The sequence below is a fragment of the Papio anubis genome, chromosome X (assembly GCF_008728515.1).
Source record: "Papio anubis isolate 15944 chromosome X, Panubis1.0, whole genome shotgun sequence".
NCBI lineage: Eukaryota > Metazoa > Chordata > Mammalia > Primates > Cercopithecidae > Papio > Papio anubis.
In genome coordinates, this window is record NC_044996.1 from 37,105,884 (window position 1) to 37,250,062 (window position 144,179).

At 37.1% G+C, this 144,179-nt stretch overlaps 2 protein-coding genes across 2 annotated transcripts; one reads left to right on the plus strand and one right to left on the minus strand.

The window, feature by feature from the left end:
* Positions 1–6,078: 6,078 nt before the first annotated feature.
* Positions 6,079–7,453, plus strand: LOC101022824 (kita-kyushu lung cancer antigen 1 homolog). Its single transcript, XM_003918177.4, has 2 exons — positions 6,079–6,358; positions 7,128–7,453. The coding sequence occupies exons 1-2, from the start codon at positions 6,284–6,286 to the stop codon at positions 7,392–7,394; spliced, it is 342 nt and encodes a 113-aa protein (XP_003918226.1). The 5' UTR covers positions 6,079–6,283; the 3' UTR covers positions 7,395–7,453.
* A 2,736-nt stretch (positions 7,454–10,189) lies between these two features.
* On the minus strand, positions 10,190–119,359 carry LOC101023178 (sodium- and chloride-dependent neutral and basic amino acid transporter B(0+)). Its single transcript, XM_031660584.1, is given in 10 exon segments — positions 10,190–10,336; positions 11,361–11,525; positions 15,662–15,771; positions 16,049–16,148; positions 16,697–16,812; positions 17,974–18,027; positions 18,030–18,107; positions 19,324–19,407; positions 19,410–19,527; positions 119,054–119,359. Coding segments are annotated over 10 exon segments (1,278 nt in total).
* Positions 119,360–144,179: the final 24,820 nt, after the last annotated feature.

The following is a 144,179-nucleotide window of genomic DNA, read 5'->3' on the forward strand; positions in this document are numbered from 1 at the left end:
TTTTCTATCCATCCCATTGAAGAAGCCATAAAGCCAGGTACTTCACTCCCCTTTAGATCTCATATCCTATTATGAGCTCCCACACCACTATGTACTCCTTGCTATCATTTATCTCAGTACTTTCACATGCATTTCTGTATTTGATTAGTATCTGTCTCTTACACCGGAGTGCACACTCCTGGTGGACAAAGACTTTATTTTTGTTCCCAATCAGATTATTAAAATACAACACGGTGTCTAGTATCTAAGTGTTTAATAAATATTCATTGAATCAATAAAATGTTAAGCTTTGTACTCATAACTAGGAAATGGTGTGATATAAAAAAATTAAAAATATAATTCCTCCGCTTCCCATCTATATGAAGATGAGGGTTGTTTACCTAGCAGAGTTACTGGGTTGCAGTTAGACGCTCACCTTGAGATTACGGTGACTATTGTTTTTAAATTCTGGGTCTTAGGTTAGTGTCATAGTGAATCCAGAAAAGTTTCCTTGTCCCCATCACAGGGTGTGTGATGGAGGTGTGGCTAGCTTCTTCAGTGTATCGCTGCACAAAACCCCTAGGCGAACCAGGCAGAAGAACAGGTTGTGGGACTCGACTTCATGGCAGCCTCTAGGGGTGAATGTTTACAGCTCCTGAGACTGCAGAGAGCATGTGTTACCATATGCTCTTTATTTTTTTTTTTTTTTAATTTATTTATTATTATTATACTTTAAGTTGTAGGGTACATGTGCATAACATGCAGGTTTGTTACATATGTATACTTGTGCCATGTTAGTCTGCTGCACCCATCAACTCGTCATTTACATCAGGTATAACTCCCAATGCAATCCCTCCCCACTCCCCCCTCCCCATGATAGGCCCCGGTGTGTGATGTTCCCCTTCCTGAGTCCAAGTGATCTCGTTGTTCAGTTCCCACCTATGAGTGAGAACATGCGGTGTTTGGTTTTCTGTTCTTGTGATAGTTTGCTAAGAATGATGGTTTCCAGCTGCATCCATGTCCCTACAAAGGACGCAAACTCATCCTTTTTTATGGCTGCATAGTATTCCATGGTGTATATGTGCCACATTTTCTTAATCCAATCTGTCACTGATGGACATTTGGGTTGATTCCAAGTCTTTGCTATTGTGAATAGTGCTGCAATAAACATACGTGTGCATGTGTCTTTATAGCAGCATAATTTATAATCCTTTGGGTATATCCCCAGTAATGGGATGGCTGGGTCATATGGTACATCTAGTTCTAGATCCTTGAGGAATCGCCATACTGTTTTCCATAATGGTTGAACTAGTTTACAATCCCACCAACAGTGTAAAAGTGTTCCTATTTCTCCACATCCTCTCCAGCACCTGTTGTTTCCTGACTTTTTAATGATCGCCATTCTAACTGGTGTGAGATGGTATCTCATTGTGGTTTTGATTTGCATTTCTCTGATGGCCAGTGATGATGAGCATTTTTTCATATGTCTGTTGGCTGTATGAATGTCCTCTTTTGAGAAATGTCTGTTCATATCCTTTGCCCACTTTTTGATGGGGTTGTTTGTTTTTTTCTTGTAAATTTGTTTGAGTTCTTTGTAGGTTCTGGATATTAGCCCTTTGTCAGATGAGTAGATTGCAAAAATTTTCTCCCATTCTGTAGGTTGCCTGTTCACTCTGATGGTAGTTTCTTTTGCTGTGCAGAAGCTCTTTAGTTTAATTAGATCCCATTTGTCAATTTTAGCTTTTGCTGCCGTTGCTTTTGGTGTTTTAGACATGAAGTCTTTGCCCATGCCTATGTCCTGAATGGTACTACCTAGGTTTTCCTCTAGGATTTTTATGGTATTAGGTCTAACATTTAAGTCTCTAATCCATCTTGAATTAATTTTCGTATAAGGAGTAAGGAAAGGATCCAGTTTCAGCTTTCTACTTATGGCTAGCCAATTTTCCCAACACCATTTATTAAATAGGGAATCCTTTCCCCATTTCTTGCTTCTCTCAGGTTTGTCAAAGATCAGATGGCTGTAGATGTGTGGTATTATTTCTGAGGACTCTGTTCTGTTCCATTGGTCTATATCTCTGTTTTGGTACCAGTACCATGCTGTTTTGGTTACTGTAGCCTTGTAGTATAGTTTGAAGTCAGGTAGCGTGATGCCTCCAGCTTTGTTCTTTTGACTTAGGATTGTCTTGGAGATGCGGGCTCTTTTTTGGTTCCATATGAACTTTAAAGCAGTTTTTTCCAATTCTGTGAAGAAACTCATTGGTAGCTTGATGGGGATGGCATTGAATCTATAAATTACCTTGGGCAGTATGGCCATTTTCACGATATTGATTCTTCCTATCCATGAGCATGGTATGTTCTTCCATTTGTTTGTGTCCTCTTTTATTTCACTGAGCAGTGGTTTGTAGTTCTCCTTGAAGAGGTCCTTTACATCCCTTGTAAGTTGGATTCCTAGGTATTTGATTCTCTTTGAAGCAATTGTGAATGGAAGTTCATTCATGATTTGGCTCTGTGTTTGTCTGTTATTGGTGTATAAGAATGCTTGTGATTTTTGCACATGAATTTTGTATCCTGAGACTTTGCTGAAGTTGCTTATCAGCTTAAGGAGATTTTGGGCTGAGACAATGGGGTTTTCTAAATATACAATCATGTCATCTGCAAACAGGGACAATTTGACTTCTTCTTTTCCTAACTGAATACCCCTGATTTCTTTCTCTTGCCTAATTGCCCTAGCCAGAACTTCCAACACTATGTTGAATAGGAGTGGTGAGAGAGGGCATCCCTGTCTTGTGCAGTTTTCAAAGGGAATTTTTCCAGTTTTTGCCCATTCAGTATGATATTGGCTGTGGGTTTGTCATAAATAGCTCTTATTATTTTGAGGTACGTTCCATCAATACCGAATTTATTGAGCGTTTTTAGCATGAAGGGCTGTTGAATTTTGTCAAAAGCCTTTTCTGCATCTATTGAGATAATCATGTGGTTCTTGTCTTTGGTTCTGTTTATATGCTTACAAAGAGACTTAGACTCCCATACAATAATAATGGGAGACTTCAACACTCCACTGTCAACATTAGACAGATCAACGAGACAGAAAGTTAACAAGGATGTCCAGGAATTGAACTCATCTCTGCAGCAAGCAGACCTAATAGACATCTATAGAACTCTCCACCCCAAATCAACAGAATATACATTCTTCTCAGCACCACATCGTACTTACTCCAAAATTGACCATATAATTGGAAGTAAAGCACTCCTCAGCAAATGTACAAGAACAGAAATTATAACAAACTGTCTCTCAGACCACAGTGCAATCAAACTAGAACTCAGGACTATGAAACTCAATCAAAACCGCTCAACTACATGGAAACTGAACAACCTGCTCCTGAATGACTACTGGGTACATAACGAAATGAAGGCAGAAATAAAGATGTTCTTTGAAACCAATGAGAACAAAGATACAACATACCAGAATCTCTGGGACACATTTAAAGCAGTGTGCAGAGGGAAATTTATAGCACTAAATGCCCACAAGAGAAAGCAGGAAAGATCAAAAATTGACACTCTAACATCGCAATTAAAAGAACTAGAGAAGCAAGAGCAAACACATTCCAAAGCTAGCAGAAGGCAAGAAATAACTAAGATCAGAGCAGAACTGAAGGAGATAGAGACACAAAAAACCCTCCAAAAAATCAATGAATCCAGGAGTTGGTTTTTTGAAAAGATCAACAAAATTGACAGACCACCAGCAAGACTAATAAAGAAGAAAAGAGAGAAGAATCAAATCGACGCAATTAAAAATGATAAAGGGGATATCACCACCGACCCCACAGAAATACAAACTACCATCAGAGAATACTATAAACACCTCTACGCAAATAAACTGGAAAACCTAGAAGAAATGGATAATTTCCTGGACACTTACACTCTTCCAAGACTAAACCAGGAAGAAGTTGAATCCCTGAATAGACCAATAGTAGGCTCTGAAATTGAGGCAATAATTAATAGCCTACCAACCAAAAAAAGTCCAGGACCAGATGGATTCACAGCTGAATTCTACCAGAGGTATAAGGAGGAGTTGGTACCATTCCTTCTGAAACTATTCCAATCAATAGAAAAAGAGGGAATCCTCCCTAACTCATTTTATGAGGCCAACATCATCCTGATACCAAAGCCTGGCAGAGACACAACAAAAAAAGAGAATTTTAGACCAATATCCCTGATGAACATCGATGCAAAAATCCTCAATAAAATACTGGCAAACCGGATTCAACAACACATCAAAAAGCTTATCCACCATGGTCAAGTGGGCTTCATCCCTGGGATGCAAGGCTGGTTCAACATTCGCAAATCAATAAACCATATGCTCTTTAGTTTTGTTGTCTATACATGGCTTGTGTTAAACAGCTCAATTAGACCTTCTGCCTTATTGCAAGGACAGAGAGTTTCCTGTATCCAGAGTTCTTGCCTTAGTGTATCTGAAAAATTGGATCATGCATGGGCTTGGAGAATGAACGCAAAGTTTTATTGAGTGGAAGTAGTTTTTGGCAGATGGTGGAGCCATAAGGGAGATGGAGTGAAAAGGTGGTTTTCCCCTGAAGTTGGGCCACTCAGCGGCTGGGGTCCCCTCCAACCACTTTGAACAAACTCTGCATTGTTCCACCAGTCAATGGCCTGCCAACTTGCCCGTGCCTATCAGTGTGCTCTCACCCCTCGACATCCTCTCAACGTCCAGCCTCTTGTGTGTTCTGCTGGTATATTCCTCTGGACATCCAGCCACTTGTGTCTGTGCCTGCTAGGGGCTCCAGTTTTTTATAGGCACAGCATGGGGACATGGCAGGCCAGGATTATCTTCAGAAGTGCAACATTTGGGCAGGAAAACAGAAATGCCTGTTCTCACCTAGGTCTGTGGGCACAGGTCCAGGGTGGGGAGCCCTAGCCAGGGACCATGCCCTTCCCTTCCAGCACTTCTCTGTCTCACTCCTGTATCTATAGCCTACATTTAACTGAATTTCTTGAACATTTCTAACTTGTCTAGAGCAATGATTCTTGTATGTGTTACAAATCCAACCACACTGTTCAATTCTTTGGTTGGAGAATATTAAATACCTGATGCTCACAAATCAGGGTGGAGGTGGAGATCATGTGAATTAGGATGGGAATGGGGGAGTTTATCTCAGAGCTCAAACTCCATGGATTCAAGTCCTGATTTGCTAAATAGTTTCAAATGAGTTTAACACCTGCATCTGTTTTCACATTTGCAAAATTAGACACAGTAGTAAAAATACCTTGGCTCTGGAGAACCAAACACCACATGTACTCACTTATAAGTGTGAGCTGAATGATGAGAACACATGGACACATGGCAGGGGGTAACAAAACACACTGTGGCCTGTGGGGGATAAGGGTGGGATGGGTGGAAAGGGAGAGCATCAGGAAGCACAGCTTAATGGGTGCTGGGCTTAATATCTGGGTGATGGGTTGATCCGTGCAGGAAACAACAATGGCACATGTTTACCTATGTAACAAACCTGCACATCCTGCACATGTATCCCAGAACTTAAAATAAAAGTTGATTAAAAAAATAAAAAATAAAATAAAAATAAATATCATGGTATAAACGTGAAATTAAAAAGAAAAAAGATACCTTTAGTGCAAATTTGTTGAGGCTTATATGTGAAAATGTCCCCAAAATTATTTCTTAAACTGTATAATGACACAAATGTATGTAATGATTCCAATGTGACTAGGGCTGGAGTAAATTCTAAAATAGCAATGTGAGTGTGGAGTAGGTAGTTTCTGGCAAAGATAACTTGTGGGTAGCTACTTTTTACAATGCGTTTCTGTCTTGTTTTTGAAGTGAATAAAGGAATGGTTGTAGCTAAGACATATATATATTTTAAATAGGAGCAGTCTTAAAATACTCTATTTAACCAATCCATTTGGAGGCTATACTTCTACCACGTTTCAGCTTCCCAGAAATCCCACACTTCCTCACTGTCTTTCACTCTCCTCTCTAAGGACCTGACGCTAACCAGGTGGACGGTTACTAAGTGCCGCCTGGTTTCCTGCAGGGCCGGTTTTTACGTCATCTTATTGTGGCGCAGAACCTCCGCGTGCGTGCCCAACTGTGAAGTCTCGCGTCCTCAGCAGTGTATAAAGCGGGACAACACAGAGCATCCCAGTTGCACCAGGCAGTGCAAGACACATAGTATCCTGGCCTGAAGTTTCCCAAATCAGGCTGACTAGGGGGCCTACTACCAGCTGAGGGGGTCCGCCCCGAGAAGGGAGAAGAGGCCGAAGAGGAACCATGAACATCTATTTACTCCTAGCGAGCAGCATTCTGTGTGCCTTGATGATTGTCTTCTGGAAATATCGCTTTCAGGTAACGGTGAATATGAGGGAGATTTGAATTAGATGAAGCTAGATAAGTATGTGGACTGGGGAGTGTGTATATGTAAGAGAGTAAAATACAGTAAAATGAGAGGTAAGGAGAGATCATCTCATTCCTCTTTGTCGCTCGAAGGAGCCCCAGACTTTTACCCCCTCACTTCCGCAATTCCTGTATTCTGACCAGTGATTCGACAGTTGTGGTCTCTTCTAAAAAGCCCCAAGTCCCTAAGTAATGTGGTCAGCTTTTCACTCATTGGAGAGGAAAGTGCAGTTGTCAGTGCCCATTCCCCACCACCATCTCCCACTTTAAGAATCTTACCTTCTCTCTTTCTTCTCTTGCATTTCCTCCCCAATGTGTCTGTTTGCTGATCTCGCCATCTTTATTTTAAGGGTGCTTTCCGGGTATTCACAAATAATTCGAGTGTAAATGTGAATTTTCTGGTGTTAAAGTCACAAGTGAAGTGCTTTTAGATAAGAGTCAAAGACAGGGTTCATATGTTTACCTACTAGGCTGCTCAGGAAATGTAAGGAAAGGATATGGAACTTCGGCACTAACGGCTACTTTCATAAATTTTTTTTCTCAGTCTGATTTTGGAAGAATGTATGTTTGAGTTAATGTAGTAATTCAATACATTTTTAATCTCTACATATTAGCGGAAATCAGTTTATTTTGGTAACCAAGATTAAACAAGTTGTTTTTTGGTAGTTTGGAAATTGCTTAATTCGATAAACTACATATGTGTAATTCCCTTCCTTTACAGAGAAACACTGGTGAAATGTCATCAATTTCTACTGCTTTTGCACTACTAAGACGCTCTTCTACTGGGTTAATTAACAGCAATACAGACAACAATCTTTCATTCAACAACCTCTCTCGGGATATTTTAAATAATTTCCCACACTCGATAGACATGCAGAAGCGACTATTGGTAAACCTCAAGAGGGTGGAATACAAAATGGCTGAACTGGAATATATTCTAGTTAGCCAGGGTTTGAGAGGTGCATCAGGTCACCGGAAATCCACCTAAAAGCGTACAGGATGTAATGCCAGTGGTGCAAATCATTAAAGACACTTTGAGTAGATTCATTTGATTGTGTGTTTATACTAAATGAATTATTTTTTAAGAGGGAGGGGATACCAAGTCAGATTTAAAAAAAAATCCAGATACTTATCGAGTTTCTTACTTATACTTTAGATAATTGATTACATGTTGCTAAAATATATTTACTGGGGAAGGAATGTAAGCACAATAGAAAAAGAAAAACCGTTCAAAAGTTTATTTTTTAAAAATAAATAAGCTACATTAAACAGAATATAGTTGAGATATAGTGATTTTTATTTCAATCAACTGTGAAAACCAGTTTTCACTAATGGTTTACAATAGAATACTATAAATTGTCTCCATAAATTACTTTGCATTAAAGTAAGTGGGATTTGATGGAACTGTTTTCCCTTATATAGAATGCTGTTTCTTGCCACTGTTGAATCAGGGTAATAATAATAATAACTATTTGGAACACCCTACAATATGCCAACCACTATGTTAAGATTTGTGCTTTACACATTTGTGAAGATAGTGACAAAAACTTTTAACTGTTCTTTGTGGTCAGCTTTTGAAAAAGATTTCTTTCCCTTCACACTTTTCCCAATTAGATATTCTTTCATTTAAAATCAGCTGGGTGCAGTGGCTCATTTCTGTAATCCCAGCACTTTGGGAGGCCACAGCGGCAGGTCGTGAGGTCAGGAGATCAAGACCATCCTGGCTAACACGGTGAAACCCCGTCTCTACTAAAAATACAAAAAATTAGCTGGACATGGTGGCACGGGCCTGTAGTCCCAGCTCCTTGGGAGGCTGAGGCAAAAGAATCATTTGAACCTGGAAGGCCGAGGTTGCAGTGAGCTGAGATTGCACCACTGCATTCCAGCCTGAGCGACAGACCGAGACTCTCTCTCAAAAATAAATAAATAAAAATAAATAAAATAAAATGAAGTTTAAACAATAAAATAAAATGCCCAAATCTTCCCTGAATTGCAAAAGTCACATGTAGAAAATTGGACTCCTTAAATAGTACCAAAATGTAGTAGTAGAATGCATGTAATATAATGTGGATTAAAATTAAGGAAAAGTATTTCTAACCTCTAATTAGCCATCTGTTTTCAAATATTGTTTTATAAAATCTTGTATCTAAGAAATTAACAATCTGTTGAAGTTTACTAATAGCATTTGACCTGCCTTCAAGGGAAACCCTCAGAATGTCAAACACTTTCATCTTATATATATGTTCATAACTTACTGAGGTGGTTCAATTAGAGGCCTACCTATTTACCTACTTTCCTGTCCCCTCCCCTCTAAATAAATTACCAGTATAAATTAAAGAAATGCCTTAATTTCTTACTCCTTTCATGTTCAATTACGACTAAGAGAAACCAATTTAAAATATTTAAGAAAAATGATTCCTGCTATTGTCACTCATTTGCCAAGCACAAAATGTCAGCAGTAGTGTATGTGGTCCTTAAACTTCTTTAGGTCACAGGTTTCTTTGATATTCTGATGAAAACTATGGACTCTCTCCCTAGAAAAATGCATGTAGAAGTACACAGAGAAAATATTCCGTATAATTTCTGTTTTATATGTTCCCTGAAGCCTATGAACCTTAAGAATTGATGAAAAGTTCTTTATATATGTAGGCAGTGTTTATCATCGTAGGCTGTGATGCTTAAACCAGTTGTCAACAATATAGAATAAATATGTAAAGCTCTTAGTAATATATTTAATTATCCTTTGTAAGGAAACTAGGACATAGGACTTCTAATTTCACTTTTCTCATTCTTGACAAGTTTGACAAGTTTATCTTCTAATAGTATGTAAGTAAGTTGTCACCTGTAAGTAATAACTTACTCATATAAGACAAAAATCACTCTAGCAGCTGGGTATCACAGTCATAAAATGCTAGATTTGATTAAAGCCATTTTCTCATTAATATTTCGGTCCATATGCTATTTGAAATTAAACATATATTTCAGAGGGTATAATGAACAACTCTTAATTGTGTGAAACACAATAGAAATTAAATGGGTGCTAGTTTTGTCCAAAATGACCCAAGGAAGTAAGATTGTATATGGGAAAGGAAGTACTCAATATTTCATTTTCTAGATTTCTTACTTACTGGCCATAGAATCCTTACTTTTCTCTTATGTCACTCTTTATAAAGAACATTAACTATAAGTTTCACACAGAAAACATGAACTGTAACAAACGCTTGAAGTTTTTAAACATATTTGGATAAAAATATTAAACTACAGTCCTCTTATAGTATACATAGTCCATTTTTGCATATATTTATGACATTTCTAATTAAGTGAGGCCTTCAGTTTTAATGCTTTTTTAAAAAAAGTATTGATTTATATTCCCCACAGACTTGTGGAAAAGAAATATTTTATATTAAGAAAATACAAGTAAATAATATTTTAAAACTTGTATAATGGAAAATGTAAATATGTCAAAGCAATTAGCCCCAAAAAGCCTTCAATGTATTAGAAAAGCATTATAATATTTACAAAAATATAATTATTATATAGAGACAGTTATGTATGTATGTGTGTGTTTTTCAGATAGATAATCTGAAAAGAAATATAATCACATGGCTAAGCATTAAGAAATTCACATTTTTATACTGCATTCCTGTTTAAATGTGAGAAAAATCACACTATCATGAAAATAGTATGTACATTTCCCTACTCGGTTAACATACAAATAAAAACGTTTCCCTCTATTCTTAAAAAAAATCACATTATACAATCATATATTTTGTCAATGAGATCTCATTCTGGTTTTCTGCTGCCACTAACAGTAGATATTTGACTGTCAGTCTTTTTTGGGGGATATATCATGCCTTTATATCTCTCCCCACAATGTTGTTCCAGGTATGGAATCCAGTTAGAAGCTGGTCTGCAGCAACTTACAAGGCACTGAAATGAAAAAAAAAAAATTATTGTCTTAGAATTTAAGTGCCATGATCTGTAAACAAGTAAATATTGAACTGTACTTTCATTTAAATTTTTTTCTTTACTAACAAAAAATAAGAATCATAGAAAGGTAAAAAGCAATCATCTAAATTCTTAATAATGCACAGTTTGCCAAGATAAAAGTATAGTCAAATGTAACTAGTTGTTAATAGAACTATATTAACTACTAAACCAAAATAACTGAGTATGTAAATGAATTCAAAACAAAGTATGTGAACCCATTAGAGTAACAGTGTGTCTAATCTGTACCTTCACTGAATTCTCAGACATTTCCATCCTGGCCTTAGGATGAGTGTGAGGTAAGGATCTAAATCAGTGTGTACCGGGGATATGTTTCAAGAACAAAGGAAAAAAGTTCCAGGATCAAACCATTGAATTGGATCCATTGTTGTATGGACTTGCTAATTTATTTAAATCTAAGACTCCTGAGCCTACGTGGTCATTGTCCTACTGAGATATCATAACAAACTTTATCCCCTTAGACCTCCATGGAAGAAAGGTGACTCAGGGTCTAGATTGAGTTCCAGATATTTACCAGGCTTATTCCAGTATAAAAACACTATTAAAATGTATATTATAACCAGATACGGGTTCAAAAGTAGTGACTATGGATATAAACCAAACAGGTCATTTGCTTTGTGACATCTTCAGGGACAACTCAGCACAGGTATAGATGTCATAGCTGTTATATGCTAAGCACTGTAGCAAGGCCCAACTATACAGCAACAAGTAAGACCAGACTTCTCCCACAAGGAGCTTATAATCTAGTATAGAGAAACACAGCAAATATATACATAATATAATACCATGTTATACACTAGTAACAGATGGTTGTCAGGTATAGAAGTAGCGAAGAAGTAGGAGTAATTAATTGTATCTTATATGTTCTCATATTACATAGTGTGAGTAATCTTCACTTTAATCATAAGTAATTTGTATAAAATATAAAAAAATTTAATGCGCTCACTTGAAAGATGTTTTCTTTAGCCTGAATTATTTTTATGATAGCTATAATTGGAATCCAAATAATGCAGAAAATTATACACCAGCCTAGAGCAACTCCCCAGTCAGGGTATGGAATTGTGCCATAATCAGGTCTATGGAATTGCATTAGTTACCAGACAAATATTGCCTGTAAAAGTGAAATATGCAAAGACAAAGCTAAAGATTCAACTTTATTGCACTAATGATTAGCAATTTGATTCTGTTCTTTAGATGTGATTTATCAAAAATAATTAATATGAAAATACATTCAAGCAGTTGAGATAATCTAGTAACAAGCCAGAAGATAACTATGAAAAGAACCTAAATAAATAACTTTTTTTACATGGAATAAATTTTTCCAAAATACTGTCATATATTTATAAATCCAAATACTTGTTCAACATATATTTCAAGAAAATACTAGACCATATATCAGATATAAAGTAAAACAATATCTAAAATATTCTGTTATTGAGCATTTCTCTTTGATTTATAATAGTGTGATTTTATTTTATGCCATAAGTTAACCAGTATATAGATTAATACAATGAGAATGTGAAGTACATTTTAATGGGCACACTTTTCTCCTTGTTTAGGAACTGCTTCTATTCTCTCCCACTGCACAAAGCTCCCCTTTTAGCACATCAAAAACACACATGCATTTACACACCCTATTTAGCTGTTTTTGTTTTACTAAAATCAATGAGAAAACAATACATTGTAAGAATATTTTTAAGTAGATCTATCAGTTTAATTTTAAAATTGTATTAATCATTTTCATGCTTCTGATAAAGACATACTCGAGACTGGGAAGAAAAGAGGTTTAATTGAACTTAGAGTTGCATATGACTGGGGCGGCCTCAGAATCATGACAGGACGTGAAAGGCACTTCTTACATGGCAGTAGCAAGAGAAAATGAGGAACATACAAAAGCGGAAACCCCTGATAAAACCATCAGATCTAGCAGACTTATTCACTACCACAAGAACAGTATGGGGGAAACTGCATCCCTGATTCAAATGATCTCCTACCGGGTCCCTCCCACAACATGTGGGAATTATAGGCGTACAATTCAAGATGAGACTTGGGTGGGGACAAAGAGGCAAACAATATCATTCCCCCCCAGTCCCCTCCAAATCTCATGTCCTCACATTTCAGAACCAATCATGCCTCCCCAACAGTCCCCCAAAGTCTTAACTCATTTGAGCATTAACCCAAAAGACCACAGTCCAAAGTCTCATCTGAGACAAGGCAAGTCCCTTCTGCCTCTGAGCCTGTAAAATCAAAAGCAAGCTAGTTACTTCCTAGATACAGTGTAGGTACAGTTATTGGGCAAATACAGCCATTCCAAATGGGAGAAATTGGCCAAAACAAGGGGGTTACAGGGCCCATGCAAGTCCCAAATCCAGCGGAGCAGTCAAATTCTAAAGCTCTAAAATGATCTCCTTTGACCCCATGTCTCACATCCAGGTCATGCTGATGCGAGAGATAGGTTCCCATAGTCTTGGGCAGCTCTGACCCTGTGGCTTTGTAGGGTATAGCCCCCTTCCTGGCTGCTTTCACAGGCTGGCATTGAGTGTCTGTGGCTTTTTCAGGCACATGGTGTAAGTTGTCAGTGGATCTACCATTCTGGGGTCTGGAGGACTGTGGCCCTCTTCTCACACCTCCATTAGGTAGTGCCCCAGTAGGGACTCTGTATGGGGGCTCCAACCCCATATTCCCCTACCATACTGCCCTAGCAGAGGTTCTCATGAAGGCCCCAACCTTGCAGCAAACTTTTGTCTGGGCTTGCAGGAGTTTCCGTACTTCTGAAATCTAGGTGGGAGTTCCGAAACCTCAATTCTTGACTTCTCCGTACCCACAGGCTCAACACCATATGGAAGCTGCCAAGGATTGAGGCTTGCACCCTCTGAAACCATGGGCTGAGGTGTACCTTGGCCCATTTTAGCAATGGCTGGAGCGGCTGGGACACAGGACACCAAGGCCCAAGGCCGTACACAGCATGGGGACCCTGGGCCCGGCCCATGAAACCATTTGTTTTTCCCTTAGGCTTCCGGGTCTGTGATGGGAGGGGCTGCCATGAAGACTTATGACATACCCTGGAGACATTTTCCCCATTTTCTTGCAGATTAACATTTGGATCTTTGTTACTTATGCAAATTTCTGCAGCCAGCTTGAAATGGGTTTTTATTTTCTACTGCATCGTCAGGTTTCAAATTTTCTTAACTTTTATGCTGTTTCTGTTTTAAAATGGAATGCTTTTAACAGTACCCAAATCGCCTTTTGAATGCTTTGCTGCTTAGAAGTCTCTTCCACCAGATACCCTAAATCATCTCTCTCAAGTTCAAAGTTCCAAACATTTCTAGGGCAGAGGCAAAATGCTGCCAGTCTCTTTGCTAAAACATACCAAGAGCCACCATTGCTCCAGTTCCCAACAAGTTCCTCATCAACATCTGAGACCACCTCAGCCTGGACCCTATTGTTTATATTACTCTCAACATTTTTTTTTCAAAGCCATTCAACATCTCTCTAGGAGGTTTCAAACTTTCCCACATTTTCCTGTCTTCTTCTGAGCCCTCTGCCTGATACTCAGATCTAAAGTCATTTCCATATTTTCAGGTATCATTTCAGCAACGCCCCACTCTACTGATACCAATTTACTGTATTAGTCCATTTTCACGCTGAGGATAAAGACATACATGAGACTGAGATGAAAATGAGGTTTAATTGGACTTACAGTTCCACATGGCTGGGGAGAATTCAGAATCATGGCAGGAGGTGAAAGGCACTTCTTACATGGCAGTGGCAAGAGGAAATGAGGAAGATACAAAAGCGGAAACCCCGGATAAAACCATCATATCTCATGAGACTTATTCACTACCACAAGAACAGTATGGGGGAAACCACCCCCATGATTCAAATTATCTCCTACTGGGTCCCTCCCACAACACATGGGGATTATGGGAGTATAATTCAAAATGAGATTTGGGTGGAGACAGAGCCAAACCATATCAAAAATTCAATGGCTTCATTCCATTAATTTAATTACAGAAATTTAAATGTATTTTATAAGTATTATAAATGTACCTAACTATAAGAGAATAACTGAGGGATAATGGAGTTCAATACACAATAGATGGCAATGTAAATCATTTCATACGTAATACTTTTGCATTTTCGATTAAAATCAGGTGTCAAACCTATGTAATCATTGAATATTAGCTTGTTAAGAGGTCCAGCTAGACATTCTAAATTGACAAGGGGGCTTATTTTATTATGGAGACTTGTCAAATAAAAATATTTAGCAGCATATTCAAAGTCATTTAGCAAAAATATGGAGTATCCAAATATTTCAATTCAGCACGTCTACTTCTAAACTGCTCACTTTTTGAAATTGATCTCATAATGTTAAAGAAATGTAATCCTCTCTGCAAACAAATATGACACTTTAGATTTGATGCAAATTGTGGATAGAATTAATTAATAGCCTTTTCTAGGAAAACCTTTGAAGCATGAAGGCAATGAAAACCAAAACAAATCTATGAAGCTTTGACACTGCTCCACCCCACCATCATTATTTCTAGTTCATAATCATTCTCCATCCAGTGTAGTGTTTATTTTGGTGCTCAGCCATCTACTGTCCTAAAATATTATTTGAAGATTTTAAGTCTATATGTTATGTCTCTCAAGTAAGACAACTTTTGCTTTACCTCAGCTCCTAAATAGTATTAATTGTTGAATTTATTAACATAAACCATTGCCCCTGTTGACACAGGTCAGTTTCTTTATTTTCAGATGCCAAATACCTGCCTCGTTAAGAGATAAAATGTGAATTAAAATATGACTGGTGTTTTTCAGCAGTTAGTATATTGAAAGTGAATTCCTTGAAGGCAGGATGTGGGCCTTATGTATCTCTGTGTTTTCTGTGCCTGGCAGAATGGTTAGGAACATTATTGTTGACTCAACATATTTTTTAGGGAATGAGAAAATTCATGATTTATTTTCATTTATTCTATTGATAAATTTTAAATTATTGACAACTTTTAAGTCTGTATGAACCTGTTTATGTTCTCAAATGGTAAATGTTTAAATTGATGGTCTCAAAATAATACTGCAAAGGCATTTTAATTGAAGCAACTTAGAAGCACCATCCATAAATACTGCAAAACTTGAAAATCATTCACTTACAAAATTACTTTGCCTTTTGTCTTCAATGTGAATTACTAAGTTTATCTTAGAATGTATATATTATTGATACCAATGTCATGGTATATTATTACTTATAATCAAAAGGATAGGAGTAATGACAAACCAGCAAGCTCTCCACCATAGCCAGAATATCCACCTCTTTGCTCCAGTCATCATTTCTATATCCTCAATGAATCTGTTCCCTCCTAAACAAGACAAAGAGTACATTGAATGTTTGCTGATATTTTCTTCCAATAACCATTGTGGCATCAATTATCTTTCTGCGTCTAAACATTTTTCTGTAGTACAATGAAGCATACACCTGTAACTACATTTTCTTCATAATATATTTTGTCCAGTATATTGTACTTTACTATTATAATGGTATAAAGATTAATAGTATAATTAGGTCAACATAATGAAAATGAGTCAAACTAAACTATTTTAATAAAACTTGAAAATAATTTTATAGTTACTATTTACCATAAATCCAGATGATTCCAGCTAGTTCTAGTATAGCTACAATTAAAATGCCCCATCCAGCACAGAAGTGGTCAATCAGATGAATCCAGTAAATTCCAGCCTACCAAAAAAATATTGATTACTTCTAAGTATATTTTAATTGTTTTTATGATTGCTGAGGTATTCCAATTGAATCTATTAATTTAATCTTGACATATGCTCCTTAGTTTCACTTCTGCTAAAATGTGTAAAGGAATGTTTCAGATGTAAACCCAAATGTGGCTTTAAATATCTCAAAAATCTTTCAATCTATATGGAGTCACTGGAGAAAAAAAAACAAGCACTTCGAATAGTTGATTATCAGAATGGTATGCAATTTCTGTGTGTTCTGTAGTGGTTGCCAAGAAATGTAGTATCTGTATCTGTAGTGTTTAAAGTCTGCAATCTTATTGCAACTGAGGTAACTGTCCATTATTTGACCTCCTCATCTGCAAAATAGATTTATGGAAAGTAATAATGGAGAAAAATGGGTTAAAACTCAGAAAACCTTGATCCAAGTCAGACCTGGACTTGTCACTAAGCAACCTCTTAAGACTTCGTTCCTTTCGTTAGTTTATAAAGTATGTTCCAACTAATAATTTGTCTATGAAAAAAAATGCTGTAGTATACCTGAGTCACACCGACAAGACTAAGGAGAAACAAAACCAAGCAGCAGCCCAGAATTATGGAAACCATCATTTTCTTCATCACTTTGGGAAATAAATCTTGAATTGTTATGATCATTTCTTCAGAGGGGGATAAATGACGTGTTATATATCAACTTATTTGCCAGTGCTGTTAGTCACAGAATTCCACGTCTATTAATCATATTTACAAATAGATGTTGAGTAGAGACTCTGAGCCCTGCTTCTTGCTTTTAAAAACCCATAGGGTCATTTCTTTTCATCACTTGGCTCTGCTGGAAACTGAATGCAGTTCTATTTGTTGTTTTCAGTCTGTTTTATATGATTTTTCATTGATAGCAATTGTAAGGTAACAGTCCTCTGTCAGCTGAAATCATCTAAAAGGAAGAATTCTAATAGGACTTTTAAATAAGGTAAAAATTTGAATCAGTGGTGTGAAAACGACAGAAAGGATTCTAGGTTTAGAAATCAATGTGTCCATGAAATAGGTAACTGGCCAAGAGTAGAAAGATGTGTGAATGAAAATATCAGAAAATATGTTTGAGAGTTTCGAGGACTTTAAAAGTCAACAAGAAAACTCTGGATTTTATCCTATAAACAGAGTAAACTATGAAACTGTTTTATATGAGAAAGTGGTAGGATGAAAATTTTTTTCAGAATTTCCCTAGTCATATAACCTAGGTAAATCCCTATATGTGCATAGAACTATGTGCAAGTATGATCATTGCAGCAGTGTGTGTAATTTTTTAATTAAATTATTCAAATGCCCAATATTATGGTAACAAAGAGATTGTGATTTAATTAGATCTATATACCTATGTATCAACTGAATTCATAATTAATGCAAAAAAACTTTCAGAGTAACACATATGCTATGAAACTTCACATTTATGTGAAAATTTTAAAATGTATATGTTATTTTTGAATACATACAAAATGTATATAAACATGGACAAAATAACATACACAATCCATGGTAACAATTGTCTCTAGAGAAAAATATGAATTGTATCAGGGAGAGAAAGACAGGGGACTTCAAATTCACCTGCAACAGTTTATTTTTAAAATAGCTGAAAGAAGTATGATAAAATATTAATGTGTATTCCTTTTGAGTATCAAGTATTTTTCTGTATTTAAATTTAAGTTAAAACAGCTTTCAGAAAGGTCATTCTGAAATTAACAGCTAGGGGGCAATATGGGTAATAAAAGCGTGTTGTCAATTAGAGAAAACACAAATGAAATATATGAGTAATATGTTAACGCTGGAAATATTCTCGGAAGCAAACCGAGAATCGAGACCCAAATTTAAAAGCTTGCAAAAAATAATATGATCTAAAATGGACCGCCCAGTAGTTGCACTAGAGCTTCTGGATAGGCAATGAATGCCAAATCGAAACATACAAAAATGTATGATATTTTAAATTAGTTACCAATATTTAAACATTTAAAAAATAAGGTATTAGAAAAATCTCATCTTATTTGGCAACACAATCTATGACGTAAATTCTTTACCAACTATTTCACTTTCATCTATAAAAACATTGGATTTGGTTGTTTTGTTTGTTAAAGTTAGGGAGTTCACTAAGTTTTCTTTAAAGCTGGACACTCAAAGTCACTTGACTCTCTTACCTTTACAATGTTCATGTGTTTTAAATATTCAGTCCCAATACTGTAATTTTATGTAAGGAATTTGTATATTGTCTTTCTCTTCCTGATGCAATTCACATTTTTCTCTAGAGGCAATTGTTACCATGGATTATATATGTTATTCCGTCCATGTTTATATACATTTTATATGTATTCATAAATGTATGGGAAGTGCTTAACATGATGTCTGAACCTTGTAGTTGTACAGTAAGTGGTTCATGTTAAGGACTAAACAAAATTTGGGAAAACATTCTATTTTCTTAAGCAATGTTTTCCTAATATACTCCTGTTTACACAGATAATCTAAGAATTATTATGTTATTAAAGCAACCAAATTATATAAGACTGTGATGAGTGATACTGAGTGTCACCTTGACTAGATTGAAGGATGCAAAGTATTGATACTAGGTGTGTCTGTGAGGGTGTTGACAAAGGAGATTAACATTTGAGTCAGTGGGCTGGGGAAGACAGACCTACCCTTAATCTGGTAGGCACAATCTAAACAGCTGCCAGAGAATGTAAAGCAGACAGAAAAACGTGAAAAGGCGAGACTGGCCTAGCCTCCCAGCCTACATCTTTCCCCCATGCTGGATGCTTTCTGTCCTCGAATGTTGGACTCCAAGTTTTTCAGTTTTGAGACTCGGACTGACTCTCCTTGCTCCTCAAGCTTGCAGACAGCTTATTGTGAGACCTTGTGATCATGTAAATTAATATTTAATAAACTCCCCTTTATATATATATTTATACATATCTATATATTCATACATATATATTTATACGTATATATACACACATATCCTATTACTTCTGTCCCTCTGGAGAACCCTAGTACAAAAAGAAAGTGAGAAAGAAAACACAATACTCTAAATTATGACTGTTTTAAGTAAATTTCTATAAACTATATTAGAGTTTCATAAGTGAGATACATTGAATTAATCAGAGTTGATAATATATGGTATTATATACCTGATTTTCCAACTTGAGAAAATTCCATTCCAGATATATGAGCCATTTGGCCCAATATAGAAAAAATGGCAAATCCAGCAAAACACTAGTGAGACAGTTTGTCAAAAAAACTACAATGGCATCAAAGAAGCAGTTGTTTTTGAACTTATTGTCATATAATAGAGCAACTAAGTCACCCCAAGCCACTGAAAGGGAGTAAAATATCTACCCAAATCTGTAAGAGAAAATAATTTAATATTTTAAAACATATACACAATATCTTATTTGCATAGTATCTCACATATGCAAATTAATATATTATAAATAACAGTGAAATGAACACCCAAATGCCCACTACTCAGCTTAAGAAACAAAATATTACTGTCCTTTCCTGATTACATCACCCTACCACCCTCCAGTGGTAATTGCTATCCTGACTTTTGTGTTGATCATTTCTTTGTTTTTTTTTATACTTAGGTTTGAATGTTTTGGAATTTATAGAAAAGTTATCTTAATGCGTGTAAACATATACAACGTGCACTTTTCTATTTGGTATTGTGAGATTTATCCATCAGAAAATTGAACTATATAAAATGTCCACTTTATGATTCTAAAATGAAAGAATGTAAGCAAATTCATTTGTTTATATTAAATATACATAGTTCTTTTAATCATTCTTTATTGCCAAATTGCATATGTCACGATTTTTCCTTTCTCCTGTTGATAGACATTTAGGTCATTCACCATGTTGCTGTTATAGAGCTGTAAACATTCTTTTATATTCCCCATATGTAGGTGTGGAACTGTGATGTTTAAAAGTATACATATTCCCCCCTTTTACTAAATCTTGCCAAATTGTTCTTTAAAGTGGATATACCATTTTGCACTCCCACTAGCTGGGTGTGAGGGTTCCCATTCCACCACATACTTGCCAACACGTCATTTTCCATAGGATTTTTTTTTTTTCTGTGAAATTCCTGTTCATGTCTTTTGCCAGTTTTTGATTTGGCCTGTGTCACTTGGTTTCTTTTTTTTTTTTTTTTTTTTTTTGAGACGGAGTCTCGCTGTGTCCCCCTGGCTGGAGTGCAGTGGCCGGATCTCAGCTCACTGCAAGCTCCGCCTCCCGGGTTCACGCCATTCTCCTGCCTCAGCCTCCGAGTAGCTGGGACTACAGGCGCCCGCCACCTCGCCCGGCTAGTTTTTTGTATTTTTAGTAGAGACGGGGTTTCACCGTGTTAGCCAGGATGGTCTCGATCTCCGGACCTCGTGATCCACCCGTCTCGGCCTCCCAAAGTGCTGGGATTACAGGCTTGAGCCACCGCGCCCGGCCACTTGGTTTCTAATAAGTATTGATTTCATTTGGATTCTAATTCTTTGTCTATTATATATGTTGATTTTTTTCCTCCCAATTTGTGGCTTACATTTTCTACCTTTTAACATTGTGTCCTTTGATTAACCACAGTTGTTGGGGGTTTACTGAAAATGAAGGTATCCATCTTTGATTATATGTTTTGCCCTTGACCTCTGTTACTTTTAAAAACTGCTTAGCCCAAGGTTATAAAGTTACTATTCTATATTTTCTTCTAAAGAAATTAAAATTTTGCCTATATTGTTAAATTTTCAGTTCACCTAATATTGACATTGTGCATATCAATATATGTGATATGTGAATAATATGTGAAATTTCCAACTGATGTTGTTTCCTAAATGGGATATCAATTGTTCAAGGATAATTGATATTATCGATTAAATCAGTTAGATATCAGTTCTATCAACTGAATGATTATCCCTTTTCCTATTGATCTGCATTGCCATCTCTGCCTCATACCAAGTTCCATTTGTTTTTTAATCTATTTCTGAGATTACGATCCTGTTCCGCTGGCCTATATGTCTATACCTATGCTAATACTTCACTATTTTAATTAGTACAGTATTATAAATATTGTTTCATATCTGGTAGGACAAGTCCTTTTCACATCAGATACACCTTGGGGTTTTGACCTTTTTCTTTTTCGAATAAAATTTACAATCAGTTTTCAAGTTCCATAGAAAACTGTTTTGGGATAGATCAAGGTTATTTTATTTATATTTAAGAAAATCATATTAGAAATAAAATGCCCTGTTTTTTCTTAGGCTCTTGTCCATGTTAAGAGATAAGCAGCATGCTGAGGTTGGTCTCTGAGCTTCTTTTGCTTGATACATTATGTGTGCCTGTGTGACAGGGGAGCTGGGAGTGTGGCAGTTCTGTGTTGTGTAAGAATGCTACTGCATACCATGATGTGTACCTAGGTTGCAAACAAAAGTGAAAAGAAATTCCAAACTTAATTTTAATCTCCATATCTATGAATCTCATATCCATATACAATATTATTACATTAGAGATTAGGAAATCCTAATTCAAATTGCAATAATTGGCTGTACACTTTTAGCTCAATTTGAATCTATCTTGGTTTTAGTTTCATCACTGTAATGAGGTAGTTAGAAAAGTAATTTCTGCATTCCTGAAGACCTCTCTATCTGTAAATTTGTACGGTTCTCTACTCTCCTGGAGATCTCAATGGATTTCAGATATTCAAAGAAAAGGAAAGACACCTGATTATAATTCTCTGTTTAGAATATAGATTGTGAGGAATAAAAAAAAAATCTAAGAAAAACAATTCTTATTGCCAACAAACCCAAAAAAGGAGTTGGGTTGTGTTTTGTTGGAGAGCAGAGGGTGAGAATATTAAATTGTATGTTTCACAAGGAGCTTTAGGTTTCACTCTAATTTTTTTAAGGTATTAGAGATACTGAAACACAGGCCTATAAAAAAGCATCATATAAATTTTTCAGAGTGGTTTCAAGGAAGTACAAAACCCGGATATCTTGGGCTTTTAAAATCCACCAAAAGAATATCAAAGGTGCTTTTCAACTATGCTCAAATCGTGAGTTTTAAAGAAAATGGTGAATCTACTTCTTAGGGAAAATGTGGCAACTATAACAAGGTAGTATAATGTAACAGAAATAATTGAAATAATCGTATATTAGCTCATATTTATTAAAAAGTTTACTATTTCCAAGTGCATTAGCGTATTTTATCTTCTTCAGTAACCTAACACAGAGAAGGTGATGAATCCCAACTTTCGTTTTATTTCTTATTCACCATCCAAAATGGTCTTCAAATGGGGAAGAGATTAACCAACAGGGATAAAAAGAGTAAGGCCCAAGATAAATGAAGAAACAAATTAAGATGGCCTGTGGACACATCAAAGTATATTAAGCTCCAAGACTATAATCATAAAATTCCATATATCTAAAATGATTTAAAGCTATGTGATTAATCATTGAGTGAAAATTATTGAGCACGAAAATGTAACCAAAGACCAATGATTGACATTTCAATTTTCAGAAAGGTAATTGTAAACAAATGACAGATTTCCACAACTAATATCTCATACACTTGGCACTGCTTACCAAAACATTTACAAGAAATAATTACATATCCTCTTGTAAGTATTTAGAAAAGAAAACAGCAATGGCTGGAAATTGGCATGAGTTCCATGAAGAATACTATAGCAAACTAAAACTAATATCCATTTTGAATAGTACTACTAGTATGGCAGATACTATTAACATAGTGTCTCTTGATTTCAACATAAGATTATAGGTTTTTACATGAACAGAACTTAATGTGTGCTAAGAATGTGATGTGACTAATAAAAAAGTGAAAGCATTCTAGGCCATACTGATAGAAGCATACTATCTGTAGTACACTTACTGTTAATACTCTCTGCAGTAAAATTGTAAATGATATTACATACCAGTGATACACTCAGCCATTATCTAAAGGTAAAGTTAAAAGAGTGTTACCTAATTCTTATTCATGGCATATGTTAGACTTTTGGTATAAGTAACAATTTTGGTTATGGAATGCTTAATCCATGTCATATTTATGTTTTAACTTCACAATTCACTAGGCAAAACTTGACAATATTTTGGGGATATTAAATTTTGAAGAAAATTAAAATGTATGTTAGACTATTAAACTTTCAACAGTAGTCTCTAAAGCTACTACGAGTTTATCCAATAAAACACATAGTCCTAGTCATCAACTTGCAGATATTTATGAATGCAATATTATTTTTCAGATTAATAAACCCAAAATTTTGTTGGTCAAATAGAATCTGTTTAAATGAATAAAAATGAATTTTAAAATCCTATTTCTGAAAATTATCTCACCATCAACAAAAGAGAATTAATGGCATGTTAAATATTAGCTAAATCAGACATCCTAGTGGATAGAAACTAATAAATTTAGCTGTATGTTTTTTGCAAGCTACTACATTATGATATTCATATGGAACCAAAGAGTTTTGGCATTTGTTTTTAAGATTTACCTCCTCAGATAGTTTGAAATCTGAAATAAGACTCACCTCAGCTTCCCTAAGTTCTGTAAAGTTTGACCGTGCTCCAATATAGTATGAAATGCCTATTGAAGCACCCTCCAGAGTTGCACGTCATACTAACAAGATGAGTAGGACCACATAGGGGAAAAGAGCTGTAAACATAACACCCATCAAAAAAAGTAACCAAAAATTAATGTTATTTTTTAAATCATGATATATAATTGTACACAAGTAAAATTATTAGCAAGTTGAGATTATTTAAATAAAGTACTGGAATTTCATAGGGTCTGATGATATAGCAAAGTTAGCATAATTTCTTATTTGTGTTCTCACAACTCTCAAATGATCCATTTAAAAAACACTTTGATGTATTAATTAGCATTTCCTAGGTTTAGGTTATAAATAAATAATACATCAGCAGTGATAACCTGGGATCTAATTTGAATGCCTTCCTAAAAATATCCTTATACGTTTCTGAGGAGACTGAATGTCTTCTCTCAGTAAATTACTGCATTGAGGTGAGGCGGGAAATGATTTTAAACCCTGCAGTGGTTAGTATATATTCAGCTTTCAAGACGAAGGAAAATATTTTCTAGTAGATATCCAAATCCCAGAAAAGCATATTGAAGTGAATACTGGACACTTGTTACTGTTATTGCAGCTACCATTAAGAAAGTTTGATAGCACACATACAAGTACACTGCTTCTGTACTAGATAACACATGGTTCCAGATGAGCAGATTGCCTTTGAGACCAGCTTTGCCTTAATGTGGATGATTTCCTTGATCCATGTGTTTTATAATACAACCAAGGAGATGATTTAAACAAGTCATTCAGAGACCAATAAAAATTAATTGCCTGGGTAAATGGCCTTTAATGGACGCTTTCAATATTAACATCAAAAGGAAACCAAGGGGTTAAAAAATGTGCAACTAAAACATTTTAGGAAGTTTTCACTGGATTTGTGATATTCACCGTATTTTTGTGATGTAACAGCATTGTCTCATTACAACTTAACATTAATTGAATGTGCTGGATATTGTACTGAGAATACAAAGATAAGATCTCCAGTTATTCCTGTCTTCCACCTTATGGAAATTTCCACTGACTAGTTAAAAACACATAGACTTTTTTTTCTAGGTATTGTGCAACTATTCACGGAGAAAATTTCATCTTGTTCTCTTAAATCACCATTATTCTCCCTGAAAGTTTATAAAAGTAAACAATTAAGTGAGAAAATATAACAGAATTTTTTTCAAAAGAGGCCATTTCCCTGAGAGAAAATGTTCTGTGTACATTTTGGCAATATTTAAGAGAATAAATACATAGTGTGTATACACACACACACTCACGCGCGTGCACACACACACACATTTCTCTCTCTCTCTCCAACTAGGGGATTCCTGATGCTATTACTCTATAGAACAAGGATCTAGATTTTCCAAACCAAACATTGCAATATATGATTCCATTCAAAATGCTTCTTTATATGGTAGGAGAGGAAATTTTATAATATACTCTCAAGCCTCAGAATGCTGTATCAGCTAAAAGGGTCCAATTTTTGAGTAATTGTGCAACTCTAGTAGTAGTTATTATTTTGTTTGTTTGTTTTGTATTTAGCAAGACAGATCCGGGCTGGGCGCAGTGGCTCATGCCTGTAATCCCAGCACTTGGGGAGGCCAAGGCAGGCAGATCACCTGAGGTCGGGAGTTTGAGACCAGCCTGACCAACATGGAGAAACCCTGTCACTACTAAAAATGCAAAATTAGCCTGGCGTGGTGGCGCATGCCTGTAATCCCAGCAACTTGGGAGGCTGAGGCTGGAGAATTGCTTGAACCTGAGAGGCAGATGTTGCAGTGAGCCGAGATCGCGCCATTGCACTCCAGCCTGGGCAACAAGAGTGAAACTCTGTCTCAAAACAACAACAACAACAACAAAAAAAAACCCAAAAACAAAAAAAAACAAAAAAACCACAAAGATCCTATATATTTACTTACAGCTTAAGATGACTGCTTAGAAAGTTTTTCATATATTTGAATCCTTCCATTATAGAAAGAAAAATGCTTTTGATAATGCTTGACAATGAACTACAATGAAATCGAAAAGCTGCTATATCACTATCTAATATGTTTTTCAAATTACCTTGGCAGGGGAATTGATTCCTTTAAATAGTGCTGCTCCAAGTATGAGCCGAGTCAGAAGACAACAAAGTGCTAAATACCACCCAGTTACTGCAGTCTTACCCATTCCACTTGTCCCATGGAACACCACTTTACTGAAACACATAAGCCGTTTTCTGATCACAGAATCACTTGTGTTATAGAAAATACATTGCATTTTGTAATATAATTTATCCGGGGGAAGCTTCATGAATATTGTGTCTTATTAATATATCAATCTCCTGTGAGCCTTTATTAATAGATACTATCAATATGAAGGGGCAAGGACATTTCATTAAAAGGCCTGGCTCTGAACTTTGGAAAGTCTAGATCACTCTGAACTTCAGAGTAAACAAAACTTCAGCCAATCCGAATTTTCAAAACCCTAGTATTCTCTATTTTGATTAGTGGGTGTGCAGTTAGATGTAAATTCTCTGATTTTATACAACTTTTTTTTCCAATTTCTGTTTATCCACTGATTCCTTTATTTTTACATTTTTGTAGCTGACTATAACCTCCTATCTTGGAATTGCTGTAGTTCTTTGCTATGTCAGTCCCAGAATGATCAAACTTACTGAACATGTACATATTCCCCATTTACTCCTGTCTAATCCTTCTATAAATTATGATAGTATTTACATACTATACAATTCATCATTTTAAAGTGTACAATTTAGTGGTTTTTAGCATGTTCATAACCATGACCACTTTCAAATCTCAGAATGTTTTTACCACTCCAAAAAGTAACCCTATACCCAGTAACAGTCACTACTCAATCTTCCTTTTTTTAGCCCTGGTAACCACAAATCCACTTTCTGTCTCTGTTAAATTTGATTGTTCTGGAAATGCCATAAAAATGTAATTGGAAGGGGAACATCACACACCAGGGCCTGTTGTGGGGTAGGGGGAGGGAGGAGGAATAGCATCAAGAGATATACCTAATGTAAATGACTAGTTAATGGGTGTAGCACACCAACATGGCACATGTATACATATGTAACAAACCTGCACATTGTGCACATGTACCCTAGAACTTAAAGTATAATTTAAAAAGAAGTAAAAGGTAGATGTAAGAAAATAATAATTAAAACTATATTTTTCAACGATGACATGATTGTATAGAAAATCCTATGGGAATGTTAAAAAAAAAACCTTATTAGAACTAATAAATGAGTTTAGCAAGGTCTCAAGATAGAAAGTCAAAATGCAAAACTCAATTGTATATCTATATAGTACAAACTATGTATACTATGTATAAATAATTGGGGATTGAAATCTACAATAAAAATTTAAGACTATGAAAAAAGTAATCGTACAACGTTTGGCTTTTTATCTTTGGCTTCTTTCACAAGGCATAAAGTTTTAAAGGTTCATCTATGTTTTAGCACAAATCAGTACTTCATTCCTTTTTAGGGCTGAATATTTAATGGTATATATATATCATATTTTACTTAGACATTTATCAGCTGATGACATTTGGCTTGGTTCTACCTTGGCTATTATGAATAATGCTGCTATGGATATTTGTGTACAATTTTTTGTGTAGACTTATGTTTTCAATTATCTTGGGTATATACCTAGGAGAGAAATTGCTGGGTCACATGGTAACTCTGTTTAAAATTTGAGGAACTGCCAGACTCTTTTTCAAAGTGTCTACACCTTTTTACATTTAAACAATAAATTTACAATTAATTCAAATTTACGTTTAAATTTACATTTACACAAGAAATGTAAAAAGGTGTCGACACTTTGAAAAAGAGTCTGGCAGTTCTTCAAGTTTTAAACAAAGTTACCATGTTACCAGCAATTTCTCTCCTAGGTATATACCCAAGATAATTTAAATTGTAAGTCTATCATCAGAGTGAACGGGCAACCTACAGAATGGGAGAAAAATTTTGCAATCTTTCCATCTGACAAAGAATTAATATCCAGAATCTACAAGGCATTTAAACAAATTTACAAGAAATTAACAAACAACGCCATCAAAAAGTGGGCAAAGGATATGAACAGACACTTCTCAAAAGAAGACGTTTATGCAGCCAACAAACATACGAAAAGAAGCTTATCATCACTGGTCATTAGAGAATAGCAAATCAAAACCACAGTGAGATACCATCTCATGCCAGTTAGAATGGCCATCATTAAGAAGTCAGGAAACAACAGATGCTGGAGAGGATGTGGAGAAATAGGAAGGAGAAATAGAAACGCTTTTTCACTGTTGGTGGGAGTGTAAATTAGTTCAACCATTGTGGAAGACAGTGTGGCGATTCCTCAAGGATCTACAACCAGAAATACTGTTTGACCCAGCAATCCCATTATTGGGTATATACCCAAAGGATTATAAATCATTCTACTATAAAGACACATGCACACATATGTTTATTGCAGCACCGTTCACAATAGTAAAGACTTGAAACCAACCCAAATGCCTATCAATGATAGCATGGATAAAGAAAATGTGGCAAATATACACCATGGAATACTATGCAGCCATAAAAAGCATGAGTTCATGTCTTTTGCAGGGGCATGGATGAAGCTAGAAACCATCGTTCTTAGCAAACTAACACAGGAACAGAAAACCGAACACTGCATGTTCTCATTCATAAGTGAGAGTTGAACAATGAGAACACATGTACACAGGGAGGGAAACATCACACACCAGGGCCTGTTCAGGGGTGGGGGGCCAGGGGAGGGATAGCATTAGGAGAAATACCTAATGTAGATGATGGGTTGATAGGTACAGCAAACCAGCATGGCACGTGTATTCCTATGTAACAAACCTGCATGTTCTGCACATGTTTCCCATAGCTTAAAGTATAATAATAAAATAAAAAGTATGGGGTTTCAATTTATCCACATCCTTGCCAACATTTGTTATTGTCTGGTTTTTTTGACAGACAAGCCTAGTGGGTGTGAAGTGGTGTCCCATCATGGGCTTGATTTGCATTGATGACTAATGATGAGTATTTTTTCACGTGTATATTGGCCATTGTGGATCTGCTTTGGAGAAATGTCTTTTTTTTTAACTTTTATTTTAAGTTCAAGGGTACAAATGCAGGTTTGTTACATAGGTAAACTTCTGTCATTGGAGTATAAATTATTTCTTTATGCAGGTATTAATCCTGGTACCTGTTAGTTATTTTTTCTGATTCACACCTTCCTCCCTCCCAATGTGTATTTTTCACCTTTATGTGTCCATGTGTTCTCACAGTTTAACTCCCACTTACAAGTAAGAACGTGCAGTATTTGGTTTTCTGTTCCTCTGTAAGTTTGCTAAGGATAATGGCCTCCAGATCAATCCACGTCCCTGCAAATGACATGATTTTGTTCCTTTTTATGGCTGCATAGTATTCCATGGTGTATATGTACTACATTTTCTTTATCCAGTCTATCATTGATGGGCAATTAGGTTGGTTCCATGTCTTTGCTATTATGAATAGTGCTGCAATGAACATACAAATCCATATGTCTTTATAAAAGAATGATTTATATTTCGTTGGGTATATACACAGTAATAGGATTGTTGGATCAAATGGTAGTTTTCTCTTTAGGTCTTTGGGGAATCACCACCCTGTCTCCCACAATGGCTGTTCGAATGTACAATCCCACCAACATTATATAAGCATTCCTTTTCCTCCACAACCTTGCCAGAGACAGTTATTTTTTGACTTTGTACTAATAGCCATTCTGATTGGTGTGAGATTAGATTTCATTGTGGTTTTGATTTGCATTTCTCGAGTGATTAGTGACGAGCTTTTTTTCATATGATTCTTAGCCTCATGTATGTCTTCTTTTGAGCAGTGTCTGTTCATGTCCTTTGCCCACTTTTTAATGTTTTTTTCCTTGTAAATTTGTTGAAGTTTCTTACAGATGCTGGATGTTAGACCTTTGTCAGATGCATAGTTTGAAGAAATGTTTCCCCATTCTGTAGGTTGTCTGTTTGCCCTGTTGATGGTTTCTTTTGCACTGCAGAAGCTCATTAGTTTAATTAGATCTCGTTTGTCATTTTTGCATTTGTCGCAATTGCTTTTGGTATCTTCATCATGAAATCTTTGCCTGTGCCTATGTCCTAAATGGTATTGCCTAGGTTGTTTTCCAGGGCTTTTATAATTTTAGGTTTTACATTTTAGTTTTTTGGTGGTTGCTTGAGACAGAGTCTCACTCTGTAGCCCAGGCTGGAGTGCAGTGGCATGATCTCGGCTCACTGCAAGCTCCGCCTCCCGGGTTCACATCATTCTCCTGTCTCAGCCTCCCAAGTAGCTGGGACTACAGGAGCGTGTCACCACGCCCGGCTGATTGTTTGTATTTTTTGTAGAAACAGAGTTTCACCATGTTAGCCAGGATGGTCTCAATGTCCTGACCTCATGATCTACCTGCCTCGGTCTCTCAATGTGTACATTTAAGTTTTTAATTCATCTTGAGAAACTGGACCCCTTCCTTATACCATGTACAAAAATTAACTCAAGAAATATCTTTTTAAATTCTGTGCCCATTTTTAAATTGGGTCCATTGTCTTTTTCATTACTGAATTCTAAAAGTTCTTTATATATTCTGAATACTAGACTCTTACCAGGTATATGACGTGTAAATGTCTTTCCCCATTCAGTAAGTTTTCTTTTTAGTTTAGATAATGACCTTTGAAACGCAAAATATTTTAATTTTGATGAAATGCAATTTATCTATTTTTTTCCTGGTTCCTTGTGTTTTTGGTATTACATTTTAAAAAGCATTGCCAAATCCAAGGTCATGAAGATTTATGCCTGTCCTTTAAAGAGTTTTATAGTTTAAGTCTTACATGTAGATATTTGATCCTGTTTGAATTAAATTTTATATATTGTGTAAGATTTCAAAATCATTTTTTGTATGTGGATATCCAGTTTTCCAGACACCATTTGTTGAAAAGACTATTTTTTTTCATGAGTCAAATACATTTCTGTTTATTATAAATTAACCAGTCCATGATATTCCACTATACTAGCATAAAATGGACTACAACACTACGGGCACTTAATTTTAGAAACTTGGTCATTTCGTTATGTTAAAACTATATTAGTTGGGAAATAATATTTTAAACCCCATGAGAAATGTTGTTAATTGACAAGGCAGGTATATGTAAGCAAATGCATATGCTTTCTTGTTTATTTGACTATTTTTCTAATTTAGAAAGACACCTATCTAAATTCACTCTGCAGGTCTCCCTGATTATAAAAAATTGGGGAAAAATATGTTAAGAATCTACTATGTGAAAATTACTGTAAAAGCATGTAAGAGATAGATACAGAGATATGTAAGACATAGACTTATCCTTTAAGAATAAAACAAAATTATTTTATCAATAGTATATGAACACAAAACATAAATAAAATAAGGAATAGTGTATAAAATTATATTCATATATTGGGCCAGGCGCAGTGGATCACACCTGTAATCCCAGCACTTTGGGAGGCCAAGGCGGGCGGATCACGAAGTCAGCAGTTTGAGACCAGCCTGGCCAATATGATGAAACGCCATCTTTACTAAAAATACAACAATTAGACAGGCATGGTGGCATGCACCTGTAGTCCCAGCTACTATGCAGACTGAGGCAGAAGAATCGCTTGAACCCGGGAGGTGGAGGTTGCAGTGAGCTGAGATCGCACCACTGCACTCCAGCCTGGGCAACAGAGCTAGACAATGTCTCAAAAACAACAACAAAAAAATTATATTCATATATTTATTTAGCACATAGTTACTGATCAGCTGCTTTTTCACATTGTGTAAGAATCCAATGGTGAACACTAACACTAAAGTTTATGCCTTTGTAGTCTTTGCAGATTTGGGGATAATTAGATAGATACAAAATAATAGGACAAACGTAATAACTGACACAGAAAGAGATATAACTTTCCCTTGTCATAGTTCAAGGCTGAATTTATTCTTCATATTAGATGCTGTTTGGAATAAATAAGTTGGTTGGAATAAATAAACTGTGTATAGAAAGAGAAAACAATCGAGGAAGGCAATTAACATAAGCATAGCCCCTCCTCTAAAAGTCATAGCATTGAAGAGTTACTATCTCGACAACTTGAGTGTAAGCATTTTTGAGTTTAAAATTTGAATAAATTCATGATTTTTAAATGCTTTTCAAATTCTACCTCACCTAGCACCAGAAACACTGGACGCTACTACTTGGACATAGAAAGTGCTCAATAGACTTCTGTCAATTTATTAATTTATACTCTCACCTGTATATCTATCTTTTTGCCTTTCCAAATTCTTTATTTTTTTTTCTTCCAACATTTATTTAAGGTTCGGGGAGTTACATGTGCAGGTTTATTACATGAGTAAATTGCGTGTCATTGGAGTTTTGTGTACAGAATATTTCATCACCCAGATAATGAACATAGTATGCAATAGGTAGTTTTTCAATCCTCAAACTCCTCCCAAACTCCACCATCAAGTAGGCGCCAGTGTCTACTGTTTCCTTCTTTGCATCCATGTGTACCAATGTTTGGCTCCCTTTTGTATGTCAGAACATGTGTTATTTGGATACTACAGGTAAGATAGCATCCTCCAGCTACATCCATGTTGGAAAAACTGGGTGTAAGTCAATTTGCCTTATAATAGAAGCTTTAGCATCATACATATTATATAGGTGTGTAGGGTCATTTGGTGGCTGTGTTTAGACTTCTAATATGTTCTTCAATTACTTATTGGTTTATTTTCAGAATATACCTGGGGTATTAATGATTTGTGGCAGAAGATTGATAGCTGTGTATAGAATCAAACATAGTATAAGACATCAGGGGAAAAAATGATTAATCATAAGAAATGATACTGCTGGGCTGGGCGCCATGACTCACGCCTGTAATCCCAGCACTGTGGGAGGCCAAGGGAGCGAGATCACTTGAGATCAGGAGTTTGAGACCAGCCTGGCCAACATGGCAAAACCCTGTCTTTACTAAAAATACAAATATTAGCCAGGCATGGTGGTGCATGCCTGTAGTCCCAGCTTCTTGGGAAGCTGAAGTGGGAGGGTCACTTGAACCCAGGAGGCAGAGGTTGCAGTGAGCCAAGATCAGGCCACTACACTCAGTACTTGGTGACAGAGTGAGACAACACAAAACAAAAACCTCTGTTTCAACTTAACTTTTCAGAATTTCATGTGGTGAAGCAGAAAAAGCTCTAGCTGTGGTGCCAGATAGACTTGGGTCTTACCTGTGGCTCTGCAATTTTCTAGTCATTGTAAAATGGGAAATGTTTTCTTACCCCCTCACAGGGCATGTGATGAGGTGTGCCTCAGTTCTTCAGTGCTCCACTGCTGAAACCCTTAGGGGGAGCATGCAGATGAGCAGGTCATGGGGAGCATTTTTGGGCTCCAACCCCATGGCAGCATCTAGGGTTTAGTGTTTACAGCTCCTGAAGCCCTCACAGTGTGTTCTTTCAATTTTGCCATCTGCAGGCAGCTTGTGTTAATCAGCTCAGTTAGACCCTCTGCCTTACGGTAAGTACACAGGGCTTTCTATATCCCGCGTTCTTGCCCTAATGTACTGGAAAAACCAGATCATACGTGGGCCTCGAGAATGAGTGCAGTGTTTTACTGAGTGGTGGAAGTAGCTTTCAGATGGACGGCGAGCCAGAAGGGGGATGGAGTCAGGTCACCCAGTGGCTGGACTCCCCTCCAACCGCCCCCAACTGAATTCCACATCGTCCCTCCATCGCTGGCCTGCCAGCATCTGCTGATGTTTATCAGTGTGCTCTTCTGCTCCTCTGCAGCTCTCAATGCCCAGCCGCTTGCATATGTGCCAGCTAGAGTGTCTCAGATTTATATGCACACAGGATGGAGGGGGATGTGGTGGGCCAGAGTGGTCTTGGAAAATGCAACATTTGAGCATGAAAACAGGAGTGCCTGTCCTCACTTAGGTCTGTGGGCACAGTCCCGGGAGTGGAGTCCTCACCAAGGACCACACTCTTCTCTACCCAGCACTTCCCTGCCCCTCTTTCATGTACTCTGAAGAGGTACATCTAACTGCCGTTAGAATATCGATGAGAACCAGTCTTAGCTACTTCCTGCTGACAGGGCACATTGTTTTGGGAAGAACAGCAGTCAGATTCTTTCCAGAGGTCTATCTAAGACTTCCTGGCAAACGGGAACCATTGTCTGAGGCTCCAGTTGCCTGACTGTTTGGAGTTAGATGGCTTCTAGGTGAGAGAGACAAAAAAAGAAGTTTTATAAGTTTAAGTATGCATGGGTTAAATATGTGTATTATACAAGAAAAGAATTTAGTACCAAAGATTACAGAGACAAGAAGTGAAATATACTAATCCCAACATTGTACCCCGAGCTGTTTCACCCTGGTGAAAGAAATTAAACCTTGTGTAGGAGTGGTTAAACTTAAGAAGAGAGAGAACTTTTCTTGCCATATCTTTAGCAGTTAGCAGGTGTACCCTGGGAATTCTGGGGTTTGTGGGCTTTCCTGGTGGCCATTAAGGCCACTGTCTTTTTCCTGTATTTCCTTGCTCTCTTCTGGGCCTCCTTATCTCTTTTATAAAAGACTGAGGTGGCTACTTTCAGGAAGTTCTCTAAAATACTACCTGGTCCCAGCGCCTGTTTGTAGCTTCCTCCCGATTCAGGAGCTGCCTGAGCAATAAATTTATCCTTTAGGATTAGCTGTCCCTTGAATGAATCAGGAGATAGAGAAGTGTGCATCACCACGGCTTCTCTTAGCCTTTCCAGAAAGGCAGTGAGATTTTTATCAAATCCTTGGTCAATCATGGACAACTTAGTATAATTGAGAGGCTTGGTCCTAGTTTGACATAAGCCTTCCATTATGCACACCTAGAAGTGTCTCCCATCTCATCACTGGGATTCCATTTAGTGTCATTTACTGGTACTGCCTCTCTTGCAGTTGGATAATGTCTGCTCCCTTTCCTGATGCTATATATAATACAAAGCTCATCCCCAAATCCCTCTGCTGCTTGCAGAGTGGCCTGCTTCTCGGTGTCTGTCAGGGTCTGATTCAAAAGTAACAAAACATCTCTACAGGAGAGTTCAAATATTTGGGCGAAATTCTGGAAAGTCTCTATATATCTATCAGGGTCATCTGAAAACTTTCCAAGATCCCCCTTAATTTACTTTAAGTCTTGTAGGGAGACAGGGACCTGGCCTTACTTGGTCCAAATTCACTGGGCATCTGTTGCAAGGGCAAGACTGAGACTGGGGCTGAATTAGGGTGAGGATTTTTTGGAGGGGGCAAGTGAGAGGCTGAAGCTGGATAGGAATGTCAGGATGGACTCAGAGGAGCAGGGCTGGAGGGAGCTGGTGCCTCTGCTGGGGGTGAATCTGGGACTCATATCTTTAATTCCCTGAGCTTGCCCCTTGCAGCCTTCTCTGAGATGGCAAACAGAAGGGCTGGATCAAACCTACAATGTCAGCAAAGGTCTGGAAAGATGTAGAAAGCGTGCACATATTGAGAGAGACAGGTGGGAATGGCTTACTGGCAAAACTCCATCTGGCCTTTGCACTGGGAAAAGTGCACACTGGGGTGAAGCCACAGAAGTTTGCACCATTTGCAGCTGTGTGGCAAGAACCACTTCTTTAGCTGATCTAAGGAATAGTCTTGCAACATTTTTGGCATGCAACATGGGAGCTCAAGAAGCGGTGAGTGAAATGGGGACTCAAAACCTCTCACTGTCATTTCTAAGCCTTTACATCCTGGGAGTTCTGAGCATAGGGGAGACTGTGCCCCCACCCCCATTGCTCCTGGGGTTTGGGAATGTCAGCCTCGGTCTTCATGGCAGTTTCCTTTCTTTTTCTGCATGGACCAGTGAGCTGCAGCTCTTTTCTCCCCTCACCACTTCACCACTCCCGGCTCCTTCTGGGGCTGGGACACATGGCCCAAGGGCCCTGCACTGCCATTCCTGCCACGGGCCTTCTGCTTCCCTTGCTAAGGGGTTTAACTTCATCAGACAGTAATTAAGCTTTTCTCCAGGTGGAGGAACCAGTTGCATAAGAGTAAGAGGTTCTTCCCCAGGCATTTTTAAACTTTTTTTTTTTCTTCTCCTTCTCTACGCCATCAGCAGTTAAGTTTTAAGCCAGTTTCTTGTTTTGTTTTGTTTTTTAGAAGGCATTTTGCTAGGCCAGGACCCCCAACTATCACTCTTTATATTCTCTGTAAAGTTTTGCTTGTGAAAAAGGATCTTGTGGGGACTGGTTTTTCTTCTGCCTGTCTGTGTTGTGTTGTTTGTAATGTCTGTAAAAAGAGCTCTAATTAATTTGGCCTAAAGAAAGACAAGCACTTGGATAAAATATTCCTTTAAGGGAAGATAAAAGCCATGGTACCTTTCATTTCACGTAACTTTAATCCTTGAAAAATAAAAACAGCCTTGAAGATTATTGGTAAAATGCAGGTGTCATTAAAATGTAAATAGCTGAACTAAATTATGCAAGTGAGATGCAAGGTTTGCTCAGTGTTCTGAGGTTACAAACTGATTTATGGGTTTTAAGAACTATTTGACTTGCCTGCTTCAAAATTGGTAAGGCTTGAGGACATATAGAACTAACCACACCCCTAATTATGCTGGAAAGCAAACTTTGGCTGTACTTAGCACACAATTAAAGCGACTTACCAGATTTTACCTTAAAGTTAAAAATTACTGGGAGTTACCATTATAACATGTGATTGAAACTACTGAAAATAAATTTACATGCAAGGTGTGTAAGAACAATAAAATGTGTGTTTTAGTAAAAGGTTGTAAGAAGTCATGGATATGTAAATTTTTGCCTAGGGTTAAAGAATTGTGTTGAGTTAGGAAAATCTGAAGGCTCAAACAAGTGGTGGAAGGATTGTGGAAACTAATCTCACAAAGGGGTTCTCTATGTGAACATATTGACTAAATTCAAAAGGATATTATATGACTTTTCTGTAAATTGAGCATTGAAAGAGAACAACAACAAGGTGTTCTTAAGATGCTAATATGCTCTTTGGCAAAATTTGTAAATGGTTATAAAAGGTTTTTGCTTCTTAAAATTTCTGAGTCACAGTTCTGGAAAAATAAATAATGTATGGTAATCTGGAATTCTATTTCATAATATCAAGTGCTTTAAACATATTTAATAGGCTTCCCAAAATCAAACTTCAGTTTCAAAATTCTTTCCTGATGCCTAGCTTTTTGGATACTTCAGAGGGTCCCTACTGTGTCCAGGAAAGCAAGATAAACAGGATTATTTGACATATTTAGGTACATGGTGTTGCCAAAATTATGTTCAATTTTCTTTAGGTTATATTTTTGTGAGTAATGCTAACATATGTTCCAAAATTGTATGGGATTTCTCAAATTCTAACGTCCAAATATATACTATCAATCATAATTAAGGTCATTATATTAAGTCATTGTAAACCACAGAAATTACCAAACTTCTTTGTCAATTGTGTTAGTAACTGTAACTATCCAGGACATTTTGCTATTCATGGACAATTATTGTCTTGTTTTATCCTTTTCAAAAGATGATTTATAATAAGCTATAGAACTTTAACAGGTGCTCTCAAATGCAAGCTTCTGAAAACTTTAGAGATTGTGACATTGGAATAAAGGAAACTTCACAAGACTCGTGAAGAGCTGATATGTTCATGAATATCATGCAAAACAGAGTTTTAACTAAATGGACTGAACTGAGAAAGCTGAAATTGCCTTTTTGACTTTTGCTTGAAAAATTGCTGGTCCATGTTTTGTTTTTCAGAGTCAAGGAAACTTATTTTGAACTATTTACGGCCTTTAATAATTGAGCATACTCCTGTGATAAATTTAGAGCATGTTTGTCTGTCTCTGCCTGGTTCCTCTAGAATTTGGAAACTATCTATCTGTAAGTATTCTTAACCTACGGCAATATAGTTGTTTGCATCTGTGCAATAAGAATCCATTTTTCTTTTGCGACAGGATGCAATTGGAAAAACTGGATATTTTACCAAGGCTTTGACTGGAAGTGTACGCTTCTCTTTAAGGAGTAAATCTCAACGTGCAGAGCTAGTAAAAGCCCCATGGGAGACTGGTCTTATACCCTCATCTACACAGTCCCTGTACAGGGTTCTTTCTTGACCTGTGGTCAGTTAAGAATGTCACTTTCTAACAGGTCCAGGATCTCCAAGTATATCTTGTGACATTAACAGGAGAGGATCACCTAACTCACAGGTATTTGAGGATACAAACCCATGGCTGGGCTTAGCTTTAAAGGCCTCATCTGAGGTTCTTGTGGAACAGACTTCCATCAAAGCCAATCCAAAAGACCTATATAGAAAGAGTTATTCTTACTACACTTCATGCAAATAATTAGGCCAAGTATAAAGGGCTAATATCCAGAATCTGCAAAGAACTCAAACAAATTTACAAGAAAAAAACAAACAACCCCATCAAAAAGTGGGCAAAGGATATGAACAGACACTTCTCAAAAGAAGACATTTATGCAGCCAACAGACACATGAAAAAATGCTCATCATCACTTGCCATCAGAGAAATGCAAATCAAAACCACAATGAGATACCATCTCACACCAATTAGAATGGCAATCATTAAAAAGTCAGGAAACAACAGGTCCTGGAGAGGATGTGGAGAAATAGGAACACTTTTACACTGTTGGTGGGACTGTAAACTAGTTCAACCATTGTGGAAGACAGTGTGGCAATTCCTCAAGGATCTAGAACTAGAAATACCATTTGACTCAGCCATCCCCTTACTGGGTATATACCCAAAGGATTATAAATCATGCTGCTATAAAGACACATGCACAAATATGTTTACTGAGGCACTATTCACAATAGCAAAGACTTGGAACCAACCCAAATGTCCATCGATGACAGACTGGATTAAGAAAATGTGGCACATATACACCATGGAATACTATGCGGCCATAAAAAAAGGATGAGTTCATGTCTTTTGTAGGGACATGGATGCAACTGGAAACCATCATTCTCAGCAAACTATCGCAAGGACAAAAAACCAAACACTGCATGTTCTGACTCATAGGTGGGAATTGAACAATGAGAACACTTGGACACAGGAAGGGGAACATCACACACCAGGGCCTGTCATGGCATGCAGAGGGTGGGAGGGATTGCATTGGGAGATATGCCTAATGTAAATGACAAGTTAATGGGTGCAGCATACCAACATGGCACATGTATACATATGTAAGAAGCCTGCACGTTGTGCACATGTACCCTAGAACTTAAAGTATAATAATAAAACAAAAAGAAGGAAAATGTCCAGCTCAGCCAGAAACAGTGGCTCATGCCTGTAATCCCAGCATTTTGGGAGGCCGAGGCAGGCGAATCACAAAATCAGGAGTTCAAGACCAGCCTGACCAACATGGTGAAACCCTATCTCTACCAAAAATACAAAATTAGCCGGGTGTGCTGGTGTGCACCTGTAGTCCAAGCTACTCAGGAGGCTGAGGCAGGAGAATCGCTTGAACCTGGGAGGCAGAGGTTGAAGTCAGCCGAGATCACACCACTGCACTCCAGCCTGGGTGACAGAGTGAGATTCTACTAAAAAAAAAAAAAAAAAAGAAAATAAAGAAAATGTTCAGCTCAATAGCTGACATTTTAAGGTCTTATGTGCTAGATCTAAGTCTAACAACTTTGCATATATTATTTCATTTACTTCACATAGCAGCCCCGTGAAGTAGGTACTATTATTATTCTCATCTTTAGAGAGAAAGAATTTGAGGCCTAGAGGTTAAGCATCCTAGATAAGATCACCATGATAAAGGGACTGTTTTCTATGGATATATTTCTTTAGGATTTATGAGAAACAGTATAATTCCTAGAATAGCACTACTTAACTAGGAACTACTGTGTTGGCTATTCCTTGTTAAGATTTGTGTGAAAGTGTAATCCTACTACATCTGCTTTCCAAACCATCTCAAATTGGTGAACACTGTTTTTAGTTCTTTACAATTGAAAGAGCTATGTTGTTTCAGTTCTAAAATGGGCTAATTCAGAATTTGCTGATTAAAAAATAAGCTAATTGAAATGCAAAATAAATAAATAAATAAATAAATAAATAAATAAAAATAAAGTCTACTTTGCAAGCCACTCAGTCCTATGATGATTTTTTCTTTTAACAAAAATGAGAACTGGAGAGAGAAAAAATATGTTTTAAAACTTATTATGCATTTGTCATTAAATTCTGAGCTTATTAGTTGTTTTTAAGTTTTTGCCTACATTCTTAGACTAACCCTGCTTGTTCCTGTGAAACAATCAGCAATATGCAGCTACAACTCAGAAATAACAAAAGGGATGGGTATTGTAGAAATCTGGGTTAATATTCTAGTTCTGAGCAATTTAATCTTGCAAGACCTGCCAGGTAATGGGACCCCCATCACTCCAAGGTTTTGTTTTGGGAAAGTAAGACCAAGGGAGCTAACCAAGGCCAGGTACCATGCACCCAAATCCTAACAAGCATAACTATAGCTACCAGTTATCTTGTTGTGTCACAAGACATCCTTTTCTCTTTCTTGCTGGAGGAGGGCTCAGTTCCACAGCTTCACCTTAGCATTCGGCTTATGATAAGAAGTCCATGCAACCCCCCCACCCCCCAGACACATTTTACTCCAAACTCAATTCCAAACTTTGGGTCAAAGCCCTAGGAAAGAAAAGTGTATCTAAGGGATCCAGAGGCAGATGACAACGTAGGTTAAAAGGGCACAGTACGGGTAAGCATGGCTAACTCCTGCCGATCCAGGTAAGCTCAAGCTTCCCATTGTCATGGATAAAGGCCATGGTGTAAATGAATTTTGGGGAATTAAAAGTTACTGATAGCAGGGGAGATAGGGCATACATGGGTAAGAGTGGATGATTCCTACTCCCTAGGCTGCCCTGATTCATGTGTGCAAGCTGTTTTGGCACTCATGGTGGCACCTGCCAATGTTGTCAGGACTCAGGGATGCAAGGATGGAAGAGGGAAAGAGGATGTTCTTTCTTCTCTCCCTCACATACCCTGTGTATCTGCTCAGAAGATGCCTGCTCCCCGCCTTTCTATAGGGTTAAGCATTCATCTTCAGTCTGTACCCCCCTTTTTTTTGAGATGGAGTCTTGCTCTGTCACCCAGGCTGGAGTGCAATGGTGCGATCTCGGCTCACTGCAACCTCTGCCTTCCGGGTTCAAGCAATTCTCCTGCCTCAGCCTCCTGAGTAGTTAGGATCACAGGCATCCATCACATCCAGCTAATTTTGTGTGTGTGTGTGTGTGTGTGTGTGTGTGTGTGTATGTTTTTAGTAAAGACTGTGTTTCGCCATGTTGTTCAGGCTGCTCTCAAACTGCTGACCTCAGGTAATCCACCCACCTCGGCCTCCCAAAGTGCTGGGATTACAGGCATGAGCCACCGCGCCCGGCCCAGTCTGTACCCCTTTTGAATGCATTCTGAACTTCTGAACTCCTTTGCAAAAAGCATTATTATTATTATTTTTTCTTCTCCTCGGTTCTATCTTCATAGATAGGCAATTGTGTCTTTTTACTATGGGGCACTACCCATGCATCTTCCAAACTAGAAAGAATTAATTTCCCAATCCTTAAACTGGTTGGTTTAGGATTGGGCTCAGGGGAAGGGAACATAGAAGCCCAACATGTTGGCTAAAGGGTAAAGTTTTTTGGTTGATTTTTTTTCTTTTTTTTCCAGTAGGGCTTTTGACCTCCTTCTTCCTGTGCAAACTGGAAAAAGGCCTTAGGATTTATGAGCTGTCCTTACCTCTCTCCTTGTTGCATTTTGTTGCCTGTTTTCTAATAACCTGGTTTGTTCCTTCTTGACTTCAGGCCATCAAATTCCAAACGATCATACAACCAAAGCCTTGGATGATGGCCCCTTCTACTGGAAACCCTTAGATATATCTCTGAGGGAGCTGTGACTGCTGCTTCTCCCAAAACAGTGCCACTATCTCCAGGAAGCAGTTAAGATTGGTCTTCATCCTCATCTATATTTTTTATTCTAATGTCAGTTGGATGTACTTCCTTAGAGGGGGAAATGAGACAGGTGGGAAGAGCTACCTGGCAAAACTCCAGCTGGGCTGCACACTGAGAGGGGTGCATACTGGGGTGGAGCTGCAGAAGTTTGTGCAGTTTGCAGCGTGGAGGAGTCTGACCCCTCTTTCTGTGTGGAACCTGGGGTTCAAACTGTGAGGGAGGAAGTGCACCAGCAGGGACTCTGGCTTTGTGGAGGGTCCCTGTTTTCTTTTTTTCTTCCTTTTCACCCAAATAAAACCTACCTTACCCCTTCAAATTGTCTATGATCCTAGATTTTCATGGCCCTGTGGCAAGGACCCGATCTTTAGCTGAACTAAGGAAAAGTTCTGCAACAATATGGTGCCTCAGACCATCTGTCCTCACATCTACAGAAAAGTTCCAACTGACGGACGGTATTGAAACAAATAGTTACTTCCTGAGGCAAACCCTATCTTTCACAATTTTGCCAAACCTTTGTGCAGAGGGCTAGGAGGCATTTTTCCTCCAGATTCTGAGTGTCAAAGCAGGATACAACCCAGAAGTGTATAAGCTGGGGGTGGTGAAGAGAGCTGATTGCTCATTCTGAAAGACAGAAAATAGAGGTATCTCTCATTTCCCTCACTTCTTTTAGTGAAAACTCAGGGTGTGATGGAGAGAGAAAGTGATCATCCGTTTCTCTTCCATCTTTGTATCCCTGAGTCCTGGCGAACTTCACAGGTGCTGGCCATAGGTATCAATGTGGTATGCACCCATGTAGCAGGGAAGACCTAGAGAATAGGAATTAACCTCCCTCACCTGTGCCTGTTTTCCTCTGCTGTGGACAACCTTTGAGTTTCCTGCGCCTGTTTATGCCATGGAGCATGGCCTCCTTCCATGCGGTGGGGGCTGAGGGGTTCAGTGGGCAGGAATTGGTCCTGCCCATTTACATTGTGCCTGTTGCCTGGCTTTGGATCCCTCAGACCTTGTTTTTCTTTGTAGGGCCTCAGCCAGCAACTTGGAGTCAAGTTTGGGACTTAAAAGATATTTCAGGGGCTGTTTGTCTCAAATGGGCCCTGCCGAATTTGCAGTTATCAGCCAGCCGGGATCGTTAATCCATTAACTGCCCTATCAAAAACAGAGTGCTGCGGAGGAGGAGCCCTCTCACTTAGAAAAGGGGGGACAAAAATAAAAGAAAAGAAAAAGAATTTAAGAGGCGATATGGGCAGGTCCTGGGGAAAGAACCCCTTGCTCAGTACTAGTGGGTCCCTTTAATCCTTGTATTCTTCCCCTGGTTCAGACCGGGTTGAATTCCATGGCCAGGGGGAAAGTGTTCCATTGGCATGGTGCTTGAGAAGCACCCACCTGTCAGCCTTTTGGGGTCCCAGCAATAGCCGTGTTTATATTAATTAATTAATTAATTTATTTATTTTTATATATTTCCCCTCATGGCTGTTGGGCACAGCCTTTGCATGCTGTGGATGTGCCCAGGCACCCGGGCTGGAAAAGGAGAGGGTGAGGGAATGTGCCCTGAGCTTTGCGTGCCCGTGGCTGTCGAGGTGGAGGTGGAGATCGTGTGCACACATGTGCTGGCAAAGCATTGGTGGTTTCTGTGGGTCAGTTCATGTTGGCAAAGTGGTGGGCAAAGGCTGTGGGCAGGTGCATGCTGGTGGGGGCCCATCTGCAAAAACTCTCTGCTCTGTAGGCAGGGTCTGCCAGTGAAAGAGCGATGACAGTGATTGCTGGCAAGCTACCCAGTTGGGCTTCTGAGGTTTCACGGCAAGCAGGTGTGGCCAGGCAGGGACCCCAGGAGAGGCTGGCAGACAGGGAGGCGCTGAGATCAGACTGGTTCTTTTTCTGCTGTCCAGGTCTGATAGTCAACAAAGGCCAAAGCCACCTAGAGGAGTGTGGCAAGCCTTGGGTTGGTGTTCCTAGCTGTATTCCACTGCAGCTCTTCCCGTGTCAAACCCTGTGGGCTCATGCAGTCTCCAGTACCATCCCTTCCAACTCTCCAAGCAGCAATCCCTGACAGCTTGAATGTTTTGGGGAGTTGTGTGGTCTCCTGCAGCTAGGACTCTCTAAGTCCATGGTGATAGTGGGACACTCCATACCTATTTAATTCACCCCTTCCCCAGAGCCACTCAGGACCAGGAAAGAGTTCTTGTGTTCAGCAACCCCATGATTCCCAGCTTCTTCAGCTCAGGGTCTGCATTCTCCTTCCACCCACTCTCAATGTCTTTCTTCCAAAGATCTTCTCAGAGTTGTCTGGTCCTCTTGACGGTCTTGTCTCTTGGTGTTAGAAGTTCTTCCTGGCTGCATGTAGTCAGCCATCGTGGCTCCCAAGCATATGTATTCTTAAAACTGTTTTCCCCACGCCCACGGAGCCTCCCTCATTGCTAGCACAGCAGTCTGTGATCTCTACCCGGCAAGGCAGCAGCGAGGCTGGGGGAGGCTCATTGCTGTGAGCTTGAAATGGGTAAACAAGCTGCTGGGAAGCTCCAACTGGGTGGAGCTCACACAGCAGCTCAAAGCCTGCCTGTCTCTGTAGACTCCACCTCTGGGGACAGGGCACAGCTACACAACAACAACAACAACAACAACAAAAAGCAGCAGAAACCTCTGCAGGCATAGCGACTCTGTCTGACAGCTTTGAAGAGAGCAGTGGATCTCCAACACGGTTTGAGGATCTGAGAAGGGACAGACTGCCTGCTCCAAGTGGGTCCTGACCCCTGAGTAGCTAACTGGGAGCATCCCCATAGGGGCAGTCTGACACCCCACCTCACAGGGGTGGAGTACACCCCCTGAGAGGAAGCTTCCAAGCAAGAATCCAGGCCAGGTACACTCGCTGTTCCAGAAATATTCTATCTTCTGCAGCCTCTGCTGCTGATACCCAGGCAAACAGGGTCTGGAGTGGACCTCAAGCAATCTCAACAGACCTACAGCTGAGGGTCCTGACTGTTGTTAGAAGGAAAACTATCAAACAGGAAGGACACACACCAAACAACAGTACATCACCATCATCAAAGACCAAGGCAGATAAAACAAGATGGGGGAAAAAAGCAGAGACAGAAAAGCTGGAAATTCAAAAATAAGAGCATCTCAGCAAAGGGTAGCTCATGTAATATGGATCAAAGCTGGGCCGGAGAATGACTTTTGTGAGATGAGAGAAGAGAAACACCAGTCGTAAATTTCTCAGAGCTAAAGGGAGGAATTGCATTGCCAAGCGCAAAAGAACTAAAATCTTGAAAAAAGGTGGAAGGTGTGACTAAGGTAATTAATGCAGAGAAAGGTCATAAGCGAAATGAAAGAGATGAAAACCATGACACGAAATGCGTGACAAATGCACAGCTTCCGGTAACGACTTCGATCCAGCTGGAAGAAAGGTATCAGCGATTGAGATCAAATGAATGAAATGAAGCGAGAAGAAGAAACAAAAAGAAAAAAAAGAGAAAGAAAAAGAAATGAACAAAGCCTGCAAAAGAGTATGGGATTGTAAAAAGACCAAATCTCGTCTGATTGGGGTGCCTGAAATTGAGGGGAAAATGGAACCAAGTTGGAAGAAACACTCTTCAGGATATCATCAGAACTTCCCCAACCTAGTAGAACAGGCCAACATTCAAATCAGAATACAGAAACGCCACAGATACTCTCGAGAAACAACTCCAAGACACATAATTGCCAGATTCACCAAAGTTGAAATGAAGGAAAAATCAGTTACCACAAGAGCCATCAGACTAACAACAGATCTCTCGGCAAACTCTACAAGCCAGAAGAGAGTGGGGGCCAATATTCAACATTATTAAAGAAAAGAATTTTAAACCGAATTTCATATCCAAGCTGAAACTAAGTTTCATCAGTGAAGGAGAAATAAAATCCTTTACAGATAAGCAAATGCTTGAGATTTCTCACCACCAGGCCTGCCTTACAAAAGAGACCCTGAAGGAAGCACTCAACATGGAAAAGGTGCCGGTCCCAGCCATTGCAAAGCATTTAAAATGTAAAGACCATGAGGCTAGGAAGAAACTGCATCAACTAGCAGGCAAAATAACCAGTTAATATCTGTGGGATCAGGGTTTCATAACAATCTTAACCTTAAATGTAAATGGACTAAATGCTCAATGAAAAAGACACAGACTGGCAAACTGGATAAGAAGTCAAGACCCATCAGTCTGCTGTATTCAGAGACCCATCTCTGCATAGAGACATACATAGGCTCAAAATAAAGGGATGGAGGAAGATTTACCAAGCAAATGGAGAACAAAAAAGCAGGGATTGCAATCCTAGTCTCTGATAAAACAGACTTTAAAACCATCAAAGATCCAAAAAGAGACAAAGGCCATTACATAATGGTAAAGGGATCAATTCAACAGGAAGAGCTAACTATCCTAATATATAATACTAATGAGAACTGATTCATAAAGCAAGTCATGAGACTTACAAAGAGACTTAGACTCCCATGCAATAATATTTGAGGAGACTTGCTAACCTCCACTGTCAACATTAGACGAATCAATAAGACAGAAAAGTTAACAAGGATGTCCAGGAATTGAACTCATCTCTGCAGCAAGCAGACCTAATGAACATCTATAGAACTCTCCACCCCAAATCAACAGAATATACATTCTTCTCAGCACCACATAAATTACTTACTCAAAATTATTATATAATTGGAAGTAAAGCACTCCTCAGCAAGTGTACAAGAACAGAAATTATAACAAACTGTCTCTCAGACCACAGTGTAATCAAACTAGAACTCAGGACTAAGAAACTCAATCAAAACACGCTCAACTACATGGAAACTGAACAACCTGCTCTGAATGACTACTGGGTATAGCAGAAATGAAGGCGAGAATAAAGATGTTCTTTGAATAATGGGGAACAAAAGATACAACATACCAGAATCTGGGACACATTTAAAGCAGTGTGTAAGAGGAAATTTATAGCACTAAATGCCCACAAGAGAAAGCAGGAAAGATCAAAAATTGACCTCTAACATCGCAATTAAAGAACTAAGAGAAGCAAAAGAGCAAACACATTCAAAAGCTAGCAGAAGGTAGAAATAGCTAAGATCAGAGCAGAACTGAAGGGAGATGAGACACAAAACCTCAAAAATCAATGAATCAGGAGTTGGTTTTGAAAAGATCAACAAATTGACAGACCACTAGCAAGACTAATAAAGAAGAAAAGAAGAATCAAATCGGCGCAATTAAAATGATAAAAGGGGATATACCACCGACCCACAGAAATACAAACTACCATCAGAGAATACTATAAACACCTCACATGGAAATAAACTGGAAACCTAGAAGAAATGGATAATTTCCTGGACGCTTACACTCTTCAAAGACTAAACCAGGAAGAAGTTGAATCCCTGAATAGACCAATAGTAGCTCTGAGAGTGAGGCAATAGTGTAGCCTACCAACCAAAGTCCAGGACCAGATGGATTCACAGCTGTGAATTCTACCAGAGGTATAAGGAGGAGTTGGTACCATTCCTTCTGAAACTATTCCAATCAATAGAAAAGAGTCCTCCCTAACTCATTTTATGAGGTAACATCTGATACCAAAGCCTGGCAGAGACAAAACAAAAAGAAATTTTGAATATCACAGTGAATTTATGGGTAAAAATCCTCAATAAAATACTGGCAAACCCGGATTCAACAACACATCAAAAAGCTTATCCACCATGGTCAAGTGGGCTTCATCCCTGGGATGCAAGGCTGGTTCAACATTCATAAAATCAATAAACATAATCCAGCATAAAGCAGAAGACCAAAGACAAGAACCACATGATTATCTCCAATAGATGCAGAAAAGGCTTTTGACAAAATTCAACAGCCTTCATGCTAAGCAGCTCAATAAATTAGGTATTGATGGAGCGATACCTCAAAATAATAAGAGCTGTTGTAATATTACAGCCAATATCATACTGAATGGGCAAAAAATTGGAAAATTCCTTTGAAACTGGCACAAGACAGGGATGCCCTCTCTCACCACTCCTATTATTCAACATAGTGTTGGAAGTTCTGGCTAGAGGCAATTAGGCAAAGAGAAATCAGGGGTATTCAGTTACTAGGAAAGAAGAAGTCAAATTGTCCCTGTTTGCAGATGACATGATTGTATATTTTAGAAAACCCCATTGTCTCAGCCCCAAATCTCCCTTAAGCTGATAAAGCAACTTCAGCAAAGTCTCAGGATACAAAATTAATGTGCCAAAAAATCCTGGCATTCTTATACACCAATAACAGACAAACAGAGAGCCAAATCATGAATGAACTTCCATTCACAATTGCTTCAAAGACAATAAAATACCTAGGAATCCAACTTACAGGGATGTAAAGGACCTCTTCAAGGAGAACTACAAACCACTGCTCAGTGAAATAAAAGAGGACACAAACAAATGGAAGAACATACAATGCTGCTGGATAGGAAGAATCAATATAAATTGAAAATGACCATACTGCCCAAAGGTAATTTATAAGATTCAATGCCATCCCCATCAAGCTACCAATGAGTTTCTTCACAGAATTGAAGGAAAAACTGCTTTAAAGTTCATGGAACCAAAAGAGCCCACATCTCCAAGACAATCCTAAGTCAAAAGAACAAAAGCTGGAGGCATCCACCTTCTGACTTCAAACTATACTACAAGGCTACAGTAGCAAAGCAGCATGGTACTGTAGTACCAAAAGCAGAGATATATGGTCAATGGAACAGAACAGAGTCCTCAGAAATAGCCACCACACATCACAAACCATCTGATCTTTGACAAACCTAGGAAGAGAAGCAAGAAATGGGAAGGATTCCTATTTAATAAATAGTGTTGGGAAAATTGGCTAGCCATAAGTAGAAAGCTGAAACTGGATCCTTTCCTTACTCCTTATCACGAAAATTAATTCAAGATGGATTAGAGACTTAAATGTTAGACCCATACCATAAAAATCCTAGAGGAAAACCTAGGTAGTACCATTCAGGACATAGGCATGGGCAAAGACTTCATGTCTAAAACACCAAAAACAGCGGCAGCAAAAGCTAAAATTGACAAATGGGATCTAATTAAACTAAAAGAGCTTCTGCACAGCAAAGAAACTACCATCAAGAGTGAACAGGCAACCTGCAGAATGGGAAGAAAAGTTTGCAATCTACTCATCTGACAAAGGGCTATGTCCAGAGCATTACAAAAGAACTCAAACAAATTTACAAGAAAAACAAACAACCCCATCAAAAGTGGGCAAGGATATGAACAGACATTTCTCAAAGAAGACATTCATACAGTCAACAGACATATGAAAAAATGCTCATCATCACTGGCCATCAAAATCTAAAATCAAAACCACAATGAGATACCATCTCTGGCAGTTAGAATGGCGGCGTCATTAAAAGTCAGGAAACAACAGGTGCTGGAGAGGATGTGGAGAAATAGGAACACTTTACACTGTTGGTGGGATTGTAAACTAGTTCAACCATTATGGAAAACAGTATATGCGATTCCTCAAGAGATCTAGAACTAGATGTACCATATGACCCAACCATCCCATTACCAGGGATGCCAAAAGGATTATAAATTATGCTGCTATAAAGACACATACCGCGTATGTTTTATTGCGGCATATTCTAATAGCAAAGACTTGGAATCAACCCAAATGTCCATCAGTGACAGATTGGATTAAGAAAATGGCACATATACACCATGGAATACTATGCAGCCATAAAGGATGAGTTTGGAGTCCTTTGTAGGACATGGATGCAGCTGGAAACCATCATTCTTAGCAAACTATCACAAGAACAGAAAACCAAACACGCGTGTTCTGCTCCTTAGGTGGGAACTGAACAATGAGATCCTTGGACTCGGAGAGGGAACATCACACACGGGAGACTATCATGGGGAGGGGAGTGGGAGGATTGCATTGGGAGTTATACCTGATGTAAATGACGAGTTGATGGGTGCAACACACCAACATGGCACAAGTATACATATGTAACAAACCTGCCGTTATGCACATGCTTGCCCTACAACTTAAAGAGTATAATAATAATAAATAAATTTAAAAAAAACTATAAAAACTGTTTTTCATCCTCTGATAGAAATGGTTTTAAAACACGATTTGCATGAGTGAAATATCCTTGAGCCTGATTTTGACTTACATAGGCTTTAATTTGCATATCAACAAAATGAAACATGGTAGTTCTCTACCCTTTTCTCCTGTCCTGACTTTCTTACTTACAGTCAAAAAGACTATTCTTTACCATAAATGTGTTGGTTTATTTCTACACTTTCAATTATATTTATTTGACATGTATGACTCTCTGTATGTCAGTATCACACAGTCTTGATTACAGGGGCTTAAGTTTTGATATTAACATTGTATCCTGAAAACATGCTCAATTTGTTTATTATTTATAATAGTTTTTGTGGAATCCTCATGAGTTTCTGTGTACATAAGGTCATGTCATCTGTGAGAAGAGATGCTTTACTTCTTTATAATTTGGATGACTTATTTCTTTTGTTACATATTCTGGCTAGAACCTTACTACAATATTGAATAAAAATGGGGAGAGCAAGCAGCTTTGTCTTGTTCCTGATCTTAATGAGAAAGCTTTCATTGTTTTACCATTAAGTATGATACTCGTTCTAGGTTCTCATACTTGCTCTTTATTAGGTTAAAGACATTTTCTTCTATTACTAATTTGTTGATTGTTTCATGGTGAAAAGATGTTGAAATTTGTCACTTTTTCTGCATCTTTTGAGAACATCGTGGGATTTTTGTTCTTAATGCTATTAATATGGTATATTGCATTGATTTACTTATGTATGTTGAATCACCCTTGCATGTTGGGATAGATCCCATGTTGTTGTGCTAAGTATTTCTTTTTGCATATTGCTGGATTTTTTTTTTGCTAGCATTTGTTTAGAATTTTATGTCTGTATTTATAAAATATATTGGCCTATAGTTGTGTGTTTTTTTCTTTTAATGTTTGTCTGGTTTGGGTATACCCATTTTCTTTTAATCTCCTGCAGTTAGGTATACAAGTTCACACTTTGATTGAAACTATTCCAGCAAATGTTAGAAAATCCAGTGTTCATATCTTTATATTCTATATCACTATCTCTTAATCATTTGTTATAATTAATTTCTGACTTTAGAAAATCCTCTATTTCATCAGCATTTATCCTTTGAAGAACTAAGTTAGGAGATACCTCCTATTTGTTTTGTGCCTTAAGAATAGAAGGTAGTAAAGTTGATGTTTGTGATCAGAAAGGATTTTTACAGAGCAGTGACCAAATTACATAATTGCTGTTCTGATTATCATAACAACAACAACAACAATAATATGTGTGTTAATTACTGAATTCTGCTTCTTCCATGCTCGGCGCTGCATAGAAAAACAAAACAAAACTTTAAGGAGTTTTCCCTCTGCATGGTCAATGAAAACAGTGTGATTCAGATGTTAAGCCACTGGCTGCTTCTCCATCCCTGATTACTTTCCATTCTCCTTGTCCAGGCTCCATGACTCAAGTGACTGAAAGACGTAGGGTCAGTGGAGTAGTCTAGTCTTTCTTATATCAGAGTATGGAAAGACTGGCTGCTTGAATGTGATCAAGGTAACATTTATTCACTCATTAATCAACTGGTGTTTATTGAGCCTCAATTATATACCAGACATTGTTCTAGGGAAAGGGAATACAGCAACAAATAAGATAGATATAGTGCTTGTTGCCATGAAACTTACCTTCTTGGAGTGGCATGGATATTACATTGTATAGTGCGGTCAACAAACTTTTGGTGTAAAAATATTTGCAGCTTTTATAGACCAGATGATCTCTGCCACATATATCAAGCCTGTGGTTGTGGTACAAAAGTACCCATAGAAATGCATAAATTAATGAGTGTGGATATATTCCAATGAAACTTTATTTACATAAACAGGTGGTGGGCCAGGTTTTTTGCTAGGGATGTAATTTTCCAACACTGGTCTAAATACATAATCATGAATACAGGAAATGAAATGGCAGCAAAACAGGGGATTTCTTTTTCATTATAAAGGCAGGTAAAACCAGAATGAGCCTGTGAAAGCCAGTTTCCTAAGACCTTTAAATTCTGCACAGGAATGGTGAATATAAAACTGCACTGTCTTGCAGAAAATAGGGAATTATTATGATTAAGGTGTACAAGACATGTCATAGAACATTCTTAAATCATTTTGTGTTATTATCAAATGATTTAGTTTCAAACTTTTCATATTCTGAGTCACAGTTTTGGTTGCTTTTCAAGTGTGCCTCAATGAAGCACAGTCTTATAATGTCTACTCTCTACGCTAAAAACTCATCTCTGACATTTTGTTCTTGTGTGGGCCAGAGTAGACAAAACACATGTAATATCTAGGGTTTGTTCCAAGGGTAGATGAAGTTTAAATTTGCTTTTATTTTTTAATGGATTATAAAACACATAACTTGAGCAAAGCCAAGAACAAATCAGCTACTTGGCATTTCTGAGACATTTTTGAAATGCTGGAAGTTATTCTTTGCCCAGGACTGTCATGGGAGATATGGAACCTCTGAAAAGGGTCACTTTAAACAGGGGATTGTAATAGTAATTATCGAATAACTTCTCCTTAAAAACTTCCTTTTAGATGCAGTTATTTTTAAGCAATATACTTTATATTCTGGCAGTTTGTTTCGGTTCACAGGTACTATTAGCATGCAGAAGTTTTGAGGCATTTTAATTCATTCTTTGATAAAGTACAAAAGTTAACATTTAAGACAAGATCTCTTCTGTTTATATGTTCTTCTGATTCTTGTTAAAGGTCTGGTTATACAGCTGTATGATGAGACTTGATTCCCATTTTTCTTTTTGTTGTCATCTTTGAGATGGGCATAAATAATCTTTAATTTTCTTGCTTAATCTATTCTGCGAGGTGAAGTGGTTTACCGTGGTGGTTTGACCTTTGTAGTATTATGTATGTTGGCAAGATGGACATGCATTTCTGTGATGCATGGTAATGAAAAATTAGTTTATAAAAGGATGCCACCTTCAGGTAATAGGAGGGAGCAGGAAGGAAGCCTTTATATAATAACACATTAGGGGCAATTTATTTCTGCAACAAGCTTCTGTATGAATTAAATTTTTCTTTCAAACAATTGAATTGTAACCCCAGATTCCCTCCCTCCTTTCTGAACTGTGATCAGAACTTTTTATTATTGAGGAAAGATTTATCATTCAGTTAATAAGTATTTGTGAATGTGATCTACACTTAATGTAAATTGAGAAAAGAATAGACAGTTACACCCACCGGCACACACACATAAGTTTGAATAATTAACCGTCGAATTTTTCACTCTCTCCTCATTGAGAAGAAGAATCCATAAAATGATCTCAAATACTTTCCCCCACCTCCCTTAATATCTACCCTCAAAATAATCTTATTTTTAAGTTTTTATTTGGGACAAATAGTCAGCAGATAGATTTCTAAGAAGGCATATAAAAGTTGATTAATGAGCCAAAGGTCATATTGCATAAAATATGTGGCAGAGAAAATATTAGGAAGTTTTTGGAAAAATATTTGTGGAGAAATACTTCTCTAAGTCAGCATTCCTACAACTGGGGAATTGCTTTTTGGCACAATACAGTGGATGGAAAAAGAAGGCAAGTGAATACTGCAAAAAGGGGCCAGAAATTAAAGACATAGTGTAGGCTACAAAGCCAAATGGACAGCCCTCAGAGCATGCTGAAAAAAGTAGGTGTATGTAAGGAAGAGTAGTTTCCCTTCATTTTATTTTCACTATAATTTCGTTTCCACTATAGCCCTTATTGTAAACAGTTGTAACCAAAATGGAATTTCCTTTTTAGCAATCTGTCTTCACTTTTTCTTTATAAATCAGAAGGATTAAAGAAGTAGGAAAATAATTCTCCTTTATGTCAAAGTTGTCCAAATATGAAGAGAGCTGTTTCTAAAGGTGGTAAATTTTCTGTTATTAGTAGGTTCAACTGTAGGTTGATTAGAAGCCACAGGGGGTAGTAAGAGCACATGGTCCAATCAGGCTCACAACTAGACCTAGTAGCACCAAAGACAGGGAGAAAGAACAAATAGTCTACAATATAAAAATAGTACTATTGAAGTATTTTCCCAGTAGACATAGGCACCAAGTAAGTTTATGTCTGAATTATGTTGGTCTGTCCCAAATAAATCCTCTATATTTTTAAAGATGAATTTGGTTTAAGAAACCAGGCTTTTTGTTTTGTAATTTAAATGTACCATAATGTTTAAAGCACTTTCTAGTTCAAAATTCTAAAAATGAGGAAACAGTGCTTTTTGTGTAAGTAAGAAAACATAAATAAAGAGGTCTTAACATCAGCAGACTGATATAATTAGAAATGTAACATGAAAATAAGGCATATTCTAATGGTTTCACACAGTGTCTCTGATAAGATTTGATCAATACACAAAGAACTGCAGAATGCAATAAAAAGAGCAAGATGTGATGCATTAAGCGTTTTGTTTTTAAAATGTTTTCCAAATATCATTTCATATCTGGCTACTGACATTAAATGCCATAAATTTTAGAAATTATAATCTATTGATTTGAATAGACATTTATTCAGAAAGATGTGCAAATAGCCAAGAAACACATCAAAAGATATTCAATATTATTGGTCATCAGGTAAATACAAATCAAAACTATAATGTGATACCACTTCACACCCACCAGGATGGCTAGAATCAGAAAGAAAGGAAATAAAAAGTGTTTAAAACATGGGAAATGGTGAATAGGAGGCAGAACCAACTTGCTGCTCCACTCCGATGGACAGAGCAGCATCCAGAGACTCACATGGTAAATTTTGCTTCAAGAACTGTGGCAGGAACATACCAGGAAAGCATAGGGAAACCACAGACCCTTTGAAGGAGGTGGATTGTGGCTGCAGGCTCTGTAGGACAGCCAAGGAATGGAGTTTGCTTGCTTTCTCAGCTGTGAGATTTGTAACCTGGGGCAAGTTTTTGGCCCAGCTCACCAACTGCCTGGAAAAAAACTCAGTGCTGTTGGGGGGTGGGGGCACAGTAGGAGTGAGACAGGCCTTTCAGATTACAGGCTGCATGAGAGCTGGGTGGGACCTGTGGCTGCCAGCTTTCTCCCACTTCCATGGCTATCTGTGTGATGCAGCAGAGGCAGCCATAATACCCCTTGGAACATAAAATCCATTGGCCTGGAAACCACATCCCATTCCCCACAGCCATTGCAGCAAGCCCCACCCAAGGAGAGTGTGAGCTCAGACACGTCTAATGGTGCCCCCACCTGATGGTGTTTCTCTACCTGCCCTGGTAGCCAAAGACAAAAGACATAATATCTTGGGATCTCTATGGCTCTGCCCCCTGCCTGACCCTAGGGCAAGCTTGTATCCTTCCTATACTACTGCAGGTGATGCACTCTTGAAAGTGCACCCTCCTGGCTGCAGGTCAACAAACACAAAAGCATCTCACTAAACAAAAATACAACCAAGGTCTCTCACAGAACCCACTTCACTCCTCTGGTACCTCCACTGAAGTAGATGCTATTATCCACAGTTGAGAGCATTAAGATGGATCACATCACAGGACTCTTTGCAAACACTCTCCAATACCAGCCCAGAGCCTAGTGGTTCTGCTGGGGGGCTAGATCAACAAGAGAAATAAAAATAGCTGCAATTTGGCTCTCAGAAAGCCCCATCTCTAGGGGAAGAGGGGAGCACTAAATAAAGGGAGCACCCTGTAGGACAAAAGAATCAGAAGAGCAGCCCTTTAATCCCAGATCTTCCCTCTGACATAGTCTACACAAATGAGAAGGTAATATGGTAAATATGACAAAACAAGGTCCTTTAACAACCCCAAAAGATCACTCTAGCTAAACAGCAGTGTGTCCAAACCAAGAAAAAATCTCTGAACTGCCAGAAAAAGAATGCAGAACATTGATTGTTAAGTTGATCAAGGAGGCATGAGAGAATGACAAAGTCCAACTTAAAGAAATTAAAAAAAAAAAAAAGATACAGGATATGAATGGGAAAAATCTCCACTGAAATAGATAACAGAAACAAAAAACAATCACAACATCTGGAAATCAAAGACACACTTAGAGAAATGCAAAATGCACTGGAAAGTCTCAGCAATAGAATGGAACAAGCAGAACAAAGAACTTCACAGTTCATAGAAAAGGATTTTGAATTAACCAAATCCAACAAAGACAAAGAAAAAAATTTTTTCTAAAATGAACAAAGCCTCCAAGAAGTTTGGATTATGTTAAATGACCAAACCTAAGAATAATTGGTGTTCCTAAGGAAGAAGAAAAATAAAATGTTTGGAAAATGCAATTGAGGGAATAATCAAGGAAAACTTCTGTGGCCTTGCTAGAGATCTAGACATCCAAATACAAGAAGCTCAAAGAACACCTGGGAAGTTCATTGCAAAAAGATCATCACATAAGCACATAGTAGTCAGGTTATCTAGAGTCAGGATGAAGGAAAGAATCTTAAGAGCTGTGAGGCAAAAGCATCAGGTAAACTCTAAAGGAAAATCTATCAGATTCACAGCAGATTTCCCAGCAGAAACCCTACAAGATAGAAGGGATTGGAGTCCTGTTGTTAGCCTCCTTAAACAAAACAATTAGCAACCAAGAATTTTGTATCACACAAAACTAAGCTTCATAAATGAAGGAAAGTTATAGTCTTTTGCAGAGAAACAAATGCTGAGATAATTTGCCACTACTAAGCCAGCACTACAAGAACTGAAAAAAAGAACTCTGAATCTTGGAACAAATCCTTGAAATGCACCAAAATAGAATCTCCTTAAAGCATACATTTCACAGGACCTATAAAACAATAACAATTTTTTTTTTTAAAAAAAGGTATCAGGCAATAAATAGCATGATGGATAGAATAGTATCTCATATCTCAATACTAACAATGAATGCAAGTGGCCTAAATGGTCCACTTAAAAGATACAAAATGGATAAGAATTCTCCATCCGAGTATCTGCTGTCTTCAAGAGACACACTTAACATATAAGGACTCACATAAACTTAAGGTAAAAGGGTGGAAAAGGATATTCTGTGAAAATGGACATCAAAAGCAAGCCAGAGTAGCTATGCTTTTTTCTTTTCTTTTTTCTTTTTTTTTTTTTTTTCAGTACAGAGCCTTGCTCTGTTGCCCAGGCTGGAGTGCACTGGTGTGATCTTGGCTCAGTGCAACCTCCGCCTTCTGGGTTCAAGCAATTCTCCTGCCTCAGCCTTCTGAGTAGCTGGGATTTGCAAACACCCACTACCATGCCTGGCTAATTTTTATATTTTTAGTAGAGACAGGGTTTTACCATGTTGTCCAGGCTGGTCTTGAACACCTGACCTCAGGTGATTCACCCATCTCAGCCTCCCAAAGTGCTGGGATTACAGGTGTGAGCCACTGCACCCAGCTAAGTAGCTATTCTTACATCAGACAAAACAAACTGTAAAGCAACAGCAGTTAAAAAATACAAAGAAGGACATTGTATAATAATAAAAGGACTAAGCCAACAGGAAAGTACCACAGTTCTATATATATATGCACCTAACAATGGAGGTCCAAAATTTATAAAACAATTACTACTAAACCTGAGAAATGAGATAGACAGCAACACAATAATAGTGGGGGATTTCAGTACTCCACTGACAACACTAGACAGGTCATCAAGACAGAAAGTCAACAAAGAAGCAATGGACTTAAATTATACCCTGGAACAAATGAACTTAACAGATATTTACAGAATATTCTACACAACAACTGCAGAATCTACATTCTATTCATCAGCACATGGAACATTCCTCAAGATAGACCATATTGTAGGACACAAAACAAGTCTCGACAAATTTAAAACAAATGTAAATTATATCAAGTACTCTCTCAGACCACAGCTGAATATAATTGGAAATTAACTCAAAAAGGAACCCTGAAAACCATGCAAATACATAGAAATTAAATAACCTGTTCCTGAATGATCTTTGGGTCAACAATGAATGCAGGATAGAAATTAAAAATTTATTTGAACTGAACAATAATAGTGACACAACCTATCAAAACATCTGGGATACAGCAAAAGTGGTGCTAAGAGGAAAGTTCATAGCATTAAATGTCTACATCAAAAAGTCTGAAAGAGCACAAATAGAAAATCTAAGGTTACACCTCAATGAACAAGAGAAAAAAGAGAAAAAACAAACACAAATCTAGAAGAATAAAAGAAATAACAAAGATCAGAGCAGAACTAAATGAAATTGAAACAAAAAATACAAAAGATAATTGAAACAAAAAGCTAGTTCTTTAATACACATATATATATGTTGAGATATATATATATATATATTTGATAGACCATTAGTGAGATTAACCAATAAAAGAAGAGAGAACATGCAAACAAGCTAAATGAGAAACAAAACAGGAGATAGTACAACCAATATCACAGAAATACAAAAGATCATTTAAGGCTACTATGAACACCTTTATGCATATAAACTAGAAAACTTAGAGGAGATGGATAAATTCCTGGAAATATGCAACCCTTGTAGATTAAACCAGGAAGAAATAGAAACTTTGAACAGATGAATAACAAGGAACAAGATTGAAGTGGTAATAAGAAAATTGCCAATAAAAAAAAGTTTAGTACCAGATGGATTCACAGCTGAATCATACAAACATTCAAAGAATATTTGGTACCAATCTTATTGGCACTATTCAAAAAGATAGAGAGGGAATCCTTCCTAAATCATTCTATGAAGCCAGTATCACCCTAATACCAAAACCAGGAAAGGACATAACAAAAAAAGAAAACAACAGACCAACATCTCTGATGAATATAGATGCAAAAATCCTCAAAAAATTACTAAGAGAATCCAACAGCATATCAAAAAGATAATCCACCATGATAAAGTGGGTTTTATACCAGGGATGCAGGAATAGTTTAACATATATAAGTCAATAAATGTGATACACCACATAAACAGAATTAAAAACAAAAATTTCATGATCATCTAAATAGATGCAGAAAAATGCGTTTGACAAAATTCAGCATCCCTTTATGATTAAAATCCTCGGCAAAATTGGCATAGAAGGGACATACCTTAAGGCAAAAACAGCCATCTAGGACAAACCCACAGCCAACATTATACTGAACAGGGAGGAGTTGAAAGCATTTCCCCTGAGAACTGGAACAAGATACGGACACCCACTTTCACCACTTCTATTCAACATAGTACTGGAAGTTCTAGCCAGAGCAATCAGACAAGAGAAAGAAATAAACGGCATCCAAATCAGTAAAGAGGAAGTCAAACTGTTGCTATTCACGGATGACACAATCATATACCTAGAAAACCCTAAAGACTCATCAAAAATACTCCTTGAACTGGTAAATGAATTCAGCAAACTTTCATGATACAAAGTTAATGTACACAAGTCAGTATCTCTGCTATACGCCAACAGCAATCAAGCTGAGAATGAAATCAAGAACTCAACTCCGTTTACAACAGCTAAAAAAACAAAAAACAAACAAACAAAAAACCTTACGGATATACCTAACCAAGGACGTGACAGAGCTCCATGTAGTTTTACATGGAAAACTACAAAACATTGCTGAAAGAAATCATAGATGACACAAACAAATGGAAACACATCTCATGTTCATGAATGGGTAGAATCAATATTGTGAAAAAGACCATACTGCCATAAGAAACTTACAAATTCAATGCAATTCCCATCAAAATACCATCATTCTTCACAGAACTAGAAAATACAATCCTAAAATCCATATAGAACCAAAGAAGAGCCCACACAGCCAAAGCAAAACTAAGTAAAAGAACAAATCTATAGACATCATATTACCCAACTTCAAACTATACTATAAGGCCATAGTAGCAAACATAGCATGGCACTGGTATAAAGATAGGCATATAGACCAATAGAACAGAATAGAGAACCCAGAAATAAAGCCAAATACTTACATCCAACTGATCTTTAACAAAGCAAATAAAAACATGAAGTGGGGAAACGACACCCTATTCAACAAATAGTGCTGGTATAATTGGCAAGCCACATGTAGAAGAATGAAACTGGATCCTCATCTCTCACCTTATACAAAAATCAACTCCATTTGGATCAAAGACTTAAATCTAAGACCTGAAACCCTGAAAATTACAGAAGATAACATGGGAAAAACCCTTGTAGACATTGGCTTAGGCAAAGACTTCATGACCAAGAAACCAAAAGCAAATGTGCCATAAACAATCATAAATAGATGGGACTTAATTAAACTAAAAAGCTTCTCCACAGCAAAAGAAATATAGCAGATTTAACAGACAACTCACAGAGTGGGAGAAAGTCTTCACAATCTATAGCTGCAACAAAGCGCTAAGATCTAGAATCTACAAGGAACTCAAACAAATCAAGAAAAAAATCATGCAATCACATCAAAAAGTTGGCTAAGGACATGAATAGATGATTCACAAAAGAAGATATACAAATGTCAACAAACATATGAAGAAATGCTCAACATCACTAATAATCAGGGAAATGCAAATAAAAATCGCAGTGCAGTAACACCTTACTCCTGCAAGAATGGCCATAATTAAAATAATAATAATACATATTGGCATGGATTGCTGAAAAGAGAACACGTTTACACTGTTGGTGGGAATGTAAACTATTACAACCACTATGGAGAGAGAGAGAGAGAGTCTGGCTCTGTTGCCTAGGCTGGAGTGCAGTGGCATGATCTCAGCTCACTGCAACCTCTGCCTCCCAGGTTCAAGCAATTCTCCTGCCTCAGCCTCCCCAGTAGCTGGGACTACAGGCACATGCCACCACGCCTGACTAATTTTTTGTGGTTTTATTAGAGACGGAGTTTCACCATGTTAGTCATTACAGTCTCAATCTCCTGACCTAGTCATCTGCCCCCCTCGGAATATATTTTCAAAATTAATTGTAGAGTTTAAACAGATGAATTGCATGACATGCGAATATAGGTATATAGGTATATATCCTACTAGAGTAGTTTTAAAAATTATACTCTGTTTTCTCCAAAAAGATATTATGCATAACAATTGCACAATAATTACATCTTCCTCTGTAAGATTCAAAGAATGCTTTCACAGTCAAGAAAAAGATCAATAGTTCACAATTTTAAAATTAAAATGCCTAGCAAATTCTGATTCAGCCTCTCTCTATCTCCCACCAAAATACTTATGAGGACATTAAAAAGGTAAGAGCTAAAGCAAAATTCTGTACTGGCAATCTATTACCAAAAACTTTGACTTACCAGCAACAACTAGATTAAGCATGCCAACCAGTAAAAAGATAGAAAATCCATATGACCCAGCCATCCCATTACTGGGGATATACCCAAAGGATTATAAATTATGCTGCTATAAAGACACATGCACACGTATGTTTATTGCAGCACTATTCCTAATAGCAAAGACTTGGAATCAGCAAATGTCCATCAGTGACAGATTGGATTAAGAAAATGTAGCACATATACACCATGGAATACTATGCAGCCATAAAAAAGGATGAGTTTAAGTCCCTTTGTGGGACATGGATGCAGCTGGAAACCATCATTCTTAGCAAACTATCACAGAACAAGCCAAACACACATGTTCTCACTCACTTAGGTGGGAACTGAACAACTTGAATCACTTGGACTCAGGAAGGGGAACATCACACACGGGGCCCTATCATGGGGAGGGGGGAGGGAGGATTGCGTGGGAGTTATACCTGATGTAAATGTGAGAGTTGATGGGTGCAGCAGACTAACGTAACAGAGTATACATGTCTTAACAAACCTGCAAGTTATGCACATGTACCCCTACAACCCAAGTATAATAATAATAAATAAATAAATAAATAAATAAAATTGAAATGTTGTAAAAGTTAAAAAGTTACGGAAGATAAAAAAAAAAGAAAATCCTTTATCTCTTTGTGGTTGTTTGTACCCTGAATCTGATACTCAAGTATCGGACCAAGGACAGAAATGGTTAGGCTTCTCTCTGCTTCAAGGAAGCTGCTTGCTTTTGGAAATAAGGCTAATGCTGTTATATTACGTCACCCATCTCCACTCATTCGAAATTTATATAGAGATTTCAACTCTGAGAATACAGCATGTCAAGAAGCCTAAGACAGATATTATATCCTGAGAAATACAGTTCCATAACTAAAGTTTGTGGGTGGAGACAGAAAAAGGCCTTGCTATATCTGAAAAGAGGTTTGTGTCATTATTTTGGACAAAGTGTGGGACAAGAATGATCTAAATATCTCATTTGATGGCAGTCAGCAAGTTTGAATAGTTCTTACTTTGTTCAAGGATCAGTAAATATGTATATCATTATATTAATATATACTTGAGATATATTAATATACTTTCATAAATATAAATATATATATGTAGCAAACCTATATACTAAATACATATTTATGTATAGATATAAATGGTATATATTGTTAAATATATGTACATATTTAAATATACATATATATAAAGTGTATATATTTTAAAATATATATTTGGTATATGTATATATACACTTACATTGTTAGTAGAATATGCTACATATATAAATATATGTGTGTATATATTATGTGTATATATTAGTTATGTATATCTATATATATATTTAAACATATATACAGATATATGCCTATATTCAATACTTTATCATAAAGAAATTTGGGCCAGTTTGATACAGAAGCAATTTTTCAAAGTATCTATGTTTAAATCTCTTTGATTGCTAACAATATACTAAGCAAATTTATTCAATTTTTAATAATATACAATTTATTTTCATAGGTTTACCTTTTGTATTCTTTATTTATGAATTTCCTATTTTTATCCTTCAAACATTTTTCTACTGGGATGTAGGCAGTTGTCTCATTTATTTGTTAGAACTCTACATAGCAAGGGTTTGAACTCTACTCTATGTTGCAAATGTTACCTGCATTTCACTCACCTTTCAATTTTAAGTGTTCTTGAGATTGTTTAGATACAGAAATTTAAAAATAAAATTGTAGTTGATTCTTTTTGTCTTATCCTATGAAGTTTTTCAATTGTCTGTCATTATTTTCTAATTTGAAATAACACCTTTAGGATTTATAAAGTTTATCAACATATATAAAGATGTAGATTACATAAACATTTTTTGCTATTCTTGCACCAGTACTAAGTTGATTTATTTTAGCTTTATATTCCATCAATATTTTTAATCTAATAGTGCAAGCAAGGTCTCTTCATTATTCTTATTTTCAAAATTATCTTGGCTGTATCACCTCATTAGCACTTAGAGATGATATTTAGATCAGTTTGTCAAATTTTCCTCCTAACAAATAATATGGCATATCTTGTTTTTATAGAAGATTTTGTCTTTTATTTACCACAGTAAAGTTTTACAGTTTACTTGATGGAGATCCAACACATTTTCCAAAGTTATTCTAAGAGATTTTATCATTTTTGTTGCTGGCATAGAATACTTTTAAAGATAATAGTTATTTTTCTGTTGATATTTAATATTTGAACAGAATATATATTCTCTGGTACAATACAGTATATTTTAGAACAAGATAATTAAATGAAATATTTAAATTCATAAAATTCTTATGCATTTGGGTTACCTTGATTTGTTAAATTCTATGACAAAAAAATCATTCCAATGTGGGTTTGTCTGCTGTTTCTCTTTGCACGTTCATTAATGTTTCCTTTTTTGTGATATAAACCTTATTTTCTATCTAGAATACCTGTTTTATTAACATGAAATATTACTTTTATCCAAACTTACAACCCCTTGATTTTTTTTTCAGATATTAACATCACGAAGCCCACTTTCTTTATATTAGCCCTTAATGTGTTGGTACTTTTCTCATTCCTTTTTTTGAACTTTTTATTTCATTATGCTTTAAGCATTGTTCTTTATGAACTAGGAGAGATAGATGTATTTGCTATGTCAGTAGAGGGAAAGATATTTATTAAAAAAATTACTCTCTTGTTTTTCTAGACCAAGTAACTAGGTGGATTATGGTACCATTTACCGAGTTAAGGGATACCTGGGGAATAATAGGTTTGGAGAGTTGGAAATAAGTGTGTTTCAGATGTATTCAGTCGGATGCAAAGATAATTAGTAGACAATTAATACACAAGTCTGGATTTCAAAGTTAGTGTTTAGGAGATTTAATTTTTGGAGTAGCCAGACTGATAGGTGATATTTAAATCTATGAGACTTGATATGATCACCTTGAGTGAGGGTACAAGAGTGAAAGCAATAGAAGTCTGTGGACTTCTAGGGCACTAAGCTCTAGGGCACTTTAACATTTTTATTTTTACTTTTTTATTTTTATTTTCTTGGTAGGTGTATATATTTATAAGGTACATGAGATGTTTTGATGCAGGCATGCAATGTGTAATAATCACATTATAGAAAATGGGGTACAAATTCTCTCAAGCATTTGTACTTTGTGTTACAAAAACAAACATCATATGTTATCACTTATTTGTGGGATCTAAAAATCAAAACTATTGAACTGATGAAGGTAGAAAGTAGAAGGATGGTTCCCAGAGGGTGGAAGGGTAGTGGAAGGCTGGTGGCAGGGAGATGGGGATGGTTAATGGGTACAAAAAGTAGTTACATATGATAAATAAAATCTAGGATTTGATAGCACAACAAGGAGACTATAGTCAATAACATTTTAACATTTTTAGATGGGAGGAAGAGGATTCAGCAAAGGAGCACAGGAAGAGGCCTCAGTAACATAAGATGAAAACCAGGGGAGTGTGTTTTCCTAGAAGCAGAAGGGAAACTTTCCGAGAGGCAAGAAGCGAACAACTCTGTCAAAAGTTTCCGAACTCTCCAAATGAAGTTTAAGTGGTGAAGGAAATATTTTATATCTGTGCTGTGCAACACAGTAACCACTATCCACAAGTGGCTCCTAAGCACTTGAAGGATGGCTACTGCAACTGAGGAACTGAACTTTTTGTTTTACCTCAATCTTAATTGCCAAATGTGCCTTGTTTCTGTTACACTAAACAGTGCAGCTTGAGCTTTGAAAGATGAACACAGACAATTGTCCATTTGGTACCTCAGTTTTCTTGGAATGGAGGGGACAAAAGTTGTGTCAGAGTGGGCTGAAGCATAAGACAGAAGAAATCATTTCAGTAATATCACATTAAGGGAAAAATCAGGTTGCAAAGTCATATGTGGAGTGAGATTCCTATATTATTATATTATATAAAGACAAAAAAACTGAAAAGAATATACATTAAAATAACAATGGATTATCTCTAAGTAGTGAGATAATGCTCCTTTTCACACGATTTTTAAATTATACAATTTTTACAATAGTTACATGTTCTTTACATAATTCTAAAAATGCAATTAACATTATTTTAAATGCAAATTTCAGCCATTGAACGATAAAAAAAATTATTTCATGTTTGATGAAATTGGGGTATTTAAATATGATTCCCTCAGTGATGTCAAATATATTAGATCAACATTTTCTACTTTCAAAAAATAGAGCTGGAAGTTGATAATTCAAGGAAATTACAAGATCTTTGACCTTCCATTAAGTCTTTGACTTGAATATAATGTAAATCTTTCTGAAGTTAAATGGCTATAAATGGGCATTTTAGTACATTATCTCAGTATATTTAAATTGTACAATTCTTTCAACAATACTTACTCTAGATTTAACTTTTTAAAAGTATGATGATTGGGAATTTATTCCACATCAAATTTAAATATAATTAAACTTTGAATTCCTGAGAATTATTGAACAGTCTGGAATATTAAATAAAATTAATATTGCCATGAATTTTGTAAATTTTTAAAAATAATGCTTCTGATTAGTAACTATTATTAGACTTTAAAATACCTAAAATGTTATAACATTGGTATTCCATGAACATACATCTTTGTTAATAAACTGTAATCTATTTTCTAATAGAGTTTTCTTCAGTTTGATATTTACCTCCATTTATCTGAGCACTGTTATACTTTTGTATAAAGGGTGACATTGCTCTCTTGCCTAATTTATTAAAATAAAAAAATAAGCTTTGATTAAAATCTGTGGCCTTCCATCTTGTGAATCTCCATGGATTTTCTTTAAGATTCTGAGCAAAAGGAGGCAGGTGTATGGCTTATGAATTTTCAAGATGATTTTGGTTCCAAAACCATTGATTGTATTATCTGCTTATAATGACTGTAAACAGAAATGAGAAAATGGTATCAATTGGAATCTAATGAAACATAATTTTTTCATTATGTTTGGCACAGCATCACAAACATGTTAACTTCTTTCCATTCCCCAAATTCTCTCAAACTCCAGAATTCTTACTAATACTCTGGCAGAAAGCATAAACCCGAGGCCCAGGTAATTTGTAAAATGCACAGAAAAGATGATTATTGTCCATGTTTTCCCAAGATAATTCCCCTAACATTGCGTTAGGTGTAGCATAGAAGAAAGAACATTGGGTCAGGAGTAAGAAAACCCAGATTACCTTCCCAGGCTTCTGTTTGCATCCAGTGTGTGTGATACTGGGCATATTATTAAAACTCCTTGTGATTGGATTCCTTGTTAAAAAATAAAGTGTAGGTCTTAATGGTTTTTACTTAATAGGGCTATCTCTGGTGATTACATTCTGAAACAACTTTTTAATGCACCTAGCAGAGTTTCTAACCTCCAAAAAATATCAAATAAACATCTCCCTTCTTCAAGGGAGTTCATCAAATCCAAGTTCCACTTTCATTCTGCCTTTTTATTCGTGTGTTTGAGGGCATACTATTTAACTTCTCTAACCTTAGCAATCTGTACAAAGACAATAATATTATTAATTATCCTGTGAGATTTTCTTGAAGATTATAGCCTAGTATGGGATTACATATGTGATGTTTCTCACAAGACAGTAAGTAGATAACATTAGTGGTTCATCTAAAATTTGCTTCAAAAATGTACCAATACTAATATATGCAGGATGCAAGCAACACAATTCTTATCTTTCCTCTCTTCCTTTCTTCAGCAAACATGGTGAAGCTACTTTTGGTCTCAAATGACCCAAATCTTTATAAAAGGCACAATATATCTCTCACAATATATCAACGTGGGCCAAACTGAGAAAATATCTTGCAAATTATTGTTATAGTCAAAGAAAGAGAAGATATGGGACAGAACTTCAACAGGATTGTGGCAGGAAAATTAGTGTTTTTCAAAATACTTTGTTCTTTTTAAAGATCACTTAAATTCCAATTTTTTCTATTATAATGTGATAAAGTTGTCAGCTGCCAGGTGCATTCATATTATATGACAAAGTGTTTCTCATGGAAGGCAGGATGTCCAAATCCATATTTATGAATGCCATCACATATACAGCCAAGTGAAATGCTGAAGCACTTACCTGGATAATTCTTGCTCAATGCCTTACGTCATTACAAAAAGAAAGGTATTAATTTAAAGGGCAAATTTTTCAACTTGAATATTATTAAAATTACAATTTTTAATTTGCATGTTCAGATACATCACAAGTGAAACAAAAGATTAAAAATAACTATACTATATGATATGGTTTTGATTTGTGTCCCCACCCAAATCTCATGTTGAATTGTAATCCCCAATGTTGAAGGAGGAACCTGGTGGGAGGTGATTGGGTCATAGAGGCAAATTTAAGTGGTGTTCAGCCTGAAGGTGTACAGAGGGCAGGAGTTCAGGCTTGGGAGCTCCTACCTGCATTGCAGAGGATGCATGAAAACACCTGGATGTCCAGGCAGAAGTCTGTGGCAGAGGTGGAGCCCTCATGGAGACCCTCTTCTAGGAAAGTGCAGAGGGGAAATGCAGGTTTGGAGCCCCTATGCAGAGTCCCCACTGAGGCATTGCCTAGTGGATCTGTGAGAAGAAGGCCACCATCCTCCAGACCCAGGAATGGTAGATCTACTGACAGCCTGCACCATGTGCCTGGTGAAGCTGGAGGCACTCAATGCCAGCTCATGAAAGCAGCTGATGGGACTGTACCCTGCAGAGCCACAGGGCCAGAGACGCCCAAGGCCTTGAGAACCCACCCCTTGCATCAGTGTGGCCTGGATGTGAGACATGGACTCCAAGTAGTTTATTTTGGAGGTTTAAGATTTAGTGCCTACTCTGCTGGGTTTTGAACTTGCATGGGGCCTGTAGCCTCCTTTTATTGGCCTATTTCTCTCTTTTGAAATTGGTGTATTTACCAAATGCCTGTAGCCCCATTGTATCTTGGAAGTACCTAACTTGTTTTTGATTTTACAAGCTCATAGGCAGAAGATACTTGCTTTGTCTCAGATGAGACTTTGGACTGTGAACTTATGAGTTAATGCTGAAATAAGTTAAGACTCGTAGGACTGTGGAAAAGGGATGACTGTATTTTCAATGTGAGAAAGACATGAGATTTTTTGGGGGCCGGGGCAAAATGATATGCTTTGGATTTGTTTCCCCACACAAATCTTATAATTCCCAATGTTGGAGGAGGGGCCTGATGGGAGGTTATTGGATCATGGGGTCAGATTTCCTTTTGCTGTTCTCATGATAGTGAGTGAGTTCTCATGAGATCTGGTTGTTTAAAAGTGCATAACACCTCCTCTTCACTATCTTCCTCCTGCTCCAGCCATGTAAGTAGTGCCTCCATCCTCTTCACCTTCTCCATGATTGTAAGTTTTCTGAGGCCTCACTATTCATGCTTCCTGTACATCCTGCAGAACCATGAGCCATTTAAACCTCTTTTATAAAATAAATTATCTGCCCTTAGGTAGTTCTTTACAGCAATACAAGAATGGACTAATATGCCATATAATAATATAAATATTATTGTGATTAGTTTGAGGGCAAAATAAAAATAATTAAACAATTTGAAATAATATTTCTTTATTTTACATATAATACACACTCAGGGACAAAAAAGGAAATGAAAAGTGTAAATGGAAAAGATCACCTACAACTCAGAAACACCTACCATTAACATAAAATGTATTTTAAAATAAAAACAGTAATTTACATGGGATGACAAGGCAACTATATAATTGTATCAACTGATGATTTCGCAGATTATTACACAAACTAACTCAGTAATAAGCAGTTTTGCCATTTTGTGGCAATGATTTTATATAACTTCACTAGAAAAAAATGCATTCTGAAGTAAAAGAAAATTGATATGCTATTACTAAGTTAATAAAAATCTTGACTCCTGATACCATTTAATGGCTTGTATGTTTTTAAAAATTAACCAATAAATGAAAGCTTATGTTCACACAGAGACTTAATGCACACATGTTTATAGAAGCTTTGCTTTTAATAGTCTAGAACTAATAAACCTCAAATTGTTGATCAACAAATGAAAGAATAAAAAAATTGTGGTATATGCAATAAAAAGAATTAATTCTTGACGTACATAACACATAAGAACCTCAAAATACAGACAGTCCCCAACTTGCATTGGTTCTACTTAAAAATTTCTTAACTTTAGAGTACAAAAGTGATATGCACCTAGTAAAAATCATACTTTGAATTTTGATCTTTTCCAAGGCTACTCATGTAGTAATAAAGATAATCTCTTGCAATGTTGTACGGTGGCAGCCGGCCACAGCTCCCAGTCAGCCACAGCACCATGAGTGTCAAGAAATAACACTGTGCGGCCGGGCGCGGTGGCTCAAGCCTGTAATCCCAGCACTTTGGGAGGCCGAGACGGGCGGATCACAAGGTCAGGAGATCGAGACCATCCTGGCTAACCCGGTGAAACCCCGTCTCTACTAAAAAATACAAAAAACTAGCCGGGCGAGGTGGCGGGCGCCTGTAGTCCCAGCTACTCTGGAGGCTGAGGCAGGAGAATGGCGTGAACCCGGGAGGCGGAGCTTGCAGTGAGCTGAGATCCGGCCACTGCACTCCAGCCTGGGCGACAGAGCGAGACTCCGTCTCAAAAAAAAAAAAAAAAAAAAAAAAAAAAAAGAAATAACACTGTGCTCTGCAGTGTACTGTATTTAATACATCACATGAGAAATTTAGTACTTTATTATAACATAGGCTTTGTGTTGGATGATTTCATCCAACTGTGGGCTACTGTAAGTGTTCTGAGCACGTTTAAGGTAAACTAAGCTAAGTTATGATGTTCCATAGGTTAGGTACATGAAATGCATTTTGACTTGCAATATATTAAACTTACAATGGGCTTACTGGAACATAGCCCATTGCAAGTCAAGGAACATCTGTAATGTGATCTGTAAAAGAAGCAAGAAAAAAGTACATTATGTAAAAACTTATTAATAGAAAGTTCTAGAAATTGAAAAGTAACCTATAGTGACAGAAAACAGATTAGCAGCTGCTACACACAGGGGAAGGGAGGGTAGTCATAGAGGTAGGTGGAGACATATTGTGGTGTGTGAAAAGAGATGGAAAGAATAAATTATTAAGGAGTACTAGAAAATTTCTGGCGATGTTAGATTTGATACTTTCATGATTGTGGTGATGGCTTCACAGTTGTGAACATGTGTCAAAACCACGCAATTATACACTTGAAACACAAACAATGAGGTTTATTACATATCAATTATACCTCAGTAAAGCTATTAAGAAAATAACATATCCTACATCCTATTCACCTCTGTTAAAAAGAAAAAGAAAATGACAGGCTTTTATGACACTTTTTGACATTCTGTGTCTTTGTTCTATGATGCTCAACAACCAAGATCTTTGGAAACATTACAGTTTCCTCCAGAAAAGTAGAAATGAATATTTAAACTTCTTGGACATTAGTTATTTGCAAGTCTGGCAAGTTATCTTTCTAAATTATCCTCTGACTCTTGTACCTTTAGCACAAACTCCTTTGCTTTTGTAAGCACACGCACACACACACACACACACACACACACGTCTCTAGCAGCCTCCAGAGCACTGAAAAGTCTTCATTTCTAAGATTATTATTTTGACTTTCTCTCTTGTATTCTGCTTTCATTCTCTGAAATGTCATAAAGCCAACTGATTGATGTTGTATTGAAATTTCCATTTTGAGCTAAATGAATACTGAAATATCCAATGATTTTTGCCACCAGTTATGTTACCAGACTCAACCACTTTAACACAGAACCTTGCAACACAAGAAGTTAAAAAATAAGCTCGGTTTTCCCATGTCTGCTCATGACAGAATATTCCACATTTCTGCATAGATAAAGCTTCTCATTTTTATTTAAGTTTCCACAAGTGCTGAGTTTGTTTTCCTTGGCAATGTGTAATGTGTTAGGAGATGTATGCTTGTGTGCATGCATGTGTGTATGTGTGTGTGTGTGTACATATTTTCTTTGGAACAAATTAGTAAAATTGGAATCTTACAAATTGTTAGGAGTAGAAATGTTTATGAAAAATTTGAAAATATCATCCTGAATGCATTATATTTTCCAGTAAGTTTCTCAAAAGCCATCATATTTTTAATAACAGCTTTATTGAGATATAATTTACACAACATGAAATTCAAATTTTTAAAGTGCATGATTTATAGTATATTCACAGAGTTGTGCAAAAAATCACGATGTTTATTTTCAGATATCTTAAACACCACCAAAATAAACCTCATATGCAACAGCAGTCCCTCTCTATTCTCCCTTTCCATCCAGCTCCTGTCAAACACTAATCTGCTTCCTATTTCTATGGATTTATCCATTCTAAACATCTAACATAAGTGGAATTATATAATAAATGGGTATTTGTGACTGTTTTCTTTCTCTTATGTTGTTGTCCATTTTTAAAATTTTATCCATGCTAGTGGGGTTGAAGTAGGATTTCATTGTGGTTTTGATTTATATTTACCTAATCACTAATGAGGTTTAACATTTTTCATGTGTTTGTTACCCATTTCATATCATCATTGGGGAATATTTTATTCAATTTTTTGTTTGTGTTTTAATTGGATGGTTTGTCCTTTAATTGTTGAATTGTAAGACTTTTTAAAATATATTCTGAATGCTAGCCTCTTATCAGATATATGATTTGCAAATGTTTTCTCCTATTCTGTGCATTATATTTTCATTTTATACATAGTGTCCTTTAAAGTACAATTGTTTGTGTGTGTGTGTGTATGTATGTGTTGTGTGTATATGTGTGTGTATGTGTTATATACCTATGTATAGATTTTTTTATTTTTGTGGCTACACAGTAGGGGTATATATTTATGGGGTACCTAAAATGTTTTGATCTAGGCATGAATGTGTGATAATCACATCATGGAAAATGGGGTATCCATTTCCTCAAGCATTTATCACTTGCATTACAAACAATCCAATTACATTCTATTAGTTATTTTAAAATGTAGAATTAAGTTATTATTGGGTATACTCACCCTACTGTCATAAAATAGCGAGTCTTACTCATTCTTCCTATATTTTGTACCCATTAACTATCTCCACATTCCTTCTACACACTTCACTACCCTTTCCAATCTCCGGTACCCATCCTTCTCTTTATCTCCATGAATTCAATTGTTTTGATTTTTAGGCTCCACAAATAAGTGAGAACATACAATGTTTTTCTTTCTTTGCCTGGCTTATTTCACATAACATAGTGACCTCCAGTTCCATTCATTTTGTTACAAATGACAGAATCTCTTTCTTTTTATGGCTGAATAGTACTCCATTCTGTTTATTTACTACATTTTCTTCATATATTTATCTGTTGATGAACACTTAGCTTGCTTCCAAATCTTAGTTATTGTAAACAGTGCTGCGACAAACAGGAGTGTAGATATCTCTTTGATAGATATACTGATTTTCTTTTTTTGTAATATATACACAAGAATGGAGTTGCTTGATCATATGGAAGCTCTATTTTAAGTTCTTTGAGGAATCTCTGAACTGTTCTCCATAGTGCTTGTGCTAATTTACATTCCCACCAATGGCATGCTAGCATTTCATTTTTCTCCACATCCTTGTCATTATTTGTTATTGCCTATGTTTTGGATATAAGCCATTTTAACTAGGGTGAGATCACATCTCATTGTAGTTTTGATGTGCTTTTCTCTGATAATCAATGATGTTGAGCACCTTTTCATATGTCTGTTTGGCATTTGTTTTTCTATTAAAACAAATGGCAAATAAATAGTTGTTTGTTCACTATAGGTGTGTTTCACCATATGTGAGTTCACTCTAGGTGTGTTTGACATTTGCTGGACTAGACGAACAAAAAATGTCTGTTCAAATATATTGCCTATTTTTAATTGCATTATTAGATTTTTTTCCTATAGATATATTTGAGCTCCTTATGTATTCTGGTTATTAATCCTTTGTCAGATAGGTAGTTTGCAAATATTTTTTCCCATTTTGTAGGTTGTCTCTTCATTTTGCTGATTGTTTTCTTTGCTGTGCAAAAGTGTTTTAACTTGATGTGAATCCATTTGTCCATTTTTTCTTTGGTTGCTTGTGCTTGTGGTATATTGCTCAAGAAATTTTTGCTCAGACCAATGTCTTGAAGATTTTCCCTCAAACTTTCTTATACTAGTTCATAGTTTGAGGTATTAAATTTAAGTTTTCAATTCACTTTGTTTTGATTTTTGTATATGGTGAGAGATAAGGGTCTAGCTTCACTCTTCTGCATATGGATATCCAGTTTTCCCAGCACCATTAATTGAAGAGACTATCTTTTCCCCAGTGTATGTTCCAGGCACTTTTGTAAAAAAAAGAAATGAGTTTTTTTTTTTTTTTTTTTTTTTTTTTACAGAAAAACCTACAGGTATGTGGATTTGTCTCTGGATTCTCTATTCTGTTCCATAGGTCTATGTTTCTGTTTTTATGCCAGTACCAAGTTTTTTGTTTAATATAGCTCTGTAATATAATGTGAAACCAGGTAATGTTATTCCTCCAGTTTTGTTATTTTCCCTTAGGATAGCCTTGACTATTCTAGGTCTTCTGTGGTTCCATATAAATTTTAGTATTATTTTTATTTCTGTGAAGAATGTCGTTGGTATTTTGATAGGGATTGCATTGAATCTGTAGATTGCTTTAGGCAGTATAGACATTTTAAGAATAGTGATTCCTCCAATCTGTGATTAATTTGATTTGTGGATGTCACAAATAAAATTACCTTTTTAATTTGTTTTTCAGATTGTTCTCCTTTGGCATCTGGAAATGCAACTGACTTCTGTATGTTGATTTTGTATCCTGCAGCTTTACTGAATTTGTTTATCATTTCCAATAGTTTTTCTTTTAAATTTTATTTATGTATTTATGTATGGATGGATTTATTTAATTTTACTTTAAGTTCCAGGATACATGTGCAGGACGTGAGGTTTTCCACATAGGTATACATTTGCTATGGCAGTTTACTGCACCTATCAACCCATCATCTAGGTTTTAAGCCCCACATGCATTAGGTATTTGTGCTAATGCTCTCCCTCCCCTTGCCCCCCACCCCCTGACAGGCCCCGGTTTGTGATGTTCCCCTTGCTCCATGTCCATGTGTTCTCATCTTCAACTCCCACTTATGAGTGAAAAAATGCTGCGTTTGCTTTTCTGTTCCTACGTTAGTTTGCTAAGGGTGATGCCTTCCAGCTTCATCCATGCCCTGGCAAAGGACATAAACTCATTTTTTTTTATGGCTGCATAGTATTCCAGGGTGTACCTGTGCCACATTTATTTATCCAGTCTATCGCTGATAGGCATTTGGGGTGGTTCTGTGTATTTGCTATTGTAAATAGTGCTGCAATAAACACACATGTGCATGTGTCCTTATAATAAAATGATTTATAATCCTTTGGGTATATACCCAGTAATGGGATTGCTGGGTCAAATGGTATTTCTGGTTCTAGGTCCTTGAGGAATCACCACACTCTTCCGCAATGGTTGAACTAATCTACACTCTCACCAACAGTGTAAAAGCATTCCTATTACTCCACAGCCTTTCCAGCATCTGTTGTTTCCTGAATTTTCAATAATCGCCATTCTGACTGACGTGAGATGGTATCTCATTGTAGTTTTGATTTGCATTTCTGTAATGACCAGTGATAATGACTTTTTTTTCATATGTTTGTTGATGGCATAAATGTCTTCTTTTGAGAAGTGTCTGTTCATATCCTTTGTCCAGTTTTTGATGGGGTTGGTTTACTTTTTGTAAATTTGTTTAAGTTCCTTGTAGATTCTGGATATTAGACATTTGTCAGGTGGATAGATTGCAAAAATTTTTCTCTCATTCTGCAGGTTTCCTGTTCACTCTGATGATAGTTTCTTTTGCTATGGAGAAGCTCTTTAGTTTAGTTAGATCCCATTTTTCAATTTTGGCTTTTGTTGCAATTACTTCTGGTATTGTAGTCATGAAGTATTTGCTCATACCTATGTCCTGATTGGTATTGCCTAGATTTTCTTCTATGGTTTTTATGGTTTGGGGTTTTACAGTTTAGTCTTCAACCCATCTCAAATTAATTTATGTATAATTTGTAACGAAAGGTCCAGTTTCAGTTTTCTACATATGGCTAGCCAGTTTTTCCAGCATCATTTATTAAATAGAGTATCCTTTCTCCATTGCTTGTTTTTGTCAGGTTTGTCAAAGAACAGATGGTTGTAGATGTGTGGTGGCTGTCTCTCACCACTCCTCTTCAACATAGTATTGAAAGTTCTGGCCAGGGTAATCAGAAAAGAAAACGAAATAAAAGGAATTCAAATAAGAAGAGTGGAAGTCAAATTATCTCTGCTTGCAGATGACACAATTGCATGTTAAGGAAACCACATCATTTCAGCCCAAAAACTCCTTAAGCTGAAAAGCAACTTCAGCAAAGTCTCAAGATACAAATTAATGTGCAAAAATCACAAGCATTCCTATACACCAACAATGTACAAGCAGAGAGGCAAATCATGAGTTAACTTCCATTCATAATTGTTACAAAGAGTATAAAACACCTAGGAATACAACTTACAAGGGACATGAAGGACTTCTTCAAGGAGAACTACAAACCACTGCTCAAGAAAATGAGAGAGGACACAAACAAATGGAAAAACATTTCATGCTCATGAATAGGAAGAATCAGTATCATGAAAATTGTCATTCTACCCAAAGTAATTTATAGATTCAATGCTATTTTCATCAAGCTACCATTGACTTTCTCCACAGAATTAGAAAAAACTACTTTAAATTTCACATGGAACCAAAAATGAACCCATATAGCCAAGATAATTCTAAGCAAAAAGAACAAAACTGGAGGTATCATGCTACCTGACTTCAAGGTATACTACAAGGCTACAGTGACCAAAACAGCATGGTACTGGTACCAAAACAGTTCTAATAGTTTTATTGTGGACTCTTTAGGTTTTTCCAAATATAAGATTATATCACCTGCAAACAAATTATTTGACTTGTTTCTTTGCAATTTGTGTGCCTTTTATTTCTATCTCTTGCCTTATTACTCTAGCTAGGACTTCAGTACTATGTTCAATAACAGTGGAGAAAGTGGGCATTATTGTGGTGTTCCAGATCTCTGAGGAAAGACTTTCAGTTTTTCAAATTCAGTATGATATTTGCTGAGAATCAATTGTACATGGCTAAGGGCCATATACAATAGTATGTAACTATTGTATTTAACTAGGCCATTGTATATAACAATGTGTATAGTATATAACTATTGTATATAACTAGGCCACTGTATATAACAATGTATATAGTATGTAACTATTGTATATAACTAGGCCATTGTATATAACTAGGGGCCGTCCCCTAGTCCTGAGATATATCCAGAGCTGCCATCCAGGTGTCCGAAAATAGAGTCAAAAATGTAAGAAATCTACCTAGTGTTCTACTGTAGTGTGGCTAAGGTGGCTAAGCTGGTACTTAAACCACAAGACACAGTCTTTCTCATTCTTTCCTCCCTTTTCCAAAGGCAGAAGAGCTTCATCTTACAGCCTTTACTCCCACAGGTCCATGGGGAATACTACCAGCCTATCGCAAATGTTCCCTTAAGACCCAAGGGCTCTTACATCAGCTTGTGATGAATGCTGCATAGCTTGGGACTCACCCTTCAGGGCAGTGGGCTCCCCTCTGACCCAAGGCGGGTCCAGAAAATGACATTCAATATTAAATTCTCAAATTTGAAATCCTCAGGAACCCACTTGGCACTTTACCCCACTGTGGCCAAGCTGGTACCTAAAGTCCAAGACAAATTCGCTTTACTCTTTCTTCTGCTTTTCTCAAGCTGAAGGGATTTCTTTCTGTATCCACTGCAGTTGGTAATGTGTTGAGTCTCAACTAAAGCCAGAATGTCTCTGAGGCTCACCCAAGGCTTTCAAGGTAATACCTGGGTATTGCTGCTGGTTATTAAGGGCCACAGGCCTCTTCAGTTAGGTGATGAGTGCTGCCAGGACTGGGTCCTTTCCTTCAAGACAGCAGGTTTTTTTCTGGCCCAAGATGTGTCTAGAAATATCATCTGGGAGCTAGGGCCTTGAATGAGGGCCTCATGCATCTAACTGATACCCTGTTCTGCTGTGTCTGAACTGGTATCCAAGATGCAAGACAAATTCCTTCTCACTCTTCCCTCCTTTATCCTCAGAAGAATGAAAGGGGTCTCCTTTGGAGCCACAAGCTGTGCAGCCTGGGGTTAGGGAAGGGGTAATGCCAGCATTGCATTAGCCATCCCAGCTGGTGTCTTAGTACGTTGCATGACACCTCTCCCCTCCCCCCAGTCCACTGCCTCTGAGCCTGGTTCAGCACTAAACTTGTCTAAGAATCGCAGTTCTTATGGCCTAGTCTGCCTTTTGAATTTACTTAAGAGAGCTAGAGCACTTTAGCCTGTGGTAGTGAGGCTTGCAGGGATTGAGTTTTGACTGCTGAGATTGGGGATTTTCCTTTGCCAAAGGCTGGTTTAAATGTTCCCTCTGTGGGTGGGCATCAGCTGAGTTTGGTATATTTTTTATTTCTGCTTTAACAGGACAGCACTGAGTTTAATGTCCCACAATTGTTCTCCCCCAGGCCCAGGAAAGTTGTCTGCACCACACCACCACTGCAATAGGATGGAGAAGGCTTAGCATCAGTGATTTGAGACTGTTCTCTCTACCTCTTCAGTTCCTCTTTCAGTGATAGAAAGTTAAGACCATGTAATATGAGTGCTCACCTGATTTTTTGTTATTATAAAGGATTTCTTTTTGTTTGTTTGTAGGTAGCTGTTAAATTGGTGTCCTTGCAGAGTTGGGTGGATGACAGGTGGAGACTTCTATTCTGCCATCTTGTTCTTCCTTCTCCCTGTGTAATGTATAATTGTATAATGTATAATTGTCCCTGTGTAATGTACAATTGTTTCTAATTTTTGTGAAGTTCCATTCACCTTTTCTTTGGTTGTCATTTATTTGAGTGATACACTTAAGAAAACATTGCATAATGCACATTCTTGAAGATTTACATCCATATTTTCTTCAAGCAGATATTTTAGTTTGAGCCCTTACATTAAGGTTTTTAATCCATTTTGAGTTATTTTTCATATCTTGAGTGGTAAGAATCTAACTACATTTATTTTGCTTGTGGATATTCAGTTATCCAGACCCATTTGTTAAAGAGACTGTTTTGTTCCCCTATTGGTCTTGGTTCCCTTATCGAAAATTATAATAGCCAAGATATGGAATCAACATAAGTGTCCATCAATAGATAAGTGGATAAATAAAATACATATATACACACAATGGAATATTATTCAGCAACTATTAAATAAAATCTTTTCATTTGTGGCAACGTGAAGGGAACTGGAGGAGATCATGTTAAGTGAAATAAGCCAGGAACACGAAGACATATACTGCATGTTTTCACCCATATGTGAGAGGTAAAATAATTGCTCTCATGGATGTAGTGAATAGAATGGTGGTTACCAGAGGCTGAGAAGAGTAGTGAGTGGGTTATAAGCAGGAGTTGGTTTATGGGTACAAAAAAACAGTTAGGTAGAAGGAATAAGGTCTAGTGTTCAATAGCACAATAGTGCAACTTTACCTAATAATTTATTGTATATTTCAATATAGCTAGAAGAGAAGATTTGGAATGCTCTCTTTTTTTTTCAAAAGCCTCAATGTTTTTGAGTTAAGGTACATACCAATTATCCAGGTTTGACCACTACACATTGTATGCTTATGTCAAAATATCACATTCACCCATAAATATGTACAACTATTATGTATCCATAAAAAGTAAAAATTAATAAGAATTTTCAAATGAAAATTAATTGTCATAAATATGTGGATTTAGTTCTGGATTTTCAACTTTGTTACATTGATGTATATATCAGTTCTTATGCCAGTATCACACTATGATTATTAATTTAGAATAGTAATAAAAATCATCAAATTTATGCTTTTTTTTTAAATTAAAAAATAATTATTTGCCAAATATTTATTTTTATATCCAGACTGAAGTTTTTAAAAGAAAATTATTGAGGGGGCGGGGCCAAGATGGCTGGCTAGAAGCAGTTGTGTTCCCAGGTTCTCAAGGATAAAACTATAACAAGCATGTGAATTCTTCACTAGCAACCAAGATATCCAGGTACTCTCATCAAAATTGACTAGAAGGCTGGCTAGATCCACAAAGAGAATGAAGAGCAGTGTGGTGCTGCGGCCTACCTGAGAGCCACACAGGGAAGGGGAACTCTCTTCCCCCAGCCAAGGGAGGCGGTGAGTGAGCACACTATCCAGCCATGGAAACTGTGTTTTTTCCATGGAGCTGTGCAACCCAGGGATCGGAAGATCCCACTTATGAACCCATGCCACCAAGGCCTAGTGTCCCAAATCCAGAATGCACAGATTCTTACAGTCTCTCAGCAGGAATCTGCTTAAACCTACTGAACTCCTGGGGAAAGGGGCAACCACCAGCAGCTGTCCCTGTCTCATCCCTTTGAGCTCCTTGGGGGAGGGGCAGCAGCCAGTACTGATACTTGCAACTGCCTAAGCAGTTGCAACACACTAAGCTCCCTGGGCAAGGGAAGGATGACACCCATTTCTATAGCTCCAGGCAGTGCCTTTCCCCTGCTGGAGCCAGGGAGGCTGGATAGCTTGTTCACAAGACTTGTCCCCACAGCCTAACACACCAGCTGTGGCAGTCTGTGGCCAGAGTGCCCCTTCAGGCTTACTCCAACCCATCCTTCCTCATTGGACAGATCTTCCCTGCAGGATCTCCAATAACTCTGGCAAGAGACTCAGGGACAGAAGTCAGATCTCCCTGGGCCTGAGCCCCTAAGTGGAGGTGTGGCCACAGTCTCTGCAGACCAGTAGACTTATCCTCTCCTCCTGGTAGTTCTGAGGAATCCCAGCAGCCCAGATGAGTAGGTTCCCACCCTGGCAAAACATGCCTTCTCCACCAAGGGACAAAGTGCTTTTTTAAAAGGGTCCTGCTCCCCAACTGCCACCCAACTGAGTGAGACCCTCCAACAGGGGTTGTCAGACACCCTATACAGGAGCAGTCCTACTGTCATCAGGTTGGTGCCCCTCAAGGTCAGAGGTCCCAGAAGAAGGAGAAGGAACCCATCTTTGCTGCTCTTCAGCACCCTTGAGTAACATCTCCAGGTGTGGGAAGAAATCAGATGAATAAGGCGCAAGCAAACCCCAGCAAACTTCAGCAGCCCTACATAGGAGGGACCTGAGTACTGAAATTAAAAACAAATAGAAAGTTACAGAAACAGCATTAACAACAACATCAACAACAAAAAGGCCCCCACAAAAACCCCATCCAAGGGTCTGCAGCCTCAAAGACTAAAACTAGACACACTCATGAAGATGAGAAAGAATCAGTTTCTAAAAATGCTGAAAACCCAAAAAGTCAGAGTGCGTCTTCTCCTCCAAATAAGTACAACATCTCTCTATCAAGGGCACAGAACTCGATGGAGGATCAGATGGATGAATTGGCAGAAGTAGGCTTCAGAAGATGAGTAGTAAAAAACTATGATGAGCTAAAGGAGCATGTTCTAACCCAATGCAAAGAAACTAAGAACTTTGATAAAAGGTTAGAGGAATTTCTAAGTAGAACAACCAGTTTAGAGAGAAACAGAAATGACCTGATGGAGCTGAAAAACATAGCGTGAGAACTTCATGAAGCATACACAAGTACCAGCAGCCAGATTGACCAAACAGAAGAAAAGACACCAGAGTTTGAAGACCACCTAACTAAAATAAGACCTACAGACAAGAATAAAAAAAAAAAGAATGAAAAGGAATGAACAAAGCCTCCAATAAATATGGGACTTCATATAAAGACAGAACCTACAACTGATTGGAGTACCAGAAGGAAACAGGGAGAATGTAAACAAGCTGAAAAACACACTTCAGGATATTATCCAAGATAATTTCCCTAACCTACCAAGATAGGCCAACATGCAATTTCAGGAAATACAGAGAACACCATTAAGATACTCCATGAGAAGATCAACCCCAAACATATAATTATCAGATTCACACACAACAATACTAACCTTAAATGTAAATGGGCTAAATGCTCCAATTAAAAGGCGCAGACTGGCAAATTGGATAAGGAGTCAAGACCCATCAGTGTGCTGTATTCAGGAGACCCAACTTACGTGCAGAGACACACCCAGGTTCAAAATAAAGGGATGGAGGAAAATTTATCAAGCAAAATGAAAGCAAAGAAAAGCAGGGGTTGCAATCCTAGTCTCTGATGAAACAGACTTTAAACCAACAAAGATAAAAAAAGACAAAGAAGGTCATTACAAATGATAAAGGGAACAATTCAGCAAGAAGAACTAACTATTCTGAATACAAATGCACCCACTACAGGAGCACCCAGATTCATAAAACCAGTTATTAGAGACCTACAAAGAGACTTAGACTCCCAGACAATAATAGTGGGAGACTAAAACACCCCACTGTCAGTATTAGACAGATTAATGAGACAGGAAATTAACAAGGACATTCAAGATTTAAAGTCAGCTCTGGATCAAGTGAACCTAGTAGACATCTACAGAACTTTCTACGCAAAATCAATAGAATATACATTCTTCTCAGTGCCACATGGCACTTATTCTAAAGTTGAACACATAATTGGAACTAAAACACTCCTCAGCAAATGCAAAAGTAATGAAATCAAAACAAACAGTCTCTCTGGCCATTGTGTAATCAAATTAGAACTCAGGATTAAGAAACTCATTCAAAACCACACAATTTCATGGAAATTGAATAAGCTGCTCCTGAATGACTCCTGGATAAATAATACAATTAAGACAGAAATCAAGTTCTTTGAAACCAATGAGAAAAAAGAGAAAACATACCAGCATCTCTGGGACACAGCTAAAGCAGTGTTAAGCAGGAATTTTATAGCACTAAATGCTCACATCAGAAAACTAGAAAGATCTCAAATCAACACCCTAACATCACAATTGAAAGAGCTAGAGAGATAAGAGCAAACTAATCCAAAAGCTAGCTGAAGAGAAGAAGTAACTAAAATTAGAGAAAAATTGAAGGAGATAGAGACATGAAAACTCTCTAAAAAGTCATGAATCTGGGAGCTGCTTTTTTGAAAAAAAAAAAAGGCAAATTTTGAAGAATCAAATCGCCACAATAATAAATGATAAAGAGCATATCACCACTAACCCCACAGAAATACAAACTACCATCAGAGAATACTATAAACTCCTCTATGCAAATAAAATAGAAAATCTAGAAGAAATGGGTAAATTCCTGGATGATACACCCTACCAAGACTAAACCAGGAAGAAGTTAAATCCATGAAGAGATCAATAAAAAGTTCTGAAATTGAGACATTAATCAATAGCCTAACAATAAAAAAAAATAAAAAATAAATAAATAAAGCCCAGGACTGGACGGATTCACAGCTGAATTCTACCAGAAATACAAAGAGGAGCTGATACCATTCCTTCTGAAACTTGAAACAATTGAAAAGGAGGGTGTCCTGCCTAACTCATTTTATGAAGCCAGCATCATCCAGATACCAAAACCGGGAAAAGAAACAATAAAACCAGAAAACTTCAGGCCAATATTCCTGATGCGCATTGATGCAAAAATCCTTAATAAAACACTAGCAAACTGAAATCAGCAGTACATCAAAAAACTTAATCACCACGATCAAGTCAGGTTCATCCCAGGGATGCAAGTCTGGTTCAACATATGCAAATCAATAAATGTAATCCATCACATAAACAGAACCAATGACAAAAGCCACATGATTATCTCAATAGGCGCAGAAAAGACCCTTGATAAAATTCAACATACCTTCGTGTTAAGAACTCTCGATAAACTATGTATTGATGGAAGATATTTGAAAATAATAAGAGCTCTTTATGACAAACCTACAGAAAATATCATATTGAATGAGCAAAAACTGGAAGCATTCCATTTGAAAACCAGCACAAGAGAAGGAAGCTCTCTCTCACCACTCATATTAAACGTAATATTGGAAGTTCTGGCCAGGGAAATCAGGCAAGAGAAAGAAATAAAAGGTATTCAAATAGGAAGAGAGGAATTCAAGTTGTCTCTGTTTGCAGATGACACAATTTTACATTTAGAAAACCCAATCATCTCAGCTGCAAAACTTCTTGAACTGATAAGCACCTTCGGCGAAGTCTCAGGATAAAAAAAAAAAATCAATGTGCAGAAATTACAAGCATTCCTTTACACCAACAATAGGGAAGCAGAGAACCAAATAGTGAATGGACTCTCATTCACAGTTGCTACAAAGAGAGTAAAATACCTCAGAATGCAGCTAACAAGGGATGTGAAGGACCTCTTAAATTAGAACTACAAACCACTGCTCAAGCAATTAAGAGAATATATAAAACATGGAAAAACATTTCATCCTCATGGATAGGAAGAATCAATATCATGAAAACGGGCATGTAGGGAAAAGGAAGAGAGATCAGACTGTTACTGTGTCTATGTAGAAAGGGAAGACATAAGAAACCCCATTTTGACCTGTACCCTGAACAATTGCTTTGCCCTGAGATGCTATTAATCTGTAACTTTGCCCCAACCTCTTTGCCCCAACCTTGAGCTCATAAGTTCAGGAACAGAAAACCAAACACTGCATGTTCTCACTCGTAACTGAGAGTTGAACAATGAGAACACATGGACACATGGAGGGGAAGATCACACACTGGGGACTGTCTGGGGGTCGGGGGCTAGGGGAGGGATAGCATTAGGAGAAATACCTAATGTAGGTGATGGGTTGATGGGTGCAGCAAACCACTATGGCATGTGTATACCTATGTAGCAAACCTGCACATTCTTCAACGTATCCCAGAACTCAAAATATAATTTTTAAAAAACGAAATACAAATAAAGACCTTAGCAAGATATCACCTCACACCTGTTAGGATAGATATTATCAAAAAATAACATATAACAAGTGTTGGCAAACCCTTGTACACCATTGGTGGAAATGACAAATGGTGCAGCATCTATGGAAAAGAGTACTGAGGGTTCCCCCAAATTAAAAATAGAATTGCCATATATTCTAAGTATCATATGGCAATTATGAGCTGCTGATATCTGGATCTGGAAGAGGTATATGCACTCCCATGTTCATCGCAGCATTATTTACAATGGCCAAGATAAAGAGACAACCCAAATGCCCATAAATGCATGAATGGATAAAGAAAATATGGCATACATACAGTGTAATATTATTCAGCCCGATAAAAGAAGGAAATTCTGCTTTTGGCAACAACATGAATAAACTTTGAGAACGCTATGCTAAATTAAATAAGCCAGTTGCATAAAGACAAATACTTTAGGACCCCACTTATATAAGGAATGTAAAATAGGCAGACTCATTGAAGCAGAGGTACAGTGGCAGTTGCCATGGATTGTGGGTAATGGAATGGGAGGTTGCTGTTCAATAGGGATAAAATTTAGGTTATATAAGACAAATACATTCTAGATATCTGCTGGACAACATTGTGCCTAGAGTTAACAATATTGTATTGTGCACTTAAAAATTTGTTAAGAGGGTAGATCTCATGTTAAAGATTTTTATCACAATAAATAATATAATTCTTTGACTTGATTTTTTAAAAGACATTCTATAGCAGAGGAATATGTCCAGTATTTTATTAGCATACCATTATTATTGTGATCCCAGTACTGCTGTGAAAGACCACACTCAATAAAAGGAAGATAAAACTATTTTTCAATTTATAACCATATTAATTTAGCAAAGAAAATGCTTTTACATAAACAACATCATTTGTAGCCTCTTTCATCAAATTTTGCATGTTGCTATGGACTAATTTTAAAAAGTGCTCTCTCTCGTATTTTATTTGCTAGGAAAACTTGTCATTTACCGGTGGGCTCATCTATGAAAAGAGTACTAACTTGTGTCCTGTCCAAATATATATAGAGTAGCAGTTCAGAGCCCTGAAATCCCTTAATTCTGGTCTGTCTCCTTAGGCAGGGGCAAGGGGCAAATGGCAGGATATAGTTCTGCTTCTTGCTTCCTCGCATTAGAGTTATATGATGGAAGATTTAGTTTGACCTTTTTTGGAGAGAATCAGAAAGAACAGGCTTCTTGGCTTTATTCAGTTTTAGATTCCTGCAGCCAAAGCAACCACATGTCATGAATGTGCGCTAGCTGGGCTCACTAAAGATCTTCAGGCAGACAAAATTCATCAGTGATAACATGAACAAACACAACACTTACCTAGTGGTATTATAGAATTATAACATTACATATAGAGAGATAAATAGCTAGGTACATATACATCATACACACGTGTGTATGTGTGTGTGTGTGTGTGTGTGTGTGTGTGTGTATAATTGTAAAGAGTAACAGAAGGGAATTTAAGGATTATTTAGTGGAAATCTCTAATTTTATAGAGTGTGATGGATTGAATGTTTATGTCTCCCCCAAAATTCATATGATGAAATTCTACCTCCCAATGTGATGATATTTGGTGGTGAGGCCTTTGTGAGCTGAGTAGGGCAGAAGTCTCATATATGGGATTAGATTCCATATAAAAGAGACCCTCAGAGAGCTCTCTCACTCCTTCTGCCTTATGAGGACAAAGCCAGAAGGCAGTCTGAAACCTGGAAGAGGACCCTCAGCAGAACCTGAGGGTTCTGACACCCTGAACTTGCACTTTCAGTCTTCAAAACTGGAAAAAGTAAATTTCTGTTGTTTATAAGCCACCAAGTTCATAGTATTTTTTTATAGCAACCCATTATACCTGATGTAAATGACGAGTTGATGGGTGCTGACGAGTTGATGGGTGCAGCACACCAACATGGCACAAGTATACATATGTAACAAACCTGCACGTTATGCACATGTACCCTAGAACTTAAAGTATAATAATAATAAAAGAAAAGAAAAGAAAAAGACATAGGGACTCATAGATTTATAAATATTAAGTGAATTGTTACAAATTGTTACAGTTGTTGGTAAGGCTGCAACTCCAAGATTAGTTTGTATTTTCTAAGACATGAATGCTTGAATTCAAATGCATTCATATAAATGTACTGAATAGTTTGATTTGCTCATCTCAATTCAGGTGCAACTTATGTACATTGCCAATAGCCTTATTTCAAGTTATGTTGAGAATTTACAAACTTTGGTCACCAGTGGTTCACACTGAGGCCGTGATGATCTACCTATTTGCACATAATTTTACAAACTGCACTTTTATGCACTGGTTGTGAAATATATTCTTCATTCATTCATTCATTCAAGTACTAAATGCACATTTATTTCGAGCACCTGCTTTGTGCAAAGAAAAAAGGTACATACAATACAGAACCAAGAAACTTTCCACCACTGGGTCTTTAAGCTGTAGTTTAGAGAGAAAAACCATATGTTTCCAATCACATCCATTTTTATGCTATGGAAACTCTTCTTCTTGTACAATGTCATTAAGATCTCTGTGCTTTATAGCTTCAAATAAACTTATTGCAAGCAATATTTTACATTTATATTTTATATTTTCTATCAAGCCACTTTCCAAACTACACACATATATCATCACTGTTGGTAACTGACTCATGGGATAGTAAACATGCAGAGGTAATACTTTTGCCCAGCACACAAAAAGATTAGATGGAAAACAGAATGATAGGTCATCCGGAAAACAAAACAATATGTAACAAAACAAACACTAACTCTTGTCTTTTAAACAAACCACTCTAGGAGACTTTTTTACCTACAGAGAGAATTCAAAACATTAAATCAGTTAGCATGATTTTTAAAAATACCTCATTTAAGCAGAACTGAATGAAAATTGAGACCCCAAAATCCATATAAAGAATCAACAAAACCAAAAATTGTTTCTTTGAAAGGATAAAGAAGATTGATAGGCCACTAGCAAGACTAACAAAAAAGAGAGGATCTAAATAAATGCAATCAGAAATGACAAAGGGAACACTACAACTAACCCCACAGAAATACAAGATTCTCAGGGACTATTATGAACACCTCTATGGACACAAATTAGAAAATCTAGAGAAAATAGATAAATTCCTGGAAACACAATTTCCCAAGATTGAATCACAAAGAAACTGAAGCCCTGAACAGACTAATATCGAGTTCTAAAATTTAATTGGTAGTAAGCCTATCAACCAAAAAGCCTTGAATTACATAAATTCAAAGCCAAATTCTACGAGACGTAGAGAGAAGAGCTGGTACCAATTCTACTGAAACTATTTTAAAAAATAGAGGAGAAGGTTTTTCTTCCTAATTCATTCTATGAAGCCAGCATCACCCTAATACCAAAACCTGGCAAAAATACAATAAAAAAGAAAATTATGGACCAATATCCCCAATGAACACAGATGCAAAAGTACTCTACAAGATACTAGCAAACCGAATCCAGCAGCACATGAAAAAATTAATTCTTAATTGATAAGAGGGAACTAATTAAACTAAACAGCTTCTGCACAGCAAAATAAACTATTAATAGAGTAAACAGACAACCAACAGAATTGGGAGAAAATATTCACAAACTATGCATTCAGCAAAGGTCTAATATCCAGAATCTATAGGAACAATTCAACAAGCAAAAGGAGATAGCCCTGTTAAAAAATGGGCAGAGGACACGAACGGACACTACTGAAAAGAAGACAAATAAGTAACTAGTCTGAAAAAATACTGAATATCACTAATCATCATAGAAACACAAAGAAAAACCACAAGGAGATACCATCTCACACCAGTCACAATGGTTATTTTTAAAAAGTTTAAAAAAGTAGATGCTGGTGAAGCTATGGGAAAAAGGGAATGCTTATATACTGTTGGTGGACAGTGTAAATTAGTTTAGCCACTGTGGAAAGCAGTTTGGAGATTTCTCAAAGAACTTAACACATAACTACCATCTGACCCAGCAATCCCATTACTGAGTATATACGTCAAGGAAATTACATCATTCTACCAAAAAGTCACATACACACATATGTTGATCACAGCACTATTTACAATAGCAAAGACATAGAATCAACCTAGGTACCCATCAGTGGTGGACTTGATGAAGAAAATGTGGCACATATACACCATGGAATACTATGCAGCCATAAAAAATAATATTATATTCCTTGTAGCAACATGGGTGCAGCTGGAGGCCATTATCCTAAGCAAATTAATGCAGGAACAGAAAACCAAATACTGCATGTTATTACTTATAAGTGGAAGCTAAACATTGGGTATGCATAGACATAAAAATGGGAGCAATAGATATTGGAGACTACTGGTGGGAAGAAAGGGAAGGAGGCAAGGGCTGAAAAGCTTTCTATTAGGTATTATCCTTGCTGCCGTGGTGACAGGCTCATTTATACTTCAAACCTCAACATCACACAATATGTCCATGTAAAAAGCCTGCACATGTTTCCCCTTAGTCTAAAAGAAAAGTTGAAATTATTTTTTAAATATCTCCTTTAAAACCTTTTTTCCCAGTAGGGGAGAAACTAGTTTCACTCTATATTTTTATGGAACTTCAGAAGTTCATTAAACTTATGCAGAGGATGTAAGAACATTGGTGTCAGTGTTATTTATGATATATCTTCACAAAAAGTTATTCAGGGCTTCCAGAAACTCAAGAATGGGTACAAAAATAAGCAAGCCTAAGGCACAGACTGTTTTTAATAATAGAAGGTCTATCATTAGTTGAATTCCTGTAGTGTAACAAACTTATTTTGGTCATTTTCATATAAAGAAAATCATTGACTTACGATGGTTCAACTGACGATCATTTGACTTCAGAATGGTGTGAAAGTGATACACATTCAATAGAAACCATACTTCAAAATTTGATTTTTGATCTTTTCTCAGGCTAGCTATATGCAGTATGATTCTCTTTCACAGTGATGGGTAGCCGCAGCCAGACACAGCACCCAGTCCACCATGCTTTCATAAGAGTAAACAACTGATACTCTGTAGTGTGCCGTGTTGCCAGATGGTTTTGGTCAACTGTAGGCTAATGTAAGTGTTTAAGCACTTTTAAGGTAGGCCAGGCTAAGTTATGATGGTCTGAAAGATTGGTGTATTAAATGCATTTTGAACTGACAACATTTTCATATTATGAAGGGTTCATTAGGACATGACCACATCATGTGTCAAAGAACATCTCTATTATCTTCTATCTTTACAACAATAGTACCAGATTGACATGTTATTTTTATTTAATAATTGAGAAAACTGAGGCTCAGGATGTAAAGTGATATCCCCAGGGCTAGAATTACATAGCTGGGATTTGAAGCCACATTAATGTCATTCCAAAGTCTTTGCTTATTCCACTAAACAACCTTGTCCTATGTGTATACAGCTTTGATTTTTTTTTTTTTTTTCATTAGCAGGAAGGAATGAGAAAACATAGTCTCTATTTCTCAGGCTTTCAGTGTCTAAACCTGACTTTCATAGTCCATAAGCCATTCTCTCAGGCTTGGAACCAATTCATCCAGGCCTGAAAACCTGAACTCTCTCCAAGAAGCCAGGTACTCCACATTTTCAGATACTTTGGATTTCAGTTCCTTTATTATAACATTCATTCTACTATTTCCAATTTGAATAACCTTAAATGAGGCAACTAGCACATAGTATTGGGTTAAACATTTATGCTTTATTTCCAAACAAGCTTTATTCCCTATCAACGATTTATTCCTGCTATCACTAGATAAAGTACTCTGAACAGTATTGCCTATTGACCTTATGAACTGGAGCAATTGACAAACATTCGGACTCATAGACTATATACTTTCTTTTAGAATACAATAGAAATAATCTGGCCATTTCAGGGGATTTGATTTACTTCAAAACTTGTAACACAGATAGTAATATTCTTAACGCCAGCATCACTTTATTGGCCACAGAGGTTCTAGTTTTTAAATCATTCTAATTTATTTCACAGAATTATAGACATATTGACCTGTATGCAATACTTTGTATATTCTTGTATTTTAAATACATTTTATGAGAAGGAAACCTTAAATTTGTCCAGATCAACAAGTTCTCTCAATATCGATTAGATTACCTTTCCAGAAACATAAACAAGAAGTATATTTAACACCAGAAATGTTTATTTTTTCTTTAGACTAAATTCTAAAAAGTCAGTAAGTCTGGCTGTTCTAACTCTTCTCCATCTATCATTGATTGTACTGTCCCTTGGAGAGTAACTCCTTCCAATATATCACAATCTGGATTATTTCATTACATGAAAATATGTTCTCAACTGTTATTAAATTTGATTTAATTACATAAGACTTCAAAAAATGTGCTTTGGCTAAATCTTTTCCTTGAGAATGTTAATTTTCTTCCACAGTATAAATCAGTTTGAGAATCACCATGTGCTTGAATAAAGTAAATAGTACGCAAATCAAAATATCAAAGTGTGTTTTGCAGTGAATGAGCAGGAGAAATATTGTCCAGAAATAAAGAAAGAGAGCCATGGTATAAGAGTGTCAGACCTTGGAGACAGTCTCATCTTGTGCAGAAGGAAATTAAGGACAAGAAACATGAAATGACTCACTCAAGTAACAGGACAAGTTCATTACTGAGCCATGAAGAGAACACCTGTATAAGCTGTTTAAACCGCTATACTACTTACTTTTAACACTCACTGTGCATCTGAATTGACTGGGGAGCTCTTAAAAATACAGATGTCTGGGCCTCCTCTCCAAGGATTTTGATTCAATTCATTGATAATAGGGTCAAGTCATCTGTATTTCTTAAGCCAGTCCCTCTTCAACCACTTCAGCTATCTACCAACAATGAGAACTACCAAACTATATTATGCTGACTCTCTAACATTTTGGACATAAATCACTGCCTTTGAAGCTACATGAATGGAGTTGTCCATTCTCCTTAATGAATCTAATAAGAGCTTCACTTGATGGAGTGTATTAAAGGATGTACTACACAAATGGCATGCTTATAAAGGAATATTGAAGTGTTGTCCTAGACACTTAGCCTTCAGTTTAAAATTGAGAGAATTGTGGATTCATGAATCTCCGTATTTTTAGGGAATTAATGGTTGTTATATATATAATGTGCTTCACAAAGCTGTCACTGAACCTCCTTCTCTCCAATCTGGCTTAGATGTCCCTCCTATGTCCTTTCAGAGCACTCTGGGATTAGATCTGTAATAGCAGTTACCACATTGCATAAAATTTATTTATTTTTGCCTATTTCTTCCACTAGGTTGTGAGAAAAAACAAGGGAAGAATTCTGTTATTCATTTTTGTATTTCCAAAATTTAGCATCTTTTCTGGCACAAAGTAAATAATAAATACCAGTTAAACTGAACTAAATTTGGAGTGTTAAAATAACAATATTATAATGAGTTTATCAAATAAAACAGAAAGGGGTTTCCAATCCAGAGTAGACAAAGATAATGGAAAAGAGTGTCTTGTGCCAGGTGGACAAAAGTATGGATGCCTCTTCTATCTTCATAAGGAAAGGGTAAGATGTGTATCAAGTTCTTGTACTAGTAGGCTTACATATGTTGTCTTATTACATGCTCACAAAAATCTTCCAAAGTAGTTTTCATTACTTCTGATTATCATATATAGAAGTTGATGCTAAGAGTTGATGCAAATTAATTAACCTGCCCATTGTTATTCAGGTAGTATGTGATAGAGGCAAATTTCAATCTCAGATTTTTCTGTCTCTGTAACCTTGCTTTTATGATTATCCTTAAAACTTTACCTTTTATTAAGTTCATTTATTGTTCTCTATTCCAGAGTAAAATTTCAGAGAAAAGAAGTACATTTAAAATCTCCATTACCCAGGGACTTTTTAGCCTGTTTCTTGTAATGTTGAATTCCCAGTGCTTGAATAGCCCACATACACTACGTGCTGAAAAATATTGTTGAATCAGTAACAAATGATTGACTAAGATGTTGATTTACTCTTAACCAATAGTTCCATTTACTCCTAGTAATGTTTATTCTTGTCTATCACATGTACAAATTTCTTACACATAGATTATCACTAATAATATTCAAGTCCCGTCCTATAAATTTTAACTTTGCTCTTCATATCTTACGAGTCCTAGACTCTGTTGAGAAATGGAGGAGTTACTGAACTGAAACAGTGCTTTCTTGAAAATAGAAACTTGTTGCCTTACTGTAAGGAACATCAAAGAGATCCTAACTCATGAGTGTGAACCACATTGTCTGAAGTCCAATGTACTACAGGTCGCCCATAGAATTAAGACATTTCCCTACAGAAAGACCCAAGAGTCAGAGTTGTATTAAAACTGCCTGGCCAACCTCTTCAGTGCAAACATTAGTGGCTGGGTTAATTGCTGTGTACCTCTTCCACGAGGCTTTTGTCCCAAATGTTGCTCTGTTCCAGCTTTGTGACTGCTTTCTCACCTGGCCACTTGTTACAAAGGACACAGTTGCTTTGTACCCCAGAAAAGAAGCCCACCAAAAGCTGGACAAGATATAGGCTCTGGTCCAGTAGACTGGAACTCAAAGCCATTACTTTTCTTTGAGAGAAAACTGGATTATGGCCTTCTTGTGAGAAGAGTCATAGTCTTATTTATCATTTCTAAAGAAGCAGAGGGCTGAAGGTCCATGAAAGAGGCAGCATATGAAATTACTGAACAAAATGCAGATTGAGAACTGGAGGACAAGCTAAGGTATGGAACACTGTTAGTATATAACTTGCTTATGTCAATATTGGCTGAGGAATTAAATGGGATATTCTTGCAGTTATGGTCAATTATTAGGCAGAACTGCAGGGAGCCGGGGAAATTAGAACAGTGAGACAAAAGACAGGCACTGACTAAGCTTCTATACTCTAAAGTAAACCTAAGAAAGCTTACAGGTATAGGGGTTTTCTCTTTGTACATTGACTCTTTGGAAAGCAAGGTCCAAGAGTCCAAGACATATTTTAATGTTTATGACAAGAGCACGGGTAAGGAAGGGCAGGATAGCACTTTGGTTTGGTATTTAAATGAAAGCTTCAGTTTATTTTTCCCAAATTAAAAAATATATATATATGTGTTGCATAGGAATTAAAACTTATGAGCTGCATAGTATTCCATGACATATATGTACCACATTTTCTTTATCCAGTCTATCATTCATGGGCATTTGGGTTGGTTCCAAGTCTTTGTTATTGTGAACAGTGCTGCAATAAACATACGTGTGCATGTGTCTTTATAATGGAATGATTTATAATCCTTTGGGTATATACCCAGTAATGGGGTTGCTGGGTCAAATGGTATTTCTGGTTGTAGATCCTTGGGGAATCGCCGCACTGTCTTCCACAATGTTTGAACTAATTTACACTCCCACCAACAGTGTAAAAGTGTTCCTATTTCTCGGCATCCTCTCCAGCATCTGTTATTTCCTTTTTAATGATTGCCATTCTAATTGGTGTGAGATGGTAACTCATTGTGGTTTTGATTTGCATTTCTCTAATAACCTGTGATGATGTGCTCTTTTTCATATGTTTATTTTCCTTTGAGAAGTGTCTGTTCATATCCTTGTAAGATAGTTTGAACTCAGGTAGCATGATGCCTCCAGCTTTGTTCTTTTTGATTAGGAATTGTCTTGGTTGTACAGGCTCTTTTTTGGTTCCATATAAAATTTAATATAGGTTTTTCTAATTCTGTGAAGAAAGTCAATGGTAACTTGATGAGGATAGCACTGAATCTATTAATTACTTTGGGCAGTATGGCCATTTTCATGATATTGATTATTTTTATCCATGAGCATGGAATGTTTTTCCATTTGTTTGTGTCCTCTCTTATTTCCTTGAACACTGGTTTGTAGTTTGCCTTAAAGAGGTCCTTCATATCCCATGTAAGTTGTATTCCTAGGTATTTTACTCTCTTTGTGGCAATTGTGAATGGGACTTCACTCATGATTTGGCTCTGTTTGTCTCTTATTGGTGTATAGGAATGCTTCTGATTTTTACACATTGATTTTTGTATCCTGAGACTTTGCTGAAGTTGCTTATCAGCTTAAGGAGATTTTGGGCTGAGATGACGGGGTTTTCTAAATATACAATCATGTCATCTGCAAACAGAGACAATTTGGCTTCCTCTCTTCCTATTTGAATACACTTTATTTCTTTCTCTTGCCTGATTGCCTTGGCCAGAATTTCCAATATTATGTTGAATAGGAGTGATGAGAGAGGGCATCCTTGTCTTGTGCCGGTTTTCAAAGGGAATGCTTCCAGCCTTTGCCCATTGAGTATGATATTGGCTGTGGGTTTGTCATAAATAACTCTTATTATTTTGAGATATGTTCCATCAATACCTAGTTTATTGAGAGTTTTTAGCATGAAGTGGTGTTGAACTTTATCAAAGGCCTTTTCTGCATGTATTGAGATAATCGTGTGGGTTTTGTCATTGGTTCTGTTTATGTGATGGATTATGTTTATTGATTTGCCTATGTTGCACCAGCCTTGCATCCCAAGGATGAAGCTGACTTGATGGTGGTGCTGGATTCGGTTTGCCAGTATTTCATTGAGGATTTTCACATTGGTGTTCATCAGGGATATTGGCCTGAAATTTTCTTGTTTTGTTGTGTCTCTGCCAGGTTTGGGTATCAGGATGATGCTGGCCTCATAAAAATGAGTTAGGGAGGAGTCTCTCTTTTTCTATTATTTGGAATAGTTTCAGAAGGAATGCTACCAGCTCCTCTTTGGACCTCTGGTAGAATTCGGCTGTGAATTCGTCTGGTCCTGGGCTTTTTTAGGTTGGTAGGCTATTAAGTACTGCCTCAACTTTAGAACTTGTTATTGGTCTGTTCAGGGGTTTGACTTCTTCCTGTTTTAGTCTTTGGAGGGTGTATGTGTCTAGGAATTTATTCATTTCTTCTATATTTTCTAGTTTATTTGCATAGAGGTGTTTATAGTGTTCTCTAATGGTAGTTTGTATTTCTGTGGGATCAGTGGTGATATTCACTTTATCATTTTGTATTGGGTCTATTTGATTCTTCTCTCTTTTCTTCTTTATTAGTCTGGCCAGTGGTCTATCTAGTCTGTTAATCTTTTAAAAAAATCAGCTCCTGGATTCATTGATTTTTTTGAAGGGTTTTCCGTGTCTCTATCTCCTTCAGTTCTGCTCTGATCTTAGTTGTTTCTTGCCTTCTGCAAACTTTTGAATTTGTTTGCTCTTGCTTCTCTAGTTAGTTTTATTGTGGTGTTAGGTTGTCGATTTTAGATCTTTCCTGCTTTGTCCTGTGGGCATTTAGTGCTATGTAATTCCCTCTTAACAGTGCTTTAGTGGTATCCCAGAGATTCTGGTACCTTGTGTATTTGTTCTTATTGGTTTCAAAGAACTTTAGTGGTGTAGAGCATATTAACATATACGTATTGCCCATTTGTTGTTCTTCTTGGAAGGAATATCTATTCAAGACCTATGCTCATTTTCAAGTTGAGTTATGTATTGATTTATTTATTCCTGCTATTGAGTTGTAGGAGTTTCTTATATATTTTGATATTAATTTCTCATTTGGTATATGCTTTGGGATTGTTTTTCTCTAATTCTGTATGTTGCCTTTACAGTCAACTGATTGTTACCTTTTCTGTGCAAAAGATTTTAGTTTTAAATAGTCCCACTTTATTTTTGTCTTTGATGCCTGTGCAATGGTGTCATATCCATGAAATCATTGCCTGGATCTATGTCAATAAACTTTTTTCCCTATGTTTTCTTCTAGGAGAGTAACAGTTTCAAGTGTTATATTTGTCTTTAATCTATTCTGAGTTTATTTTTGTGTAGAGTGTATGATAAGAGTCCAATTTAATTCATTTTGTATGTTGTTTGTTCATAGCAGTCTCTGTCCCTGAAAATACTCGTTAATAATTAATCAAAGAAGAATTTGAAAAAGAAATCTAAACATATGAAAAACACAAAGGGATATACAATATACCAAAACTTATTAGAAGCCACAAAAGGAGTTCTAAAATAGATGTATATTGCACTAACCACATACATCAAAATGAATAAAGATCTCAAATAAATAATCTAAACTTGCACCTAAAAGAACTAGAAAAAAAATCACATGAAGCCTGAAGTTAGTAAAAAGAAAGAAAAATAATAATTTACAGAAATAAACTAGAAACTAAATAAACAATAGAAAATATCAAAGAAACTATGTTAGTTTTTGAAAAGATAAACAACATTGATAAGCCCATAGCTAGATTAAGAAAACAAAAACAAGACTCAGATAAATAAAATCAGAAATGAAACAGGTAACATTGCAACTGATACCACAGAAATCCAAAATATCATAAGTGGTCACTGAAAAAAAATGTGTGTCAACAAACCAGATAGTTTAGAATAAATGGATTAATTTCTGGACATAAAACCTACCAAAATTGAATCATGAAGAAATACAAAATCTAAACAGACCAGTAATTAATTAGGAAATTGATTAACAAAATATCTCCCATCAAAGAAAAGCCCAGGAGCTAATGGCTTCACTGCAGAATTCTACAAACATTTAATGAACAACTAATAGCAATTCTTCACAAATTCTTTCAATGTAAAATAGATGAATACTCCCAAACTCATTTAATGAGGCCAGCATTATCCCGATACACAAGCCAGACCAGGGCAGTCTAAGAAAAAAGTATTACAGGCAGATATCCCCGATAAATATAGATACAAAATATCCTGACAAGATAGTAGCAAAGCAAATTCAACAGCACATTAAAAAGATCATTCATCATAGTCAAGTGGGATTTACCACTATGATGCAAGAATGATTCAACATACACAAATAAATAAATGTGATACATCACATTAACAAAATGGGAGAAAAAACTAAGATCATCTCAATAGAAGCAGAAAAGTCATTTAATAAAATTCTGCATTATTTCTCAAGAAATAACAGAAATGTACCTCAACAGTATAAAGGCCATATATGACAAACCCATAGATAGCATCATATTCAATGGTGTAATGGTGTAACGTTAACTCCAAGATCAGATACAAGGCAAAGATGCTCCCTCTTACTACTTACCTTTAACACAGTACTGGAAGTCCTAGCCAGGGCAATAAAACAAGATAAAAGAATGAAAAGCATCCAAATCAGAAAGAAGAAGTAAGTTTTTCTTCGTTTACAGATGACATGATGTTATATACAGAAATCTCTAAAGACTCTAACAAAAAGGATTTGAACTAATAAAAGATTCAATAAAGTTGAAGGATACAAAATAAGTATACAAAATTTGTAGTGTTTCTATACACTAAAAATGAACTATTCAATAAAGAAGTTGGGAAAGCATTTCCCTTCACAATAACTACAAATAATAAAATACTAAGAAATAAATTTAACCCAGGAAATGAAAGATCTGTACCCTGAAATCTATAAAATATTGATGAAAGAAGTTGAAGACAAAAATAAAGAAGAAAACAAGAAATGTCTCATATTCATGAATTGGAATAAATAATATTGGTACAATATCCATACAACCCAAAAAAATCTACAGATTCAATACAACTACTGGGAAAACTCCACTGGCATTTTTTTTAAATAAAAAAAAAGTTCTGAAATTTGTATGCAACCTCAAAAGCTCCCAAATAGTCAAAAAGAATCTTGAGCAAAAAGAACAAAGCTAGAGGCATTACACTACTTGATTTCAAAATTTACTACAATTAACACAACATGGTACTGGCATAAAAATAGACACACAGACCAATGGAAGAGAATGGAGAACCCAGAAACAAATTCATGCATCTACAGGGAATTAATTTTTAACAACAGTGCCAAGAACACACATTAGGGAAAGGACAGGCTCTTCAAAAATTGGTGCTGGGAAAAGGGCAGGCTCTCCAAAAATTGGTGCTGGATATCCATAAGCAGAAAAAAATTAGACACTTATCTCATACCACTGACAGAAATTAACAAAGAATCGATGAAAAACTAAAATGATAGGCCTGAAACTATAAAACTACTAGAAGAAAACATAGGGGGAAACTCTACAACATTTATCTGGGCAAGGATGTTTTGGATATTACCTCAAAAGCACAAGTAACAAAAGCAAAATTTGACAATGAAATGACATTAAACTAAAACACCTCTCGACCCGGCGCTGTAGCTCACACCTGTAATCCCAGCACTTTGGGAGGCCGATACAGGTGGATCACCTGAGATCAGGAGTTCAAGACCAGCCTGGCCAACATGGTAAAACTTCATCTCAACTAATAGTACAAAAATTCACCAGGCATGATGGTGCATGCCTGTAATCCAAGCTACTTGTAAGGCTGAGGCAGGAGAATTGCTGGAACCTGGGAGGCAAAGGTTGGAGTGAGTCAAGATCGTGCCACTGCACTCCAGCCTGGGCGAAAGAGTGAGACTCTGTCTCAAAAGAAAAAAACAAATATAAAAATAAACTTCTCAACAGCAAAGGAAGCAATCAACAGAGTGAAGAGACAGACTACAGAATGGAAGAATACATTTTAAACCCATTTATCTGATAAGAAGTTAATATCCAAAATATATAATATACTCAATAGCAAGAAAACAAATAACCTGATTGAAAAATGGGTAAAGAACCTGAATAGACATTTCTCAACAAAAGGCATACAAATATATGGCCAACAAATATATGAAAAAATACTCAACATTCCTAATTATTGGGGAAATGGAAATTAAAACTACAAGACACTATCTCACATGTTAGAAGTCTATTATCAAACAGATTAATGTTAACAAGTGTTATGGAGGATGTGGAAAAAAGGAATCCTTGTACATTTTGATGACAATGTAAATTAGTACAGTCATTATGGAAACAGTATGGAGCTTTCTAAAAATTTTAAAAATAGAGGTATCATATGATCCAGTAATCCCACTATGGCATATGTATCTACAGGATATAAAATCAATGCATCAGAGAGATATTTGCACTCTCGTGTTTATTGCAGCATTATTCACACAAGCAAAGATATAGAATAAACCTAAGCCTTCATCAATAAATGAATGGATATGAAAAAATGTGGTATATATACACAATGAATTACTACTGAGCTTTCCAAAATGAGAAAATCCTGTCCTTTGTGAAAATGTGAACGAACCTCAAGACATTATGTTAAGTGATATTAACCAGGTACAGAAATTAAAATACCAAATGATCTCACTGATATGTGAAACCTAAAAAAATTAAACTCATAGAAACGGAGAGCAAAATGATGGTTTCCAGCAGCTAGGGAATTGGAAGATTGAAGAGATGTTAGTCAAAGGACACAAAATTTCACTTAGGAAGAATAAGTTCAATAAATCTATTATACATCATGGTTACTAATTTATTGTATAGTTGAAAATTGCTAAGAGAGTAGGTAAGTTTTCTCACCAAAGTAATATAAGTATATATAACATAAGTATATGCTTATGTTAAATAGCATCACTTACTTCACAATATATATTAATACGTTTACAAAACCTCATGTTGTATGCAGTAAAGATACAAAATTTTTATTTGTCAGTTAAAAACATAAAGAACAAACCACATCTTGGTTTCATTGCTTTTTACACTTGTTTTTCAAGCCTCTATTTTATTTATTTCTGCCCTAATTTTTATTATTTTCTTCCTTCTGCTAAATTTGGACTTGATTTGGCCTTTTTCTGGTTTATTGAGGTATAAACTTAGGTTGTTAATTTAAGATCTTTGTTCTTTTTTAATGTAGGCATTTACTATTATAAACTTCATTCTTAGCACTGCTTTTATACATTCCATAGATTTTGGTATAATTTGTTTTCATTTTTGTTTGTCTTATTTTCTAATTTCTTTTTTGATTTGTTTGACCCATTTGTTGTTCAAGAGTGTGCTGTTTAATTTCCAGATATTTGGGAATCTTCCAGTTTTCCTTCTGTTATTTATTTCTAGTTTCATTCCATTGTGGTCAGAAAAGATACTTGGAATGATTTCAATCTTAAGTTTGTTAAAACTTGTTTAGTGACCTAACATGTGTCTACCCTGGAGAATGTTCATTGTGTGCTTGAGAAGAATGTGTATTTTGCTGCTGCTGGGTGAAACGTTTCATGTATGTCTATTAGGTCCATTTGGTTTATAGTGTTATTCAAGTGTGCTGTTCTTTGATTGATTTTCTGTTTCGATATTGTATTCATTATTAGAACTAGAGTACTGAAGTCTCCTACCATTATTGTATTGCTTTCTATTCTCCCTTCAGATCTATGTTTGCTTTGTATATTTATATACTCTGATATTGTGTATGTATATATTTGTAATTGTTATGTCTTCCGAATAAATTTACCCTTTTACCAGTATACAATGACTTTCCTTGTCTCTCATGACAGTTTTTGACTTAGAGCCTATTTTGTCTAATATAAGTATAGCCATGCCTGCTTTCTTTTGGTTATTATTTACATAGAATATTCTTTCCTATCCCTTCATTTTTGCCTATGTATATTCTTAAACATGGATGAGTTTCTTGTAGGCAGCCTATAGAGCCATGGGACACATAATAATGGTACAATTAATGGTGGACCTCATATATGAGTCCTATGAGATAATAATGGAGCTGAAAACTTCTTGTGACATTGTAGCTGTCCTAACATCATAGCACAACACACTACTTATGTGTTTGTGGTGATGTTGGTGTAAACAAGCCTCTTACATTGGGAGGTGCCAAGATGGCTAACTGGAAGCAGCTAATGGGCACTGCTCTCATGAAGAGGAGATAGAGTGGCCAGTGAACACTAGCTCTTCAACTGGATCACCAAAGAGAATATGTTGGGATTCATCAAAGAAACAATGTGACCCAAGGAAAGTAGAAAGGAGTGAAGCAGGACAACTGCCTACCCAGTAGCAGCATGGAGCCAAGAGAGGCTCCCCACTTCATTGAAGATGTAAGTGAGCAAGAGCCCCCAGGGACCCACAATAATGCTATGAACCTTTACAACCCTGGGCACAGGAGATTCCCCCCAATCTCACCTCCCACAGGGCATCCAGACAGACAGAGAAAGGTGTGGAAAGTCTAGAAGAGCTACCACTCGGGCCCACATGGAGCCCCAAGAACCTTGGATCCCTGAGCATACTGATGTTAGCTGCTATAACTATGCAAACAAGGGAGGAAACATTTTCTTATGCCCCCAATAATAGAGGCCACATCCACGATGCTGAGGAGCAAACTGTAGGCCTCACCTACACTGCACCATGCCAAACAAAGCCCACTGGCCTAGGACCTCAGCACAGCCACTCTACTCCTACCTGAGCACTCCAGCCAGTTGCCTTTATCCATTTATCTGGGATGGAGCTTCCAGGTGTGACCAAAAGACCTGCCATGATTGCCACTACCATGGCCTCCACCCCATGGCCCTCCAGCTGGAGAAGAGGGAATGTAGAGCCCAAGAACAGCTAGAAGCCTCCAGGACACCAGAACTGTCATACGGAAAAGCAACTGGGCTGTTTTCCACATGCCTCTTTGCCCTACTACTCCCTACTGGATAGGGCTTCCTGACTGGGGTCCACAGTACAGCCACCCTACCCCCACCCTATCACTTCAGTGGGTGGTGGCTTTGTGATTTTCTGAGGTGGAATTTCAAGAGAACACTGACAGGCACTCTGCCATTGCTTCAGCAGTGGTACCTGCCCTTGCTTGCCCAGGCTCGGAATGAACAAAGACCTTGATTTCTTTCCTCACATCTCCAGTACACTGCAGCCCTCATATGGAGAGGAGACTGGTATACTTTCCCCGTGAGCCCTCGATATGCTGCTCTTCACAAGGCGGGTCCCTTAGGTGGGCCTTAATGCAGCCATCCCACCCCAGGCTAAACATTCCCATTGGCAGCAACTTTATGTCTCTCTGGGGTGGAATTCTCAGAGACAACTCTCAGCCCCTCTACCACTGCCACTGCAGTAGTACCTGCTCTTGCTGACATCAGGTTAGAGAAGGAACAAAAGGCCTGAGTGCTTTACTTGCACCTCCAGCATGCTAGAACCACCCTGAAAAGGGACCAGACTGTCTTCTATGAGCCCTTCACGCCCCTGCTCTTTACTAGGCGGGGCCCCCAGCTTGGGCCAACAACAGAACTGACACACCTTTGGCTGATTATTCCAATTTTCAGTGACTCTGTGTTTCTCTGTGGTGGAACCCCCAGAGACAAGTGAAAGGTCCTCTGCCCTTTGCCACTGCCACTGCCAAGGTCCTTGCTCCTGCTGCCTCCAAGCTGGGGAAAGAACAAAAAGCCTGAGCTAGCCCCAGGGCTGTGGTGCACAGCCTAACAGTGCCAAGCTAAAATCTGTGGTCAGCACTCTAGTGAGGGAGGAGCCCACACTCTCAGGACTTTAGGATGGAATATGGTTGCAAATACAAGCAAATACAGAGGAGCCAGCAGCTGAGTAAGAGCCAATTTACCGGCCACTACATTTAAGCGCCATCTACTGCATCACAGCCCAAACGTCATAAAACACACTTTGCTAATAGAACACTATGAAACCAAAAGCAAAAATTAAGCCACAAATAAAGACCCCGAACAATTCCTCAGCCCTCTGAAAACACAGAAATAAAGCCAACTGACTATACTCAAGTTACACTACAATTAAAAAAAAAAATTAGGCCACACAGATGAAAAAGAATGAGTGCAAGATCTTAGGCAACTCTAAAAGTCAAAGTGATTTTTTTTTCTTTCAAATGACTACAGGAGCTCTCCAGCAATGGTTCTTAACCAGACTGAAATGGCGGAAACAGCAGATTTATAATTCAGAATCTGGATGGAAATGAAGATCACTGAGATTCAGTAGAAAGGAGAAACCCGATCCAAGGAATCTAAGAAATCCACTAAAATGAGTCAAAGGCTAAAAGATTAAATATCTATTTAAAAAAATCAAACTGATCTAACAAAGCTCAAATACTCACTACAAGAATTTCCTAATACAATCAGAAGTATTAACAGCAGAATAGACCAAGCCAAGGACAGAATCTCAGAGTTTGAAGACTAGTTGTTTAGTTTTCCTAAACAACTCAGTCAAATCAAAATTTTAAAAAAGGAATATTAAAAAGTGAACAAAAGTTCTGAGAACAATGGGATTATGTAAGGAGACCAAACCTATGACTGATTAGTGTCCCTGAAATAGCAGGCAACTTAGAAAACACATAGAGAATATTGTCCAGGAAATGTTCCTCAACTCCACTAGAGAGTTTGACATTTAAATTCAAGAATTCAGAGAATTCCTGTGAGATACTATACAAGAAAACCATCTCCAAGACACATAGTTAGACTGTTCAAGGTCTACATGAAGAACAAATATTAAAAACAGCTAGAAAGAAGGGGCAGGTCACCTACAGAGAGCCCCATCAGGCTAACAGTGAACCTTTCATCAGAAACAATAAAAGCCAGAAGACATTGGGGGTCTATATTCAACACATTTAAGGAAAATAAATTTCAACCCATCATTTCATATCCAGCCAAACTATACTTAAAAGCAAAAGAGAAATAAATTTTTTTTAAGGCAAGCAAAGTTCAAATGATTCATTATCACCACACCTGTCTTATAAGAGATCCTTAAGGGAGTGCTAAACATGAAAACTAAAGAATGTTACCAGCCACCGCACAAACATACTTCAGTACTGTGTTGCTATGGTATGTATTGTTTTTTATCCACAATTTTTGGATTATGAATCCCACAGACCTTAGTGCAAAAATAATTGCAGTTTGCATTGTTGAAATTTGCTGTTTGATATTGGAATATGTTCTTAAAGGTGATTACATTATATATCATTTTAATGGGCATTTATCACTTTTTTTTGGCTAATGATTTATTACTTGCTGTCTATTTTATGTTTACTTTTGACTGTGGAAATGATGTTAGACAAAAAGTAAATCTGAGTGATTTTCTTATTCGAGTTGAAAATGGGTCATAAAGCAGTGGAGACAACTCACAACATCAACAACGCATTTGGCCCAGGAACTGCTAACAAACCTGCAGTGTAGTGGTGGTTCAAGAAGTTTCACAAAGGAGAAGAAAGCCTTGAAGATAAGGAGTGTAGTGGCTGGCCATCAGAAGTTGACAACAACCAACTGAGAACAATTTGTCTTCTTACAACGACATGAGAAGTTGCCAAAAAACTCAATGTCTACCACTCTATGGTTATTCACCATTTGAAGCAAATTTGAAAGGTGAAAAATCTCGATAAGTGAGTGCCTCATGAGCTGACCAAAAAAAAGAAAAATCATCATTTTGAAGTGTCGTCTTCTCTTTTGTTATGCAACAATTAACCATTTCTTGATTAGATTGTGATGTGTGATGAAAAGTGGATTTTATATGACAACTGGTGATGATCAGCTCAGTGATTGAACCTAGAAGAAGTTCCAAAGCACTTCCCAAAGCCAAACTTGCACAACAAAAGGTCATAGTTAACATTCTGTGGTCTGCTGCTGGTCTGATCCACTACAGTTTTCTGAATCCCAGCAAATTACAAAACTTCGTAGCCTAATTTGTTCAACTTTTGAAGCATCAGTTGTGCAATGTGCAGTCAGGCATTCTTGGTGCATCTCATTAATTTACATCTGAGACATACAGCCAGAAAATTAATGAGATGCACCAAAAACTGCAATGCCTGCAGCTGGCATTGGGCAACAGAAAGGGCCCAATCCTTCTCCCCAAGAATGCCTGACTGCATGTTGCACAACTGATGCTTCAAAAGTTGAACAAATTGGGCTACGAAGTTTTGTCTCATCCGCCATATTCACCTGACCCCTTGCCAATGAACAACCACCAATTCTTCGAGAATCTCAACAACTTTTTGCAAGGAACATGCTTCCACAACCAGCAAGATGCAGAAAATGCTTTCCAAGAGTTCATTGAATCCCTAAGCACAGATTTTTATGCTACAGGAATAAACACACTTATTTCTCGTTAGCAAAAATGTGTTGATTGTAATGGTTCATACTTTGATTAACAAAGATGTGTTTAAGACTAGTTATAAGAATTTAAAATTCATTGTCTGAAAGCGCAATTACTTTTGCACCAACCTAATATTCATATATGCAGACTTAACTCTGTCATTATGTTGTCAGTTGGTTATTATGCAGAGCTGATTGTGTAGTTTCTTTTTAAGTGTCAATGGTCTATGCTCTTAAGGTGTGTTTTTCTGATGGTCGGTGATGGTCTTTCCTTTCCATATTTAACACTCTGGTAAGGGTCTCTTGTAAGGCAAATCAGGTAGTAATGAATTCCCTTAGCATTTGCTTGTCTAAAGAAAAAAAAAAAATCTTATTTCTCCTTCCCTTGTGAAACTTAGTTTGGCTAGATATGAAATTCTTGGTTGGAATACATTTTCTTTAAGAATTCTCAATATAGGGCTCAAATGTCTTGTGGTTTGTATGGTTTCTTCTTTAAAGTCCACTGTTAGCCCTATGGGGTTCCCTTTTTAGGTGATCGGCTTCTCTCTTCTATCTACCTTTAACATTTTTTTTCTTTCATGTCATCCTTATTGAATCTGATGACTATGTGTCTTGGGGATGATAATTCTGTATAGTATCTCACATGGTTTCTCTTTATTTCCTAAATTCGAATGTTGGCCTCTCTAGTGAGGTTGGAGAAATTTTCATGGATGATATTCTTAAATATGTTATCCATGTTGCTTGCTTTCTCTCCCTCTTTTTCAAGGATGCCAATGAGTCATAGATTTCATCTTTTTACATAACTCCATATTTCTTAGAGGTTTTGTTCATTCTTTTTATATTTTTCTTCTTTGTTTTTGTTGGACTGAGTCATTTTAGAGAAGTTGTCTTCAAGCTTTGAGATTCTTTCCTCAGCTTGTTCAATTCTGCTATTAATATTTGAGATTGTATTATAAAACTTTTGAAGTGAGTTTTTCAACTCTACCAGATCAGTTTGGTTTTGTTTTAAAATGGTTATTTTATCTTTCAGCTCATCTATATTTTTTGTATTCCTTAGATTCTCTAGAATGGATTTCAATTCTTTCCTGAATCTTGATGATCTTCATTTCTATCCCTATTTGGAATTCTATGTCTGCGATTTCAGTCATTTTAGCTTGGGTAGGAACCATTGCTGAGGATCTAGTGCAGTCATTTGAAGGTAATAAGGCACTTTGGCTTTTTGTGTTGCCAGTTTTTTCACGGGTTCTTTCTGATCTGTGTGGGCTGATGTTCCTTTAGTCTTTGAAGCTGCTGTTCTTTGGATGAGGATTTATGCTTTTATCTTCTCTGGTGCATTTGAAGGTTTAATTGTGGTATAAGTTGGGATCAGTTGACTGGCATCATATCCAGAAGATTTTAGAGGGCAAAGATTCAACTCACCACTTCTGGCCTGTATGCTGTAACTCTGGGGGTGCTGGTATTGTGCCCCCAACTTTGTCACCCGGCCCCTTAAGGTTAGGAATGTGCTGCACTGGAGGGGCCAATGTGTTCCCAGTCTGCTGGCCACAAGTCTCTGAATGGGGGTGCCAGCCACAGCATTTCATCAGGGCAGTGACGGAAGGATTTGTGTTCACCCCCATGTGCCACCAGCCAGAGCAGTGTGGCATTACATATTCGTGTCAACTGGGGCAGGGCACCACGGTAAAGTAACTATTGATAGGTAAGGGGTTACAATTGTCAGTTTGTTAATTGTTTTCTGTCTGTCTTTTAGGTCTTCTGTCTGTCTTTTTATCTTTTGTTGTCTTACTTTGTTATTCATTGACAAAAATCATACAATTTTCAACATGAAAGTAGATTGAGGAAATATTTTTTATTTCACAAAAGAGAAGACTGAGGCCTGTATCATTTTTACATATAGCTGAGATCGTATAGGAAAATACTTTTTATCTATGGTAATTAGAAATTTAAAAATCATAGATATAATAAATATAACTTTCATTCAAGGAAGCTTGTCATAATTCACGATATGTTCATAAACATTCTTAAAAGTCTGTACATTGTAATTTAACATACAAATGCATTGACCATATGCATGTTCTAAAGTCTTTCATTTTTTGATGGTCTAATATATTTATTATTTACAGTTTTTCCACTGTCTGTGAATTGATAGTTGTTACAAAAATTCAAGCTTGCAGTTTACTTAAGTCATATTTCTCCATGTGATGAGATCAATATTATGGATTATGGGCCAAGGTTTTCTAATTCTTGATTCTATTTAAAATGTTTAATCAGATATATAATGGTTTGATTAGAGTGTTGACTGCTCTTAACATTTATAAGTATGCTTTCAGATATAAAATACTTTTAAAATTGACGTGATTTACATGTTTACTTTTACTTATATCTTTACCTTTTACTATCTAGCATTTTATAATTTTATAATTTTTTCCACATGAACAAGTCAACAATAAAAACTGATATTTTGAGGATGCATTTTTCTATCTCAGTTATATTATTTATTTTTAATTAAAGTTATGGGTACATGCATTAGTCTTACACGTTATCAATAACAGAACTATGCCCATTGAGATGGTTTATAAAGAGAGGGCTTTTCCTCTGAAATATACTTATGAAATATTCAGTCCTCTCTTATTTTTCTTTTAGAATCACATCAAATATAGTGTTTTAGGAGAAGAAAATTAGCTCAAGTACTGAGAGTGAGCACCTCATTAAAATGTTCCTGGGTCATAAGCATGCAGAAATGCCTAAGATGGTGCAGATGGGTAATTTGAATATACATATATTCCAGTCTTTATGTTCCTTTGCCCTACTTAAACTACCATTCATTTGAGTTAGTGCCATAGTGTATCTATCCTTTTCTACACTGCATCCAGAGTTCAGACTAAAATTATTCCTCTGTGCTGTATTATAGAGACAAGATTTGAATAGGATTTTTTTGTTCAGTGCCAGACTTAAGAATGTGAAACTCAAGCATCCATACTCACCATTACACCCAGGAAGTGCAGGTGTTCTCACTTAGATAATCTCACTCAACACTGCCATCGTATCTCTTTTTAGCCCATAAAACATCTGGTCTGTCTGTTGATTCTCATGGTTCTAAGCTCACAAAAAAATCTGATGAATTCTCTGCATACTAGACCATGTTATACTATAGTAAATTATCATTTTGGAACATGTGGTTATTTCAGGTTACCTAAAAGAAACTGAATCCCAAACAAACTAGTGTGCAAAGGGAAATTAGCCTAACTCTTATAACATGCTGAATTCCTTAGAATAGTACAATTCTCTCAAATCAAATAAATATAAGGTGATGACATGAGTGTGAATAATGTAAAACAATATAAATTTCAATCAATTTTCTTATTTAGCCTGTTTGAAAAAAATTTACTTCATTTTTTTTTTAATTAAGCAGTGGAAAAACATGTATTACTATATGAGAAATAATGTAGTACCTTATATTTATTTTTTGTTCTCTAATAACACAAAAAGAAAAAGAAGACTATCCTAGTTCTCTTCCTAACATTCATTCTTCCTTATATAATTATAATATACATGTATACTTAGACCTCATGTTTCAATACAAGGTTTAACAGATGTTAATTAAGCTTTTGTTTTAATTCTCATGAGGAGCAGTGAAGCAGGAAGATGGGGGGAAGCTTAAAAAGAATTGAAACATGGAAAAGAAGAAGACTCGACTGAATCAACTGCTGACAATTGCCTATTGAACTTCACGTCTTGCATCGGTGTAAGATTCATACTGATTTTTAAATGTAAATGTGGCTGTTAGTATGATATACATTAGATCATTGCAAGGAAAATGCTCAAAGAAAATGGGACTAACACAAGAAGCCATATCTACAGATATAGAATAAAGAAGCTTCCTATGCTTGGTAACAGAAAAGGATAATTTTTCAGAGTTACATTCAAAGCAATTTGACCAAGGTCATCGAATATGTTAACACAAGAGTTGAATATATTCTCAGAAGATATCTAATGTCCAGGCATTTGTCTTTCTGAAATACAAGCATATGGAATGCAAATCAGAAGATCATTTACCTAATGAGAGGCTTGAGACTTGAAATTTATCTCCCAAAAAAATACAGTTGTAAATAATGTTCTCATATTAAGTGTTTCAGATTGGACTTACTGGGAAATGAACTTTGAGACATAAATATGCTTACTGTAAGTATATTTAGTAATAGAATTAAAATCTGTGAGGGACAACTGAAACAAGCAGAACTAGGCAGAAGAAGATGTCAAATTGTCATGAAGTCACAATAAAGGCTTCAGGTAATTCCATGGGTACATCTGAAGCTGAAATGACTCTTCAGAGTTCTTCTAAATTGAGACAAGGGGGAAAGGCCTTTGTATCTTCATACTGGCCAGTCATTAGATGCAAGCTGACATTTGGGAAAGAGCAAGATTTGAAGTGAGATGGTCTTTGTTCAAGTGCAATTTTCACAGACAGACTAAATTAGAAGCTCTCAGCTGGCCAACACTGCCATTAGTTGAGTAAATTAGTATTTTAGTCCTGAAATGGATAACTTGGTGATCTGGCCTGCATGGTACAGCATCCACTACACTGACGCATAGAAAACAATTTAAACATTTTTATTAAGAAAATGTCTCTGAGTCATATCTTTTATTTAATCCTTAATATTATTGAGAAATCATAAAAATGATGTTATTCTCAATTCAGGTCCTGGTACTACTTGGCTATGTAATAACAGAAAGTGTCAGTGTTAAGCAAAATTTCAAAGTAGACCAAGTCTATCAATGTCATCTTTCCCCCTCCTATGCAGGCCTTCCTCATTATACCTATAGACTATAGACTCATTCATCAGGCAGTAAACTTTTCATTTTGTCCCAAACCACCTTCCCCCTAGATATACACTTCAGTATTCCATGCACATTAGCACTATCTCATATTGTGGCCTAGCTCTAAATGACCAGCTTCTGTTTCATACTTAGTCAAACCTGTCAATTTTCTCACGTAGCACAACTGAGTTCTGAGTGGAAACAATGGTGTTAATGCAATCCATTTGAATGTATAAAAGCCTGATAATCTTTACTCCTCTCACTAGCACTTGGACTTTTTAAAGAAGCTGTGAGAAACCCAAATGAATGCCTAACTGGTGAAATTTCAGAAATAATTAAAAAAAAAAAAATAATGGATTTAGGAGGAGGAATTTATCTTGCCTTGAGTTAGCTCTATTAAACTGATTCACATTTCAGAAGTACATTTAGCGATCTTTTAGGAAAACTTTACTCAAGTCACCCCAGAAATATGGCTTACCTTTCTTTCCAATTCTTCAGAAACGGTATTACAGAATGGTAGTTAGGAATCACAATAGATACTGATAATATTTTATTCTTCACTAAATTATGTTGATTTTTACACAAAGCTTCATGTTTTCAGTTACAAAAATATATTCAATCAATTTCAGTATTAAAAATGAACTAAACTTGTGTTTTTAATTCATTTCAAATGAGAATTTAGGTGACTATTCTGTTGTAAACCTAATTTAAAATGTTGTTGGAGAAATTGATTTTTAAAAGCCTAACCTTTCTCCTTGCCTCTTCAATTTTCAAAAAATAAAAAAGACAAGATTAATTTCCAGCATTCCTCATCTGCCATTTTCTTAATACATTTCAGTGAGAATATGACTCAATTTTATACAAAAGAGAATTATAAAATCAACCAAAAATAAAATGCTGGTGATTTTAATTAGTATTCACCTGCAGGGCATTGTATATTTGCATTTTTATAGCAATTTTTTGGTCTAAACATAATTTTACAACTTACAATGCAGGAGATTGCAAGAGTAGCAAAATTGCATAGTAAGATTCATTCAATGTTTAATGAAACATGCATTTATTAAGTGTTTATATATACTTTATGGGACTTTTGATATTAGAATAACCCTGTACTAGATACAGTGATAGTATCATTAAGTTTGGTGGCTAGGCTCACTAGGTAAAGATAACACTCAGCACTTTAGAAAATAAAAAAACATTTTTTTAAAACTGAGGCAATTTTCTAGGTAGACTGTATATACAGGCTTTTATGGTACAGAAATAACTAATTCTAAAGGTCTTTCATGTATGTGGCTAATTTTCTCTAGCTATAAGTGCCTAGGGTCAAAAATCATAAACCTGTTTCTCCATCAACTTCTCTCTATCTGATTTATAAACATTTACTGGGTGCTTTGTATACAAGATCAGTCACTATAGATAGGGTACCTGGACCTTATAAGCTCTTCAAGGACCCAAGAAATTTGTTTGCAAAGTTAAAAGTGGAAACTATGGGCACCCAACTAAGAAATAAACCATGTGAATGAAGATAATTAAATGCTTACTTAGATGGCCACAAAATGTAGCATTAACACAATTTCATTAATTGTTCAATTTAATATTCATGAAAATGTAACTGCATTGAAAACTAGGTATTTTGTATTTTCATTTAGAAATGTTCAAGTATGTATAATGATGGCAGAGAAATCATGGCCAATCATAAATAAATAAATTATTTGTAGACAAATAGTTTCAAAGCAGGATTATAAAATCTCTTTTAAAAATTAAAATGTTTGGGGCCAACAAAGGTTTTAAAATGATCCTGCATGCATGTGGATATTGGGGGAAACCCACCCCCAATATTCAACGTGGGTCCTTTTCTGTTTTCCCTAAGCATCGGCTGGTCTGAGAAATAAAGGGAAATGTACAAAAGAGAGAAATTTTAAAGTTGGGTGTTTGGGGGAGACACCACATGTCAACAGGTTCCATGATGCCCCCTGAGCCATAAAACCAGCAAGTTTTTATTAGTGATTTTCAAAAGGGAGGGAGTGCACAAATAGGGTGTGTGTCACAGAGATTACATGATTCAAGGACAACAAAAGATCACAAGGCAGGAGGTCAGGGGGAGATCACAAGGTCAGGGCGAAACTAGAATCACTAATGAACTTCGTTGTCCTGCTGTGCACACATTGTCAGCATTCAAGAGCAGAGAAATGGCTTGACTAGAATTTGCCAGGCTGGAATTTCCTAATCCTAGCAAACCTGGGGGAACTGCAGGAGACTAGGGCATGTTTCATCCCTATCTACATCTGCATAAGGCAGAAACCCCCAGAGCGGCCATTTCAGAGGCCTCCTCTGGGAATGCATTATTTTCCCAGGACTGTTAATTATTAATATTCCTTGATGGAGAAAGAATTCAGTGATATTTATCTTACCCGTTTTCAGTAATAAGAGAAATATGACTCTGTCCTGCCCACCCACAGGCAGCCAGACTTTATGGTTATCTCCCTTGTTCCCTGAAAATCGCTGTTTTCCTGTTCTTAAGGTGCCAGATTTCATATTGTTCAAATACACATGCTCTACAATTTGTGCAGTTAACACAATCATCACAGGGTCCTGAGGTGACATACATCCTCCACTTATGAAGATGACAGGATTAAGAGATTAAAGTAAAGACAGGCATAGGAAATCACAAGAGTATTGATTGGGGAAGTGATAAATGTCCATGAAATCTTCACAATTTATGTTCTTCTACCACAACTTCAGCCAGTCCCTCTGTTTGGGGTCCTTGACTTCCCGCAACATGTGAAAAACACTCTTCTAGTCAAATTAACTAGATAATCTAAACTGATCATAACTACTTCAATTTAATTCAATCAAAAAAAGCATTTTTGAGCACTTACAAAATCACTGAACTAGCTTTCAGGTTGACTACATTATCTAAATTGGTCTTCATAATGTAATTTCAATTCAATCCAACAGCAATTTATTTATTACCTACTCTGGGCCTAGCACTGTGCTAGGTATTCTGGGTAGAGAAATAAAATGGTTATATACTGTGCTATCAAGGTCTGAAAGACTAATAGGGAATTCAGACAACTAAGCAAAAATATGCATGATAGCATGATAATTGCTATTATAGAGACAAGCATTTTGGTCTAAGACATCATCTAGGAAGTATACTGATTCCAGATTTGAAGGAATAAAATAGGCTTCCTGGAAGAAGTCACCTCGAAAATTGAAACTGACAGAATAAATTGAAGTTAGCTAAGGAATGAAAGTGAAGAAGATTTTGAAATTTCCAAAAAAGGAGAAAGAAGAACATGTGCCAAATCACAAAGTCAAAAGAGAACATAAGGCATGAAAATGATTGAACCTGTTCCTCTGTGACCTCTAAATAAATACAAGGAGTGTTGACAACGTTGCCAAAGGGAAACAGAAATTCTTGACAACCTATTAAAATACTTTTGCATCAAAAATGCTTTCATCCTGCAAAATCAAGCCTGTTAAAACTATCAAAATGTGCATTAGGCAAATGGGTTTCCATGTCAAGAAACTAACATCTTCATCCATATCCCAAAATTTAAGCTTTCTCAATATGTCAGCTGTTGTGTAAACATGACCTTTAAAAAAAGCAACTTGACTAAGGATTTCAAAAACAATTTAGTGAAACATACATCTGCATCATTGGAATGGAAGTGAATGGCCCAGGCATACCCACTAATATAAGCCATTAGCCATATTGTGCCTTCAGGAGAATTATATGACCTTCAAAAATCTATCCAAGTAATTAACTGTTCCAGGGACCAACCATGTAAAGTGTAACTGATAAAGTGTCTAAGACAACAGGGTTTTAAATACTTTATAAAAAATATTTAGGTGTTGAGATCTAATAAAAGTTAAAATAACTGTATTACAATTTCAGGTGACAAAATAGCAATATGACTAATAATGCTAATATGACAAATGTGATTAACAAGTGGCTGCTGGAAGATAATTCATCAATGCTAATATGTCTAATATGATTAATAAATGACTGCTGGAAGATAATTCTTCATGGGTCTTTGGTATTTCCACCTGTCCAGTGAGCAAAGGCACTAACAACACTTGGAGATAGAGATAATGTATCCCTCAAGAGCAAAGGGTAAGCTCATTCATTGTTCAATATCACAAAGTTAAGATCTTCATCTAGAGTAGTTGGGACAAGTTTGCTTTCAAGCCAGTATAAATGACTGAGACTTTTTATGCTTGGAATTTGTATTAGTCCATTTTCACACTGTTATAAAGAAATACTTGAGACTGAGTAATTTATAAATATGTTTAATTGTCTCATGTTTCTGCATGGCTGGGGAGACCTCAGAAAACTTACAGTCATGGCATATGGGAAAGAAAGCACCTTCTTCAAAAAGCAGCAGGAGACAGTGCGAACAAAGGGGGGAAAGACACTTATAAAACAATCAGATCTTATAAGAACTCTCTCACTATCATCAGAAATGCATGGGGGAAATTGTCCCTATGATCCAATCACCTGTCACCAGGTCCCTCCCTTGCTATGTGGGGATTATGGAGATTACAATTTGAGATGAGATTTGGGTGGGGACACAAAGACAAACCATATCATTCTGCCCCTGACCCCTCCCAAATCTCACATCCTTTTTACTTTTCAAAACCAGTCATGCCTTCCCAACAGTCCCCAAAGTCTTAACTCATTCCAGCATTAACGCAAAAGTCCAAGTCCAAAGTCTCATCTGAGACAAAACAAGTCCCTTCCACCTAGGAGCCTGTAAAATCAAAAGCAAGTTAATTATGTCCAAGACACAATGGGGTTACAGGCAATGGATAAATGCTCTGATTTCAAATAGGAGAAATTGGCCAAAACAAAGGGGCTACATGCCCCATGCAAGTCCAAAATCCAGCAGGGCAGTCATCAAACCTTAAAGCTCCTAAATAATCTCATTTGACTCCATGTCTCACTTCCAGCACACACTAATGCAAGGTATGGGATCCCATGGCCTTGGGCAGCTCTGTCCCTGTGACTTTGCAGGGTACAGCCCCCCTCCTGTTTTCACAGCTGACATTGAGTGTCTGTGGCTTTTCCAGATGCATGATGCAAGCTGTTGGTGGATCTACCATTCTGGAGTCTAGAGGAAGGTGGCCCACTTCTCATAGCTGCACTAGGTACTGCCCCAGTGGGGACTCTGTTTGGGGGTTCCAACCCCACATTTTAATCCACACTGCCCTAGCAGAGGTTTTCCATGAGGGCCCCAACCCCTGCAGTACACCTCTGCCTGGACATCCGGGCATTTCCATACATTCTTTGAAATCTAGGCAAAGGTCCCAAAACCTCGATTCCTATCTTCTGTGCACCCACAGACCCAACACCACATGGAAGCCGCCAAGGCTTGGGGCTTGTACCCTCTGAAGCAACTGCCCAAACTGTACCTTGGCCCATTTTAGCCATGTCTAAAGCTGGAGTGCTTGGGATGCAGGGCACCAAGTCCAAAGATGGCACAAAGCAGCAGGGCCCTTGATCCAGGTCAAAAAATCATTTTTCCCTCCTAGGCATCTGAGCCTGTGATAGGAGGAGCTACTGTGAAGGTGTCTGACATAACTTGGAGACATTTCCTCCATTTTCATGGCTATTAACACTTGGCTCTTCATTACTTATGAAAATTTATGTGGCAGGTTTGAAATCCTCCCCAAAAAGGGATTACTCCAATTGGATGGAAACTCACTATATGAGCTACCCTATGTTACTGCCATGATGCTCATGTGGAGAGCAAGAGGAAATGACATGAAGATGAAACTCATGTCTTTTGCTGTGCCATGAGTGCCTATGACTTAGCAGTCTCATGTCTTCTATTACCATCATTGAGATTATAGCAGGCTAACTTGTTAATTTGCAGGATACAATCTCAGATATTTCATCATTCTTGACAGTAATCTTTTCATTTTCCATATGTGTTTGATAATAAATATGTATTGATAGAGTTTATATACATAGTATTTTTATTTAAACATTTTTCTTAATTTGAAAAGGTTAAATTTTTGCATAAGCTGATATTTATGACATTAAAATATGCAAATTATCCTTACCTGATAAGATTAAATATTTATTGTAATTAGACAAATTTATCTTTGTCTTGAGATAATTCATAATTATTAATATTGTAAATTAGTCATTTGTCAAGATCAAGTTGTAATGTTGGAAAACATTCTTGCATTCTTCTGCCCTAGACAAATTCTTAGGATCAAATATTAGAACAACCCATAAAATACTTCTTGAATTTTTTCCTACCCTTAAATGAATTTATTGTAATCAAGTTCTAACAGTTTATAAATTTTTTATGATAATTCCTGGGCTTCTGGAAAAGTCTGAATTAACCCAGTCTCTTTGAGTATTTCCGCAGGTTTTCAGTTACTAAAGTCTTTTACTTTTCAAATTATTTTTTCAAATTGACTTTAATACCTCATGTTTATGCTTTATGATCTGAAGTATTCTGTTACATTCTAAAGCATATATGCATACTAGAGTAGATTCCAGCCATGTATCAGACTTCATTATGTGAGAGAATGACTGGACACTCAACCTTCTGTACTGTGATGCGATCATCATTATATCAAAGCTAATGAACAACTATAAAAGGGCACTCGATAGTCTATGGTAGATTAAAATCTTAGCAAAAAATTCAAAACATGTGTTTTTAAGATTACTTGTTCTTTAGTATAATAAATAACCCCCACAACTTTGATTCTTAACTCCTTCCAGAGATTTGAGTTTGAATTTGATTTCAAAAATTGCACAATATGGGTAGCTGAGAAAGATGATAAAATAGAATGCTCCACCAACTGCCCCTCAATGACAAGGAAACAAATTTAACAACTGTCTATGCAAAAAAAGCACCTTCAGCAGAAACAGAACCCAATGAATACTCAGAGTACCTGGTATTTACTTCATATTGCTGAAAGAGGCACAGCAGAGATAGGAAAAGAAAAAAAGCCAGTCTTGAATCACTGATGCCACCCTACCCCAACCCACGGCAGGCATGAGAGAGCATTCCTGTGAGCTCGGGAAGGGAGAAAGCAGCAATTTTGAGAGATTGAACTCAATTCTGTTCTGCTATACCTAAAAGGAAAACTGGGACAAGATCAGATGATGCCTCTCCACAAAGGGAGCATTTAAAATAACAGCCAGAAAGGAATTACTGATCCCAGTGGTCAAAACGTGAGTACCCACAAACCTTGCACCACAGGCTAAACTCTTCTAGGGCTCTAAGGAAACTTGAAAAGGAATCTAGGCACAAAAACTGCAACTTTTAGGTGAGTCCTAGTGCTATACTGGGCCTCAAACCAACAGACTGCAAGAAGGTTGTGGGGGTGGTGCGCATGACATACTGAGACATGAGCTGGGGTGGCTAAGAGACTGTTGGCATCACCCCTCCTCTAACCCCAGGCTGCACAGCCTGTGGCTCAAAAAGAGACTTTCACTTGAGAAGTGGAGAGGGAAGAATGGGGAGGAATTTTCCAGCTTCTTGGATACTAGCTCAGCCACAGCAGGATAGGGCACTAGACAGAGTTGTGAGACCCCCATTTCAGGCCCTAGCTCCTGGATGACATTTCTAGACACGCCCTTGGCCAGAAGCAAACCTCTACCTTGAAGGAAAGGACCAAGTCCTGGTAGCATTAATCATGGGCTAACTGAAGAGCCCTTGAGCCCTGAATAACCAGCAGCGATATCCTGGTACTATGTCATGGACCTTACATGAAAAGCTGAGACTTGCTGGCTTTAGGTGAGGCTCAGTTCATTCCCAGCTGTGGTGGCTATGGGGCAAGACTACTTCTGCTTGAGAAAAGCAGAGGGAAAAGTAATGGGGACTGTGTTGGGCACCTTATGTACCAGCTTGACCACAGGAGGGTACAGCACCAAGCAGGCTGTTGGGGTCCCTGATCCAGGACTTGGCTTTTGGATAGCATGTCTGGACCTGCCGTAAGACAGAAGGGAGCTCCCTACACTGAAGGGTGAGTCCCAGGACAGGAATCATTCACCACAAGTTGACTGAAGAGCTCTTGGGCTCCATGGGGAACATTGGCAATAGTCTGGCCAAACTCACCATATGCCTGTGGTAGCAGTGGCCATGGTGTGGCTCCTCTGTCTTTGAAAAGAAAAGGGAAGAGTGAGGACTGTGTCTTGTGGACTGAGTGCCAGCTAAGTCACAGTAGAATAGAGTACCAGATAGCCTTCCAATGTTTTTGCTCTACTACCTGGCTATCTGGAATGGCACCTCTAGACCCGCCTGGGTACTGAGTGACTCACCACCCTGAAGGGAAGTACATTGGCCTGGCTAGCTTTGCCACCTCCTAATTGCAGAGCCCCAGAGACTTGAGTGAACATAGGAAGTAACCATGGAGTGATTATAGCAGGCCTTGGGTGAGACCCAGAACTGTACTGGATTTAAGTCTGACCCAGTGCAGTCATAGTGGTGGTGGCAACAGGGGTGGTTGTGTTACTCCATGTCTCAGCTTCAGGTGTCTCAGGAAAAGAGAGAGACTTTGTTTGTTTAGAAGAAATTAAGAAAAGAGAACAAGAGACTCTACCTGGTATTTCAGAAAATTCTTCTAGATCTTATCAAGACCATCAAGACTGTTTTTCTACAAGTCTGCAAGAACCACAGTATTATACGGCTTCAGGTGCTTCCTAAAGCAGATACAGCTTAGATCATAACTCCCAATCATTTCAAATATTGGGAAGCCATCCCATGAAGGACAGGTACAAACAAGCCCAGACAGTGAGGACTATAATAAATACCTAACTCCTCAACACTCAGAAACAGATGAACATCTACAAGCATCAAGACATTTCAGGAAAACATGAACTAACCAAATGAACTAAGTAAAGCACCAGGAACCAATCCTGAAACAAACACCCAGAGATATGTGACCTTTCAGATAATATAAAATAGCTCTTTTGAAGAAACCCAATGAAATTTAAGATAACACAGAGAACAAATTCAGGATTCTATCAGATAAATTTAAGAAATTTTGTACACCACCCTTAACAAGGAGATTGAAATAATTGAAGAAAATCAAGTAGAAATACTGAAGCTGGAAAATATAATGGGCAAAACAAAGAATACATCAGAATATTTTAATAGCAGAATTTATCAAGCAGAAGAATTGGTGAGCTTAAAGACAGGCTGCTGCTCTCAGCCTTAGTGCCATTTTCTTGGAAACCTCTGCGCCATGAGAGCCAAGTGGAGGAAGAAGCAAATGCGCAGGCTGAAGCACAAAAGAAGAAAGATGAGGCAGAGGTCCAAGTAAACCACTAGCTTGTTGCATCATGGAGGCCACAGGAACAGATACATGGAATGCCAGGCGCTGGGGATGCTGGTACAAGTTGTGGGACTGCATGCTACTGTCTAGAGCTTGTCTCAGTGGATCTAGAACTTCATCGCCCTCTGATTGCCGATCACCTTTGACACCCACCTTGCTCATAAACAACACTGCCCATGTTGGTCCTCTGCCCTGGACTTGTGACATTCTGCACTATTTCTGTGTTTATTTGTGGCCAAGTGTAACAACCATATAATAAATCACCTCTTCCGCTCTTTTAGCTGAATAATTAAAAAAAAAAAAAAAAAAAAGACAGGCTGCTTTAAAATACACAGTCACAGGAGAAAAGAAAAAAATAGAAAACAATGAAGAACATCTACATCATCTAAAAAAAAAATAGCCTCAATTGAGCAAATCTAAAAGTTACTGACTTTAACAGAAGGGAGAGAAAAAGATAGGAGTAGAAAGTTTACTCAAAGGAATAATAACAGAGAACTTTCCAAACCTAAAGAATGATGTCAATATCCAAGTACAAGACAGCTATACAACACCAAGCAGGTTTAACCCAAAAAAAGTACCCAAAGGCATTTAATAACCAAACTCCCAAAGATCAAGAATAAAGAAAGGAACCTAAAAGCAGCAAGAGAAAATAAACAAATAACATACACAGGAACTCCAATGTACGTGGTGGTAGACATTTCAGCAGAAGACTTACAGACCGGGAGAGGATGACATGACATATTTAAAGTGCTTAAGGTGAAAAATTTATCCTGGAAAAGTATATTCAGCAAAAATATCCTTCAAACATGAAAGAGAAAAACTTTCCCAGAAAAACAAAAGCTGAGAGATTTCATAAACACCAGACTTTTACTACAAGAAATACTAAAGCAAGTACTTCAAGCAGAAACAAAAGGATTTTAATGGGTAATAAGTACTCACGTGAATGTACAGAACTCACTGGTAATAGTAAGTACGTAGAAAAATACGTAATATTATAACACTATAACTGTGGTGTGTAAACTACTCTTATGTCAAGTCAAAAGATTAAATGATGAACCAATAGAAATAATAACTACACCAACTTTTCAAGACAGAGAAAGTACAATAAGATAGAAATAGAAACAACAAGTAAAAAAAGGGATACGAAGTTGAGCCATAGAGTTTTTTTCTAAGTTTTCTTTCTGCTTGTTTGTTTTGTTGTTTATACAAACAGTGTTGTTTTCAGCTTTAAATAATGGATTATAAGATAGTATTTGCAAGTCTTACAGTAACCTTAAACCAAAAAACATGCAATGTATACACAAAAAAATAAAAAGCAAGAAACTAAATCATATCACCAGAGAAAATCACATTCACTAGAGGAAGGCATGAAGGAAAGTAAGAAGGAAAGACCACAAAAAAATAATGTGAAGAGTAAGTCCTTACTTATCAATGATATTGAATATGAATACACTAAACTCTCTAATCAAAAGACAGACTAGCTGAATGGATAAGGAACAAGACTCACTGATCTGTTGCCTACAACAAATACACATCACCTATAAACACACACACAGTCTAAAAATAGATAAAATAAGACATTCCATGCTGATAGAAGCTAAAAACAGAAGGAGTAGCTATAATTATATCAGACAAAATAGACTTTAAGATAGAACTATAAGAAATGAGAAAAAGAATGTCACTAAATAATGATAAAGGGGTAAATTCAGTAAGAAGATATAACAATATAAATATATATACACAGCCAACACTTGAGCACTCAGATATAGAAAGAAAATATTGATAGACCTAAAGAGAGAGATAGGTCACAACAAAATAACAGCTGGAGACTTCAACACCATTGGATAGATATTCCAGAGAGAAATCCAACAGCATTGGATAGATATTCCAGAGAGAAAACCAATAAAGAAATATTAGACTTATTCTGCACTATAGGACAAGTGGACCTAATAAATATTAACAGAGGATTCCACCCAATGACTGCAGAATACACATTCTTTTTCTAAGCACATGGATCATTCTCAAGGATAGATCATACATTAGGTCACAAAAATTCTTACAATATTTAAAAAAATGAAATAATATCAAGCATCTTCTCTGACCACAATGGAATAAAACTAAAAATCAATAAATAGAAAAATTTTAGAAACTACACAAATATATTAAAATTAAACATTATACTCCTGAACTACCAGTGGGTGAATGAAATTAAGAAGGAAATGTATATATTTCTTCAAAATATACTAATGAAAACACTCGTGCCTGTAATCCCAGCACCTTGGGAGGCCAAGGCTGGTGGATCACCTGAGGTCAGGAGTTCGAGACCAGCCTGGCCCACATGGTGAAACCCTGTCTCTACTGAATATGTAAAAACTAGCCAGACATGGTGGTGGGCACCTGTAATCCCAGCTACTCAGGAGGCTGAGACAGGAGAATTGCTTGTACCCAGGAGACAGAGGTTGCAGTGAGCTGACAGTGCCACTGCACTCCAGCCTCAGTGACAGAATGAGACTCTGTCTCAAAAAAAAAAAAAAAAAAAAAAAAAAAAGAAAAGAAAACACATGGGATACAGCAAAAGCAGTACTAAGAGGAAGGTTTATAACCATAAGCACCTTTATAAAAAAGAAGAAACACTTCAAATAAACAATAATGCTCCATCTTAAAGAACTAGAAAAACAAGAGAAAACCAAACCCCAAATTATTTTTTTAAAAGTAATAAAAATCAGAGAAGAGATAAATGAATTTGAAATAAAAAATCCCAAGGAAACAAAAAGTTGGTTTTTTGAAAAGTTAAAACAAAATTAACAAACCTTTATCCAGACTAAGAAAAATAAAGAGAAGAACAAAACAAATAAAATCAGAAATGAAAACAGAGACATTACAACTGATACTGCAGAAATTTAAAAGATCATTAGTGGCCCCTAAGAACAAGTATATTCCAATAAACTGGAAAATCTGCAATAAATTGACAAATTTCTAGACCCATACAACCTACTATGATTGAACCAGGAAGAAATTCAAAACATAAACAAACCAAAACAACCACTGAGACTGAGGCTGTCATAAAAATTTCCCAGTAAAGAAAAGACCAGGACACAATGGTTTCACTGTTGAATTCTACCAAAAATTTAAGAAAGACCTAAACCATTTCTATTAAATTATTGCAATAACTAGAGGAGGAAATACTTCCACTTTTATTCCACAAGGGGAGTATTATCCTGGTACAAAAGCACCACAGAAAATGAAAGCTACAGACCACACCTCTTATTAATACTGATGCAAAAATATTTGACAAAATACTAGGAAACTGGTGTTAACAATACACTAAATCTATTGATATAATCATGTGGTTTTTGTCATTGGTTTTGTTTATGTGATGGATTATGTTTATTGATTTGCATATGTTGAACAAGCATTGCATCCCATGGATGAAACCGACTTGATAGTGATGGATAAACTTTTTGATGTTCTGCTGGATTCAGTTTGCCAGTATTTTATTGAAGATTTTTGCATTGATGTTCATCAGGGATATTGCCCTGAAATTTCATTTTTTTGGGGTGTCTTTGCCAGGTTTGGGTATCAGGATGATGCTGGCCTCATGAAATGAGTTAGGGAGGAGTCCCTTTTTTCTATTGTTTGGAATAGTTTCAGAAGGAATGGTGTCAGCTCCTCTTTGGACCTCTGGTAGAATTTGGCCATGAGTCTGTCTGGTCCTGAGCTTTTTTTGGTTGGTAAGCTATTAATTGCTGCCTCAATTTCAGAACTTGGTATTGGTCTATTCAAGGATTTGACTTCTTCCTGGCTTAGTCTTGGGAGGGTGTATGTGTCCAGAAATTTATCCATTTCTCCTAGATTTTCTAGTTTATTTGCATGTTTATAGTATTCTCTGATAATAGTTTGTGTTTCTGTGGGATGCGTGGTGATATTCCCTTTATCATTTTATATTGTGTACATTTGATTCTTCTCTCTTTTCTTCTTTATTAGCCTGGCTAGTGGTCTATCTATTTTGTTGATCTTTTCAAAAACCCAGTTCCTGGATTTATTGATGTTTTGAAGGGTTTCTCGTGTCTCCATCTCCTTCAGTTCTGCTCTGATCTTAGTTACTTCTTGTTGTCTGCTAGCTTTTGAATTTGTTTGCTCTTGCTTCTCTAGTTCTTTTAATTGTGATGTTAGCGTGTTGATTTTAGATCTTTCATGCTTTCTCCTGTGGGTATTTATTGCTATAAATTTTCTCTAAACACTGCTTTAGCTGCGTCCCAGAGATTTTGACACGTTGTGTCATTGTTCTCATTGGTTTCAAAGAACTTGTTTATTTCTGCCTTAATTTCGTTATTTACCCAGTAGTCATTCAGGAGCAGGTTGTACAGTTTCCATGTAGTTGTGGGGTTTTGAGTGACTTTCTTAATCCTGAGTTCTCATTAGATTGCACTGTGGTCTGAGAGAATTTTTGTTATGGTTCCCATACTTTTACATTTGCTGAGGAGTGTTTTACTCCAATTATGTGGTCAATTTTAGAATAAGTGTGATGTGGTGCTGAGAAGAATGTATATTCTGTTGATTTGGGGTGGAGAGTTCTACAGATGTCTATTAGGTCCACTTAGTCCAAAGCTGAGTTCAAGTCCTGAATATCCTTATTAATTTTCTGTTTTCTTGATCTGTCTAATATTGACAGTGGGGTGTTAAAGTTGCCCACTATTATTGTGTGGAGTCTAATTCTCTTTGTAGGCCTCCAAGAACTTGCTTTATAAATCTGAGTGCTCCTGTATTGGGTACATACATATTTAGTATCATTAGCTCTTCTTGTTGCCTTGATCCCTTTACCATTAGGTCATGTCCTTCTTTGTCTTTTTTGATTTTTGTTGGTTTAAAGTCTGCTTTATCAGAGGCTAGGATTGCAACCCTTGCTTTTTTTAATTATTATAGTTTAAGTTCTAGGGTACATGTGCACAATGTGCAGGTTTGTTACACATGTATACATGTGCCATGTTGATGTGCTGCACCCATTAACTCGTCATTTACATTAGGTATATCTCCTAATGCTATCCTCCCCCCTACCCCACAATAGGACCCAGTGTGTGATGATCCCCTTCTTGTGTCCAAGTGATCTCATTGTTTAATTCCCACCTATGACTGAGAACATACAGTATTTGGTTTTCTGTTCTTGTGACAGTTTGCTGAGAATGATGGTTTCCAGCTGCATCCATGTCCCTACAAAGGACACAAACCTCATCCTTTTTTATGACTGCATAGTATTCCATGGTGTATATGTGCCACATTTTCTTAACCCAGTCTGCCACTGATGGACATTTGGGTTGATTCCAAGTCTTTGCTATTGTGAATAGTGTCGCAATAAACATGCATGTGCATGTGTCTTTATAGCTTTTTCCCCCCCATTTGCTTGGTGAATATTCCTCCATTCCTTTATTTTTTTAAATTTTGAACCTATGTGTGTCTTTGCACATGAGAAGGGTCTCCTGAATACAGCACACCAATGGGCCTTGACTCTTTATCCGGTTTCCAGTCTGTGTCTTTTAATTGGGGCATTTAGCCCATGGACATTTAAGGTTAATACTGTTGTGTGTGAATTTTTTCCTTTCATTATTAATGCTAGCTGGTTATTTTGCCCATTAGTTGATGCAGTTTCATCTCCGTGTCAATGATCTTTACAATTTTGTATGTTTTTGCAGTAGCTGGTACCAGTTTTTCCTTTCCATGCTTAATGTTTCCTTCAAGGGCTCTTGTAAGGCAGGCCTGGTGGTGACAAAATCTCTCAGCACTTGCTTGTCTGTAAAGGATTTTATTTCTCTTTTTATGAAGCTTAGTTTGGCTGGATATAAAATTCTGGATTGAAAATTCTTTTCTTTAAGAATGTACAATATTGGCCCCCACTCTCTTCTACCATGTAGGATTTCTGCAGAGAGATCCGCTGTGAGTCTGATGGGCTTCCCTTTGTGAGTAACCCAAGCTTTCTCACTGGCTGCCCTTAACAGCTTTTTCTTCATCTCAACCTTGGTGAATCTGAGAATTATGTGTCTTGGGGTTGCTCTTCTCGAGGACTATCTTTGTAATGTCCTCTGTATTTCCTGAATTTGAATGTTAACCTGTTTTGCTAGGTTGGGGAAGTTCTCCTGGATAATATCCTGAAGAGTGTTTTGAACTTGGTTCCATCCTCCCTGTCACTTTCAGGTACAACCAATCAAACATAGATTTGGCCTTTTCATATAGTCCCACATTTCTTGGAGGCTTTGTTTGTTCCTTTTTATTCTTTTTTCTCTAATCTTATCTTCTTGCTTCATTTCATTAAGTTGATCTTCAGTCTCTGATATCCTTTCTTCCACTTGATCAGTTTGGCTATTGAGACTTGTGTATGCTTCACGAAATTCTTGTGCTGTGTTTTTCAGCTCCATCAGGACATTTATGTTCTTCTCTAAACTGGTTATTCTAGTTAGCAATTCATTTAACTTAAGGTTCTTAGCTTCCTTGCATTGGGCTAAAACATGCTCCTTTAGCTCAGAGAAGTTTGTTATTACCCACCTTCTGAAGCCTACTTCTGTCAATTAGTCAAACTCATTCTCGTTCAGTTTTGTTCCCTTGCTGGTGAGAAGTTGTGATCCTTGGGAGGAGAAGAGGCATTCTAGCTTTTGGAATTTTCAGCCTTTTTGTGCTGTTTCTTCCTCCTCTTAGAGGATTTGTCTACGTTTCATCTTTGATGTTGGTGACCTTTGGATGGGGTTCTTCATGGATGTCCTTTTTGTTGATATTGACGCTATTCCTTTCTGTTAATTGTCCTTTTAACAGTCAGGCCCTTCTGCTGCAGGTCTGCTGGATTTTGCTGAAGGTATACTCTGGACCTTGTTTGCCTGGGTATCATCAGTGGAGGCTGCAGAACAGCAAAGATTGCTGCCTGTTCCTTCCTCTGGAACCTTTGTCCCAGAGGGGCATCCATGAGATGCCAGCTGGAGCTCTCCTGTATTAGGTGTCTGTTGACCCAGCTGGGAGGTGTCTTCCAGTTAGGAGTCACAGAGGTCAAGTACCTACTTGAGGAGGCAGTCTGTCCCTTAGCAGAGCTCAAGCGCTGTCCTGGGAGATACGCTGCTATCTTCAGAACTGTCAGGCAGGAATGTTTAAGTCAGCTGAAACTGCACCCACTGCCACTCCTTCCCCAAGGTGCATTGTCCCACAAAGATGGGAGTTTTATCTATAAACCCATGACTGGGGTTGCTGCCTTTCTTTCAGAGATGCCTGCCAGGTCTTCAATAAAATTCAACTCCCCTTCATGCTAGAAACTCTCAATAAACTAGGTATTGATGGAATGTATCTCAAAATAATAAGAGCTATTTTTGACAAACCCACAGCCAATATCATACTGAATAAGCAAAATCTGGAAGCATTTCCTTTGCAAACCAGCACAGGACAAGGATGCCCTCTCTCACCACTCCTATTCAACATAGTATTGGAAGATCTGGCCAGGGCAATCAGGCAAGAGAAAGAAATAAAGGGTAATCAATAGGAAGAGAGGAAGTCAAATTGTCTGTGTTTGCAGATGACATGATTGTATATATAGTGTATATTTAGAAAACCCCATCATCTCAGCCCAAAATCTCCTTAAGCTGACAAGCAACTTCAGCATAGTCTCATGATAAAAAATCAATGTGAAAAAAATCACAAGCATTCCTATACACCAATAAGAGACAGACAGAGTCAAATCATGAGTTAACTCCCATTCACAATTGCTGCAAAGTGTATAAAAAACCTAGGAATACAACTGACATGGGATATGAAGCACCTCTTTAAGGAGAACTACAAACCACTGCTCAAGGAAATAAGAGAGAACACAAACAAATGGAAAACATTCCATGCTCATAGATAGAAAGAATCAATATCATAAAAATGGCCATACTGCCACAAGTAATTTATAGATTCAATGCTATCTGCATCAAGCTACCATTGACTTTCTTCACAGAATTAGAAAAAACCACATTAAATTTTATGCAGATCCATAAAAGAGCCTGTATAACCAGACAATTGCTAAGCAAAAAGAGCAAAGCTGGAGGCATCATCCTACCTGACTTCAAACTATACTAACTGTACTACAAGGCTACAATAACCAAAACAGCATGGCAGTGGTACCAAAACAGATATGTAGACCAAGGGAACAGAACAGAGGCCTCAGAAATAATGCCACACATCTACAACTATCTGATCATTGACAAACCTGACAAAAACAAGCAATGGGGAAAGCGTTCCCTATTTAATAAATGGTGTTGGGAAAACTGGCTAGCCATATGCAGAAAACTGAAACTGGACCCCTTCCTTACACCTTATACGAAAATTAACTCGAGATGGATTAAAGACTTAAATGTAAGACCTAAAACCATAAAAACCCAAGAAAAAAACCTAGGCAATACCATTCAGGACATAGGCATGGGCAAAGACTTCATGACTAAAACATCAAAAGCAATGGCAACAGAAGCCAAAATTGACAAATGGGATCTAATTAAACTAAAGAGCTTCTGCACAGCAAAAGATGTTATCAACAGAGTGAACAGGCAGCCTACAGAATGCGAGAAAATTTTTGCAATCTATCCATGTGACCAAGGGCTAATATTCAGAATCTACAAAAAACGTATACAAATTTACAAGAAAAAGCAACCCCATCAAAAAGTGAGCAAAGGATATGAACAGACACTTCTCCAAAGAAGACATTTTTGCAGCCAACAAACATATGAAAAAGAGCTCATCATCACTGGTCATTAGAGAAATGCAAATCAAAACCACAATGAGATACCATCTCACACCAGTTAGAATGGTGATCATTAAAAAGTCAGGAAACAACAGATGCTGGAGAGGATGCCAAGAAATAGGAATACTTTTACACTGTTGGTGGGATTGTAAATTAGTCCAACCATTGTGGAGGACAGTGTGATGATTCTCAAGGATCTACAACCAGAAATACAATTTGACCCAGCAATTCCAGTACTGTGTATATATCCAAAGGATTATAAATCATTCTACTATAAAGACACATGCACACGCATGTTTATTGCAGCACTGTTCACAATAGCAAAGACTTGGAACCAACCCAAATGCTCATGAATGATAGACTGGATAAAGAAAATGTGACACATATACATCATGGAATACTATGCAGCCATAAAGATGGATGAGTTCATGTTCTTTGCAGGGACATGGATAGAGCTGGAAACCATCATTCTCAGCAAACTAACACAGAAACAGAAAACCAAACACTGCATGATCTCACTCATAAGTGGTAGTTGAACAATGAGAACACATGGACACAGGGAGGGAAACATCACACACCAGGACCTGTTGGGTGGTGGGGGGCTAGGGGAGGGATAGCATTAGGAGAAGTACCTAATGTAGAAGACGGGTTGATGAGTGCAGCAAACTACCATGGCACGTGTATACCTATGTAATAAACCTGCACGTTCTGCACATGTTTCCCAGAACCCAAAAAACATATGAATATTGCAATTGATGCTGGAGTAGCATATCATAACATTTAAAATCCCTTCATAAGAATAACCCTCAAAACATTGTGTATAGAAGGAACATAACATAATAAAAGTCATACACAGCAGACCTTCAGCTAGTATCACACTGAATGGGGTAAAACTGAAAGGCTTTTTTAAAGATCTGGAACACAACAAGGATGACCACTTTCACTACTGTTATTCAACATAGTACTGGAGGGCCGGGCGCGGTGGCTCAAGCTTGTAATCCCAGCACTTTGGGAGGCCGAGACGGGCGGATCACGAGGTCAGGAGATCGAGACCATCCTGGCTAACACCGTGAAACCCCGTCTCTACTAAAAATACAAAAAACTAGCCGGGCGAGGTGGCGGGCGCCTGTAGTCCCAGCTACTTGGGAGGCTGAGGCAGAAGAATGGCGTAAACCCGGGAGGCGGAGCTTGCAGTGAGCTGAGATCCGGCCACTGCACTCCAGCCCGGGCTACCGAGCAAGACTCCGCCTCAAAAAAAAAAAAAAAAAAACATAGTACTGGAAGTCCTCATTAGAGCAAACAGACAAGAGAAGAAATAAAGCACATCTGAATTGGAATGGATGTAGTCAAATTATTTTTGTTTGTAGATGATATGATCTTATATTTGAAAAAATCTAAAATACCCAACTGAAAAACAGTTAGAACTGATAAATTCATTAAATTACAGGATACAAAATTAAATACAAAAATCAGCAGCAATTTTAGATGCCAACATCGAACAATTTTAAAAGTAAATCAAAAATCTAATCCCATTTACAATAATCACAAATAAAATTAAACACCAAAGAATTAATAAAATAATCAAAACGTGTCTATAATGGAAACTAAAAAACACTGAAGAAGATACTAAAAAATGGAGTGATGTTCCACTTTCATGGATTAGAAGAATAAATATTGCTTAAATGTTGATACCCAAATGCAATCTCTATCAAACTACCAATGACACTATTCACAGAAATAGAAAAAAATTCTAAAATGTATATGGAACCACAAAGGATCAAGTATATCCAATGCCCTCCACAAAAGATCAAGAATATTCAAACCTCTTCTAAGCAAAAAGAAAACTGGAGGAATTACATTACCTGACTTCAAATTTTACTAAAGAGCTATTTTCACTAAAAAGGATACTTCTGGCATAAAAAAATACACATAGACCAATGGAATAGAATAAACAATCCATAAACAAATCCACACACCTGCAGCAAATTCATTTTCGAGAAAGGTGCCAAGAAAATACACTGAGAGAAAGACAATTTCTTCAACAAATGGTGCTGTAAAAACTGTATATCCACATACAGAAAAATGAAATTAGACCCCCATCTTTCGCCATATACAAAAATCAAATCAAAATGGATTAAATGCTTAATCTACAATTTCAAGCTATGAAACTACTACCCGAGAACATAGGGGAAAATCTCTAGGATACTGGTCTGGACAAAAATTTATTGAGTAATTCCCCACAAGCACAAGCAACGAAAGCAAGAATAGACAAATGGGATAATATCAAGTTAAAAAGCTTCTGCACAGCATGGAAACAATCAACATAGTGGAGAGACAAACCACAGAATGGGAAAAATATATTTGCACACTACCCCTCTGAAAAGGGATTAATAATAACCAGAATACATATGGAGCTCAAACAATTCTATAGGAAAAAAAATCTAATAATCCAGTCAAACAATGGGAAAAAGATTTGAATAGAAATTTCTCAAAAGAAGACACACAAATGGCAAATAGGCATATGAAAAGGTGCTCAACATCATTAATCATCACTGAAATGCAAATCAAACCTACAGTGAGATATCATCTCACTCCAGCTACAATGGTTTATATCTAAAAGGCAAGCAATAACTAATGCTGGTGAAGAGATGGAGAAAGGGGAACCCTTGTACACTTAGTGGGAATGTAAATTAGTACAACCACTATGGAGAGCAGTTTGGAGGCTCCTCAAAATTAAAAACAGAACTACCATATGATCCAGCAGTCCCACTGCTTCGTATATACCCAGAATTTAAAAACAAATTCCAAATATTAAAGAGGTATCTGTACTCCTATGTTTGTTGCAGCACTGTTCACAATAGCCAATATTTGGAAGCAATCTAAATGTCCACCACCAAATGAATGGATAAAGAAACTATTACTTTTACACAGTGGAATACTATGTAGCCATAAAAAATAAGATCCTGTCATTTGCAACAACATGGTTGGAACTGGAGGTCATTATGTTAAGTGAAATAACCTAGGCCCTGAAAAATTAACATTGCCTGTTTTCCCTTATTTGTGGAATCTAATCAAAATAATTGAACTCCTGGAGATACGTAGTAGAGTGATGGCTACCAGAGCCTGTAAGAGTAGTTTGGGGAGGTAGTGGGGAGGTGGGATATTTAATTAGTACAAAATATATAGTTAGTAAGAATGAATAATACCTAGTATTTGATTGTCAGGATGACTATACCCAATAATAATTTCATTATATATTTTAAAGTAATCAAGAGAGTATAATTGGGTTGTTTGCCACACAAAAGATAAATACTTGAGGGGATAGGTATTCCATTTTCCATGATGTGATTATTTCATATTGCATGCCTGTATCAAAATATCTACTGTATCCCATCAATATATACACTTACTAGATATCCACAGAAATTTAAAATTTAATTAAAAAATAATGATGATGATGGTGGCTATGGTGATGGAATTATGTACAATAACTAGCTGTTTACTCTTGACCATTTAGTGGTCTAAGAGCTTTTACTGTATTATGTCATTTAGTTCTTACCATAAACTTATAAGATTGGTGTGGTTTTGTGCTCATATTAGGACTAACAAGTGTTCTTTAGATTTGAACCAAAAAAAAGTGTAATTTTTCCTGGCCTGCTGAAATGGTAAGAGATGAATCCAGAATTCTGCAGGAAGATGGTAAAAAAGAATGAATTGAAAGTAGAAGATGGAGAAAATTCAGTGCATATGAATTAGCTGTCTAGATAGGGGAGACCACAATAAGGTTTGTATCAGAGAATATTAAGTTATGAGAGCATTGTTTTCTTTGGTTTATTTCATTTTATTTTATTTTAAGATGAGAGAGAATTTACCCTGTTTAAAGCCTAGTGGAAAGCTGTGATAAGAAATGAAAGCTTACGTTACAGGAGAAAATACAGATTAATCTATGGATCAGAATTCTGAAAAGATGGGGTAGAATGAGACCCCATGGTGAAGGGGATGTCTTTACACAAGAAGAGGTATGCCTTTCCCTTTATAACAGGAGATTAGATTGGACTAGGATTCATACAAATGTATCTATGCAGAACAATAACTTGAATCTGCTTCCACTTGATGGTCTGGCTTATCTAGGTAAAGCAGGACTGAGGTCATGTGCTGCATAGGAAGGAACATGTTGTCTAGTGGAGCCCTTGGAAAAATAGTATTAACTAGAGATTTCAAATGACTGTTATCCCTTACCAAAAAAGACTGTCTCACAGTCTGAAGACCACAATTACTTTCACAAAATATAGTTGCCGATACATGTTTAAATTCTCTCATTCTATTTTAAAATATAGTGAGTCTTTTAGCCCATCTAAAATAAAACTTACTGAGCTCATAGAGTTGTAATAACTCTGCAAAGAGGGTTATTACAATGTTAGAAAATTAGTGTCCATGGTGTTTCCAGGTTTGCTACCATCTAAATTGACATGTGACCTTACACAAATCATTTAACCTCTCTGCTACAGATGTCATCGGTAATTTTGGAGTAATATTACAAATGTTACAAAAATGTGACGTTTCAAAAAGCACTCTGAGATATTCCAAAGAAGGGATTGCATATGCATAAAATGCATTATAATTATGAGAACTAACAGTAAATTATTTCTTAGCACTCAGCACACTAACTAGAGGTGCAATCTGTTCCAGAATATTATAAGAATTGAAAATAAGTTAGGGATTTTGTTTCTCATCTCATTGTGACTTATACATAGGGTATCATATTTTTTTGTCCAAATTGTGACACTATTGACAGCGAAAGAGGGCACTAACCAGATGGGATGCTCAGTCAACAAGCACAAATTAAGACTGTCTTAGGAAAAAGAGGATGTAGGGTCACTTTATATGTGTGTGTGTGTGTGTGTTCCTTCATTGTTTGGATGTATGCAGCATCTTCTATAAAGCTCGAAACCCTCTCTGGAAAGTTCAAAGAGTAATGATTTCCACATGTAAAATAGTTTATGACAGTATCAAAGCAAGTGTAAGGTAACTGGACATTTTAACATAAGCACAAACATTGGACACATTTTACTGCACATCCCTCCTTCAACACAAACTTTGAAATAGAGCTCTCATAACTATATACACACACTTTAATTGTTTACTCACCTCACCTTCCTTCTCAGAAAACCCCCTGAACTAAAAAGATACATTCACCACATTAACTTACCACATCTGCTATGCCTTCTGTACATAAAACTGATGGGTTTGAGCTCTAGTGTATGCAAGTCACTTCACATTTCTGAGTCTCAGTTGCCCCACATGAAAATCTAAATGTTCTCCAAGCTTTCTTACAGTTCTGATAATGCTGGAATTTGTGTTTTGTGTGTGTGTGTGTGTATGTGTGTGTGCAAGAATGAGGAAGCAAACATACTTTGTCTTAGCTTGCAAATTTCTATGGATCAAAGGCATTGCTATTCTCACTGCTTTTCTACTTCCTCTGAGACACACAAACATACACAAACACACACCCCTATACCCACACCATTCATTGTATTGAGAAGCAGCAGCAAGGAGAAAAAGCGAGGCAGCAGGAAGTGATTGTGTGTTTGCATTGGGTGAAGGTGCTATATAAAATTAGAGGGAGGGAGGAGAAGAAAGTCAAAGGTGAAGGGAGGGAGGTGGAGCTAAATGCAGTCCAGTGAGCAGCCTGTATTGTTACATTCATTTATGATTACTAGTCATAGTCATGGGCTGTGAAGCCAAGAAAAAAGAAATGCCTCTGAAAAGTCATTTTCGTTTTACATTTCAACCTTTAAAAAGCTTAATAATATTCAGTCAGTTATCAATTTGCAAGATCATTAAACTCCTACAAAAGAAGGAAAGAAGTCATTCATTCTCACATAAGTTCTTAGTGACAAGTTTTAAAAGAAAATATAACAGAAGCTTGTTACTAGGTACAGAAATCCCTGATCTCAAGTTCTGAAGATAGTTCTCACCAAAATTCTCCCAGGATCACAATGGTCTGGGGCAATTTGAGTCATGGACTTGCTCATATTAGAATGATGTTATTTCTACTCCATAGTATAACTTTCAGGTGATGCTAAATCACAAGATATAGAAAGTAATGCAGAATGATATGATTTGATCAAAGAGAATAGCTTGTTTTATTACTTGAATCTAACCGCACTATTCACTATTGTTTGATTAGAGCTGATAAGTGCACACTAATGACCATTGAACTGAAGACTCAAAGATAGAGAAACATGAAGCATACTAAGTAGGAAGCAGCAACATGATCATGGCGAAGAGTAGGAAGGGAAGAAATATAAAATCTTAAGTCTTCACTGTATAACTAGCAGAATAACATAGCAAAAATGCTTTGCACTATCAGGATAACTATATATTGTACCTGGTTCATTCATTTAATCAACAATCACTTATTGAGCATGTAATATGCACTAGATACTGTGTCTCGTGCTATGGAAATAACAAGTAATACAGTTTGAATAGAGCATAAAATGCGTGGAGTGGAATGGAGAGGGATAAGAAGCTGGAAGGGTAAGTAGGAGCAGATTGTGTAGTGATTTGTAAGCCACTTAAAGAGCTGAGAATTTATCTCAAGAGAAGCAGGTGTTACTGAATGATTTCAGCAGATAAGTGACATTATTTTTACATATTTAAAGACATCTCTCTAGCTAGAGTATGGAGGCTGTATGTGGGAGGGTCTAATAGTATATGCTAGGAGATAAATTTGTAGGTAATTACAGCAGTACAGGCAAGAGATGATTAATGGCCAGGACTAGCCTACACATATCTTACTAACAAATTGAATGAGGGGTGGGGAAATTGTAAGGGAGACGGGATCTAGAATGATTGCCATGTTTCTGATTTTGTCAGTTGAGTTAATGATAGTGCCACATACTAAAATAAGGTATATAGAAAGACAAGCAGCTTCTTGGGAATGGGCCAGAAAGGAAAATGATTAGTTGAGTATTGGATATGTTGATCTTTGGTTATCTGTGTGATGCTGAAATAGGGATACTGAATAGAAATGTGGACAACAGGATAAAGTTGAGAACTTAAAAGGGATTTGGATGCAATTGGTAGCGTGATAGAAAATTTGGGAAGATTATCGATATCAAATATATTAAACATTATCAAAAAAGGTTGTGTAGACTGAGAAGAGAAAAGAGACTGGAACAGAACCTTGAGAAATGCCAGCATTTAAAGGACAGGCAGAAGAAAATGAACCAGCAAAGGAAACTGAGAGGGAGCTAGGAGGAGAACCAGGTGAGCATGATATTATGGAAATCTAGAGAAGGGAATACTTCAAAAAAGGATTTAATCTAACACTTGTATCCTTGGACAGATCAATTTCCCTTTTTTGACCTCACTGTCATCTTTGCAATAAATAAGCAGGTTGGACCTGATAATATTTAAAAGTCTTCCCGCTCTGATGCTGTATTCCATAGGAGACTTGAAATGTCACTTTGTTGTGGCTAATAGTAGAAAGGGCATTCTTTCTAAGATTAGGACTTCAAGAAAAAGTCCTTAAGTATTGCCATCAATCTATTCAAAGATTTTACATAAAGTAGCAATACCTAAAACATAATAACATGAAATAATACCTGATAAATTGGTAACAAATAAAAACAATTTATAAGCCATAGTTATACATTCATAAGCACCTACTAAGTGACAGGTACTTGTTTCTTGTTGTACTTTAACTCACTTACATAACAAATCTGCTTAGTAGATATTGGTATCTATATTCTACAGAGTATAAAACTAAACCCCAGAAAAAAAAATTACTAAAAGTTCAGTGTTAGTTTGTGGAGGCAGGATTTGAAATCAGGTCTGTATTATTCCAGCGCTTTCCACAGTGTTGAGCTGTCTAACGGAAAGTGCCTCCTAACTCCCTTGATTTTCACCTTTTATATTGAGGCTATAAGTTATTTTCTTCTTTAACCCATTATCTAATAAGAGCCAGTTAAAATTTCTAATAAAGTCTCTAAGCCAGTCAAAAATGTATACTTGTCTTAATATAAGGTTCTGAGTATTTGCAGGCCAAGTTGCCCTTTTAGATAGTCCACAACAGTTAGTATCCTGAAGAAAATGGGCATAAGCATTGGGAGAGGTATGATCTTCCTAAGCGTTCAATGGCTAATAATTGTTTTATCTTCTTCAGAGCATAGTTGGCATTCATTCAAGACTTACTTTTTCCCCAATCCCTCCATAACATAAATCTCTTCCTAAATGTGTGTTGTTGGCTCAGTTTGTCCATGTAGTAAAGCATTTAGGATGAGTGTGGATAAAGGAGGAGAAAGATAAATCCAGTAAATACAGCCAGTTGAAGGCACCCTCACATAGAAAACAATATGGAAGATTACGCATAAAAATACTAGCCAATATTCTGTGTAATGCACGTGTGTGTGTGTGTGTGTGTGTGTATGGGCATGTATGTATTGGTATGGGATGTATTGGAGAGATAAAAATGACTTTATTATTTTATGCATTTCAAAAAATGGTAGAATTTTACGTAATTTTACATTTTCTTTTGTGTTTTAATTTCGGTAATTAAAACACCTTTTGAAATAATAACATTACAAAAAACCCCACTTTTTGAATATTGAAACCACTTCAATATTCTGTTTCTCCAACACTATCTTCATTTCATCATCAGTTTGCTGAATAATTCAAATAGATAATGAATTAAAACTTTTGGCCTACACTAACACAGCAACAATATGTCCAGTGAAAGCCTAAATACACTTATTTGGTATTATTGTTTTGCAAAAGCTAAGAGCTCTATTTTATGGCCACATCGGAGCATCCTGAAGAAAAGAAACAGCACTTCCTCTTTCCATGAAATACAGAACCCATGAAATCAAAATACCAAAAATAGAAAAAATGAAGCTCCACTCAAATGAATTACCTTTGTCAGGGTTTAATTTTGTTCATGAACCTCCTGATTAAAAATGTCTTCTGACTCAGGCTATAATGCCTATTTGATAAGTGCTGCTCAAAATCAGGCATTTGCCTATGTGTGAAACATAACTTGTTTATCCCTTTTGGAAACAGAAAGATAATTATTCTTAAATATAAATACTATTTAAAACATTTCATCCAACTTTTAAAATTCAACTTTGATGCTGCTTTGTAATAGATGGGCTGTCAATTAGGTTATTTTTGTACTGTGTTATCATGCTCACTTGCTGTCTGTATATGTATCTCCCCTCTATGTAAAATGACAACAAAATGAAAGAAGTAAAAATAAAAATAATTCTATGATAAAAATGGAATGAAAAAGAAATAAAATGTACTACATCTCAAATACAAAATTCACTGTGGACTTACTGCCCTTCAAATCCTTTTCATTCCCGTGGGTCTACACTGAATATAGAAGCCATTTATCAGACCTTGGCTCCTGGGTACCAAGGACAATGTGATTTTGCCCCCAGGCCAGACATAATACAATTTGACCTATATTGGCTGATTGGTCTATTTGCCAGTCTGTATGCTGGAAATAACGAGGTCAGGCTGACTGGAGACACATGGGGTGGCCCATTGAAATTGGTAATGGGGGAAGGAGGAGTCACTTCTTCCTCCTTTGCCTTCCCCGCGAAGCCTTCAAGTGGGGCACAAAAGATAACATTGAAAGAATTCAGGGCAGCAAGAGGAAACAGAAAAGACCAGACAATGTCTGCAGGAGACTGCCTCATTCATGTCAGAGTCTGTGAGGTGTGTTAGAAGCAAGTGTCTGAAATAATAATTCACTTCATCTTTCTATCTGCCCCTCAGTGGGAGAGTCTCTATTTGCCTTGTCCCCCAATCTTTATTTCCCAAGCTGCACACTTCAATCGGGCTGTATTGCCCCCTGCCTATTTTATTCTAGCAGTCTTCTCCTGGATCTCTCAGTCTAGTGCATCTCCCTCTGCCCCAGTTAGTCTTGTTTGCTATTCTTATATTTAACTCTGCCCAATGTGATTTTCTTTACAGGTATGCCCTCCTAAATAACCTACAACACATTATTCTCATCCATTTAATAAAACCACAGTCCTCCGACTCTGCTTTCTTTTCTTATGGCTCTGTCACACTCCCAACCAATCATAACTTTCCTCATCTTATTTTTTATGATTTCACAATCAGCCTTTCCCTTACAAACTGTTGTCCTGCTTATAGGAGAGATAGTATAGGTGTATGTAATAAGACTATATATATGCATTTCTATTATTTTAAAAATTGCTGTATTTGTAAAAGAGGTTGAGTGGAGGGAAATGGTGAGGAGAAAAAGCATGGAAGGAGGGAAAGCAACAAAGACAAACCCTGACCCATCTTAGTCCAGGTTCCAGGCTTCCTGATGCTACCAGGAAATTGCATCTCACCCCTTAAAAGTTGTTGTGGCTGTTAAGCAAATAAGACAGAATTTATGAAATGTCAAGTTTGTGCCAAGCTCTTTCAGTTGTGCCATCCCTTTTTAGCTTCTTGGCCCTTGAGGCAGGTACTGGAGCCCTTATCTTACAGATGAGAAAACTAAGGCTCAGAGAGGAGGTAAAAAGCAAGTGAATCTGGTCCATCTCACAACCCAATACCCCTCAATTGTACTGCACTGTCTTTAAAAGAAGTAATGTAACATGGAAGTGGTCAATATTGATTAGATACTTTCTTCAACTCATCTTCCTCTCCAGGCAAGCTGGGTTAAGAAGAGAAGGTCATGAATACAATATTCTCTCTTTCAATAGTGCATAAGGTCATGAATATAATATTTTCCCTTTCAATAGTGCATACCCAGGCAATCTGGGTTAAGAAGAGAAAGTCATGAATATAATATTCTCTCTTTCAATAGTACATATGGAGGTCCTTCCATGGCTCCCAAATCAGGAAACAAGTGTACTAAAAAATTCTTTTCGATAGCAATTTGGACCCCACAAATGTATCTTTTGGAAAAAACCAAAATGCAATAATTACATTTAAAATCTAAAATATAAATTGATTAAAATTTAAATTAATTAAATGTATTATTTTAAATTTAAAGTGTAATGCATCAACAGAAAATGAAGTTTGAAAGGGCTATTTAAGGGTCATTTAGTCTTTAATGGCCTGCAAAATCTTTCAGTCATTTCTTGCATAAAGAGTATGCATGGTTGATCTCTCTCAAAGCAATTCTTGCTTCCCTGCTTAGTATGTTTTGTTCTGCTGTAACAAAATATCACAGACTGGGTAATTTATATTGATCAGAAATTTACTGACTTACAGTTATGGAGGCTGTGAAATCCAAGCTTGAGGGCTGGCATTTGATCAGGTCCTTCTTGATGTATCACCCTATGGGTAAAGGACAAAAAAAAGAGAGCAAGATGGGGAGTGGCCCTGGAGAAAGGGGTAACTTGTCCTTTCATAACAAACCTACTCCCTTGAAAACAAACTCACTCTAGAGGTAATATCCTTAATCCATTCATGAGGGCAGAGCCCTTGAGTCCTAATCATCACCTCTTAATGTTCCCACATGTTAATACTGTTACAATGGCAATTAAATGTTAACATGACCTTTCAAAGGAAAAAACTTCCAAAATGTAGCATCTACAATAATATTCAAATGTGGAATTAAGAACAGATTTTACCTACCAGTCTCTCACTTTAGATTTTCTTCTGTTGATGCAGCTTAAGGAAGTATTCCCTTATTCTTCAGCCATATCAAACTACTGATGCATATTGAATTTAAAAATAATCTAAATGTGGCCGGGCGCGGTGGCTCAAGCCTGTAATCCCAGCACTTTGGGAGGCCGAGACGGGCGGATCACAAGGTCAGGAGATCGAGACCATCCTGGCTAACACGGCGAAACCCCTTCTCTACTAAAAACACAAAAAATTAGCCGGGCGAGGTGGCGGCGCCTGTGGTCCCAGCTACTCGGGAGGCTGAGGCAGGAGAATAGCGGGAACCCGGGAGGCAGAGCTTGCAGTGAGCTGAGATCTGGCCACTGCACTCCAGCCTGGGCGACAGAGCGAGACTCCGTCTCAAAAAAAAAAAAAAAAAAAAAAAATCTAAATGCACCAAGATGATTTTTGGGTATTGGAGCTAAGTCACACTTACTGTATCGTGTACATATATAGCTCGGTTTTTGTTTTTGTTTTTTGTTGTTGTTGTTGATTTGTTTTTGTTTTTGTTTTTGTAGGGGTTTAGGAAACCTAGAGCAGTATTTTATGATTATCCCTGCTAAAAATTTATCTTGTTAGATTCAGCCTGTCAACTAGTTGATGATGGTGATCAATGTATAACTTTGGAAACTGGGTAATGCAATTCATAGAGACAGAAAACCTAAGGAGGAGGGCAAAGGTAGAGTGAAAGAATTGAGTTTATTTTACAGATGTTGAGCTTGAGCTGTTAGTGTGAATCCAAGTAGAAAGGTCTTGGACTCAGATATAGCTTTGAGAATAAATAGCTAATTGGTAGAAATTTAAGCAACTAACATAGTAAAATCATCTAGAGGATTAAATGTTTAAGAATTCCAGCATTTTAGGGTATACTGTATATAGGTACATGAAAATGAGACTGTACAAAATGGGTGCAAAGAGCAGTCACATATAGGGGGAAAATCTGTAGAAGTATGGAATGAGAATGTTTCCATTAATCAATTTTGACAATTACCACAAAATAATTGCTAAGAAAAGAAGTGAAAACTGTGATCTTAATAGTCCATGGCTTTGTAATTTCACTGATCTCCCTCATAAGGAAATAATAAATGGTGCAATATGACTCTTTTTGGTAGCCTCGTGGTGGATTTGAAGGACCATTGCTTTCCCTAATAATAGCTGATAAATAACCCTTTCATGACCTTTTCTTATTTCATGCACAACTTTGAAAACATAATCATTATTGTATTAGTCTGTTTTGCATTACTATCAAGAAATACCAGGGCCAGGCATGGGGGCTCATGCCTGTAATCCAAGCACTTTGGAAGGTCAAGGCAGGTGGATTACCTGAGGTAAGGAGTTCGAGACCAGCCTAGCCAACATGGTGAAACACTGTCTCTACTAAAATCACAAGAATTAGCCAGGTGTGGTAGCACACACCTGTAATCTCAGCTACTCAGGAGACTGAGACAAAAGAATTGCTTGAACCGGGGAGACAGAGGTTGCAGTGAACCGAGATTGTGCCGCTGCACTCCAGCCTGGGTGACAGAGCCAGACTCCATCTCAAAAAAAAAAAAAAAAAAAAAAAAACCTGGAAGTTGGGTAATTGATAAATAAAAGAGGTTTCTATGGCTCATGGTTCTGAAGGCCATACAAGCATGGCACCAGCATCTGCTCAGCTTCTGGTGAAAACTCAAGGAGCTTTTACTCATGACAGAATGAAGGGGGAGCAGGCATGTCAACTGGTGAGACAGGGAGCAAGAGAGATACCAGATTCTTTCAGACAACCATTTCAGGGATCTCAAGTCACGTTTCGTGTTTCCCCTCTTTTTAATTTTGGCTTGATAAAATCCCCAAGATACTTCAACTTCCCTAGGCGGTATTGCCTCATCACTTCTCTTCCTTCACTCCTCCCTTACATATTGTTTTCTGGGAAAAATCACCAGAAAAAGATCTAGCTAGATGACTCTTCTTTCCGCCACACAAGTCTTTTCAGACGATATCTTTCTCATAAGCAGTTCAGGAGTTAATCCTTAACCAAACAACACCGTTAAGTAATTAAGAAGTACAGTTTTTAAAATATTGTACTGAAAATGGGAAATGCAGTATCTATATGTCACTATTTTGAAAATTCCAGAGATTCCTCTGTTCTCTGAGCAAATAGAGATCCCATATTATCAAAGGTTTTCCTCCGTTGGCTGTTTTAATGAGGCAGGTGCTAACTCTTGCAGAGTTAAAGGGACAAAGGTAAGGATTTTGTTGATTTACAGTTTCTGCTATACAGTCTACTCTGGGTTTTTTCCAGAGGCTCAAATTATCTTTAATTTTATTTAGTTAATCCCATATGTAATCAAATTTATATCATCTGAAGTGTAATATTCTCAGGTGACTGACTAATACTTTGAGAGTCATTTTCAGGATCTTGAATTATAAAATGCTTAAATCTTATGATGGCATAAAATCTCAGAAAAATCTAAATGAGTTGAAAAAGAGTTATAGACCATTACAGACTCTCTGAAAGACATATTTTAAAAAGTTTCAGGGATGGGGCTAAGATGGTCAATTAGAGCCAACTGCAGTCTGCGGCACTCACAGAGAGGAATGAGAGCAACAAGTGAATTCAGCACCTTCAACTGAAGTGTCCAGGTTCTCACATTGGGACTGAATTGGCAATCAGTTCAACCCATGGAGAGTGAAGAAAAGCAGGGTGAGATGACAGCCCATCTGGGAATGGCACAGAGCCAAGGGAACCCCCACCCAAAGCCAAGGGAGGCAGTGAGTGATTGTGTGACTGTGTCTAGGAAACCACACTCCTCTCAAAAATCCCATGGATCTTTGCAACCTGCTGATCAGAGATCCCCTCATGAGCCCATGCTAATGGGTCCTTGGGTCTGATACACAGAGTAGTGTGGAGTCTCAGAAGAGCAGCCACTCAAACACACATGGAGACCCAGGAGTTTTACATACTTTGGCCATGGGATCCCAGGTGAGGAGGCATATCCATCCATACATTCTCTCAGGAAGGGGGTTGAATCCAGGGAGCCAAGCAGCATCAGGCTGTGGGTCCCACCTCACAAGTTGGTACCCACTGGCATAAATTCAAGCCAGCCAGCAGCAGCAGGCTGAGTCTGACTGAGATGGAAGAAGTTTGTTGGGAGGAGGGTAGGCCACTATGTTTGTGGTTCAGTAGACTCAGCATTAGAGTCTACCAGCTCTGGAGGGTCCAGGTGGTCCAGGTGAGGGGGTTCATCCTAACACAGTACACTTGCTTTGCCAGATCATGCTCAGACTGGACACTTGCTTTGACAGATCATGCCCAGACTGCTTCTTTAAGAGGGGCCCTGATCCATTCCTACACACTGGGTGAAGCCTTCCTGTGGGGGGCTCATCCTGAGATGAAGCTCCTCGGGGAGGAGTAGCATCTGTGGTATGTTTGATTCAGCTGTTCCAACCTGCTGACTCTGGATAGTCTGGGCAATCTGGACAAGAAAGGGTACCCCTCAATGCAGCAAACCTGCTCTACCAAAAAGCAGCCAGACTGCTTCTGTAAGTGGGTCCCTGATCCAATTTCTCCTGACTAGGTGAGGCCTCCTGACAGGTGTCTCCAAACACCTACAGGAGCACTTAGACCAACAACAGGTCAGTACCCCCGCAGGATGGAGCTTCCAGAAGAAGCAGGCTGCCATTTTTGATTTTTTCAGACTTCGCTGGTGATACCTCCAGGTATGAGATAAACTGAGGCAACTAAGGTCTAGAGCAGACACCTAGCAAACCACAGCAGCCCAACAGATGCTAACAGTCAGTGGCCTATAAAAAAAATAAAAATAAAAATAAAAAAAAGAAAAAGAAAAAAAAAGAAAAAGAAAAAAAAGAAAACAACAACAACATCAACAAAAAAGACCCTCCCAAAATTCCAACGGCCAGCAACCTCAAAAATAAAAAGTAGATAAGCCCACAAAGATAAGAAAAAAATCAACACAAAAATACTGAAAACTCAAAAAGCCAGAGTGCCTCTTCTCCTCAAAATGTCTGCAACACCTCTCTAGCAAGGGCACAGAACTAGGCTGAGAATGAGATGGCTGAATTGACAGAGGTAGGCTTCAGAAGGTGAGTAATAACAAATGTTGCTGAGCTAAAGGACGTGTTGTAACCCAATGCAAAGAAGCTAAGGATCATGATAAAACAATATGGGAGGTGATAATCAGAATAGCCAGCTTAAAGAGAAACATAACCGACCTGATGGAGCTGTAAAACATGAGAACTTCACAATGCAATCACAAGTATCAATAGCAGAATAGACAAAGCAGAACAAAGAATCTCAGAGCTTGAAGATTATCTTTCTGAACTAAGATAGGAAGACAAGAATAGAGAAGAAAGAATAAATATGAGTGAACAAAACTTCAGAGAAATATGAGATTATATAAGAAGTTTGAACCTATGAATGACTGGGGTACCTAAAAGAGACAGGGAGAATAAAACCAAGTTGGAAAACATACTTCAGGATATTATCCAGAAGAACTTTCCCAATCTAGCAAGACAGGCCAACATTCAAATGATGGAAATTCAGAGAACCCAGTAAGATTGAGAAGACCATCTCGGAGACATAGAATCATCAGGTTCTACAAGGTCAAAATGAAAGAAAAATAGTTAAGGGAAGCCAGAGAAAAATGCTAG

What these genes read in the sequence shown, in the direction of transcription:
- LOC101022824 (XM_003918177.4), top strand. Translation starts at nt 6,284, where the DNA reads ATGAACATCTATTTACTCCTAGCGAGCAGCATTCTGTGTGCCTTGATG. An exon ending in TCTGGAAATATCGCTTTCAG is followed by an intron (nt 6,359 to 7,127) that starts GTAACGGTGAAT and finishes CTTCCTTTACAG; the next exon opens with AGAAACACTGGTGAAATGTC.